The 144,179-nt window shown below is 39.7% G+C and overlaps 1 long non-coding RNA gene across 13 annotated transcripts; it reads right to left on the bottom strand.

Moving 5' to 3' along the window:
* Positions 1–81,977: 81,977 nt before the first annotated feature.
* Positions 81,978–139,064, bottom strand: LOC310646756. 13 transcript variants are annotated; one of them, XR_014493750.1, is made up of 12 exons: positions 129,950–133,329; positions 128,224–129,345; positions 125,906–125,990; positions 121,969–122,103; positions 116,821–117,004; positions 100,826–101,137; positions 99,225–99,272; positions 98,521–98,594; positions 96,076–96,277; positions 95,766–95,977; positions 95,529–95,685; positions 81,978–83,231 (listed from the first exon to the last, which is right to left on the bottom strand). It is a non-coding gene; the product is annotated as an uncharacterized lncRNA (long non-coding RNA). The 13 variants fall into 13 exon arrangements; XR_014493751.1 differs by lacking the exon at positions 81,978–83,231 and adding an exon at positions 83,342–84,368; XR_014493752.1 differs by lacking the exon at positions 81,978–83,231 and adding an exon at positions 113,380–113,435 and having other exon boundaries at positions 95,291–95,685.
* Positions 139,065–144,179: the final 5,115 nt, after the last annotated feature.

Raw genomic sequence — 144,179 nt, 5'->3', positions numbered from 1 at the left:
GAACTCCCTATTTTTATTAGCTACTCCTGAATTTTATAGGGAATTGTTCAAGTTAGCTATTTAAAGAAAGATTGAAAATAAGGTATGAGGACTGAGGCAAATCTACCTGAGAAAAGTACTGATCATCAATTTGGTTACTTATAACTTCCCATGTTTATATTTGTGGTAATTGAAGGAATGTGGTTAGAGAAACAAAATGGAGGGGGGAAAGAAACGATGTGTATCTAGTGTTAAATTGCAATGTTTCCAGTAGCTGTGTTACTACAGCTGTGTCAATACTTGGAGGGGGAAATTTAAAAAAAAGTATCCTTTGGCATGAAGAAGCAGCTTTGAAAATTGAAGGTGTTATATCTGGATCAGAATATCTTGTTGCAAAGTTTAGAAAAGGTAAAAGAAAAATAGCAACGAAAACTGTTTAAGAAGTAGGGGATGATTCAGTGCCTGCACAACTGTTGGCTAATTTTTTAATTGCCTAGCTCCTCCTTGTTTTTTCTGGGGAGGAAGTTTGCATACCATGCCATCTCTTGCTAAAAGCCAGAAGTGTGGGAGTTTTCTATTTAGTTTTTAATAAAGGATTTTATTTCTTGAGCTCCCATTGAACAAATTGCTACTTTATCCCTGAGAATAGTCAACAAAGCCCTTTTCCTATTTTGTCATTATAAAAAAGGCAAATAATGCCAAGTCTATGGACTTTGCTTCTTTTATTTCTACTTCTTTTTTATTAGCTTCTTGTTTCTCACCTATGAGTATGAATTTGGAGAATATAAAATAATCTAACTAGGAAACACAAATCCTGTGGTGAATCTACCAATAAGTCAACCTCATCTCCAAAGCACCTGAAGGCAGGACAAGAAGCAACAGATGGAAACTAATCAAGGAGAGAAGCAACCTAGAACTAAGGAGAAACTTCCTGACAGTTAGAACAATTAACCAGTGGAATAACCTTCCTCCAGAAGTTGTGAATGCTCCAACACTGGAAATTTTTAAGAACAGAATGGACAGCCATTTGTCTGAAATGGTATAGGGTTTCCTGCATGAGCAGGAGGTTGGACTAGAAGACCTCCAGGACCTCCCTTCCAACTGTTTTGTTCTATTCTATTACATCTGAAGTTCTGCTGGCTTTTAGCAAAAAAGCTGGTGTGTGTGTGATGGATACTGCTCTAAACTTTAAAGTTCAATACTGTTCTGTACCAGCCTGCTACCGGCCCTGCAGAAAAGGCAGGGACAACCCCTTTTACAAGAAGGCAAGAGGCTGAAATTAAGTCTGCCAAATTTATTGATACAAAGCAAACGGAACAAGACACGAACCAAGAAACAGGAGCTTTTCAAGCGGTTGCCTTCAGCAAACCAGCCCTCCCACGCATTCCACTTTTATACAGTTCAGGTCGTGGCTTCTCTCTGCCTCCTTCCGAGGTGCCCCATTTCCTTCCTCTGTTTACTCCTGATTGACTGCCTCCTGCAACGGGCGTCCTTGAACAGGGCCAGCTGTGGGTCATCTTCATCCATGCTGTCAGGCTCACACAGCTGGGTCTCCGTCGTGACCAAGTGGGAGGGGCCTGGCTGAGGGCTCTCATCAGCAAGATCTTCAACCCCCTCAGCAAGCTCTTCAACACCCCCTCCTCCTCTGAGTCATCCGACCCAACTGCCGAACCCACAGGCTGACCCTGAATCACAACAAATACTTGAAACTCACTCAAGAGGTGAGTGCCCACATAAACGAAGCCAGCTTGAGCTATGGGTTAATTTCTCCATAGAATTAAAATTGAATTAAAATTCTACAGAGAATTTACTCTAAGGACTTCCTGCATAGATGGCCTTCATACTAATATTTTGAAATGGGCTTTTGCCACTTAAGAAGTAGCTGCAATTTCTAACATTCTAAGCCAGGGGTGTCAAACTGCCGGCCCGCTGGCTGGATGCATCATAGCAAAAGCGTGGCCACCCCATTACCGGCAATGGCAAAAAACTCACAATACGTCGCGAGATGTCACGTGACATTGCGAGTTCGACAGCCTTGTTCTAAGCTTTAAGGAGCATGAGGCCAAAATGGAATTGGCACCAACCTTGCCTGCAGAGGGAGACATCCCAATCATAACATGTGGCAGAATAGAAATCAGAAAACCTATAGAGAGTGGGTTATCACTTGCCCACCAGATATTACCAAGCTACAATCATCTATATCAAGGAACTAAAGGAGTGGGCATTCCTATTAAGGTTCTTTATACTTTGAAAATGCTGGGGAAGAATCACTTCAGCTCTCACCCCCTTAAAGCAGTCTCATTTTTTTATGGCTTTCACAGTAGCTGAGAAAAAAAAATGCACTCCTGGCACTGCTTTACAATCATTTTCAGAGCCCTAAAATTTAACTCAAACAAATCATATGGCAGTGCAATTCAATAAATTGCGATTCCTAGCAACGACTGGAGGGTCACAGGTTCTCCAAGAGGAGACTGGTTTACAGAGTTCAAATGAGTCATTCCATAAAAGGATTGATTTGATTAGCCCAGTCTGGAAATATCAGTGATTGCAAAGATAATATGGTCCACATGCAATCCAGTGTTCCTAGGCACCTAAGCATTCACTGACATGTCTTTTGTTTGCCTTTCAGGTCCCCAGTTCTGTATAATCAACATCACCAGCAGCACTTGTCACCAAACAAATCAACAAATTTTAGTATATTTGTGCTTATCAAACTGCGACTGATCCTTAATAGGCGTTGCTAGATAAAGCATTATGTCCAGTATCCTTCCACCTGGTCAGAAAAATAAGGCAAAGGGAAACAGAGTTAATAAGGTGTATCATGGAGGAACGTCAAAGAGAAATGTACTGGAACTCTATATTTTGCTTTCTGGCAACTGGATACTGGCAGTTCTCTATTTGTTTGTGTTGAATTGGTTAATCTCCCCATGACATTCATTTTGTGAGAGTGCCAACAACAGACTTTTAAACTGCTGTAACTTTTAACACAAGCTGTCGCCTCTTATGCAAACCATGAAATTTCACCGTTCTTTGTTGAAGGATGATAAACCGCTTTGTCCCATCAAAGTATAGCCAGATTTTATCTTAACATGCCATCTATCCATTCTCTCTCTCTCTTTTTTTCTCTCTCTCTTAAAATTTTCCCAACCCAATTCCTAGGGGTCTCCTGACATTAATTTTAGAGTAGAATCTATTTTTAGAGGGACCCATTCATTGGTAAAAAGCCTTTCTGCTAGATTTACACTTTTAATCAGTTTTCTAAGGGCCATATTGATCCTACAATTCCCATTCTGCACTGAAAAGAGCATTTCTTTTAATTCTCCTTCCATTTCCCCACCCCCTTCCTCAGAGGTTATGGCATTTTCTTTGCTTCTGGAAAAGGCAGCCACTCCCAGGAGAAAAAAATATAACATTCGAAAATGTGTGTACCCTTATTTCTGTGTGCTATTTTAGCAGCTGAACATAGCAGCATAGAGCCTATCTTAAAAAAAACATTGGGCTTTTCAAGGGCGGTGTGGAAACCAGAGAGAAATATGCTTTGTCTTAGATATATTTGAGCACTCCGTGATTCAAGAAGAAAAATGGCACATTAAATTCCAGAAAATGTAAACAAGCCACAACATTACTATGGCTTATCATTTAAAAAGTATTAGATTGGGTTATTCACTAAGAATGCATTTTGAGTCAGGATGAAGGCTATTTGGAACTATTTTTTTCAGAGTAAGTACAGCATATAAGTTTAACTCTGCTCATCCTGATCCCCAAATCTCCATGAAGCTCTACTTTGAATTTGGTGAAATCACAGTTGTACCTCAGTCCAGATCGTCTCCCAGCAATCATGTCCAAAAAGAGGGTTTAAAGCATTTAGAGCTTATTTACATAAAAGAATGTAGTGTGAATTATAGATGCAGGAATCCTCAGTTCAAAAATGATTTTAGTGATCGATCCCTCAGTAGTTGTCCTAGACACATTCTTTTGGATCAGTGAAGAGATCACTGAGGTAACTATTGTGCACTGACCTGGTAGAGGTAGAAAGGGTAGTGGGGGGCAAGTCTCATTCAAATTGGGACTCAAAATTATTAGGACTTTTGAGGAAGTTGAGCAAGGACAAATAGTTGTTGAGTAGACAAAAACAAATGGTCAGGTTCCCTGTGGCAGTATGTGACTCTGAAAGCTGGACCATCACAAAGTCTGAATGAAAGAAAGAAAAAAGGATGCTTTTTAACCATTGGAGAAAATGGTTGCAAATACCTTGGAAAGCAAGAAGAACAGATCATGAAGTACTAGATAAAATAAAACCAAACGACTTACCAGAAGCAGTCTGGTAATGAAAGTGAAGTTGACACATTTTGAGATCATAGCGGGAAAGCAAGAAACATCTTGCTTGGAAAAAAATCTAAAACAATTGAAAAAGAGGCCACAAGAAGATAAGATAATTCAATACTATGGCTGAGAGCATGAACATGAGCTTGTAAGACTGCAAAGAAGCATTCACTCTGACACAGAGCTGGAAGCAACTGAACAAGTGAACAATGAACAGAACCTCCAAACAATGTCTACAAACAGTATCCTCTTGTTTGCAAAGGAATTCACATGTTTATTACAGATTTTACAATAAAGAAAGGATGTGGGCCTATGTGTGTTCAACTGGAAAATTCTTAAGTTATTATAGTTCTGAAAGTAAAAATATGTTGCTTATTCAGGGCATGATCCAACTCTATTTATTTGAAGAAAAGAAGGGGAAACAAATATGTATGTTTTCAGAGATTTTTTTTAAAAAATATTCTTTTTCAGTTTTTGTACATGGGACTATGGATTAAATAATAATATATGTTAAATATAATTAGTTTTTATTTCTGATGTAAGAAATATGGTACCAACCCTCCTATCCTTTCACATGGGCCTAAAAACCTGGCTCTGCCAGTTGGCTTGGGGGAACAACACAGTGGCGGTTGATCGAGTAACAACAGAACCCACTTGCCCCCTTCTGCCCTTGCCCTCTCCATGTGACCTTAGATTTTAATGGTTGGTTTTATCTTATTTATGTTTTAATGTGAGTCTAAGCTGCCCAGAGTTAGCCTGTGGTAAGATGGCCAACAAATTTTATACATACATACATACATATCCATATCCATATCCATATCCATCTCTTTTGTTGTAAGTAAAATTATTCAAATCACAAAAAAGACAGAAATAATATACTGAAGAAATTTAAGTCATGAGATAAGAAAGTGAATTATATCTAAAAAAAATTCTTATTGACATTATGACCTCTATACCTTTTTATCTTTGCAAACATCCTTGCTTCTGCCATATCACTTGCCTCATAGATTACCTTTTGTTCTTGAACTTCTTTCTTTTTTCTGAGGACATCATCAACCCCATCTGACCATGACTACCTTGATCTTATTCTTCTTCCTGACCTATTTACTCTTCCTACAGGTTTTTTTTTGTTTGTTTGTCTGTGTGTGATTCAGTTCTCATTCTTTCTTGCTGTATAACCTAACCACAATATACTTTATTCATAATAGACATTACCTTGCATTCATTCAATCCATTTCTCTTTTTAATTGGATATAATATTTGGAACACTTTAATTTTCAGTTAGAACTATTTTAGTAAAGAAAGCTGAAAATTTATTGTCTCACTGGTTGAAACAACAGAAACAAAGACATATTTCCAGAACATATGACATACTGAAACAGGATCTGTCTAGCTGAAACTAATAGAGTTTTTTTTAAACAAAAGCAAAAAAAAACAAAAACAAAACAAAACTATACATATTTATGCAAACTGAAGATATTTGCCACAGACCTTCAAATTATTAATTATTTGGGAAATACTGAAATAGAAGAGACCGTCAAGAAGAAAGAAAAGAAAATGGCACAACTTTAACATTACAAGAAATCATAGAGATAATTTAATTTATAAAACTGGAGAAAGCTCCAGACTGGGTGGCTATTTAATTTGAATGGCATGGAACTGTTGTAGATTTACTGACATATATATTATTAGGCCTTTATAATGTGCATCTTACAATATTCACTCCATTCTGTACCTTAACAGTCTGATTTAATTTTAGTTTATTAAAACTAAGTGGTTAGATCACAGAAAAAAATGAAAGCAAAAGATGTCAAAGAAAACATCTAGGTTAAAGGTAGATGTGGCAAATGTGTGTCAACAACATCAAAATAAGGAGTGCCAGTTAAGCCTTGAAAAAACACAGGGAAATTCTTTGTAAGCCAAGCAGGAAGAGAAGGGAGAAGGAGACATGCCCCAGAACTCTGTAAAAAAATCACAGCCCCACCATCCTTTGTGATATGGCTCTTTGTGTTTCTTAACTTATTACCACCATTAATCCATCAGTGGATTGTCCATTAAGTGATAAATATAACACAGTGAAAGAAGAATACCTGCTATTTGATCATTCAGTTGACATAATTGGAAAGTCTTAAGAAAGAGCAATTGTGAGATGCCCAGGGTTTGTTTTACAAGATAAATGGCAATATTTAAATGTTTTATATAAATAAGTGACTCCAGATGCATTGAATACTTGCTGCAGTTCAAATGTAATTCATCTGATATCCTTCAGAGATGGCATAAAAATTTCCTTATCCAATTGATGTGTAATACAAGATTAAGTGAAGGGACATCAATAACCAAGTTAGTTGTGATGACTGCTTTGCTTTTCTTTTAAAGCTGCCATTTAAAATCAACATTAAATGAATGTAGCTTTCTGGATCAAGCTGCCAAGTTGACGTTTCTGAAAATAACAGTGGCATTATAATTATAGCTCTTTTTTAAGGTAAAAGATTTGAGTAGAGAGCTGCATAGCTCGCTGAATGCTGATATACAAAGCAAGCTTATTATTCAGTGTTAGCCAAAAAAACCTCCTTTTATTCCATGAAAGAAACCAACTTTATCTGCATTATTTTTAAATAGACTGATGGGGTGTTAAAGTTCTCAGAATGGCTGCCATATATCCCCTGATGAGCTTATTTTAGCCCAAATATTTATCTTCAAGTCAGGGACTTTGAACTAGGAAAAACAATAAAAATCTGGAGGAATAATAGCATTTGAGAAATGACTTATAAGAAACCATTACATTATCACAGTTATGTGTTTTGCTGTTTTGACACAAGAGAATGCAGACAGTATTTGTCTCTTAAACAGCTGGCAACTACCTACACAGCCTCAATAAAATGGAGAGTTATGTTTTTAATTTAGCCTCCTTCTTGCACTACACTTTCGATATACCATATTCTTGTGATCCGTCTGAAGATATGCATAAAACGAAAGCAATAAATGGGACCAGTTGGTTGAATATTGCATTTGTAAGGGGGAGAGAACCCATGGAGCTTTTAAAGAAATTTCACATTCAAAACTTTTACATCTGAAAGCAGGGTAGCAGCACTCAAATTGCAATAAAGATTTTCCAGCTAATTAGCATCTCAGATTGATAAATGAGACTGTGGCTGGATTGTCCCTGCCTTAAAATTCATATATTTAGGCAAACCTTAACTTTTTTTCTAGTTTTACTTTGACAACAAGGCAGCTAAATGTCCAATCTAGAGAAGTTTAGTATTGTTTACATATTACTTCATTTTTCATTTTTGTTAATTCTCAAATAAAATAAAAGATTTGTTCCATTAAGCATATTGCTTCTCTTCAAATTCATACTTAGCATTCTGTAAATTCTATGGTATGAAGATTAAGTATATATTATTTGCAAATTATGGTGGTGTTGTGCTGGAAGAAGCCATTCGGCTATCCAATTGAATCCAATCCCTGGCTCAAAATAAAGCAACTTGAGAGATGGTTGTCTAGTACAGGGTTCCCCAGCCACTGGGCTGTAGACCGGCACTGGGCCGTGGTATGCCAGAAACCGATCTGCGTACACCAGTGAAGCCCCATCTGTGGGATGCAGGCAGCATGCGAAACCATGCCCCCTCTGGTCCGCGAGAAAACCTCTTTCCAAGGAACCGGTCCCTGGTGCTCAAAAGGTTGGGGGACACTTGAACCCATCTGGAGAGGAAAAGTTCACTATCTCTCTGTGTAAATGGTTCCATTGTTAAATGGCGTTTTTCCCCCACTTAGGACACCTTTTCTAACATCCAATTGGAATTGTTTTCACCTCGCTTAAATCCATTCTTCTCTGTCATGCACTCTGGGGTAAGAGAGAACATGTCTTGACCTCCTCTATGACACATAGAATATTATTTTATTACCTCTTAGTTATTTTTTTAAAGGCTAAATATACTCCACTTCATTAGTCTCTCTTCCTAGTTATAGGAATCAATTCCCAGCCATTTTCAACTATGGTACCCAGAAACTAGACCCAGTACTTGAATGAGGTCTGGCCAATTATATTTCTGTTGAAGAAGACTAAAATTGCATCTATTTACAGACACATCCCACTTATAGCTCATATTCAATTAGCAAGTATCTACCATTCTTAGATATTAGTATTCCAAAGCATGTATTCTTAATCCTATACTTCTGTTGTTATAATTTTTTCACTTACTATTAGATTTCAATCAACCTATTTTCCCACCTAATCAAGGCACTTCAAATTTTGGTTCTGGCTGGATTAACTTCAGATATGGTAAGCATTCCCTCCATCCAGGTCATGAATGAAGATACTGAAGTGTAGAGAACCCCAAAGCGATATTTAATATATGGCAACATGTTTGATACCTTTCTTTAACTGAAGTGTTCTGAGCTTTTTTTTTTTATAGCAGCTCTAATGTTCTGGAAAGTTTGCATTTTTCTTTCGTGTCTTGGAATGGTTTCCGGTATTCATTTCCTATATACATCTTTTCTTGTTTTCAGATTGTCATTAAGTTGTGTTTGTGTGCTTCTTTGTTGACCTGTATTTTTCTTCATATTGGATTTTTCTCCCGAGTTGTACTCTTAAGAACTTCTGTTCTTTGCATGCACCATGAGCTCCTTCTTCCATTTGTTTCCTCTGCCATGGATTCCTACTTATCATTGATATGGGTTTAAACATACTGAATCCTTAATTTTTTTTTCTTTAAATGTTTAGAGAACAATTTATGGGTGTCTATAGAGTGGAATAGGGATGCGGTGGCTCAGTGTTAGGATGCTGAGCTTGTTGATCAGAAGGTTGGCAGTTTGGCTGGTCGAATCCCGAGTGCTACGTAGCAGAGTGAGCACCTCTTACTTGTCCCAGCTTCTGCCAACCTAGCAGTTCGAAAGCACATAAAAATGCAAGTAGAAAAATAGGAACCACTATGGTGGGAAGGTAACAGCATTCCGTGTGCCTTTGGTGTCTAGTCATGCCGGCCACATGACCACGGAGACGTCCTCAGACAAGCGCTGGCTCTTTGGCTTTGAAATGGAGATGAGCACTGGCCCCTAGAGTTGGAAACGACTAGCACGCGTGTGCGGGGGAACCTTTACCTTTACCTTTTTATAGAGTGGAATAGGGTGAAACAGCTGCTAAATGCTAGACAATGTGTCCATATTTCACACAAGGAGTCAGCACTCCTAGTAGTAATCAGTACAAAAGTATGAACATGCCAAACAGATAACAGCTATTATGTAGTCAATAGATTTGAAAGGTACAATTTAACTTTTAAGAATAAGAATGACTGATTTTCTTTCACCCCACATACATCACAAGTTCAGGAGCAAGGAGCTCTCTGTTTGCCCATGTTTTGTTCAAACTACCTAGTAAATCATTGCTTTTACATATCTTCTAATGAGTAAATAGTAACTAAGTAGATTTATTCTCATCAAGCTTACTCTTATGCTAATCTGGGACCTTACCATTCTTAATTTAAGAAAATGGTCTTTAGAGCAGGGCTTTTCAACCAGTGGTACGGGTACCACCTGTGGTACATTGGCACTTGGCAGGTGGTATGTGACCATCCTAGAAAAGTGGTAGCGGGGGAGGAGAATGAGCTGAACTGGTGGCAGCACCACAGAAGCCTGAGTGAGAGATGGCTGGAGCTGCAGGGCTGTCAGGGCTCAGCGGAACAGCCAGGATCAGCACCAGGTTCCAGCTGGAGCTCAGTGCTGATCCTGGCACTTCTGCTGAGCCCAGAAGAAGTGCTGATCAGCTGGAATGTTGCAGCATCTCCAGGGTCTTGTGATTTACATTCAGATGCTTGGCAACTGATTCATATTTATGATGGCCGCAGTGTCCCAGGGTCATGTGAAGTGACCAAAACCTGCTGTAACCACCCAGCAGACAGGGGGAATAAAAATCAAACACACCCCCACCCCACCCCTACTGCCAATTCTCAACAGAAATGCTCACAACAATGAAAAACTTGGACAGGAGGAAGAGCACCGCTGGGCAAGCAGGCAGGTGTCCTGCTCGGCTGTGGCTTGGGGGGCACTTTTTTCAGTTCCATTGTAACTTCGAACAGTCACTAAGTGAACTGTTGTAAGTTGAGGACTACTGTACTTCATCACTTTTTTCCTTTTTTTCTTTTTTTGGTCATCAAGTTTTTGACACCTTGCTGGGTGACTGGTGGTACTCGGATGTTGCCATATCTTAAAAGTTGTATAATCGGTGAAAAAGTTGAAAAGCCCTGCTCTAGAGTAAAGAACATTCTGTAGAATTCAAAACTGTCCAAACCTTCAAATTAAATGTTAACTCGTATATTAAAAAGCTCTTTGTTGTTCTTTTAGTATAACAAATGATATTACTACTTGGGATTTCCTATTTGATTCCGTTTGTTTGTTTGTTTCTCTCTCTCTCTCTCTCTCTCTCTCTCTCTCTCTCTCTCTCTCTCTCTCTCTCTCTCCCTCTCTCTCTCTCTCTCTCTCTCTCTGTGTGTGTATGTGTGTGTGTGTGTGTGTGTGAGAGAGAGAGATCTAATTCAGTGAATGAAGCATGCAAACCAGTTTGGTATAGAGTGTCAGGACCCACCCCAATCCACATCTTAGGAAATAGGAACTCTTGGATCCAAGTTTGTCCACAAGGAAAAGTTTACTAGGATGAGATCAGTTGTGGCAATACAAGATGGGATCTGACACTGAGTTACATTTTAATACTATATAAAGCATTCCCGTTTCAACCCCCTCCCCTCGAATCCATTTGGTCAGGCTCACATCATTTACTTAGCTGTCAGGCCCTTTCGTGGGAAAGGGAAATCTTCTTGCGTTTTATTGTTATTGCTTTCTTCTTTTCAGTTTCAAATGGAGATGCAACCCAGATCTCTCTCTCTCCCTCTGTTCCCTCCAGATAAAAAGCTTTCCTGGTCTTTGAAAACAGCCTACGGCAATCTGAATAAACATCCTCTCCCCCCCCCTCAGAGAGATGGCAGAATCCCGAGAATAGGCACAATATTCTAACCATACATTTATGAAATGTGATATAAATGGATTCTGACATAGAGGTTAAAGTAGTTTAACTAGGAGTGGGGAGTTCAGAGAGACGTACAAACCAGTTGGGTGATTTGGGTTTAGTCACACTGACAGTCTGGAAGAAAGTACATGTAAATTACTTCCAAAAATGTTACCGTGAAAACTGTAAGTAGCAGTCCAGAGAAGTCACCTGGAATCAAGATTGACTTTAAAGGCCATAAAAACAAAACTCTGTGAATACTGTAAGTACCTTTTCCAGAATTTGTCTTGCTGAGGTCATCACTATCCACAAAGCCACAAAGATATTATCATACAACTGACATGAGTTGTATAATTTGCATCAGTTGTATAATTGCATGAATGGCGTACAGTGTGTAATTTAGGTCATTTGTGCAAGGACATCATGGGCTTTCTGATATCACTTGCCCCTTGCCCTCACTGCAGATGTCCATGATCATCAGCTCATTATAAGGCCCAGTAAAAACAATATAAAATTAGTTATTATGTTAAGCCACACTTGGTCACCCATCTCTCCCTCTTTTTCCCATTTTATCAAGCTCTTATCCATTTTAAAATAAAGAAACGCAGACATTTTAGATCGCTCAAGTCTTCTAGAATGAATCATATACACACATATAATGCAAATATAGAAACATTAAAGTAAATCATTTTTCTGATTTTATAAACATAATAATAGCAAAAATTAGGTGTGTATATCAAATATAGTCATAATACAGATGTGCCAATTTCTAAACTGAAGTTAATACTTTTTTTTGATAGCCCACCTAACTCTTTAGTATTTCCAAGTGTCTTATGTAAGGTAATTTGAAAACTTTAGAACAGAGATGCTTCAAGTTGGTTATATAAACTGATTAAATAGTGTATTGCCTCCAATATATTAAAACCACACAGTATTAGGACAAATAGCAAAGAAAGGAAGATCACCTGTCTGGTAGCTTCCTTACAGTACAATGCACCAGTCCTTGAACCAACTAAATATTATGCCAGTATTGAATCACTTGCCCCAACTGCTTCCCCCAATTTTGCTTCAGTAAGTAGGCTGAGTGATGCTGTCCTTACCTACCCCTTACCTAATGGGGTAAATTGACTCATAATACTGCTTGGCAGTGAAAGTTGGACCATAAGAAAGGCTGAGCGCCAAAGAATTGAGGCCTTTGAACTATGGTGCTGGAGAAGACTCCTGCGAGTCCCTTGGACTGCAAGGCGATCAAACCGGTTAGTCCTAGAGGAGATCAATCCTGACTGCTCTTTAGAAGGCCAGATCCTGAAGCTAAAACTCAAATACTTTGGCCACCCAATGAGAAGGAAGGACTCACTGGAGAAGAGCCTAATGCTGGGAAAGATCGAGGGCAATAGAAGAAGAGGACGACAGAGAATGAGGTGGCTGGATGGAGTCACTGAAGCAGTAGGCGTGAGCTTAAATGGACTCCAGAAGATGGTAGAGGACAGGAAGGCCTGGAGGAATGTTGTCCATAGGGTCGCGATGGGTCGGACACGACTTCGCAGCTAACAACAACAACTGTTCTTCTTCTAGACCCTTTGCATGAAAACATTCAGAAACTGCTGAAGATAAATGATGTAGCTTCAGAAGCACCTTAGTACCTTTTGTCCTGAGTATTAGGAACAGATATTAGAATCAATGTCATTTATATAATGATATCATGGACATCTCTGATACCACTTCTCTACCCCCCTGGTTTTACTTGTGCTCTGCTTTCACTTAGCTGAAAGACTCTTAAGCTCTCTTCTTCAGTCTGTTTCTTCTGTCTTTCCTTCTTTTCTCCTCTTTTCCCCACCGTGAGGACAGAGAGAGATACAGGCTTTCTATTGGATTTTCCTTAATATGGGTCCATATATCAGTACTGTCTTTATTTGCTCTACCAGCTAGAAGTTCAGGGAGTGATCTACTTGAGACAATCTTAATTGGATTAATGTTAAACAGCCTGCCAAAAAGTTTTAAAACCAATGCCAATTGTCTCAGAATGAGGTAGGATACAACCTTGCAATTTGTAATAAACCTTTTTAGAAGATTTTAGCGTATAGGAAAAAAGCTGACAAAAATTTAGCAGCCAGTGGAAAAGTTGTTTCGAAAACTAGATAGAAAGAAGTGTGGCAGCAATAAACATATGCAGATTAATTACCTCCAGAGAAAAGAAACTATTGTTGACAATCAAGTTAAACTACATTCCAGAGAGGATGAATCACAGAAGCAATATACACAGACAAGCAGGCAGCAACTTTTATCATAATGATACAAAGAATATTTTTGAAGGTAACTTTAAAAGGTTAGCTTCCTTCATATGGAAGGAATACACATGCAGGAACTTGATTAAACAAAGAGATTTTTACTGAAGTAGATGGGGTTTGCAATATTTCCATTTATTTAACAGATGGAAGGCAAATCTTTGCTGAAAGTAAATGAATGGCACGTCTGGGTTTCAAATTACAAATTTATTTTGTCAAAGACGGAAAGGAGTTGCCTATAAAAGATAATCTTAAGGAGGGAGGTGTATTTGGAGAAGACTGTGAGAATTCAAAAGCTTAAGTTATGAAAAAATACCCAGCTAAGAAGTACTGGATTTTGTGACTAGATTAACTTAAATATAATGCCTCAACTTGAAAAGGGGGATTTGTGCAGTCATAAAGATAGATCCCTGCAATATGAAATCTATATTGCAAATGAGAGCCAAAATCCACTTTTCTTTAGCTTAAGAAAAGAGAGACTTAGAAGATTCACAATGATATTGGTGAATCCATAAAGACTAAAACTCCCAAAAAGAAATATTTTGACATTTATTTATGAGGTCTCCAGATACATGTTTAGTGATCAGGGGAAAAGGTCAAATAATGGATAATTTTAAAGCACACATTGGAAGAGTCAGTAATAAGTTTGGAAGAATACTTCATATTCTGTGTTCAAAAAAGGGAAGTGAGTACATTATTAATGATGTGACAGAATACTTGAAAACAGAGTGTATGGGGAACCAGAAAACAGTAATATGTACCCCTAAGAATAAGGGAATAATAGTGATAAAGATTAATTCCCTAGTATAGAATACAAGGGACATCTTTCTAATTGCAGAACTATGAAAGAAATTTTAAGTAGATTATCTGTCAAGGCCAGACAAGTAACAACATACAAACCTGGATATAAAAACATTACCCAGTATATGTGATATCAAAGTGTTTAGGTCTGAGGTCTCTCTCTCTATATATTTACAAACATGAAAATAGAAGCAAAACAAACTCTGGAAGTATGAAAATGTGTGTGTTTTTGGATATACATTATAAAGAATATTGAACCCTGGATGTTGTCATAGAAAAAATCAAGATGTGGAATGAATAAAGTGGAGCAAACATCCAGATTCAGAAAAAAATCAAAGCAACTGAAAGAACTTAAACTCTTGTGAACTCTTATAAACTATTAGTCAACCCACAAAACTAAATGAGAAAAATGTAGAAACAAAACAAGGTGATTGCAGAGAAGACTGCAGAAAAGAGCAACAAAAATGATTAAGGGGCTGGAGGCTAAAATGTACAAAAACAGTTACAAAAATTGGGTATGTCTAGTCTAATGAAAAGAACAACTAAGGGGGACATGATAGCATTGTTCCTATAATTGAGGGGTTCCTACAAAGATGAAGGGGTCAAACTATTTTCCAAAGCACCAAAAGGCAAGACAAAATATAATGGTTGGAAACTAACCAAGGAGAGAAGCAACCTAGAACTAAGGAGAAAATTTCTAACTGTGAGAGCAATTAACCAATGAAATAGCTTGCCTTCTGAAGTTGTCACTGGAGGCTTTCAAGAGAGACTGGACAACCATTTGTCTGCTCGGGGGTTGGACTAAAAGACCTCCAAGGTCCCTTTCAACTCTATTAATCTCTGTTCTGTGATGCACTCAACATGATGTAACAAGGGAGTTACATCCTAAAGTTTCTCTTACATCGCTAAAGAGAAAGGAACAAAAAGCTATCTAAATTCTCCATGCTGAAGGAATGCTACCTAGTAAAGCTCACAAATGAAAATACCCTAAAAAGAAAAGAGTGAATTATATGAATACTCATAGAATTAATGCAGGAAGAAAAACTATGGATTGCAAATGAACTTTTAAAAGAACCAAATATATGTATAGTCATTTAGCACATTTGGTCAATCTGCTTGAGATAAACAGAAATAGTCAACACTTGCCTTTTTATCCATCAAAGCAGAACATATGTCAGTCACAAGGCATGCCCAGATACTCAACTGTTATGGACTTTTAAAGTTATGATCCAATACTATCCAAGAAGATTAAAGGCCCAAAAGATAGATTTATCTCTATGCATGGGAAGATCAAGTCTCAGATGAAGCATGTTGACATGATACACTTTTCTGAATAAGATATGCAAGAGAAGGAACCTATGAAGATGAAGTATTGTGCAACAGAAAAGATAGTGACAGAGAACTGGATCAAATTACTACTAATCAATTGTTATCAACTGTTCTTAGGGTTATGAAAATCATGGATTGATGCACATTTGTGGATCTTTGGACAATCTGCTGGGAGGGCTTATTAGAGATGTATCTCCAAAAGCAGTAAGTCATGGATTCATTGAAACATACAATTTGACCTTGGCATGTAGCAATTGGACCCTTTTATTTACCTATCATCTTGAATAAAATAAGGACAAAAATGGGAAATATGAGAAACAATATCTTTATTAGAATCACAATAAGTGGAGGAGAGAAAGCAAAGTGTTTAACTTTGTGGAGTTAAAATCATTGGCCCCACTTGGCAGAGGCCAATGTTATCTGCCACAATGGATATAATGTAGCTCTTTTTTATAATTTGCACTTATTTATCATAGTGATTAAAGTTAGGGACAGAGGGAAGGTAGATAAGGAACATCTTTACGTATAAGAACAAAGCTACTGTAATTGTGTGGTATGTTGAAGAATTATATCAATATTCTTCTGATAGAAATCCATCAATTTCCCATTGATTATTGAAGTTAATTCTAAGCTAAGGAGGCAGATATTCAGGATATGATGTTTTCATTATTACTTGAAAGAGATGCCAGTGATGAAGTAACAACCATGCTCAATCTCACTTTGCACAATGATTTTGTTAAATTTTGCAGTAGCATTCTCATTGTTTAGATGGACCATTTTATCAGGGAGATCTCTTTAAAGTCATAAGGGAAACTGTATTCTAAAATGCATGTCAGAACATATCCTTCAATGCAGAGACTTGTGAATTATGATACCCTGTAAACCAGAAAAAGATCTCTACAGGTTGTTTAATGAGAAATGAAATCTTTTTTTTATTGAAAAGTTTTAAAATACATTTTATCTTTAACAATCCCCCCTCCCTCCACCCACCCCTACCTAACCCTCCCTATCCCTCCCCCCATTCCCCCTCCCCCCCGACTTCCCAGCGCTAAGTACAAGGTATAAAAACAAAAAACAATCATAAACATCCATATGCTAACAACAATAAACTATTAAGTCTATCGCACGCTAGCTCATATGAAATGACTACAAGCAATACTAATATTACATAAAAAAGGAAAAAAAGGAAAAAAAAACTTATTCAAATGCTAGGTGAAACTTTTTAGTCCCATATTTGTTCTGGATATAATCAATCCACTTTTTCCACTCCATAATATAACGTTCTTGCGAATGATCTTTCAAATAAGCCGAAATCTTTGCCATTTCCGCCAGGTCAGAAAACGAGTCCATTCTTCTATAGTCGGCAGTTCCTCCTTCTTCCAATATTGACCTATTAAGAGTCTTGCTGCTGTGATTAAATTCAACATCAATTTAATGTCCACAACAGTAGCATCTGTAATTATGCCCAATAAAAACAATTGCGGACAAAACTTTATCCTTTGCTTGAAGATCTTCTGCATATTCCACCAAATTTTTATCCAAAAAGCCTTAACCTTTTTGCAGGTCCACCATATATGAAAATACGTTGCATCTTCGCCACCACATCTCCAACATTTAGGTTGATAATTCGGATACATACTTGCAAGCTTTTTAGGATCTAAATGCCACCTATAAAACATTTTATAAAAGTTCTCCCTTAAATTTTGGGCTTGTGTAAATTTTACGTTCCTCACCCAGATCTTTTCCCAAGTGTCCATTGTAATAACTTCTTGAATATTCTGAGCCCATTTTATCATGCAGTCTTTAACAAGTTCTGTTTCTGAATCAATGTCTATCAATGCAAGATAAATCCTTTTGATATGTGCTGGACCCTGATTTCTAATTTGCTTTACCAAATTTTCATCAGTCATTGAGAAACCAACTTTCTGGTCTTCTTTCCACCTGGCCCGTAATTTACCATATTGAAACCAAGTTTGAACGATCTTCTCATCTCGCAAAAGATTGTACGGCTTCAAACACCAGACATTCCTTTCCAAGCTTAGGATCTCATTGTACGTAGTCACATCATGTTTGAAGCCAACATTTATGTTTTCTATTGCATGCTTTGGGATTGCCCACAACGGTATCTTGTAGTCTAGCTTGTGTCTATACTTCTTCCAAACTCTCAGCAATGCCTGTCTTAAAATATGCACTTTAAACACATTATCTACCTTCTTATCATATAACAAATATGCATGCCAGCCAAATAACAAGTCGTGGCCCTCAAGATTTAATAATCTCCGTTGTGTCAAATTAATCCAATCACTTATTCCTGACAACGCAGCAGCTTCATAATATAATTTAAGATTGGGCATTTTAAGACCGCTTCTTTCATGTGTATCCTGCATAATTTTAAGTTTAACTCGTGGCCTTTTCCCTGCCCATACAAATTTATTGATACCCCGTTGCCATTCTTCCAAATTAGAGTCTTTTTTAAGAATCGGTATCATTTGGAATAAGAATAAAAATTTAGGCAGGACGTTCATTTTCACTGCTGCAATTCTTCCCAGTAAAGACAATTGCAATTTTTTCCAGCTCTCCAATTCTTTTTGAATTTTTCCCCATAACTTTTCATAATTATTTTTATATAACTTTGCATTTGAGGGTGACAAATACACCCCCAAATATTTAACCCTTTTAACAATCTCAAATCCAGTTAATCCTTCTAAAAGGGCCTTTTGCGATACTGTCATATTTTTGGCTAAAATTTTAGTTTTTTGTACATTAACCTTAAATCCAGAAACCTTCCCATATTGCATTATTATCTCCATCAGGTCCACAACAGAATTTTCTGGCTGGGTCACCGTAACAACCAGATCGTCTGCGAACGCCCTCAATCTATAATCCTGATCTCTAATTTGAATACCCTTAATTTTTTCCGAATTCCGTATTTTTATCAATAATATCTCCAATATTAAAACAAATAATAGAGGTGATAACGGATACCCTTGTCTTGTGCCCTTCTCAATATTGCATACTTCAGTCAAGCTATTATTTACTATTATTCGGGCAGTTTGCTTTTGATATAATGCCCTAATTGGTTGTAAAAATTTATCCCCAAAATTCATTTTATCTAGAACTTTCATCAAAAATTGCCAATCCAATTGATCAAAAGCTTTTTCAGCATCTAGAAAGATTAACGCTGCAGGGATCTGGTTGTTCCTTTCCAAAAACTCCACCACATCAACTATATGCCTCTGAATCCTTTGAATGGATTTTGAAGCTTTCCTAACTCTTTTTTGGAAAGTAATTAGATCTAATATTATTTCTGCTCATGGGTCTTTCATGATGAGCGTATCTAGAATTTACAGTTCTAATTTGCTATCTAGAGTCTATAATTCAACATAAGCAATGTTCACTTGTGTATGTGATTTAATGAGATATATAGAATAGAATACCAAATAATGAGAAAAATGAGAAAAATGAGAGGTCAAATGAGAGGTCAAAAAGAATGAGGACAATAAGGGAAATGTGTAAACATATTCATATGCTACTGGAAATATGAACTCTCTATCTCATACACATGCCCAATGTATCTAAGTATCTGTGTGTTTTATGTATGTGTTGTTTGTGCATGCATGGCCATGCGTATAATCAATTGGCTAATAAACTGAAACAATGTAGCTTCTCTAAATGTAGCTCTCTAGTTCAATGTTTCATAACCTTGATAACTTTAAGATGGGGGAACTTCAACTTATGCTGGCTGGGGAATTCTGGGAGTTGAAGTCCACATATCCTAAAGCTGCCAAGATTGAAAAGCACTGTTCTCATCATTTAATGCCTTCCATTAATGTAAGGCATTAAATGATGAGAGCAGTGCTTTTCAACCTTGGCAGCTTTAGGATATGTGGACTTCAACTCCCAGAATGGAACATTTTTGGAATATTTCAGTGTGTGATAAGCATATTAATAGTATTAATTATTTACTAAGTATACGTTTTTATGCAGCTTCTACATATAAATGAGTTAACCTAGCTGTGCCTGTCAAAAAAAAAGCATCGAAATGAGAAACAACTTGAAAAACACAATATTTGCTAAAATGGCATCAGGAGAAAAATCGGACATAAAAAATTAAGAGAGAAATATATATATAACCATGTAGAATTATCTGTAAACTTCCCCTGGATTTAAGGACTGGAATCCAAATATTTCATATCTAATCTCATGTACCTAAAGTTAATATTTATTGAATATATTATTAATTATTTAAAATGAAATATTTTTAATAAATAAAATGACTGGAAACAATTGTGAAATTTGTGTCCAGTGGATACGCCTGTAGATTCTTAACAATCATTTTCTTTCTGATTTTTTTAAAACCATTTTTTCATCCCAGGAAGGAATCTGGCATATTGCAAAGCAAAATACCAGCCCATACTTCCACCTTTTTTGCAGCAATACTTTTGGATCCAGTGAAGATGCCATTGCAATTACAGAGAGCATTCTGAGAAGCTAATTCTCGGTGTGACATGATGTCAATATTCCAAATGTGCCTCCAGCACCAAATGGTTGCCTGTGCTGAAGTACTCCTTCTGTATATAAGCCCCAAGCAAGATTGTATTTATTTTTTACAAGCTTTTCTATTCATGTATTCACTGTTGATTTTTTTTCTGTATCCCCCTAGTTCTATTCATTCAAATAGATCATTTGGTCATTCATTGATTGACCAAAATTGTCAGAAAATTTCATATCACAATATTACTTAGCTATATACAGTAGTATTGACCCCAACTACCTTCCTAGCACAGATGTTATAGATACCAGATGTTAGAGCAACATTTGTATTGAGTTTCTCAGCATTAACTCCAAAATCTCTCTCTTAGTCAGTTGCTACCATCAAAAATATTTCTAGTGTGAGAGTTTGAGTTTTTATTCTGATTGTGTCTCATTTTGCATTTGCTTAGCTAAAGTATGAGGACATTTTTAAAGCTCATTCTAAAACTGTAATTTATATGGTTGTTTTGGTGGATGATCAAGAGAATTAAGGAAGGATATGAGTATGATGAGAGATTCCAAATGTGAGCTAAAATAGTTGTTGCCAATGTTAAGAAGTGTGTAGTGGGGTGCTCTGTTCTGGGCCCAGTGCTCTTCAACATCTTCATCAATGATTTGGATGAAGGGATAGTGGGGAATTCATCAGATCTGCAGATGACACCAAGCTGGCAGGAATAGCCAACACTCCAGAAGAGAGGCTTAAGATACAGAAGGATATTGACAGAATTGAACATTGGGCACTATCTAACAAAATGAAATCCAATGGTGAAAAAGTAAGGTTCTACATTTAGGCAAGAAAAACTAAATGCACAGATATAGACATGTCAGACATGTCAAACACAAGGCCCGTGGGCCACAAACGGCCCGCCACATGATTGAATCCGGCCCGCACAACTCTCCCAGAAATTACAAAGGTCCGGCCCCCACCACCTTGGCGCCGGCCCGGCTGAGCACTTGCTCAGTAGGAGGCAAGTGCACTGGGCTGGTGGAACCCAGCACTATTTGCATCTTATTAGTCTCCTGCGGCTCCAAAAAAAAAGTGGAAGAGGACGCGGGGGGGGGAGGACGAGCAACACCCAGCTGGTGAGGGGGAGAGATGCCCAGGCCAGCCCCAACCTCTGCAAGTGAAAGCAAGGGAGATTGCAATTGGCTCCTGCAATCTCCCTGCGGCCCGGCTTTCTCTTGCAGAAGGCAGGCTGAAGTGGAGCAAGGAATGCGAATCGGCCGATCTCGCGCTCCTAGGATCTCCTCTGCTCGGGTTCAGCTTCACTTGCTACAAGAGAAAGCAGGCTGAAACAAAGCAAGGGAGATTCCCTCGCTCCGTTTCAGTCTGCTTTGTCTTGTAGCAAAAGAAACTGAAACCGAGAAGAGGAGATCGCTGAAGCGCGAGATCGGGCGATTCGCATTCCTTGCTCCGTTTCAGTCTGCCTTCTGCAAGAGAAAGCCGGGCCGCAGGGCTGCCTCCGTAGGTACTGCTCTAACGCGGAGAGGGAAGGACAGAGAGGGAGGGAAGGAAGGAAGAAGGAAGGAAGGAAAGAAGGAAGGGACAATGAGGGAGGGAGAGAAAAATAGAGAGAGAGGGAGAGAGAGAGAAGGAGTAAGAAAGAGGGAGGGAAACAGAGGAAGAGGGAGAAATAGAGGGAAAGAGAAAAATAGAGAGGGAGAGAAAGAGGGAGAGAGAGAAGGAGAAAGGGAGGGAAATAGAGGGAGAGAGAAAGAGGGAGAGAAAGAAAGGGAGAGAGACAAGGAGAAAGAAAGAGGGAGGGAAACAGAGGAAGAGGGAGAAATAAAGGGAAAGAGAAAAATAGAGAGGGAGAGAAAGAGGGAGAGAGAGAAGCAGAAAGAAAGGGAGGGAAATAGAGGGAGAGAGGGAAAGAGGGAGAGGGAGAGAGGGAGAGAAAGAAAGGGAGAGAGAGAAGGAGAAAGAAAGAGGGAAGGAAATAGAGGAAGAGGGAGAAATAGAGGGAAAGAGAAAAATAGAGAGGGAGAGAAAGAGGGAGAGAGAGAAGCAGAAAGAAAGGGAGGGAAATAGAGGGAGAGAGGGAAAGAGGGAGAGGGAAAGAGGGAGAGAAAGAAAGGGAGAGAGAGAAGGAGAAAGAAAGAGGGAGGGAAATAGAGGAAGAGGGAGAAATAGAGGGAAAGAGAAAAATAGAGAGGGAGAGAAATGGAGAGAGAGAAGCAGAAAGAAAGGGAGCGAAATAGAGGGAGAGAGAGAAAGAAAGGGAGAGAGAGACAAGGAGAAAGAAAGAGGGAGGGAAATAGAGGAAGAGGGAGAAATAGGGAAAGAGAGGGAGAGAGAGAGGGAGAGAGAGAAGGAGAAAGGGAGGGAAATAGAGGGAGAGAGAAAGAGGGAGAGAAAGAAAGGGAGAGAGAGACAAGGAGAAAGAAAGAGGGAGGGAAATAGAGGAAGAGGGAGAAATAGAGGGAAAGAGAGGGAGAGAGAGAAGGAGAAAGGGAGGGAAATAGAGGGAGAGAGAAAGAGGGAGAGAAAGAAAGGGAGAGAGAGACAAGGAGAAAGAAAGAGGGAGGGAAATAGAGGAAGAGGGAGAAATAGAGGGAAAGAGGGAGAGAGAGAAGGAGAAAGGGAGGGAAATAGAGGGAGAGAGAAAGAGGGAGAGAAAGAAAGGGAGAGAGAGAGAAGGAGAAAGAAAGGGAGGGAAATAGAGGAAGAGGGAGAAATAGAGGGAAAGAGAAAAATAGAGAGGGAGAAGGAGAAAAAGGGAGGGAAACAGGGAGAGAGAGAAAGAGGGAGAAATAGAGGGAAAGAGAAAAATAGGGAAAGAAGGAAAGGGAGAAAGAAGGAGAGGAGAAAGAAAGAGGGAGGGGGAGAGAGGGAGAGAAAGAGAAGGAGAGAGAGAAATTAAATTAGTAACATGATTGTTAGGTGAATCTGGTTTCCCCACTAACTTTGCTTCTCAGAAGGTTGCAAAAGGCGATCACATGACCCTGGAACAATATGACCATCATAAATATGAATCGATTGCCAAGCATCCGAATGTAAATCACATGACCCTGGGGATGCTGCAACGGTCATAAGTGTGAAAAATGGTCATAAGTCACTTTTTCAGTGTCGTAACTTTGAACGGTCACTAAGTGAATCATTGTAAGTCGAGGACTACCTGTACTTTATCTTTTTTTTCCTTTTTAGGGGGGGTTAAGTTTTTGACACGTTGCTGGGTGACATTGCCTTGTCCTAAAAGTGGTACAATGGATGAAAAGGTTGAAAAGCCCTGTTTTAGTATACTGGTACTATTTGGTTCAGAATATTTTTTTCTTGTTTTCCTGCTCTAAAAACTGGGTGCGTCTTATGGTCAGGTGCGTCTTATGGTCCGAAAAATACGGTAGCTCGCACGCAAAACAAGCACGGCAGAGGAGCCCTTGTGTGAAAGAAGCCTGGCAGAGGAGCCGGAGCGGTTCCACTGCTGGGGGCGCATCTTGGCTGGGGCCTTCCAGGATCCAAGCCGGGCACCTCTGCTCGCCACTCCGGCTCCTCTGCCGGGCTTGTTTCGCATGCAAGCTACTTTGCCGGGCGCTGCTGAGGGCGAGCAGAGGCGCCCAGCCCAGATCCTGCAAGGCCCGGCCAAGAGGCGCCCCCAGCAGTGGAGCCGCTCCAGCTCCTCTGCCGGGCTTCTTTCACGCATGGGCTCCTGTGCTGGGTGCTTGAAGTGCAAGGATCACATCCAGGCAAGAATGTTCAGCTCACAGAAAATGAGATTCTGGGCATATGCCTGAAGTCACGAGAGATCTTCCTGAGCCAGCCCATTTTGTTGGAACTAGAAGCCCCACTCAAGATTTGTGGTAAACAGCGGTATAACATAAAATTATGGAAGACCTTCACTGATTGCTTCAACTGCCTACCTATCACTGCCGAGGGCAGAATCCTTTAATTCCAGGCTGTGTTACGGGTAATTTTGCAGGTGCTGGGTTTCTGCTGCACAAGGTAAAGCTGTAAAATGGAAACTGAAGTGGGATCCCCTGCTGCCGGTGTGGTTTTGAAAAGCTGGCATGGGTACAGAAGTGTGATTATGTGTTGAATTGCTGTTCAAGTGTGTGTACTTCAGGGGCACTCCTAGCCTGGGGAAAGTAAGTAAGTCTCTGGTCCTTTTTAGGAAGGTTTCCTGAATTTGAAGCCCTCTACCACACCAAAAAGGACATAGAAATACAGGTAGTTCTCATTTACCGACCACAATTGGGACCAGCCACTTGGTTGTTAAGCAATGCAGTCACTCAGTGAAACTGCAACTGACTTAGGTTCTTACTTCAGCTGCCATTTGCCACACAAACCTGAAAAAGTTCTAAATGCAAGGATTGGCTGCAAAGTTACTTTGTCACCACTGTTGTAACTGTACTGTTGCTAAACGAGAACTACCTATCTTACGGCTATGCAATGCTCATTGGGGTGCCTGCAAATGAGCCAATATCCGGCCCCACCCCACTAGGCTTTTTCGGGGGACTCGAGGCCGAAGGGGGAAGTTGGCCCTCTGGGAACCAGGTTGAGTGGCACTATGCCTGCTTCAAGTGCACCTACCTACAAGGGTAACCCTGGTGTGATTGCTTGATTTGCTGGTATAGTAGAGCTGAGCGCTAAAAACTGTTTTTGCCACCCTGCCTGCCCCTCAGGGGCACTGCTGCCAACTTTCTTTCATTGAGTAAGCTGCGCTGAGTGAGCAGCATTGAGCTGGCCACGCCCACCCGGCCACGCCCACCTGGCCACACCCTCCCGGCCCCCGAGGGCAACCGTAATGCTGATGTGGCCCTCAATGAAATTGAGTTTGACACCCCTGGTATAGGTGGTACCTTGCTCAATAGCAGTAACTGTGAGAGGGATCTTGGAGTCCTAGTGGACAATCACTGAAATATGAGCCAGCAGTGTGCTGCAGTTGCCAAAAAGACCAACACAGTACTAGGCTGCATTAACAGAGGGATAGAATCAAGATCATGTGAACTGTTAATACCACTTTAAAATGCCTTGGTAAGGCCATACTTGGAATACTGGATCCAGTTTTGATCACCATGATGTAAAAAAAATTTGAGACTCTAGAAAAAGAACAGAGAAGACCAACAAAGATGATCAGGGGCCTGGAGGCAAAAATATATAAGGAATGGTTGCTGGAATTGGGTATGTCTGGTTTAATGAAGAGAAGGATTGGGTTGACATGATAGCAGTGTTCCAATATCTCAGGGGTTGCCACAAAGAAGGAGTCAAGTTATTCTCCAAAGCACCTGAAGGCAGGATAAGAAGCAATGAATGGAAACTAACCAAAGAGAGAAGCAATCTAGAACTAAGGAAAAATTTTCTGACAGTTAGAACAATTAACCAGTGGAACAACCTGTCTCCAGAACGTGTGAATGCTCCAACACTGGAAGTTTTTAAGAAGAGATTGGACAGAAATTTGTCTGAAATGGTATAGGGTTTCCTGCCTGAGCAGGAGGTTGAACTCCTTCCAATGTTGTTGTTGTTGTTGTTGTTGTTGTTGTTGTTGTTATTATTATTATTATTATTATTATTATTATTATTATTATTATTATTATTATTATTATTATTTGCACAGTCAGCCAGATGTTCACACTGGATTTGGCATTTTCGTCTACCTGTCTAGATCTTATCAAGGACCTGGGATAGGCAGATGTGGATATTTGATGGTATCATAGATATCATTGCAGGATGGAAGCAGTTCCTAGTAAGGCCGCCTTTTGCAATTGACTAATGGCGAATTTGTCAATGCCAATGGTGTTCAAGTGGTGCTCCAGTTGTTTTGGGATTGCACCTATTACTATTGGTTCTACCTTTGCTTGCCTTTGCCACAGTCTTTCTATTTCTATTTGTAGGTCTTTGTATTTTGTTATCTTCTCCAGTTCTTTCTCGTCTATTCTGCTGTCTCCAGGCACTGCCACGTCCACTGTCCAAACTGTTTTGTCTTTCTTATCGACAATTGTTACATCTGGGATGTTATGTTGCAGGTGCTTGTCTGTTCGAATTCTGAAGTCCCAGAGCAGTTTAACTTTATCATTTTCTATGACTCTCTCTATTTTATGATCCCACCAATTCTTGCTTACAGGCAAATGATATTTCTTGCAGATCTTCCAATGCACCATTGTTGCTACTTTGTCATCCTGCTGCTTGTAGTCAGTCTGTGCGATCTTCTTCCAGCAGCTTACTAGGTGGTCCACTGTTTCTTCAGCTTCTTTGCATAGGCAGCACTTACTGTCTGTGGCTGTCTTCTCAATTTTGACTTTGTATGCATTTGTTCTTAAGGCTTGGTCTTGTGAAGCCAGAATTAGTCCCTCAGTCTCTTTCTTCAACTTTCCTGCTCTTAGTCATTGCCAGGTCTTGTTATTATCTGCTTTCCCAGCTATTTTTTAATGTACTGACCATGTAGTGCTTTGTCTTCCCATGCCTCTGTTCTGTTCTTCATTTGGTCTTTCTTGTAGGCCAGTTTGGTCTCTCCAGTAGTCAGTAAGCCTTCCTGATATACTAATTTCAGTGCATCTTCATCATTGTCCTTTAGATATTCTTCCAAAGCCATTTTTTCTTCTTCAACCATCATACACTTACAGCATTCCATGTCTACCTATTTGCCTTGGTAGATAGAGTCTGTCAATGTCACTGTGTGGATGAAGGGCATGATTCATTGTCATCATTTTTCTGGTCTTCCTATCCATTACTTTTAGTTCTGCTTGAGTCCAGTCCACTATTCCATCTGTGTATCTAATGACTGGAATTGCCCAGGTGTTGATTGCCATCTTGCTATTTCCTCCATTGACTTTGGACTTTAAGATCTTCTTCACTCTCTTGATGTATTCACCTCTATTCTTTTTCTTGACTTCAGTGTGCTTGATGTTGTGAACTTGAAGGATACCCAAGTATTTGTAGTAATCTTCCTCATCCAGACTCTTAATGTTATTTTTGTGGGGCATCTTGATTCCTTTAGTTTTCACTATTTTTCCTTGTTTGAGAGTAAGTGTAGCACATTTGTCCAAGCCAAACTCCATTGCAATATCTTGGCTATATATATGGACAGTGCTCAGGAGTGACTCAGCAGTGCTGGTGATGACCTATAAAGCCCTACATGGCTTGGGTCCAGGATATCTGAGGGAACACCTGCTGCCGGCATCAAATTCCCTTAGTCCAGTGCGCTCCCACAGGGGGGGTCTGCTCAGGGTGCCACCGGTAAGAGATTGCCGGCGGGTAACACCCAGGGATAGGGCCTTCTTTGTGGGGGCGCCTGCCCTTTGGAACCAGCTGTCAGTGGAGCTGAGGACTGCCCCCGACCTCCGTTCGTTCCGCCGGGGCCTGAAGACCTGGCTCTTCGAGCTCTCTGGCCCAGGCTGAGGACTAATTTATTTTAATTGGGGTTTTAATTATACAGGGATAAATTTAATCTTTTTTAAATTTGGTTTTTAACTTTTGTATTTTTGGTTTTTAATTACCCTGTAAACCGCCCTGAGTCCCTCGGGAAAGGGTGGTATATAAATGTAATAAAATAAATAAATAAATAAATAAATAAATAAATAAATAAATAAATAAATAAATAAATAAATATTTCAGATGATGTTTTCCATACAGCTTCAGATCATCCATGTAAAGGAGGTGGGATGTCTGGCAGATGTTTTTGATATTTGATAGAGTTATTCAGTATTGTTGACAGAGGAAACAGTGCAATAACAAATAGTGGTGACAATGAATCTTCTTGAAATATTCATCTCTTGATATTAACCTTACCCAGTCTTTCACCATTGACCTGCAACTGTGTCTTCCATTGTGCCATCAATCTTTGCACAAATTTTCTGATGTTTCTACTGACTCCTGTTATTTCTAGGCACTTGATTATTCAGTCATTTTGTAGTCAAACCATGCCACATTCAGGTTGGTCTTCCTTATCTTGCAGTTTTCCAAGATCATTTTGTGTATTAGGAGTTGATCTTTTGTTCCTTTGCTATTGGGGCAATTTCCTTTCTGCTCAGGTGGAAAGAGATTGTTTTCAACTAGATGCTGTTGTACTGCATCAGCTACCACACCAGTTAGCAATTTGAAAGTTGCTAATTGGCCTGTAGTTGCCTGGTGTTGCCCCTTTTGTTGGATTTTTCATTATTAGGTAGTTGTTAGCCACTTTTCAATTTCTCCTCCTTGTAGTATATTGTTGAACTGCTTGGCAATGAGTGGGTATATAACAGTTAGATGTTTCAACCAAAACCCATACAGTTCATCTTCACCTGGTGCTGAACAATTTTTGATCTTCCTTGCTCTTTTTTCTACCATTTTTGTTGTTATTACTAGTTCTTTCATTTCAACTTCTGTTTTATTTGCATCCACCTCTTTTAACCAAGCTGCATCCTTTTTGTGTTTCTTTGGGTTATCCCATATCTGTTTCCAGAACTGCACTGTTTCTTCCTTGTCAGGTACTGATTGATTCATTGCAGTTTCTCCATTGATAGATGATGATGATGGTGATGATGGTGATGATGATGATGATTAGATCTTGAGAAAACATGGGCTTGGAAACAAAGACAGGAAGTGAAAGAAAGTAGAATTATAGTAGAAAGTACAAAGTAGGAAAGGTTAAGAATCCTATATGCAAAGATATTAGAGGACTCTTCTCCATGGTAGCCCCTCAAGTACTAAACAGTATCATGTCACCTGAAAGGCTTCTTTCATTGGCTAGACATACCTAATTCACTTAATTGTTCATTGTATGTTTTAGCCTCCAAACCCCTTTGTTGCTCTACTCTGCATTCTTTCTGGGTCCTCCGCATCCTTTTTTTAAATTATTTATTGTGGCAACCATACCTGCATGCAGTATTCCAAATATGGCTTCACTAGTGTAGTATAAAGCAATATTATCACTTCTCATGATCCTATCCCTCTAGGACTACATTGAATTTTTTTGGCAGCTGCAGCACACTGCTGCAGCACACTGCTAGTTCATACTTAAGTGGTGGTCCAATAGGAACCTAGATCCATCTCACAGTTATTACTGTTGAATCAATAATAACAACACCTGTGTAAAATATATGACAAATATGTATATTTCACCTATTAGCTGAAACTCCGGTTGCTTTGAGTATGTTAAATATCTCTTAAATCCTTTCTTGTCCATATTTATCAACTGCCTGGGCATGTTTTAAAACTATCTTCCCCAAAAGAGGAGAAGGAGGATTTTTAAATTCAAATATTTGAATTGCCTAATCTACAAGACTTTGAAAATGTAAAAAACAAAAATGGATTCATTCCTTCTGCTCCTAAGTACAAATAAAACCTGCAGATTCAAACATAACTACGCCATGTTTATTATTTCTTCAGTTTTAATTGCTTTGTAAAGAGAAGCTGCACATATTCAGTGATTAAAAAGGTTCCTGGCCTTCATTTGAATCATCTGAAGTGCAGCTCACTCTACCTGGCCGTAAACACAAAAGTCCAGTTCAGACTATTATGAAGTTAATAGTTTCTCACCTAATTTGGGGAAAAGAGCTAAGCACCATCAAACTGTAGAATAATTGAGAGATCATTCAGCTGTATAAAATCATGCATGCCAAGGGAAAAAGGGACCTTGAGGAAAACTTTCAATGGACATTCCTCATTGGGAAATCCAATAAAGATAATGATGTTTAGAACAGACAAATGAAAGTTCTTCATTCCACACACAAGATGCGGCAATAGCAACTAACATGGATAGCTTTAAAGAGGTATTATGTAAAATAACGAAGGATAGGTTGATCAAAAGCTATTACCATATTTTTCAGTGTATAAGATGTTATTTTTTCCTGCAAACACCCTCTTCAAAAATCAGGTGCGTCTTATACACAGAAAAATAATGGTAACCTCCGCAGCCCAGGGGATACCTGTGTGGGTTACCATGCTGCCTAGTGCAGGTGTCAAGCCCCTGTGGGCTTGCCAGTAATGGGTGGGGGGAGGAGGCAAGATCGGCCAGCCAAACTTCTGGATTTGCTGGCTCAGCTGTTCAGTGCTCCAGCTGGTGCAGATAGTGTCTTATATAAGGGTGCATCTTATAGATGGAAAAATACAGCTTACTTTAAGATTCTGTATCACCAACATTTTGGCAGATGCATGTTTCCAGATGGCAGTTGTAGGGGAACAATAGAGAAAAAGGGCATGTCTCCATCTGTTTCTTGTGAGCATCCCAGAGATCCCTGGTTGGTCATTGTGAGAATCCACCTTTTGGTTAGAATGGCCTTTGAGCTAATGTAGCAAAACTACTCTTATCTTCTTATAAAAGTTGTAACTAAAGGGCAGATCTTGGGGCTTTAGAATCCTTTCTATTCTTAGCAGTTAGCACAGGAATATTTATCTCCTGACTTATAAACTGGATTTCCCTTGAAAATGTTCTTTTCAGTTCTTGGATTGATTTACCACTGACACTCTCACCTTGCCTGAACTTCAGGAATGAATTCCAGCCATACTTCAAGTTCTGCTTATAGCTGTGCACTGTGAGTTTCCCTTCCAGTCTTGCTTTGCCTTGTAAGTACTTAGACTGCTCTATAGCTTTGTTCCCCTGAGACAGAATCAACCAGGGATACTTGATAAGAAATAATGAATTAATGAACATAATGAACATAATTGAACATAATTTCAGTTAGTGCCATGGTAAGTTAATTTTAAAAACCAAAACAGTCATGAAGAACCAGCATAATTAATATTATGAAAATTAAAATGGTAATACCTGAAATTGTATCCAATTTCTACCACACAAAGTTTCTCCCACTCAGAGAAAGCCCATTTGCACTCTATGTAAGTATGAAATCCAGTTTTTTTAGTTCTTTGGGTAAACTATTACACTAGTTATTTTACCGCTCATTACATTAGTGTTGATTGTGCAAATTGCTCCAGTTGTACTTGTACAACCACTTTTTGTCCTTTTCCCTCATTTAACATGGAATCCCCTGCTTCAGGTGCATCAATATGTTTCTACAGCACTCCAAGGGATAGTTAAAGGGTAGAGTGGTTTGAAAAGTCAACTATTAGAGCAGTCAAATCTAAGAAATGAGAGTACATGCCTATTTCTGGACTTCAATTTATGAATTAACAGTGTAACCTTTTACATTTTATTTTGTGCCACACAGGAAGGGTAAAAATTTGTTAAAATGACTTTGTTATTCTGGTTTCTCTATTCAATAGTGCAGGTTAACTTGACCCACTGTTATTAACACCCTGGAGTATAAAATGTATACTTATAAAATTGAGTAGTATTTCCTTGGAGGCATCCTGAATTATGTCCTTCATACTTGTGACAGTCAAAATAAACATATTAGCTTTCAGAAAATGTCCGGGCCATTTCCTGCAACAATGAAGTCTGAATGACTTCTAACCACAGTACAAAGGGGATTAAAACTCAACTATCAGGCCTAAAGGTAAACTCACTGGAGAATCTGACTCTTCTGAAAGGTGATGAATCTCTCTCATGTTTCTGTTATGAATGAAATCATAATTTACATAATTTACGTAATTATTACCCATCAATCTTAATGTCATCTGCAGAAATTGTGAACAATTTCAAAGGGATTCAAAGAGAATTGAGAGGTTCCAAACACAGGACCCAGCATGGTTGTGTGCTGTTGCACCATATCAGAGAAATAGTCTATACTGATATTATTTCAAGCTCTTTCTGTGCTGGTTCTGGGAGGCCCAAACCCAATGAAAAAGAGAGCTGTATGAAAGATGGTCTCTGCAGACAGATTTGTGAAATACTAAGGCACAATGACAGCCTTCCATGTTAAATAAATCCTGAACACGGCCACAGGTTTACACACCTGCTTGGCTAAAGTACTGGATTAAGCTGAAAATAAATTGGAATTCACAAAATAAAAATGTAGCATTCAATGTTCAGAGCTGCAGATACTGAGGGCCTTTTCCCAGTTTTTTCTGCATTATTCATTTTCTGGGACTTTTACAGACATATATTCATATACATGTGAAAAAAAAAGAAAGCAGGCCAGAAACTTTCCATTTTAGAATTTGCATTCTGACACCATTTATTTGATTCAAAACCCTATTTTTTTATTTTTAGAACCCTGAATGGAGCTGAGTATTTGCTAGCTGGTTGCCCTTTCTGATGCCACATAGAGTTCACAGCAGATATACTTTTCTTTGCACCCTCTGAGAGAAACATCTGCCACTAAGACTGAACTCTCAACTTTACAATTGGGAGATGAGCGTCTTCACTGCTAGGCCACCATGCCGCTCTCATAACCTTAAATTATTATTATTTGTAATGGTGACACTTAAGTAAAAAAGAATGTTGATATTTTAGAGTATATGGCATTTTCTATCAATTTATTTGTTTATTTATTAATCATATTGATATGGGTGCCCACCACACATAGTGTGACTCTGGTTGGCATACAAAATAACAATTAAAGCAATGTAAAAAACATTTAAAAGTACAAAAAATAATATTAAGAAGGACTAAGAGAGAGCATGAGAATATAAAGAATTGAGCCATTTAATTACTTACTATATCCTTGCAATATCCAGGCCTGTTGACACAACCAAATTTTAAGGGATTTCTGGGGCCAATCTCATGTTGGGTGTGTATGATGTTCCATAGGCAGGTGCAATTTTTACAGACTATTTTCATTTGCTCAAACAACAGAAAACATTAAAATGGTCTAATAATACCCCTTGTTTACAGGCTAATGTAAACTAGCTATGGGTTAAGCACTGAAAAAGAATAGAAGCAACACTATAATCCCCAAATCAACCACAGGAATATTATGAGTGAGTCAATATTTAATATTTAATTAAAGCATAATTAATGTGAAATCCTAAGAAGAACAATTGTAGGTAGTGATACAGCTTAAAAAAGTTAACCAGAACCCTAAGAATAATGTCACTGTACCCTGTAAGGTTAACAACACTGTATGTGTCTATGAATTCAAGTAACATATATATATTTCCTTTCTAAACAGTCAAATTAAGGCTGACTAATAAGACCTGCATAAGCTGCCTTCTCCAACTATAACTAAAATACAAAATAACATGAGAGCAGAAAAATTAAAACTCCAGCAGATCCTTGTTCAAATAAGCCATGGTGAGCCATATCAGCCATGGTGGCACAGTGGTTAGAATACAAGTATAGCAGGCTAACTCTACTCACATTGATAGGAGTTCGATTCCTTTGATCCTGACTGGCTCAAGGTTGACTCAGCCTTCCATCCTTGGTAGGTAAAATGGTTGGTAAAATGAGGACACGATTGGTGGGGCAATATGCTGACTCTGTAAACAGGTTAGGGCTGCAAAGCACTATGAAACGGGATATAAGTCTAAGAGCTATTGCTATTTATTTATTAGGAAGATCGCTATGACACTGTATTTTGGAAAGTATAGCTATGTTTTCATCCAGTTGCTTTGGTGAATTTAAGATTTATTCCTAATCTTCATAATATATTATTGGGATCTCCACATAGGAGTAATGTCTTTCGGCAGGCTATTTATTTTATAAAACATTTAATTCAATTACCTAAGTATCCCCCCCCCCAGCGAAGAATCAAAACACTGTAGCATCAACCTATTTATTGACTTCCCTGCTAATGAAAAAGACATTTGTCACTGTCAGATAACAATTGGCTAATATCACTCCCACTGTAGAAAATTATTCCTTCACATAAATATATTTTTATCAGCTTTGCTGATAAGATCAATTGCTTGTTGGTTGATTTAGTGGAGGCCACTGGAGTAGAGGTGACTGGTTGGTTTAGGATGGTTCTCATTCTCCTTTGTCGAAACTTCAGCTATTTGAAGTGCCTCTTTTATTATTCAATAAATGATGTGTCAAACTTTAGCCTACCCCATCAGTATATAAAAGCTACTCTTCATTGTTCTGTCATGTTACAGCATGATGAGGAAATATATGAAGGTTGGAGCTCTGAAATTGGTACTTGCTCTTATTAGGCTGCTATTAACAAAGTCAAAAGGAAGCATCAGAATGACATATTTGCATATGGTTCCATTCCAATAGATGCCATGTATATTTTACTGCTCCAGTTATTAGGTGCACCTAATATGGGCAGAGAAGATAGTACTAGATCATAAAGAAATTTAAGAAGATAAGTACTTTTCTAGTGCAATAAGGCTCCTCTATAGCAGCAGTCCATAAACAAGTCATAAATATAGTTGTAACTTCTCATAGAGTTTGTCAGCAAGTGGCACTAAAATATTGGAAATTATAATCGTGATTTACCATGCTATGAGTGGTTTTACTTCCTTGAATTTGTTTTAATGTTGAGTTTGTTTCATCCCCAAGTTTGTCTTATTCTACTTCAAAGTCATGAGTGCTACAAAGCTATACTTGCTATGCACCTGAATTAGAATAAATACTAACACATTTCATCAAGCTCCATGGATATATCCTTCTGCTGCTCACATCATTAAGCAATGAAGATATAAGAACATGGATTCTGCCCAAACCTTGATTTGGTGAGCCAAAATATATATATGAAAACCTATAGAGGAGGAACCTAAGTATTTTATCATGTTCTTGAATGTGACAGGATAGCAGAGTTCCAATATTTGAGGGTCTACCACAGGGGTGTCAAACTCAATTTCATTGAGGGCCGCATCAGCATTGCGGTTGCCCTCAGGGGGCCGGATGGGTATGGCCAGGGTGGGCGTGGCCTTCTGGGTGGGCGTGGCTAGAGTGCATATGGCCTACTGGGTGGGCGTGGCCAGCTCTACATCGTTCGCATCAAGGGGGCCTATGGGGGCCTGGGCAGGAGTGGGACAGATCTGAGGGTCTCTGGGCCAGGGCCAAGGCAGTGGGGGCCGTTCCCTCACTGTTTCCAGGATGGCTTCGCGGGCCACATGAAACCACTTCACGGGCCGGATCCGGCCCCCGGGCCTTGTGTTTGACATGTCTGGTCTACCACAAAGAAGAGGGAGGTTCAACCTATTTCCAAAGCAGCAGAAGGCAAGACAAGAAACAATGGATGGAAACTAATCAAGGAGAGAAACAACCTAGCACTAAGGAGAAATTTCCTAATAGTGAGGATGATTAAGCAGAGGTTGTGGTTGCTCCATCACTGGGAGCTTTTAAGAAAAGACTGGATAGCCATTTGTCTGGAATGGTATAGGGTCTTCTGTTTATTTATTTATTTATTTATTTATTTATTTATTTATTTATTTAGTTAGTTAGTTATATTTATATACCGCCCTATTCCCTGAGGACTCAGGGCGGTTTACAGGGAATTAAAAATCCAAAATACAAAAATTAAGAACCAAATTAAAAAAATATTAAATTGACCCTGTACGCAATTAAAAAGAACCCCAAATTAAAAATTTCTCCTCAGTCTGGGCCCGAGAGCTCGAAGAGCCAGGTCTTCAGGCCCCGGCGGAATGATCGGAGGTCGGGGGCAGTTCTCAGCTCCACCGGCAGCTGGTTCCACAGGGCAGGCGCTCCCACCGAGAAGGCCCTATCCCTGGGTGTCACCCGCTGGCAATCTCTTACCGGCAGGACCCTGAGCAGACCCTCCCTGTGGGAGCGCACTGGGCGAAGGGCGTTTGATGCCGGCAGCAGGTGTTCCCTTTAATGACCTTCAAGGTCCTTTCCAACTCTTATTCTGTTAACTGTTAACTCTGTTATTTATAGACTCTTAAAAGATTTCAGGTTTCAATTCTCATGCAATAATGTAAAGCCCAGACTTACTTTTGTGTAAAGATACATAGGGATCAACTTTTAAAATATGAATTGAAATTTGAATGTCAGAAGCTGATTTGACAGCCCTGAGAATTAGCATGAAAAATCCTTTTGGAAAAAAAAGATGGATATACACAACAACATCTTGCAAATAGTGAGGGAAATTATATAAATAAATGTGTCAAACATATTCTTATGTGCAATGTTACCCCAAAGGTGCTTTTTCATGAGGCAACTGGACTTCCTTGTTTTTCCAAACTCCAAAGTGGATATTTTTTCTCCTACTAAGCAAAAAATGTAATCTTAGGCAACACCTCAGAAAGTCAGAGTATTTCTTGGGAGCAATAAAATCTGACTATTAGAATCTAATTCCACGTGAAAAGTTTCTGTCATTTTATTCACACCTCTGGTCTCTTGAATCAATTTTGATCAGCCCTCTCTCAACAGAGGGGGAGAGATATGACCTCATCTATCTCCAGTCTACAACACAGTCCTTTCAGCAGTTCTAAGAAGACTCCACCTCCATTTGCACTACTATGGTGACCCTGATGACAGAAATAAACCTCCAGGTGGACTCAATGACTCTCTAAAAGAATGCAAATTATCAGCTGCCTGCAAGGAACATAAATTCTTTCATTCACCACCATCCAATCGGAGTTGAAGAAGCTCCTTGGGTGAGAAGCAAAACATTTTCAAAGAGAAAAAAGAAAGCACCTTTGGGATAACTGGATGACTGAGAATCTCCATGGACACCTCTGTGCAATGATCTTTAGAGCAAAAGAAACTGGACATTGAACAGTGCCATGGGGAGAAACACTTTTATAAACTACTAAGAAATACAAAGTTTGTAGAATACACAAAGAAATAGACTTAGAAGAGAGTGAATACAATCCTAAAAGGTGAGGATGAGAAAATGCAATATTTCTGCTTCTCTAATTTTTACCAGCCTCTATGCAGATGATACCACTCTAATGGCAGAAAGTGAAGAAGAACTAAAGAGCCTCTTGTTGCAGGTGAAGAAGGAGAGTGCAAAACTTGGGTTGAAACTTAACATTAAGAAAACCAAGATCATGGCATCCGGCCCTCTCAATTCTTGGCAAATAGATGGGGAAGAAATGGAGGTAGTGACAGATTTTATTTTCCTGGGCTCCAAGATCACTGCAGATGGGGACTGTAGCCAAGAAATTAAAAGATGCTTGCTCCTCGGGAGGAAAGCCATGGCAAATCTAGACAGCACACTAAAAAGCAGAGATATCACCCTGTCAACAAAAGTGCGTATAGTCAAGGCTATGGTCTTCCCAGTTGCAATGTATGGCAGTGAAAGTTGGACCATAAGAAAGGCTGAGCGCCAAAGAATTGAGGCCTTTGAACTATGGTGCTGGAGAAGACTCCTGCGAGTCCCTTGGACTGCAAGGCGATCAAACCGGTTAGTCCTAGAGGAGATCAACCCTGAATGCTCTTTAGAAGGGCAGATCCTGAAGCTAAAACTCAAATACTTTGGCCACCTAATGAGAAGGAAGGACTCACTGGAGAAGAGCCTAATGCTGGGAAAGATCGAGGGCAATAGAAGAAGGGGACGACAGAGAATGAGGTGGCTGGATGGAGTCACTGAAGCAGTAGGCGTGAGCTTAAATGGACTCCAGAAGATGGTAGAGGACAGGAAGGCCTGGAGGAACGTTGTCCATAGGGTCGCGATGGGTCGGACACGACTTTGCAGCTAACAACAACAACATCTGTATCTGCAGTTTCTAAACCAAGGGTCTTCAAACTTGGCCCTTTTATGACTTGTGGATTTCAACTCCCAGAATTCCTCAGCCAGGCATGCCTAGCTGAGGAATTCTGGGGGTTGAAGTCTACAAGTCATAAAAGGGCTAAGTCTGAAGACCCCTGTTCTAAACTACTTCTAATGTTTTTAATGATTTAAATCCTTAGAACTTGTTTTAAGAGGAATAAAAATGCAGTCATGATGAAAAATATTTCTGTTATGAATGAAAGGCATACCATTTAAGCATACTATCTAAGGCCATGTTTCTCAACCTTGGCCACTTGAAGGTGTGTGGACTTCAAATTGCCAGAATTCTCAGGCAGCAATATCTGGGATGGTCTAAAAATTGATGCCAAGTTTTTAAAATATGGATATCATGATTTATATTTGTTTTATAAAAGCTTACTCTTATCTCGAGCACTTTAGGCAGATTAACCAACAGACTGGTGAGAGGAAACATGTGAAAACTATGAGTAGAAGAATATACTGAACAAGATCAGACTCCAGCTATAACACTAGTCACAAGGGGAGGACAATTAAGGAAATTTTGTCCCTTTGTCCTGTGCCCTCCCACAGGGAGGGTCTTCTCAGGGTACCGCTGGTAAAAGATTGCCGGCGGACAATACCCAGGGGGAGGGCCTTCTCTGTGGGTGCGCCTGCCCTTTGGAATCAGCTGCCTGTAGAGCTTAGGACTGCCCCTGACCTTCGCTCATTCTGCTGGGACCTGAAGACCTGGCTCTTTGAGCTCTCTGGCCTGGTCTGAGCATATTAATTGGGATTTTAACTGTTTTTTAACTGGGGTTTTATAGCAAGGTTTATATAATTCTTTTTAATCGATTTTAAGTTTTGTAATTGTTGTATCTGTTTTTTTAAAAAAACTTGTGAACCACCCTGAGTCCTACGGGAGAAGGGCGGGATATAAATTGAATAAATAAAACAAATAAATAATAAATAAATAAATTTGTAGAAGCTATAAAACAAAATCATATATTATACATGCCCTGTACATTTTGGCATTAAAATCAGGGATTTGTTTAATGTAAAGTAAAATGCCACTTGTGGGGGGGGGCAAAAGCCCTAATAAGCAGGCATATACATAGAATGAAGGCTACTGCTAAGCACATTGATTTGTGCTTTAAATTGTAAGCCGCCCTGAGTCTTCGGAGAAGGGCGGGATATAAATGGGATTAAAAAAACAACAACTCCGCTTGTTAATTTAGAATACCCAGAGCATTAGAGAGTAGATAAAAATACAACAATTAATGTGAAAAAGCAGTATTATTCCTGACTTTTCACTGAGGGGTTTAATCAGTCTCATTACAATAATTCCAGCTCCTTTTATAGCATGCTGTACCTTATCTGAGGTACAGATGTCAAATCCAGACTCCATTTGAAGTAATTATGCCTTAGCCAAAAAATATTATGATGGATTCCAACCTGTGTCAATAGTCTATTATTCAAATAATTCAGTTTTTTAAAAAAACAAAACCTGACTTATCTATTTAATGACTTAATTTATACTGGCTGTAAGAACAATAACAGTGGTCATCATGGTAAACTATTGAAAGCAAAGCACCTCTTAAGACAGAAATTTAATGCTATAAAGTAAGTTTAAAAGTCTGGTATGAATAAGAGAATTTTAGAATATGCTAAGAGAGGGCATCACAGCATTTCTGAACACTTACAGTAATAGATCCTCATCCTCTCTCAAAATAATGGGAACGGAGCTATTATTACAACTACTAATCTAATCCAAATAAATATTGCCAATAAGAGCTCTGAGAGACTTGCTCTTGAGCTCAGCTACCAGAAAGAAGCCTGACACACTTGGTATATCAGTCAAACTTGATAAAGACACTTGATAAAGAACTACTTAGGTCCTAATGAAATTTCCTGGAGCAATAAGTAATATCAGACTGAAAACACCAGCCTTTTGGACAGCATGAATCCATCTAAAAAAGACTGGATATTATTCAGGCTATATTAACTGATTGAATTTCACTTATCACTTAAATCTTAAACACTTAGAAGCAGAACATCAGGACAGCTGAAGCATTATCTGAATCTGATGGGGATAGAGAAAGAGAATAAACAGCATAAACATATGCATAGTACTTCAAAGCAGGATACACAGTGATGGTTCAAAAATACAAGCTAATGGAAGGAGCATCAGGATTCAAGCTCTGTCCCTTTTTATATATGTACACTGTTTACCCACATACAAAGAAGGTAACTGCTTCTGCCATCTTGCTTCCCCTAAGGGCCCTTCTTATCTTCAAAATGGTATCTCCCAGGAGGATTTTTTTGGCGGGGGAAGGAAGGTTGCAACGTTATCAACCCCAAAGCAACACTACTAAATTAATATTTACTGAAATTTGGATATTTGGAATAGGAGTCCATGTTTTCAAAGTGGAAAGCTGAAATAACTTTCGGAAGCCTAGGAAGCAAAAGGGGGTGGTGTTGGCTGAGGACCATCTTAATAAACAAGAACAAAATAATTTTTTCACATATGTTTGACTTACATATTTTTACACGCTATACATACAGTACATACATATAATGTTATCTTGTTATTTTATATTATGTTATATTAATAAAAGACCATGTAAAATATGTAGCTACTGAAGTATAAAACAGCACGCACACACACACACACACACACATTTATATGTATGTGTGTTTGTGTGTGTTATATATAATATTTCTGTATGCAGTTTTCTTAATATAGAAACTTTTTCAAAGCAAGTTCCCTTAATATGTAAATATTTTCTATGCACTTCTATACACTTAATGTTGTTTTTGTGCAAGTACTTTCCTTATAAATGATTTTGAGGCATATCTTTTTCATTTGCAAACTATATCACAATATCCAGAAAAAGGCAGATCTTAATATATTCTGATTGAAGTATATATTCAGAAAATATCAATTTAAATGAGTTTATGGAACATAGTTCTCTCTTTCCTCCTGGGCTGTGTCTCATAGGCTATTACAAGGGATGCCTATATACATGCCTAGGGGTACCACACGTTTGCTGTGTTTGATATATTGGAATCAAAGGGCAATGTAAAACTATGTTTGATAATATTTGTATAATGTACTTCTCTGCAAGTCTCTCAAAGAATCACTCCCAAAATTGTTTCTGGATTAAAACCTTGCACAGAAAGAGAATAAAATCATTGGCTGCTAACTGATCTGAATTCTTTCAAAAGCAGAAATGTGAGAGAACCAGAACAGATAAAAAGTCATGTGTTGTGTAGGAGGTAGTTTGAAATGCAAGACAGAGTGAGACCTGGGTAAGAGAAGAGCAAAAGCACATAAGCAAATGTTGCTCTCTGTAGTGGAAGTTTTGTGACAAAGGTGATATATAATTAATGTAAACACAGGCTGTTTCATTCATGCTTAATATTTTAAAGTGCCCTCCTCACCAATCCATCTCCAAATAAATGATAAGCATCTATTAATTTGAATACTGATATTACACAATATTACCAAAACTTTCCTCATGTTGATTCTAAGCCAGATTAATTTGGATTTTGTAAAGTCTCAGTAAAGGAACGTACAGTATCTTTGGAATTTTCCAAGCACTTTATTATTAGTATCTTCCATATGGTAGGTGCTGCTTCTGCAGAGCACTAGCAAAGTCACTCTTTTAAGTTCCTGTGTGGGAGAGACATCTTTCTAAACAGTTCCTCAGTACCAGACAGTGTTAATGAGTGAGTCACTAACAATGTTATTTGCCTGGAGCTCAACAAGCAACACATTGGCTTCTACTGCTAAAAGAAATGAGATCCACTCCAATGATTTATGAACATCTCTCTCAGAAAGCATGTGAGGCAAAGTAGCTGGGCGAGTCTTTTCTGCTACTGTAATGCATGAAAAGCATGTGTCCTGGTCAAACATGAGGCTCTCTGGAATGCAAATGTTCTTTATATATGACCCAGATCTATTTACAGCTAGCCAGTATCTCCTGATCTAGCTACAGACTGAATCTACAGCATTGACACACTTAGATATTTCCACATATTCATTTTGAATCCCCCAAAAGATTGAGAAAGATTTACTATTTTGGATCCCACCTTGCATTTCCAACTCATAATTCAGATATAGTCACACATTTGATTTTACAACTGGGCAACAACTGCACATCTTAAAAAAATATATATGAAACCTTATAGGGATTTTCTCTTTTTTGCAAGGAATACATGTAAATTTGGATTTTTTCCCCTCCTCCTCCTCCCTCTCTCCCTCTCCCCCCCATGTAATTAGTATGAAGTAGACCACAGGTCTGCAGCCCGTGGCTCTGGAGCTGTCTCCTGTGGCTCCCAGACCTCTGCCATGTGCAGTCCAAAAAAAAAAGTGCGACAAAAAAAGTTCAACCAATGAATTCAAATATGCAGGGTAGGTGCATATTTCGCCTTGGCTCCACTCTTCAGTCAAACCCTGTTCTGCACTTGCACGCATGTACATGCATGTGCACACATTTTTTGTGGCTGCCAGTTTTTCCTTTTATGAGGGAACCAGTTCCAAGTGGCTCTTTCACTGTTTCAGGTTGCTGACCCCTGAACTAGACTCAAATCCATATTGAAGTGCAAGGTTTCCTAGTACAATGTTTGTAATGTACTGGCTTTTGATATGCTGTAAGTGTTTGCTTAGCTTGTACTGCTTGCTAATTGCTTAGTTCAATTGCTAAGTGCTTAGTTCATATGTATGTTGTAACGGTTGTTGGGCCAGTTTAGACTGGTTGTCTCCAGCTAGCTAAGTAGGTCTCTGGGCAGGAAACCAATGCTTTAAACCTATTGGTCACTGCCTATTGGCCAACTGTATAAATAGCTACACAGCAGCTCCTATGTTGCTTCTGTTATGTTCTGACCTTCAGTAAAGCCTTTTGCTGTTTGAACCTCCCGTCTTGCTTAATTCCTACAAAGAACTGGCTACACAACACTGGCGATGAGGATGGGACCTCCTGCTTCATTGTAAGAGCCTGAAGTCACTAGGGGATGAGACCAGCACAGAGCCTGGTAGGGAACAGAGGTTCTCCCAGCCTTGGTCTGCCTAGCAAGCCATGCTGGAGACCACCCTGCCCTTAGGATCCGTCCCAGGGACCACACAGAAGCCAGCAGCATGAGGCAATGTGAGACATGAGCCGTGAAGACTTCTCACCATGGCGAAGGTTAGAAAGCTCAAAGAGTTTGATGTGACAAACCTGGAGAGATGGTCATCCTACATTTCCCGCATAGAATTTGAATTTTGAATTTTATTGAATTTATATACCGCCCTTTCCCGTAGGACTCAGGGCAATTTACAGGGTACTTAAAACAACAATACAAAAATTAAAAACAATAAAAAAGATTAAATTAAATCCCTGAAGAAATAAAAAACCCCAGTTAAAACTCTCAGCCTGGGCTGGAAAGCTCGAAGAGCCAGGTCTTCAGGTCCTGGCGAAATGAACGAAGGTCGGGGGCAGTCATAAGCTCCATGGACAGCTGGTTCCAGAGGGCAGGCACACCAACAGAGAAGGCCCTCCTCCTGGGTGTTATCCACCAGCAATCTTTTACTGGCGGCACCCTGAGAAGGCCCTCCATGTGGGAGCGCACAGGACGAAGGGAACTTGATGACGGCAACAGGTGTTCCCTCAGATATCCCGGACCCAAGCCATGTAGGGCTTTATAGGTCATCACCAGCACCTTGAATCTCACCCAGAGGGCAACCAGGAGCCAATGCAGCTCGCGGAGTAAAGGTGTTACATGGGAGTATCGGGGAACCCCCATCACAATTCGCGCAGCGGCATTCTGCACCAGCTGAAGCCTCCGAGTGGTCCTCAAGGGCAGCCCCATGTAGAGAGCGTTGCAGTAGTCTAAACAGGAGGTCACGAGCACATGAGTGACTGTGCGTAGGGCATCTCGGTCCAGGTAGGGTCGCAACTGGCGCACCAGGCGAACCTGGGCAAAAGCCCCCATGGTCATGGCTCCTATGTGATCTTCAAAACTGAGCTGTGAATCCAGGAGGACACCCAAGTTGTGGGCCCTATCAATGGGGGGTAACACCTCACCCCCCATCGTTAAAGATGGAATAGTCTGGTTAACCTGAGATGCCAATATGCACAGCCACTCAGTCTTGGCAGGATTCAGACGAAGCCTGTTTCTCCCCATCCAGACCCAGACCGCCTCCAGGCAACGGGACATCATGGCGAGGGCATCACTGGGTTGGTTTGGGGTGAAGAAAAAAAGTTGGGTATCATCAGCATTCTGATGATACCCCACCCCAACACCATGAATGATCTCACCCAGCGGCTTCATATAGATGTTGAACAGGAGGGGAGAGAGAACTGACCCCTGAGGAACTCCACAAATGAGAGGCCTCGGGGCGGATCTCTGCCCTCCCATCAACACCGACTGCAAGCGGCCCAGGAGATAGGAAGAGAACCACCGTAAAATGGTGCCTCCCACTCCCAACCCCCTGAGATGCCGCAATAGGATACCATGGTCGATGGTATCAAAAGCCACTGAGAGATCTAACCCCTGTCCCGAGCCCACCAGAGATCATTCACCAGCGCGACCAATGCCGTCTCCGTGCTGTGCCCAGGCCTGAAACCCGATTGGTACGGGTCCAGATAATCAGTTTCTTCCAGGAACAGAGGAAGCTGATGCGCCACCACACTCTCAACAATGTTTGCAAGAAAGCGAAGGTTGGAGACCGGACGATAGTTGTTTAACACAGCCGGGTCCAGGGCAGGCTTCTTGAGGAGGGGTCTCACCACTGCCTCCTTCAAGGCGGCAGAGAAGATACCCTTCTTCAAGGAAGCAGTTATTACTGCCTGGAACCAGCCTCGTGTCTCCTCCTGGGCCGCATAAACCAGCCAGGAGGGGCACGGGTCCAATAAACAGGTGGTGGAGCTCAGCCTCCCCATAATCCTGTCCACATCATCAGGGGAAACAGGGTCGAACTCAGTCCAGATACCCTGCTCAAGACCATCCGATTCCTTCACGTCACACTCTGCCCAGTCAGAGTCCAAACCGGCCTGGATCTTAGCGATTTTGTTCATCAGATGATGACTAAACTCCTCAGCCTGACCCTGTAAGGTTTCCTCCCTCACCTCCTGGTTAAGAAGGGAGTGAGTCACCCTAAACAGAGCAGCCGGGTGATTATCTGCGGACGCGATGAGGGCAGCGAAGTAATTAGCCTTCGCCATCCTCATTACTGCAAGATAAGACCTTATAAAGGTTCTTAACTGTAATCGGTCAGATTCAGAACGGCTGGACCTCCAACCGCTCTGTAGACCCCATCTCCGATGCTTCATCTCCTGGAGCTCCACAGAAAACCATGGAGCCCAACGAGATCTGCACTGGGTCAGGGGTCGCAAGGGTTCAACACGGTCAAGTGCCTCAGTGGCCGCCATTTCCCAGGCACCCACCAAGGCATCAACTGGGCTGTGAGTGAGGGTGATGGGTATAGACCCAAGCACCATCTGGAACCATTCTGGGTCCATTAGGCACCTGGGGCAGAACCACCTGGTCGGCTCTGCAGCCCAGCGGCAGGGGGTGGTATAACGGAAGACCAGCCACAAGAGATGATGATTGGACCATGACAGGGGGACAATGACTGGCGAACCCCCTCCCAGATCATCCAACCACTGTCCAGACAGGAAAACCAGGTCGAGAGTGTGACCCCACACATGAGTTGGGCCTTGAATTACCTGGGTCAGGTCCATGGCCGTCATGGAAGCCATGAACTCCTGGGCTAACTCCGATGACCCTCCCAGGGAAGGCAGGTTGAAATCACCCAGAACTATAAGCCTGGGGAACTCCACCGCCAACCCTGAGAAGGTATCGAGCAGCCCGGGCAGGGCTGTTGCCACACAGCTGGGCGCCAGGTATGTGAGCAACAAGCCCATCTGAGCCCAGGGGCCGCATCTCAGGAGGAGGGACTCACTCCCGCCAATCTGGACAATGGTGGTCTCCCACGAACATAAAGTCTCCCGAATAACCACCGCCACCCCTCTACCCCTACCCTAAACCCGTGGTCGGTGTAGCACATGGAAACCTGGGGGGCATAACTTGGTCAGAGGAACACCTCCGAGCCCAACCAAGTTTCCATAATGCATGCCAGATCCGCTCATTCCTCCTCAATCAAGTCACGAATGAGGAGAGCCTTATTAACAACAGATCTGGCATTAAGATAAACCAGCCTAAGCTCAGGGACCTGATCACCCTCATCCCTGGGCAAAATGGTGCTAACTGGAGGGTCAGAGCACGCCACCACACGAAGACAGCAGGGGCGTGATCCCAGATGTTGATGCGGCCCTCCGTGCAACCACCTGCCACCATTCCCTATTGTTGTGGGGAACTACCTGTGTGCAAATCAAGTCAGTGAAGATGGGCTGAAGGCCATGACCCTGCTCTCTGTGTGTGGCCCAGCCACCTTCGATATCTCTGAGAACTTGGTTGTCCTGGCCCTTGTAGAAACTGTCATGTATGCTAACCTCAAGAAGAAACTACGTGGCCATTTTGAGCCTAAGCTATCAGTAATAGCATGGAGGCATGCCTTCAAACAATGCAAACAACAACCCAGTGAGTCGGCAACAGAATTCATCGCAGCGCTTTGCGAAGCATCGCAACTCTGCAATTTCTCCGACCTACAGGAGTGACTAAGAGACCACTTAGTCTGTGGACTCAGGAACAGAGAGCGCCAACAAAAACTCTTTGTGAAGGAGACTCTCTCACTTCAAGAGGCCTTAATGTAGATCATGGCAGATGAAGCCGCCAGAGGGGCCGTGAAGGCATTGCGGCCCTCCAAAAGTACACCATCTACAGAAACCACCACGAGGACACTGAATGGTTGGAAGACACTGACTCCGACCACGAATTTGACAAGATTCAGTGGCACCATGAAAGAGGAACAAGGCCATCTGACAAGTTAGCTCTGTTCCTGAGGTGCTTGGGCTGCGGAGGCCACCATCAATGTGTGGATTGCCATTTCAGAACAGCCATGTGCCAGGCATGTGGAAAACCAGGCCACATTGCTGCCATCTGTCGAGGTCGCCAGAGAGACTGCAAGGTGGACAAGCCATTCAGGAGAGGTACCGGGGCCACGAGGCAACACCAAGTAGATTCTGCTTCAGCCGCCAGAGCATTTTCTGCATTGGTGCCCACTGATCTCTTAAACAGAAGTTGCGACTGCAGGTCGAACTTCAAGGAGTTCCATGTAAAATGGAACTGGACACAGGCTCCGATGTGTATATTATCTCCATCAGAACTTTTTGACACGTTTGCAGGCGTAGCAACAGATGGGTCAAGCTGCGACCATCTAATATTCTACTTACTGATTTCCAGAATTCTAGAGTGGTGGTCAAGGGCAAGGCCACACTTCTGGTGAAGTTCAAAGGGTTTTCAGGCCTGCTAGATGTTATTGTGGTAGATGGCCAATGTATGAGCCTCATAGGGCTCGATTGGTTTGATGCATTGGGCATCCAAGTAACCGGCATTCACCGGACTCAAATGACAGATTTGTCTTCCATCAGCAAGGAATTCGCAAATGTTTTCAGCCCAAGTTCGGGAGAGTACAAGGGCCCTCTGATAGCTTTTAAACTTGATCCCCAGGTCGTGCCAATTTGGGTTAAGCCCCGCTGTTTGCCATCTGCATTAAAGCATCAAATTGATGCAGAGCTGGACAAGCTTGTCAGTCAGGGTTTTTTGCAGCCCGTAGACAGTGGGGAGTGGGAGACCCCATTGTAATGCCACTGAAGGCCAATGGACAAGTATGAATATGTGCTGACTACAAGTGTACCATTAACCGGGCACTACAGCAGTACACATACCCTGCCCCAGTCGTCAGCCATATTTATTTTATTTATTTTATTTAATTAAATTTTTATACTGCCCTTCTCCCGAAGGACTCAGGGCGGTGAACAGGGCATATCTTAAAACTACAAAAATACAAAAGTTAAAAAAAAATTAAATTATTGCCCACAATAAAAACAATAATATATATATATATAAGTATTAAAACCCTAAGTAATTCCCCATCAGGCCAGGCCAGCTTGTTCAAATAAATGGGTCTTTAACCCGCGCCGGAAGGAGCGGAGATCCGGTGCCATCCGGAGCTCAACTGGCAGCTGATTCCACAAAGACGGAGCGCCCACAGAGAAGGCCCTCCCCCTGGGGGCCACCAGCCGACATTCTCTGACTGGAGGCACCCTGAGGAGGCCCTCTCTGTGGGAACGCACGGGGCGTATTCTGGCATCATTGCAAGGAAGTCGCGTATTTGCTAAATTAGATTTAGTGCAGGCCTACCAACAGCTGCCAGTGGATGAGGCCACGGCAGCCACCCAAACAATTGTTTTGCACAGGGAGGCGTTCAAGGTCAACCGCCATCAATTTGGGGTGAGTGTAGCCCCAGGGATTTTTCAGGGCATCATGGAGTGCATGCTCAAGGGTATTTTGGGGGTCTGCCCATACTTCGATGATGTACTCATTGCCGGGGAGGCCACAGAAGTTCTGGATGAGTGGCTGAGAGCCGTCCTTCAGTAGTTCCATGCCACGGAACGTAGATTAAGGAGAGACAAATGCAAGATTGGGGTTCAGTCTACAGAATTCCTTGGGTTTCAAATTGATGCCAAGGGCATCCATCCTGCAGGGTCAAAGCTGAAAACGATTCAGCTGGCACCAAGCCCTAGGTCCAAGGGAGAGCTTCAAGCCTTCTTGGACCTCCTAAACTTTTATCATTCATTCCTCCATAACAAGGCTGCAGTGGCAGAGCCACTACACTGGCTCTTAGACAAAAATACTCAATGGAAGTGGACCAAGCTCCATGAAAGGAGTTTCCAGGCAGTCAAGGCGCTGTTGTCCTTGAACTCAGTGCTCCCATCATGTATTACTTGAGGACCTTGTCCGCAGCAGAGCACAATTACATGCAAATTGACAAAGAGGCCTTGGCCATCATGGCTGGGATTAAGAAGTTCCATGGCTAAATATATGGGAGGCAGTTCACGGTCTTTACTGACCACAAGCCCTTGCTAGGCTTGTTCACAATGGACAAGCAGATACCTAAAATTCTGTCGCTGTGAATGTTGAGGTGATCTATCTTCCTTTTGGCCTATGACTACAGGCTGGTTCAAAAATCTGGCAAAGAAATGGGCCACACAGATGGCCTTAGCAGATTGCCCTTGCTGCAAGTGGATCCTGATGTGGCTCCAGCTGCATGCATTTTAGAAATACAAGACTTGCCAGAGTTTCCCCTACATGCAGGAGACGTCACTGCAGAAACGGCAGCTGACAAAATCCTAAGTTGCATGTTGGCTTGGATTCACACAGGATGGCTGGAAAATAGCGAGTGCCCCGAGTTCCAGAGTTTTTTCAGTTGGAAAAACAAGCTTTTGGCTCACAAGGGGTGCCATGTAACACCTCTGCTCCGCGAGCTGCATTGGCTTCCAGTTGCCCTCCGGGTGAGATTCAAGGTGCTGGTGATGACCTATAAAGCCCTAAATGGCTTGGGTCCAGGATATCTGAGGGAACACCTGCTGCCGGCATCAAGCTCCCTTCGTCCTGTGCGCTCCCACAGGGAGGGCCTTCTCAGGGTGCCGCCGGTAAAAGAATGCCAGCGGATAACACCCAGGGGGAGGGCCTTCTCTGTGGGGGCGCCTGCCCTTTGGAACCAGCTGTCCATGGAGCTTAGGACTGCCCCCGACCTTTGATCATTTTGCCGATACCTGAAGACCTGGCTCTTTGAGCTTTCTGGCCCAGGCTGAGTTTTAATTGGGTTTTTAACAGGGGTTTTATATTTTTTCGGGGATTTAGTTTAATCTTTTTTAATTGCTCTTAATTTTTGTATTGATGTTTTATATACCCTGTAAACTGCCCTGAGTCCTACGGGAAAGGGTGGTATATAAATTCAATAAAATTCAAATTCAAATTCAAAATCCTTTGGGGTAGCAGGGTTGTAATCCCCAGCTCACTTAGGCCCAGGGTTCTCAAGTCTCTGAATGAAGGCCATCTGGGCATTATCCGGATGAAGGCACTGGCGAGGAGTTACCTCTGGTGGCCAGGGCTAGATAAAGCTATCGAGGCCCAAGTACACAGGTGTTACACATGTCAACAGTCCAGACTGGAGATGCCACAAGCCCCTGTCCACCAATTGGAGGAAATGTACACAATGTAATCAAGAATCTGCGTAGATTTTGCCGGGCCCTTTCAGGAACAATTGCTTTTAATAGTGGTCGACAGCCACTCTAAATAGTTGGAGGTGGTTCCAATTCCCAATATGACTACTGCAAGGACCATCCAGGTGTTGTGGTCACTGTTTGCAACTCATGGGCTTCCGGACGTTGTAGTCTCAGACAACAGAGCCCAGTTCACTGCGGCAGAATTCCAGGCCTTTCTCAGGGACAACCTTATAAGGCACGCCACATTGGCTCCCTTTCACCCATCATCTAACGGACAGGTGGAATGGATGGTTTGTACAACCAAAGAGTCCCTTAAGTGCATTACTACAGGGAACTGGCACCAAGGGCTGGCCGATTTCTTCTTATGCCAGCATACAATGCCTTGCATAGCTACAGGCAAGAGCCCCACAGAGCTTCACTGGGAAAGAGGATAATAACCAAACTGGACAGACTGCACCCCGATAGAGTAGCCTCTGACATGGCATGTCCAAAGGCACCCAGGAATTTATAGGTGGGGGACCAGGTTTGGACCTGGAACTATGGGCAAGGGCACTTGTGGGTGGCGGTGAGAGTTGTCAAGGTATCAGGACCACTCTCCTACGAGGTGGTCCTGGAAGATGGGCGAGTCATTCACCAACATGTTGATCAGTTGTGCCGGCAACTAACAGAGCAGTCGCTGGCTCAGGACTCTCAAGGGGAGCAGACCTGGAGTCCACAACCCCACACTCCAGCAGAGCAGTTCATATGCTCTGAGACATTTTGTGCACAAGAGAATGGGGCCGGGGCTGTGAAAGCACTTCTCCTGACTGGACCATAGGGGCTGGACAGTCATCGGACACCCAGTAGCAGCCCTGCTGACTTCACAGCACCTTTAGACTCTGGTTTGGCCTGACCAGGCCTGTCCAGCCAAAGAGACTCAAGTTGTTTTGACTCCACTGAACTGCAGAGCACAGGTTTATCCAGCATGGCAGGTGAACCAGTAGACCGGGAGTGTCACTGCGTTTTTTAGTTTTTTGTCAGTAAGCTCATTGTAGTCTGTTTCTTTGCAAGTTGAATTGTTATCTTATCATTATAACCATGGTGAGTGTCACATGTTCAGCCATATATTTTGTTTGGTTTTATATTTATTACTGTGTGCGCATGTCCAAAACAAAAGTTACTTTCTTTTTCCTTTCCTTTGTGCTCTGTGGTGAGATAGACATATAGTAGTGAGTCTTTCTGTGTTTTTTACAAGTTTTTTTGTAATTAAAAGGTTAATAGTAGAATATATGCTTCAGGTTTTCTTTCTTTTACCTGTTGTTTATCATGCATCAAATGAACCACAGTTCATTTACTCTTCTGACAAGGAGATTTTGGCAACCCCCTGATGCTCCGAATGAGCACAAAGACCCCCCAAGAACATACAAGATTTTGTAACCAAATGAATGTGTGTGCTATCCAGGGGGAAGGGGTATAATGTACTGGCTTTTGATATGCTGTAAGTGTTTGCTTAACTTGTACTGCTTGCTAATTGCTTAGTTCAATTGCTAAGTGCTTAGTTTACATATATGTTGTAACAGTTGCTGGGCCATCCTAGACTGGTTGTCTCCAGCTGGCTAAGTAGGTCTTTGGGCGGGAAAGCAATGCTTTAAACCTATTGGTCGTCACCTATCAGCCAACCATATAAATAGCTGTGCAGCAGCTCCTATGTTGCTTCTGTTATTTTTCTGACCTTCAATAAAGCCTTTTGCTGTTTGAACCTCCCATCTCACTCAATGCCCGCAAAGAGCTGGCTACACAACAATGTACATGATGGTATTCTGAATTACTAATGTAATTACCAGAGTGCTGCTGAGAAGAAAGTTAAGGATTAACTCTCTCTTGTCATTTCACACTGTCTCAGTAAGATAACAATTGACTTTAATGATTTTAATAAAATTATGTGAGAGTCTAAATTCACTTAAAGATCATGCATAGAGATTCTTCCAGTTAAGCTATTGAATAAATTACTGAGGGAATATTCAGTGTCACTATGAGGAATTTCAGTGGTAATATTCTGGTCCATGACATAGAAAGTCTGCAGGTGAGTGAATTGTATGAAAACGTTATGCCACTGAATTGCCACCATTTTTTTCCTGAAATTTTCATATAGACTGTCTTAAATTATGTTTGCCTTGCTAGGCCTGAGGCCTGCCTTGTGTACCTTAGGCAGAAACTAAAGAGGTGACTCAGTTCTCCTGATTCAAAATACAAAGCTATGAATGATTCCTAGTCATCATAGTTACATTTATCTCTATCTAGCATTAGAATTAGTGTACCTCTAAGTGCCCATTGCCAGGGTATAACCACTACTGTCCTCATTTTATGCAAGTAGATAAATAGGTAGCCACTTTGGTGGTAAGGTAACAGTGCTCAATGACATCATGCTGACCACATGACTGCAGAAATGTCTTCAGACAGCATGGACTCAATGGCCTCGAAATGGAGATGAGCACCACCCCCTTTATTTGGCAATGACTAGCAGAGTAAAAGCCACAGGAATCCTTTAACTATAGGAAATAGGTTGTTGAACAAAGGAGTCAGAGGGTCCTTTGGGCTAATCATCTATCACTTTTGTAACGTTGTTAGACAGGGAAAGATTAGCAAATGTAGGAATCCCAGCCATATCTTAAAAAGTGTGATTCAGGTGGGGAGATATTTCACTTCCTTGCCTTGCTTAGAGTGTTTTCTTCTATCTTAGGAAATGACTGGATGGTTGTGACTACCTCTGCTTTAAATTTCTTAAACTGATAACATTTTTTCTGACTAGCAAGAGTTATTAAAAGACATAAAGTTTCATGAGCTATAACAAAGCTTATGCCTTTGAATAAAATCTATCAGTCAGAAGATATGCTATGGGAGTCCTCCTGATTTTTTTCCCTATCATACATTGAGCCAGTTCTCTTCCTATACTGCTACTTGGGGAAAAACTGGAGTTTTGATTCCAGCTGTTGCACACTGCTAAAATAACTGGTACATTAGTAGGTACATTACATCCAGTGCTGGTATGGCTAAAGCTGGTATCCTAGTCTTCAACTTCTCAATAGTGCTCAAAATCATTATGTGAGCATCTGGTGATGACTATGACATATAGAAGATTGTAGTTCAGAATGTAAAATGAGCAATAGTAAATTACATGAATTCAACTATGAAGGAAGAAAAATCAATATGTTATATGAAACCAGGAGAAAGATTTAATAGATTTGGAAAAAAAAATAGTCCAGTCATAAATGAACAAGTTAAAAATGCACGTCAGAACAAATGAACTTATCTAGAGTGTCATGGGTGCATATAAAAGCAAGAATAGGTAGGTCACCTACTAATCTTCAATGGATGTTGGTAATGGAAAATCCTGATACAAATTTTGGGAAAAAATTGTACAAGTTCCTGAATGTATGCAATCCAGAAAAAAAAACCAAGTTGACACAAGTGGTTGGATTGAAATGAAAACAGAAAAGCATTATTGAGCCCTTGCAGCTCAACAATGAATAACAATGATGATTCATTGGTCAGTATCTACTTTAAAATAAATTCTTTTTTAAATATGTGGTATAAGCATAAGCAAAGAGAAATGCAAGAAGTTTAAAGAATAAAAAGCAGTCTATGCAGTAATGTGTGGGCATGAGGGAAGCAAAGATGATTTGCAGAAACATAAAGATATGGAGAAAACTAGTGACCGGTGTTGCTATAAAGATATTTAGTTATGGGCTCTTTTCCCTTTCAGATCTCATGTCTTTAATTTCTTTGATTTAACCACTTCTTCATCTTGTGTAATTTTATTTTGTTTGCTTTTTATTTATGTACCTATCAAATTTCTACACCATTCAACTGACCTAAGTGACCCTGGACAGTTTACAGATAAAAACCATAAAAAGAAACATAGTTAAAAACAATATTTAAAACAGAGTTAAAAGGTAGAAAGTTAATAAATCCCAAAAGTTAAAAAAAGGCAGAGGATGTGCTTTCAAGCCACAAGCCTCCCCAGAATTGTATGCTAGTTCTAAACCCCATGCCAAGAAAACAGATGTGTCAATTAAAAAATGGAGGTCCAATATAGGAGCTCTGATAGTAATGCTGAATAAGAAACCTGACAGATAGGAAGAATACAAATGGAGTGCATTAAATTATGAATTGAATCAACATTGGACTTTTAGAAATTTAATTGAGAAGACAGTGATTATTTTATAAATAAGACAAGGGATAAAAGACTACATTATAATGTTTAGCAACAACAAGATGATTTGCTGACTATTTTTCAAATAGATTTAGTCTAAGTTTGGCTTATACACTCTAAGGCATAGCACTGGGTTATAGATTTTCTTTATAATCAGGCACTGTGCATAAAATTTACAGACGGCTTCATTCTTAGCCTGAGCCAGAGATCTGTTTGCAATATTGATTTGTTGTAAAGGATGCTATTCCTGAATTTTAAAGGACAGTATTTTATAATATTTTCCTCCAGCAAATAGTAGGTCTGTCCATTCATGGGTTTGCAAACATGTATGTGCAGAATATTTTTGCATATAATCACTATGTATATATTTTTAGGAAATACATGACACTGTCATCAGTGTCCATACTAGTTTAAGGAAAGAGCATGTGGTCATATATCTTTCTAGGCATCAAGCAATGCACAAAAGAGGAGGGTTTCTCTCTCTCTCTTCTTCAAGCACTTGGCTTCTCACCTAGCTGAGCCAAGGTTACTTCTCATCTCCAGCTAGAAGCCAATCTCCCTCTTTATTTACTATTCTGCAGCTTACCTCTAGCAGGCCATGAAAGTAATGAAGTTGCCAGGCAACCACCAATATCTCCTCCTCCCCCCCCCCATCCCTTTTACAGGCTGTGGCAAAATTTCAGGGTGTGGCCATATGACTAGTAAAAGAAAAGAAAAAAAAGGAAAGAAAAGTGTTCATCTCCACCCAATATTTAACTAGATAAATGGGCAGAAAATATCCAATCAATGGGTACTCTGTCAGATCTTTTTGCAAATGTGTTTCCAAGTGCACATGTATGTACATGTGCCCTTTATGTAGTAGGCCATAATAGGTCTCATCTGGTAAGCCACTTGTTCCATACAAAATATGCTTTGATATGCATACAGAATACCGCTTTTGTCACTTCTCGATGGAGCAATGTTATTGTTAGAAAAACCTATGAACTTCACTGTTCAGTGTCTAACTAGAAACTATATCTATTTTCTTTGTTTGATTTTAACATTTGCAAACTGCAAAATTAGGTGACAAGCTGTGTCACCTAATAGCTCACAATAAACACTGCACAAACACACACACCTTCACAATATATCAAAATAGTACAATAAATGTTTTCATTATACCAAGTACAGTAACATAAAATAAAAACAGAGAAACAGTATAGTTAGATTAAATCCAGTGATTAATAAATAACCACTCATATACATATATAAACAAACTTACAAATAAGAAAATCAGTCATTTCAGAAATAAAAAGCATAGCCTTGTAGTTAACAAATTGAATGAAAGAACTCATTCAGAGAACTTCACAGCCAGGCTCACATACCCACCTCTTGCTTACACTTCAATGAGTGTTCACTATGAAGTAAATTATTCAGGGCACTTCAGTTTAACTCCATTTTTCCAATTGGAGAAAGCTGGAACATTGAGCTTACAATAAACTAATTTTCAATAAATAGTGGACCCTGGACTCTGTTTTCTGTGCTTTACACATTTTTCCTATTGCCTTGATCATACTGAAATATAAGGATGTCGCATGAATGATCTTCCTCTTCCATTGTATCAGAGGACTTACTTTAGTAAGGAAATAATTTATGTCTTCCAATTTAGGAAGGAAGGAAGGAAGGAAGGAAGGAAGGAAGGAAGCAAGCAAGCAAGCAAGCAAGCAAGCAAGCAAGCAAGCAAGCAAAGAAGGTGAAACATTATTACTGTAGTAGATGATCAAATGTGTCATTAGTTCCTTTGCACCCAGAAGAGATCCAAGTTCCAAGTTCAGCCCACCTTGAATTCCATCGACTCTTATCTGCCACCAGTTTGCTTTGACTGTTATTTGTTCAGATTCTTATAGACAGCTTTAACATACAATAAACTTATACATTTGTTATGTATCGGGCTCAATTGTAATACCATGTGGTTAGCTGGAGCAGTTAACAGCTCTCCAGCTACCCAGATTCCAGGTCTCCAGTGCTGCTATTGGCTGTCCCTAGGCGGCAATGTTTGCTTTGAACCTATTGGCTGCCACCTAGGAGCTAAGCTATAAATTGCTGCTAGTTGCAGCCCAATTCTCAGTTCAGATCCTGCAAGCAATAAACCATGAGCTTTGTTGAACTCACTTTCCTTGTCTCCTTTCCTGCACAAAGAACCTTCTATGTAACACTGGCAATGAGGATGGGATCCTACTTCCCAAAAAGAGCTGAAGTCACTAGGGGAGAGGCAGCTCACGCCTGGAGGGAAAAGGCATTCCCTCCCCTACAGTCAGCTAGCAAGCCACGCTAGCGACCATGTGCTCAGTGGATTAATTCCCTGGGCCTTGGGAAGCAGGATGGAAAACTGCAGGAACCAGCCAAAGATAGAATGCTGAAGGTCAGAAGACTTCGTGAATTTGACATCAAGCACCCAGAGGGATGGCCTTCCTACTTGTCCCAGGTAGAAAACTACCTCCTGGTAAACCAAATTGCAGAAGAGGGGCTGAAGGCCACCATGTTGCTTTGCATGTGCGACCCAGCCATCTTCGACCTGGCCGAAAACCTCTTCGCTCCAACACCACTAGAGTTGATTTCCTATGCGGACCTCAAGAAGAAGCTGGGAGAACATTTTCAGCCAAAGAGGTCAGAGATTGCCTGGCACTTCACGTTTGATCAGTGAGTATAGCAACCCAGCAAAACAGCATCATAATTTATCATGGCCTTGAGGCAGGCCGCATGCCTCTGTAAATTTTCGAACCTTGAGGAGCGACTGTGAGACCAGCTCGTCTGCGGCCTGTGGAACCGAATGCTCCAACAAAGACATTTTGCCAGACTGAAATTAACATTTTCAGAAGCTCAAGACAAAGTTATGGCAGACAAGGCTGCTGGTGATGCATAGTAGTAGGGGACCAGAGAACAAGTCTCATTGGACTTGATTGGTTTGATGCCTTAGGCATTCAGATTACTGGTATCAACCGGACACAAGCGACAAACCTTTCATCAGTTTGTGAGGACTTTGCAGACGTTTTTTATTCAACCCTAGGAACATACACAGGCCCGCCTATTTCATTCAAGCTAGACCCCAACGTAGTTCCCATTAGGGTTAAGCCACAAAGGGTCCCTTTTGCCCTCAAACATAAAATTGACTCCGAAATAGACAAGCTTGTAGAACAGGGCATTTTACAACCAGTTGATGGTGGGGAGTGGGAAACTCCTATAGTCACCCCACTTAAAGCCAACGGGGAAATTTGCATTTATGCAGACTATAAATGTACAATTAATAAAGCCCTTAAGCAACATGCTTCCTTGCAAGGGGGTACTATTTTCACTAAATTAGATTTAGCACAGGCCTATCAGCAAGTGCCGGTTGATGAGGCCACAGCCACGGCTCAGATGATCGTGACTCACAGGGGGGCTTTCAAAGTAAAGCATTTACAGTTTGGAGTCAGCGTTGACCCAGGCATTTTCCAGGGGATCGTGGAATGCACACTTAAAGGCATTCAGGGCATCTGCCCTTATTTTGATGATGTTCTTATTGCTGGGGTATCTACAGAAGTGTTAGCCAGCAGGCTCAGGGCTGTCCTATAGAGGCTTTGCGAAGCAGGCCTCAAGTTAAAAAAGAGCAAATGTAGTATTGGGGTCCCTTCAACAGAATTTCTGGGATTTTGAATTGATGCTAACAGTATTCACCCTGCTGAATCCAAAGTGAAGGCCATTAAAATGGCTCCTAGTCCTAAATCCAAAAGAGAGCTACAAGCATTCTTGGGCCTCCTCAATTTCTACCATACCTTTCTGCCTAACAAGGCTGCATTGTCAGAGCCTCTTCATAGCCTCTTTGATAAGAAAGCTCCATGGAAATGGACCGGCATTCGTGAAAAAAGCTTCCAGGACTTAAAGGCACTCTTGTCAGATAAATCCACTGTAACTCATTTTAGAGAGTCTAAACCAGTCTATTTAGCATGTGATATATCTCCTTATGGGGTGGGGGCAGTTTTGAGTCATTTAGAAAAGAATGGAACACAGGTCCCTATAGCATTTTATTCAAGGACACTGTCATCTGCTGAGCATAACTACGCTCAAATTGACAAAGAGGCCCTAGCCATTGTTGCTGGTGTTCCACAAGGGAAGGCAAGCCTCCTTCTTATCTTTGCTGATTACGTTGTAAAATAAAGAACTTGTCGTGCCCCACAGGCCCGACATTCAGCGGGGCCTCAACATTCAGCACCGTGCACACGGACCCTCTTCACGGCGGGGCACCCAGACACCACCCGTTTCCCCGCAGACACACCTTCTTTGCGGCGGCCAGCTCCTGCGCTCTCCTAAATGGTGAAGCGCCAAAGACAGTGTCCCAGAGCTTCCAGATCAGTTGTGAAGTGCGCGCAGGCACAGGACAGCCCTGCCGGGCCCCACCTGGTGCCAGCAGGCTCAGCGGCCTTCTTGTCAGGGGATGGGCTCGTTCCCACCGTGGTGCCTGCATTGGAGCCGGCACCGGAACAGACAGAAGGACTAGGCATTGGAGGACCTGCTGGGGGCCAGCTGCCAGCTCCCTCCCTCTTGGGCGCGCGGCAAGGGATTGTGCACACTGTGCTTGCCGGCGCAGCTGGGACTGTAGCGGTGCGGGGGTCTGTGGGGGGCAGAGCAGTGTCCGAGGGTCAGGGCCGGGTGGGGGCCACTCTTGGGTGGGATGTGGGGGTGGTGCATGGTGGTGGTGGGTCATGGACTTGGGCGAGAGCTTACCTGACGGATAGGGAGTGCTAGGTGTCGGGGCGAGGGGCAAAAGGCTCTGCTGGGGAGGGGAGGGGTGTAAATAGGGGGCGGGCAGATATGGGCGTGTTTGGGTGGAGTATGAGCATTTGCCTTGGGCGAGTATTTAGCAGCGTTGGTTGCGGGTAGCGGCCAACGCTGGCTTCATTTTCCTTTGGACTGCTGTTTGCTTTACAATAAACTCTTCCTGTGGACTCGGCACTCGTTCCGGCTGCATTTTTTCCTGCTCCTCCAGACGGGGCTGAGAGAACTATAATGTTGTCTGTACTGTAACTCGTTGCTGTACTGAAAACTGGAGTTATGATGTTAACTGTCTAGTGTACTGTCAATGAAAGCCTATTCATTCAGATGCTTTGATGTTAACTGTCTAGTGTGCTGTCAATGAAAGCTTATTCATTCAGATGCTATAATGTTAACCCTTGTAACTTGTATTGGTTTTTTTTATTTAAGGTTGCTATGATGTTAAGACTTGTTTATTGTATTAAGGCCAACTATTGCTATGATGTTGTCTGATCTAATAGGGGAGGGGTGTTATGTATTGGGCTCAATTGTAATACCACGTGGTTAGCTGGAGCATAACAGCTCTCCAGCTACCCAGACTCCAGGTCTCCAGTGCTGCTATTGGCTGTCCCTAGGCGGCAATGGTTGCTTTGAACCTATTGGCTGCCGCCTAGGGGCTAGGCTATAAATTGCTGCTAGTTGCAGCCCAATTCTCAGTTCAGATCCTGCAAGCAATAAACCATGAGCTTTGTTGAACTCACTTGCCTTGTATCCTTTCCTGTGCAAAGAATCCGCTACAAAACAATATTCATTTGAACTACCAAGGTTCCTGATTTCCTGTGCTTGACAATTACTTTCTAATGAGATAATAGATCAAATGCTAAGATTTTCTAAGGGGAAATTTCCTTGTCTGCAAACAAGATTCCCTCAGAAATCTGCAGCAGAAAAGCAATTTCTTGCCACTCCTGTGGCACTCAGAGAATATACATACTGTATAGAGTAGAGGAGTTGCAGGAGATACAGTATCATTGGTAGAGTGATGAAAATAGTCAGAGGCTTATTGTATCAAATAACCTTCCACTCTCAAAGACAGGAAGGACATAAATAGAAGGACGCTTTTGATATAGGATTGTTCTGTAATAGTAAGGATTCTCCTCCAAATGAAGTCTTTAAAAATATTTTTAAGTCCTGATCATCTCATTATTATAATAAGTTGTATGAGATTATTGATTTTTACTTATTCTAATTGGTTTTCTTTTTCAGTTCACAGAGACAGAATGTCCAAACTGAATTTATGGTTGATATGGAACTACTGAATGCAAGCAATTTATAGCATGAAATGCATTTCTATCTGTTTATGCATTTTCTTTTCTTAAAAGGTGCCCATTCTAGACTGACATAGTATTGTACAACATTTATTTATGATACTAAGTTAGCAAAGTTGCTTTTCGCAGGGCTATTGGAAGAGATTTATAGTAACTCTCTGGCTTCTAGGTTATTGTCTTTTCACCAAAAAAAGAGAGAGAAGTGTTGTGTTTCAGGTTCGAAAGATGCCAGACAGATGAGTACAGAGAAACAGCAGCTTTATTGATAACCATAACTGTACTGAGGGGTTAGGGTGTACATGCATTCTTTATATACCTTCATCTAACCAATCAGATTGAACCCATTATTCCTGCTACTATGATTCCCGCTTAAACTGTTAGAGTTCAGTACATGTGCTGGAGAACTGTCAGTTTCAAATAACTCAGTGAATAGGTGTTTCTACAAATCCCAACACATAACAAGAAGAATGAAAGAAACATTAGTTAAAAGAAACATGATCCAATTGTGACTATGGCAAAATGTTAATTTTAGTGTGAAATTTATTGGTATCACATTTCTGCTAACAAAGCTTGAATATATGGGTATATTTAGTGATAATGCCCCTTCATGGATTACTTCCTTGTCGTGGCGACGGGGCTTGTGTAATTCAATGAAGCTATGAGCTATGCCGTGCAGGGCCACCCAAGACGGAAAGGTCATAGCAGAGAGTTCTGACAAAACGTGATCCACTGGAGAAGGAAATGGCAACCCACTCCAGTATCTTTGCCATGAAAACCCTATGGACAGTACCAAAAGGCAAAACGATATGACGCTGGAAGATGAGCCCCTCAGGTCGGAAGGTGTCCAATATGCTACAGGGGAAGAGCAGAGGGCTAGTACTAGTAGCGCCAGAAAGAATGAAGCAACTGGGCCAAAGCCCAAAGGATGCTCAGCTGTGGATGTGTCTGGTGGTGAAAGGAAAGTCCTATGCTGTAAAGATTTTTTTCTCCATAGGAACCTGGAATGTAAGATCCATGAATCAAGGAAAGCTGGACGTGGTCAAACAAGAGATGACAAGACCGAACATCGACATCTTAGGTATCAGTGAACTAAAATGGACAGGAATGGGTGAATTTAATTCAGATGACCATCAGGTATACTACTGCGGGCAAGAATCTCTCAGAAGAAATGGAGTAGCCTTCATAGTCAATAAAAGAGTAGGAAAAGCAATACTGGGATGCAATCCTCAAAATGACAGAATGATCTCAGTTCGAATCCAAGGAAAACCATTCAAAATCACAATAGTCCAAGTCTATGCCCGAACCACCAGTGCTGAAGAGGATGAAATTGATGGGTTCTATAAAGCCCTACAGCACCTTATAGAACTAACACCAAAAAATGATGTCCTTATCATCATGGGGGATTGGAATGCTAAAGTAGGAAGCTAAAAGATAACCGGAATAACAGGCAAGTTTGGCCTTGGAGTACAAAATGAAGAAGGGCACAGGCTGATAGAATTTTGTCAAGAGAATACGATGGTGATAGCAAACACTCTTTTCCAACAACCCAAGAGACGGCTCTACACATGGACATCACCAGGCGCTCAACAAAGAAATCAGATTGACTATATGCTCTGCAGCCAAAGATGGAGAAGCTCTATACAGTCAGTAAAAACAAGACCAGGAGCTGACTGTGGCTCAGACCATGAGCTTCTTGTTGCAAAGTTTAGGCTTAAACTGAAGAAAGTAGGGAAAAGCACTAGGCGAGTAGGTATGAATTAAATCATATCCCTGTTGAATATTCAATAGAGGTGACAAATAGATTTAAGGAATTAGATCTGATAGACAGAGTGCCTGAAGAACTATGGACAGAGGTTCGTAACATTGTACAAGAGGTAGCAACCAAAACCATCCCAAAGAAAAAGAAATGCAAGAAAGCAAAATGGCTATCTGAGGAAGCTTTGCAAATAGCTGAGGAAAGGAGGGAAGCGAAAGGCAAGGGAGAAAAAGAAAGATACACCCAATTGAATGCAGAATTCCAGAGAATAGCTAGAAGAGATAAGTATGCCTTCTTAAATGAACAGTGCAAAGAAATAGAAGAAAACAATAGAATAGGGAGGACCAGAGATCTTTTCAAGAAAATTGGAGAGATGAAGGGAACGTTTCATGCAAAAATGGGCATGATAAAAGACCAAAATGGCAGGGACCTAACAGAGGCAGAAGAGATTAAGAAGAGGTGGAAAAATTACACAGAAGAACTATACAAGAATGAGCTTAACGTCCCTGGTAATCACAATGATGTGGTCACTGACCTCGAGCCAGATATCCTAGAATGTGAAGTGAAGTGGGCCTTAGAAAAGCTGAGCAACAACAAAGCTAGCGGAGGTGACAGTATTCCAGCTGAGCTATTCAAAATCTTAAACGACGATGCAGTAAAAGTGCTACACTCAATTTGCCAGCAAATTTGGAAAACTCAGTAGCCACAGGATTGGAAAAGATCAGTTTACATTCCAATTCCAAAGAAAGGCAGTGGCAAAGAATGTTCAAACTATCGCACCATTGCACTCATTTCTCATGCTAGTAAAGGTATGCTTAAAATCCTACAAGCTAGACTCCAGCAGTATGTGGATTGAGAACTATCAGAAGTACAGGCAGGATTTCGAAGAGGCAGAGGAACCAGAGATCAAATTGCCAACATATGCTGGATCATTGAGAAAGCTAGAGAGTTCCAGAAAAACATCAACTTCTGCTTCATTGACTATGCTAAAGCCTTTCATTGTGTGGATCATAACAAACTGTGGCAAGTTCTTAAATTGATGGGTGTACCAGACCATCTTATTTGTCTCTTGAGAACCCTATATGTGGGTCAAGAAGCAACAGTGAGAACTGGACACGTAACCACTGATTGCTTCAAAATTGGGAAAGGAGTCCGGCAAGGCTGTATACTGTCGCCCTGCCTATTTAACTTATATGCAGAGCACATCATGAGAAAGGCAGGGCTAGATGAATCAAAAGTTGGAATTAAGATTGTCGGAAGAAATATCAACAACCTAAGATATGCAGATGATACCACTCTAATGGCAGAAAGTGAAGAACAACTAAAGAGCCTCTTGTTGCGGGTGAAGAAGGAGAGTGGAAACGTTGTCTTGAAACTTAACATTAAGAAAACCAAGATTGTGGCATCCGGCCCTCTCAATTCCTGGCAAATAGATGGGGAAGAAATGGAGGTAGTGACAGATTTCATTTTCCTGGGCTCCAAGATCACTGCAGATGGGGACTGTAGCCAAGAAATTAAAAGAGGCTTGCTCCTAGGGAGGAGAGCCATGGCAAATCTAGACAGCACACTAAAAAGCAGAGACATCACCCTGTCAACAAAAGTGCGTATAGTCAAGGCTATGGTCTTCCCAGTTGCAATGTATGGCAATGAAAGTTGCACCATAAAAAAGGCTGAGCGCCAAAGAATTGAGGCCTTTGAACTATGGTTCTGGAGAAGACTCCTATGAGTCCCTTGGACTGCAAGGCAATCAAACCGGTCATTTCTAGAGGAGATCAACCCTGACTGCTCTTTAGAAGGCCAGATGCTGAAGCTAAAACTCAAATACTTTGGCCACCTAATGAGAAGGAAGGACTCACTGGAGAAGAGCCTAATGCTGGGAAAGATTAGGGACAAGAGAAGAAGGGGACGACAGAGAATGAGGTGGCTGGATGGAGTCACTGAAGCAGTAGGTGTGAGCTTAAATGGACTCCAGAAGATGGTAGAGGACAGCAAGGCCTGGAGGAACATTGTCCATAGGGTCGCGATGGGTCGGACACAACTTCGCAGCTAACAACAACAACAAAAGTGATAATGCTAAAGTTTATGTTTATCTCAGCATCTTTGAATCCTGCCTCTCTGTTGCCCAGGGACTGGTCCTCTGAGCATGTGGTCGCTAGCGTGGTTTAGCTCGCCGACCATAGGGGGGGAAAATTGCTTTCCCGCCAGGAGTGCGCTGCCTCTCCCCTAGTGACTTTCAGCTTTGTTGGAAAAGCAGGATCCCACCCTCATCACCAGTGTTGTGTACTGGGTTCGTTGTGCAGGAATGAAGACGAGGTGAGTGAGTTCAGCTAAGTTCATGGTTTATTGCTTGCAGGATCTGAACTAGAGAACAGGGCTGCAGATGCAGCAATTTATACCCTTGTCCCTAGGATATAACCTATTGCCACCCTAGGGGCAACCAATAGCAGTGCTGGAGATGGGTTGGCTGATGAGCTGGGAGCCATTAGCTAGCTTCCCTGCTCAAACAGCCTCCCTTTAATACCACGTGGTGTTAACAAAACAAGCCCAATACATTACAGTAAGTGTTGTCAGGTTTCTGATGGAACGAGCTTTTCAAAGGACTCTGAGACATTGTTTACCTTAAAAGTCTTTTATTAGCCCTATAACATCGGCAATGCTTGCTAGGAGAAGCTGGAGTCTGAATTCCCCTCCCCTTGGTACAATATGTTAAACACATTTCTCCTCCTTTTTAATTGCTGTCATAAATCACATTCTCCAATTAATTTTAAGGGTCACTTTTCCCTTCTACCAGACAAGATGACAAATTCTTATCTTCTTTTATTTCATAACAGCCTTCAGAGACATTCTTCCTCCTCCCTTCCAGCAATAACTAATTTTAGCTTTAACAGTAACACACAAGTTTAACATATGAAGTAGCTGCTTCTTCATCTTTTGTCAAAGCAAGAACATTCGATGTTAGCAGTGTTGACAAGTGTATGTTCACATTCATGAAGATACTGACCAGGGTGTTGGGGAGTTCAAAAATAGGATATCTTTCTTGAGAGACACACAACAAATCCATAAAAAGATATTTACAAAGTGCTCCCATTTTTCAGTCCAGAATAAAAGGTTTTGCCTTAGGCAATGTTCCCTGACATTCATATTAAATTAATTCAACTTTCATTTACTTGTTCACTGCATTATAGGAGACTAAAGAACTCTGTGTATAAAAGCTTTCCAAAGCTACTTCAAGGGCCTGAAAACAGAAAGAAATAGTTAAAACAGTTGCATAGAGCCAGCTCTGTGTACAAGTCACAATTCTTCAGTTCACCCACACAAAAATAATGTACCAAATTTCTATATTTATATGAAAGGCATTCTAGGATTTTATTTTCTCCAAAAACTTTGATTTAAAATGGGAAGGTCAGTTCAAGCTTTACAATAATGTAGACCTGTAACTGATCAATTTTTAGGTCTAATCTTCATTGGTACATGTGTTTCATCATAAATTCGGGGTTATCTTCCTTTTATGTGAATAGAATAGTAATAAAACTTTCCAAGCACTTTCCATGTATACACAAGGAATTATTCATCCCTGTATGGTCACTAAATCTTCTAGTCATTGGTGAATCTTCCATTTTCCTTCATCCTTTAGTGCTGCTTTCTCTAATAGAATAGATGATTCTTTGGTAGATCAATTTTACCTGGCTTTTAATTTTATCCAGCTTGTGGTTTCACTATATTCCCATCCAGTCTCACATTTCATTTTTTTTATTATTATTAAAGAGTTTTACAAAAAAAATTTTTTTTACAATACATATCCCCCAAACCCACCTGCCCCAAACCACCCCCCTCCCCCCACTTCCCAGAGCTGAATACAGGGTCATAGATATAATAATCATATTCTAACTAAAATTATCCATTATAAAATTAACCAAATTCATAATATGCTCTAACTCCCCTTTAACATTGATACATTCAAATTATTAAAAACATAATAATAATAACTTAAAAATATAATCAATACTAATACTAAAATTAATAACAATCTAAAATCTACTCATTAAGCTAAATGGAACTTTTTAGTCCCATATTTATTCTGAATATAATCCATCCATCTCCTCCAGTCTCATTTTTCTAACATTCATACATTTCTCAGTGAACTGCAAGAGAGGAAAACACTATTCTACACATCCCCTTCTAGCATAAAGTTTCATTGCACTTCCAAAAAAATCTGCTCATTGTCCTTTCTATCAAAAGCTAAGCTTGTAAGCCGCCCTGAGTCTTCAGAGAAGGGCGGGATATAAATGGAATTAAAATAAAAATAATAAATAAATAAATAAGTAAATAAATAAATAAATAATAAATAAAAATTCTGCCAAATGCTTTCCCAGTGAGCCTTAACAATCAAATCTCCTTCCATATTTCCTTTTACCCTTGTTATTTTCTCTTTCCGTAAAGGGCAAATAATGGCATTTATACAACAGGTTAAGCTAGGCTTCAGGAATATGTGAACTACCAGAAGTACAAGTACTTTCTGCTTCATCTACTTCTGCTTGATTGATTATGTTAAAGTCTTTGATTGTATAGATCACAACAAACTGTGGTAAGTTCTTAAAAAGAAATGGGAGTACCAGACCACTTTACCTATCTCCTGAGAAACCTACATGCGGGTCTAGAAGCAACAGTTAGAACCAGACATGGAACAACTGATTGGTTCAAAATAGGGAAAAGAATATGACAAGGCTATATATCATCCTGCTGGTTTAATTTATATGCAGAGTAAGTACATCATGAAAATGCCAGTTTGGATGAATCACAAGCCGGAATTAAGATAGCCAGGAGAAATATCAGCAACCTCAGATATGCAGACAACATCAGTCTAGTTGCAGAAAATGAAGAGGAACTGAAGGGCCTCTTGATGGTGGTGAAAGAGCAGAGTGCAAAAGTTGGCTTGAAATTCCACATTAAAAAAAAGATCATGGTATCTGGTCCCACCATTTCTTGCCAAAATAGAAGTGGAAGAAATGGAAGCAGTGCCAGATTTTATTTTCCTGGACTCCAAGATCACTGCAGATGGCAAATGCAGCCATGAAATTAAAGCTATGGTAAAGCTAGACAGTCTATTAAAAAGCAGAGACATCCCCTTGCTGACAAAGATCTGTATAGTCAAAGTTATGCTTTTCCCAGTAGTTATGGATGGTTGTGAGAGTTGGACTTATATAAGGAAGGCTAAGCACTGAAGAATTTATGCTTTTGAATTATCCTATTGGAGAAGACTTTTGAGAATCCTTCGGGCTGCAAGGAGTTCAAATCAGTCAATCCTAAAGAAAATCAACCCTGACTATTCTTTGGAAGACAGATACTGAAGCTGAAATACTTTGGCCACCAGAGGAAAAGAGCGAACTCATTGGAAAAAACCCTGATGTTGGGAAAGATTGAAGGCAAAAAGAAGGGGATGGCAGAGGAGATCATTGGATAACATCATTAACACAATGAACATGAATTTGGGCAAACTCTTGGAGACAATGAAGAATAAGGAGACCTTGCATGCTATGATCCACAGTGTCGTGAAGAGTTGGACTGAAAAACAAAAACAATAGGTTAAAAAACATGATAGTCAAATAAGTGCATTAGAAATAATACATTTATATGACTTGTGGGAAGCCATCTTGGAAGGTAGCAAATGGTGATCATATAATTCCAGGCTGTTGCAGCCATCATAAATACAACCTGGTTGCCAAGCACTCATGTTTTGAGCATAAGACTGTGGGGATATTGTGACAATTGTAAATGTGATGAACGGTAGTAAGAGTGAGGACCAGACTTGTCCAGTAAGAAGTACTATCAAAAGTTAGAATTGTCTCTAGAATATTCTGTCCCTTCATGCTTTCATTCCCATTCAGGTCCTTAAATTCAGGTCCTTATTGCCACATTTAAATTGATTAAATTCACCAAATTCTACCTTTCTTATCTCTTTATAGTCTTACATCCCTCTTGACTTCCCACCTTTCATAGAATATCATAGGAGAAGAAGACAGGTCCTCTGGGCCTTTTTCAAACCAGAAAGCCAAGGACAGAAAGGGGTCTTGCTAAGTGATAGGAAAAGAAAGCCTCACAACAATACCTTAATTGGAAAAACACCGCTGAAAGAATTTTTTTTTTAAAAAAATCAATAACATGGTGAAAATGGAATAGAAAAATAGAAGCCCTTTTCACAGAGGAAGACAGATTTCAGAAAATTAGAAGTCAGACTTCAGCACATAATTAGCCTCTCTACGAGCATAAATACTCAAGCAGCATTTTTACTCCTTTTACATAATTGATCTTCCTTGTTGCAGTACCACCTTCAAAGCAGCAGTGTCAAGCGAGAAGTTCTGAGCAAATGTACTGGGACAGAATGTCTCTGGAGATGCTCAGTCATCCAGGTCATAGTTATCTCAAAAGGTAACTGGACTGTTTTTTTCCCTTAAAGAAGAAGAACAAAACATTTCATTTCTCATCCAAGAAACTTCATCAGTTGTGATAGTTGTGGTGGTGGGGAGGATGGAAGGATAGATACTGACAGTTGAGACTGGATGGTGGGGGATGGAAGGATAGGTTCTGACTTGATGGTGGGGATGGGGGAGGAAGGATTGTATTTCTTTGCAGTCATCTGGTTATTAACATTCTCTAGGACAGGAGTCTTCAAACTTGGCCCTTTTATGACTTGTGGACTTCAACTCCCAGAATTCCTCAGCCAGGCACTCTGGCTGATTAATTTTGGGAGTTGGTCCACAAGTCATAAAAGGGCCAAGTTTGAAGACCCCTGTTCTAGGAGCTCTTGAGGCCACTTGGGGGTTTAATCTTGCCTTCAGGTTCACCTGAATCAGAGTGCAATTGGTAAATGTCATCACTGAGGGATAAAATACTACCTATTTCCAGTCTGCAACACAGCCCTTGCAGCAGTTCCAAGAAGATTTCACAGCCAATTGCACTTCTGGCAGGAGTCCCCTGGAAGCAAGTGTCATGAACCTAAACAGGGTGACATGCCTAAGACTGAATTCTTAGTAGGATTTTGATTCCAATACTCCTGGTTCTCTCCTTCCCCATCTGCATATTATTAACAGCTTTATCACAATTACTTAACTCATTTTATAGAATGATATTCTTCATAGTTGGCAAACAAGTGGACTAGTAAATGTTTCAAAATAATCTTTGTTCATTTTTACTGTCAAGAAAAATGATTATGTTCTTCGGTACTTCTGAATTAATACAGTGCTTACAGCAGTCTGAAATGCACTCTATTATTAATTAGATTTATTTTGACTTAAGATAGCCACAATATCCTTAAAAGCAGGAAGTTCCTATGCTGGCAGAAAAGTGAACCAATAAAGGTAACACCTTATTGCATATTACTGGAAGGCAGGTGGCTAAATAGCATCCATAATTTAATGTCTTGATGCTACAAATTGTCTGTGTTGTTTTACTTGGCTTTTAAAGTGATGCCAGGCTGAATACTAAAACACTTTACTTTCTGAGATTCACATTGTTTTCCTCCCTTCTGCTTTGCTACAGTGTCTTGGACTGACTAGTCTTTAACCAATTTAAGAGCTGTATCTCCAGTGAGCACACTAACCACAGAAGGCAACAGAGTGCATAGGTTTATTGGCTCAAAGTTCAATTGCCCCTTCAATACATTTCTCAATCCTAACTCACACTATTTAGAAATATTCATAAGTGATCAACACTGCCTTCTGACAAGTTAAACTAGGAGGTATCTCTGTCCTAACTGGGGCTACCAGAAATGTGTTCTTCTCTCCTTCCATTCCAAGGAGGCTATGTGCTCAGGGTACCATAAGTTAGTACAGGAGAGGGTAAACTCGTAAAAGCAACTCAGAATATTAAATGGGATAGAATTATTTAATTTTGCTCTCCCCAGTATTCACCTGTTGATATTTCCCAGGATATAGCATTTATATATTCTCAAAGTGTTTGGGTAAAGTTTTAATAACAATAGTACTCAGGCTTATATACCATTTCACATTGCCCCCACCAATCTTGGTTTTCATTTTACCAACCTCAGAAGGATGGAAGGCCAAGTCAACTTTGAGCCGGTTGGGATCAAAGGAATCAAATTCCTGGCAGTGTGAGCAGAGTTAGCCTGCAATACTGCATTCTAACCACTGTGCCCTTACAGCTATGAATGCAGTGGGCTCCAAGATCCCTTGGGATCAATACACAGCAGAGTCAGATTTATGAACCATCAAGCAATGTCCGAGTAACAGATTTTCTGACAAGAAGCCTGTAGTTATCCTCTTTCTCCCCTCGACTCATTTTACATGCTCAATCTCTGCTAGAATTCCACAAGGTCTGTGATCTCTTTTCCAATTCTCACCCCATACTTATATAAAGAATGTACAAATTCGAATAACTTTAAAAATGTTTGTTGACATGCTTTTATCATTTTAAAATGATAACAAAAAAATAAAAAAAAATGCCTCGGTGCAAATTTTATAGGCTAGGAAGAGTAGGTTAGTCATGCCATCTTCCTCTTAAACTGAAAGGCAATGGGAAGATGTTAGGATGCATTATTAGAGAGAAAGCTAAATGAAGATGGGCAAACAAAAGTATGGAAGACCTGAAATGATTACGGTAGTTATTTTTCCCTCTCTTCTTACCTGGCACAACAATATGCTGGGTTTTGACTTGCATATATCTTCAGTTATTTCAAAAGTGTATATTACTATTGTTAACCTCTTTTTTTCTTTTTCTTTTTTGAAGAGAGATACTTTTTTAATTTTAATTTTTATTTATTCAACTTAAACAGCAACTGACTCCAAATCAACTTTGCAGGGCTCACAATATAAAAACAAAAATATAAAATCAGAACAAAAACATGAAACATGATAGGAAATCTAGCCCACAACAAAAAAGCATGTGCCAGAAACCCAATAAGCAGCTTAGCTTTCCTAGCCCAGATCTTCAAGGCACTCCAGAATGCCATCATGGTGGCATCTCAGGGGGAATATAATTCTAGAGGGCAGGCATCACAAGAGAGGAGATGTGTTTTGGAGGTCCCAATAGACAGTGCATTTTTTTGTAAAAAACAAAACAAAACAAAAAAGGTGCTGGAACTCACACACAGCTCCGGCTCCAGTCGAAAGCCCTTTAGGGAGCCAGGGAGGGGAGAAGAAACCACTTTAGGGAGTTTCTGAGGTGCAGATAACTCATCTGGAAAAGGTCTGTCTCCTCTCTGTCGAGGTTCCTGCTGCTGCTCCGATCTGAGGCCAGGGTATGCATCCACAGCTACCTGTGGCTCGATCTGGGCTCCAGAGGCATGGAAAAGACCTCTGGAGCCTAGTCCTTTTCCCCTGCAATGGCGGGGGGGGGGGGCTGCAAATTATTAAAATTAAAGGCCCCTGTACAATAAATTAAAATTAAAATAAATTAAAAATTAGAGTTAAAAATTAAAAACATAATTAAAATCCCTGTCATTCATCCATTTGTTCAATGATTCACTGAAATTTCATGTAATTCAACACAGTGGGGCAACATATTCATAAAAAATATTCCATTCTTGAGATTGTATTTTTTAATCCTCCGCACATGCACACACAAACACATATAGGAGGCTTGTATGATGAATTTGAATGTCTTGACGTAATGCTTTATGCCTTGTACGCTAATTGATTCTCCCCATTGTAGGAAAGACGGATTAATGTTCTTTTTGATGAGGCTTTCTGTGTTGTCTTAAAGCCTCAATCATTAGCTCAAACAGATCCCTGGTGATGCAGTGATTAAAATGTAGTTATTATAGGATAACTCTGTCCACAGCCTGAAGTTCAACTCTGATGGGCCTCAAGGTTGGTAAAATGAGGACCCAGATTGTTGGGAATAATATGCAAATAATGCTTCCACATTCTATACTGCCCAGAGAGTGCTGCAAAGCACTATGGGGCAGTTTATAAGCCTAAATGCTATTTTGATTGCTATTAGCTCCATTAGCTGGAATTATTTTCCAATACTTCTGGTAGTGTAGGAAACAAGTTACATTGGTGGTCAAGTTTTGACAAACAACTGTAAAGAAATCAAAATGACACATAAATGTAAAGGAAAATAATGATGATGTCTTCATTTCTATCCCTGTTGCATATATATAGGGGAAATATGAATTTTATTTCTCAACATTTCTGGTTACTTTCTGCTCAGTGATACTAAGCATTAGCTGTACTATGTAGTTAATTCCTTTGTCCACTTACTGATATTATATTTCTGCATCCATTTTTTTCTTTCTTCCCTCCCATTTCATTTCACTTACTTGTTCTTTTATTTAAATGATTAAAAAGAAAGGCTGGAAAAAACATGTCTGAGGAATTATTAATTTAAAATACTTTACTTACTGCAAAAATAAATACCATAAATCATGGGGTATAATCCTAATCTTTTTTAAAAGTTTGCCAGTATCTACAGGTAGTAAGGACCATGGCTTCTTGAAGTTAAAGTGATAACATTTATCTCAGTTTAACAATGGTGCAGGCAGAGTCTTGTTGGGTTTGTCACAGTGTCAGTCAAGCATGAAGTAGCTGAAAAACTGGATCTAAAAGAAGTAGTGACTAAATTTTTAACAGCTAAAGCAAGAAAATATGTATTTTAAGAGCACAGACCTTGTTATTTGAATATTTTGTAATTACAGGCTACAGCTTTTGTAAGAACTAGCTTAGTATTTTTTACACTGGATGCATTGGTAATAGCAGTTAAGGCTGGATAGACTAATGGATAACTTTAGATTGTAATAATACAATTTAAAATGATCGTTTTAATGCATTTTATATGAAAACAAATTAAATTTCCCTCTAGCTTTTTGTACAAATTTATTCTGAAGCTTGCATGGCTCTCTTAATTGACCTAAATTATTGGTTAGAGAGTCAAGCAAACAAAATAAGAAAGTCTGTTGTAAAAATACTTAAAATATTAACCAAAAAATAAGGGCAAAATGTTCCCTAGTTTACCTAACAAGACTCTACCCTAGCCTTGAGCTGTCTTTGGGATGTCCATTGTTTAAGTAATGTCACAGTTACCAGCAACTGTCAGTTGCTTCTTTTCATGTTCAACCTAAGCATATGAAGCTTCTTTTAGCTTTTTCAACTAAATTCTGAGAAGGGAAGGGAAGGGAAGCTGGTCACTTCATGAAGCAGATCTGAGCAGCTGTTTTCTGGTTAAGTGAAAAAAAATGACCATAGGTGGGTCAATCTCTTTAGTACAAACCTCAGATTTTTCAACATTGTGCCTCACCGAGCCCAGAAAGGTAAAAGGAAGACTACTGACTATGGGATGCAGTGGAAAACCCCCCCATTATGACACTTCTTTTCCTTTATTTCTCTCTAGATGAGAGTTTCAGCTTGAGAGAGAATGAGGAGATACAGGAGGAGGTTAAACATATCCCTGAAGTTATGGCAGTCATTAGCCTTGTGAGGAAGGAGGAAAAGCCACTACCAAGATGCCGGTCATATAAAAGAAACCTTCAGACTTGCAAAGTTCTGTTACTGTATCTTTATAATAAAAGCAGTGCTTTTTTGTAAAAGAAAAAGGTGTCGGAACTCACACATGTCATACAACCCGCCTTGCCTACCCTATAAGGTTCCATCCAAAAAAGGTGCCGGAACTCCGTTCTGAGTGTTCTATGAGGAAAAAAAGCCCTGAATAAAAGTAATATTGGTGTGCATGACTTTGATTTCCTATTCTGATCTACCTTGAAGGGTTGACATCAATCTTGCAAGTCTTAGTATAGACACCCTCTCCCTCCCTTATTTTCCTGGGAACTGGGGTGTGTGTGTATCTGTCTTGTCTGAGACATTTTCTCAGGTTATAGTTATTCCCCAGACTCTGGTGTCTTTTATTTGACCATTGTCCTGGTAGCAGCTTTCCCCCCCTATCCCTCAAGTTCATTCCCTCTGTCTAACTATCAAAGCATCAAGAAAGGGTGAACCAATTTTCTAAAATCCTTCCCTTTTCTCTCTCTCCATCCATAGAGGCTAGATGTCAAAACTATGATCCCTGAGTTACTCTCCTTTAGCCTTACAATTGCAACGTAAAATATTTTTTCCCCCAAGAAACTCTTGTAAATTTTGTCCTAAAGTGTGCAGAGTCCTTGATGCTCTCTGTGCTTGGTTGTCTTCTTGCAGACATTTCATTACCCAAACTAGGTAACATCATTGGTATCACTGATGATATTAGCTAGTTTGGGTAATGAAATGTCTGTAAGAACACAACTAACTCAGAGAATGTCACTGCACTTTTTTTTTTGTTCGTCAGAAAAGTTCATTTCTAACTGTACATTTTCCCTGCTCTCTGCACCTGTTGTGATAACTTATCTGGTAACCATAGTGAATCCCATATGACTAGTTATGTTATGGTTTCAGTCTGTTTAGTGCGCATGTCTAGAAAAAGTTCTCACAGTGTTTTCTTTATTGTCTTTTCACTTTGCTGTTACTGTCTGTTACGTTAGGATGTAGTCAGCTAGCTCTCTTTATAATATATATTTAGTTTTTATATTTTTGTAATTAAAAGGTATTTAGTAAGATTATGCGTCGTGTTTTATTTCCTTCCTTCATGCACATCATGGATTCTCTGAAGCACGGTCCTTCGCCCTCTACTAAGGTGATTTATACCTTAACAGAGAACACCAAGGACCCCTCATTTCAACCCTGAGCTACAAATATTCTCCTTGATTGGTTTCTAAAATGTGCACCTGTATAAAAATGTTGGTCCTTTTATTTTTAAGTTAAAAACTGCATCGTAACATTTGGAAAACTACATAATTCAATAATTCAGTCTGATGTTCTGCCCTGCATATCAATCCAAGAGGTCATTGATTAATATGCTTCAAACCATGGACCAAACAAACTAAAGGATCATCTACCATATATACATCACAAAATACAAAGTGTTCAATTTAAATATTAAGCGTTTGTGTGTTTCTACTTGCTTCCGTATTTTATCCTCTTTTGCTGATGTTCAGTATCAGTGTTTCCAAAAACTGTCTTTCTTTATGTCCATCCCTTACTTACCATAGTGTGTCTCAAATAATACATCAATAAGCATTTTTTAAAAAAATCATGTTGGCAATTTCTTCTAAACATCCTATGTCTGCCTTTCAGGCTGGATGTTTAAAATGTCATTATCAGCATCTTTCATATCAGTTCAATTTTCAATACAAATGTTATTTCCAAGAAAGAACCTTTAGGAAAGCTTATGATATGGGTTTGTGAATAGCTCAGTAAAGTGGCTTAAGTGTTACTAAAATATTTTGTTCAGCATCATAAACTGCAAGCAACAGTACCTTTAATCCATCTCTGCGTTGCCTATGGGGAAAGATTATACAGAATAATGCTGAAGTCAAACATATTTAGCATTGAAAATTAGAAAAGGAAGGAAGGAAGGAAGGAAGGAAGGAAGGAAGGAAGGAAGGAAGGAAGGAAGGAAGGAAGGAACAAAAGAAGGAAGGAAGGAATTTTTATTTTTAGAAAAATAGCCAAATACTTAAAGCATGAAGGAATAAAACATACTTTACCCTGTTTCAATATAAGTATCAGGGCCAACACAGAATCAGCAATGTTCAGTACACTGTACAGCAATGTTCAGTACAATGTTCAGTATTTCTCAAGAATATTGTAATACAGGGTAAATATTTCATTACCATATTTGTACACACAGGTCATCACCTTCATATATCTTTAATTTTGCTATTGCTAAGCACATTGGTTTGTGCTTAAAATGTAAGCTGCCCTGAGTCTTCGGAGAAGGGCGGGATATAAATGGGATTAAAATAAATAAAAAATAAATAAAATAAATAATTTTATAGAATTCCAAACAGAATGAGACATATTCCCTTCTTTTTAATATACTTGTTAAGGCAAGATTAAACTTAGTTATATTTATGTATAAGCTCTATTGCAACTTTATTGTATTTGGTTTTCGGTCTGGTTGTATATAAAGTAAATCTCCAGAATTAGAAGCTACATTTCACTGCTATGTTCTATGATCTTCTAACACATCAGGAATTTCTAGAACACAAAATGTTCAGAATCACTGTTTTTCTCCCCTGTCTTCTTTTTTCTTTCCATGATTTCATTTATAGCATGGGCATTCAATCTTTTGTTTCATTTCTCCCATGAATAGATTGTTGAGAATTGCATTCCAAAAGTAGATAAGGCTTTGACCAAGTGGACAAGGTCAAAGCAAAAATATAGTTTAATAAAATTCATTTTCAGTGGAAATTTAATTTACATTTAAATTTAAGTTTAATTAAAATTCAATGGATTTAATGAAACATTATTCCCTAAATTTCCCCTTCAATCATATTAAGAATTACAACACAAATAGTAGCAACATTAGGGGTCTTAGATGATATCAATATCTAAGAACATAAGAACAATGGTTGCAGGAATTGGGTGTGTCTAGTTTAATGAAAAGAAGGGCTAGGGGTGACATGATAGCAGTGTTTCAATATCTAAGGAGCTACCACAAAGAAGAGGGAGTCAACCTATTCTCCAAAGCACCAGAAGGCAGGTCAAGAAGCAATGGATGGAAACTAATCAAAGAGAGAACCAACCTAGACATTTCCTGACAGTTAGAACAATTAATCAGTGGAACAATTTACTTCCAGAAGTTGTGGGTGCTCCAACACTGGAAGTTTTTAAGAAGAGACTGGACAACCATTTGTCTGAAATGTTATGGGTTTTCTGATTGAGCAATGGGTCCCTTCCAACTGTTATTCTGTTCTGTTATGTACTTGATTCATAACCTTCAAGAGCTCGGGTATCAACAAATACAGAAAGATACCAGTTGCCAATTCTGAATGGAATCTGCCCATTTCTTTCATAACCCACCTTTTCATGAAACCTCTTTCTGTTTTGTTTTGCTTCTCATTTTTCCATATTGCCTCTTTTAAAGACACTTCTTCCTAACTTTGTAGAGTTGTGCTGCAATGGGAAAATCAGTAAGCATTTTTAACCCAATGAAGTCATATTTCATAGGTATATATTATGCAGTATACATTATGAATAAGGAAATGAAGAAACAGTTGATTCTAGATATTTGCTCTTTATTACACTGGGTATAATTTCATCACATGTCATTTATTCATTCTTTTCCATTAGGTTGCAGGAAATAGTACATATTGAAATTTACTTGACGTTTTGAATTGTCATCTTTAGAAAAGAAACACAGTTTTATATTTGTAAGTAATGCAGACCAGAGACATAAATGTTGTGTCTGTCTCCATATTCAACCCCAGTGCTAGGTGCTTTAAATTTGTCTTGTTTATAAAAGAAAGTGGGAGTAAACAAGATAACTCTTTTTGTTGGTGATGCTCTTCTTTCTTCTTTTTAAAAATGTTCTTCCTTCCATGCAACAGATGGAAACTAATCAAGGAGAGAAGCAAACTAGAACTAAGGAGAAACTTACTGACAATTAGAACAATTAACCAGTGGAACAACCTGCCTCCAGAAGTGCTGAATGCTCCAACACTGGTAGTTTTCAAGAAGAGACTGGACAGCCATTTGTCTCAAATTATATAGGATTTCCTGCCTGAGCAGGGGGTTGGACTAGATGATCTCCAATGTCCTTTCCAATGTTGTTTGTTGTTGTTGTTATTGTTATTATTATTATTATTATTATTATTATTATTATTATTATTATTAGTAGTAGTAGTAGTAGTAGTAGCAGTAGTAGTAAAATTGATTAGTATTGCAATTATTATTAGTAGTATTAGTATTAGTATTAGTATTAGTATTAGTAGTATTAGCATTAGCATTAGTATTATTATTAGAAAAAGCAAATGAAAAAAGGATCCTCAGTCACTGATGAGGTAAGACGATTTTCACTATGCCTATTTCTTTTCATGGGATTTGAGCATTCACTTCCAAAAAGAAGACAAACCCATTCCCTCTAGTAAAAAGTAACAAAATCAGGAAAGAAGGTGAATATAGGAGTCCCAGGATAATGTTGCAGGATCCAATCTGGGTCATTCACCAGGACCAGAGATTTTTTTCTTCTGAGCTGGAGACCTTATTCAGGGAACTTCTCCCTTGCAGAGTGTGTGCTGTTCTATGTATGGTATTTATATGGTGCCTGTTGAATGTGGCTTTTTAGATGTTGATTAGGGTATTGATGGTTGACTATTAAGTTGTTGGCTGTCATTTGCTTGTACTGCCCAGCCCTTGCCTTCTAAGTACTTAATAAGCTGATGGTAAATCAGCACCTGTTGACTGACGAGGGGCCCATTGCCCAGGCTTCAATCAATCCCTGTTTGTTTTTATGCCTGGTCATCCAAAAATCTTAGTAGTTGCTAGAGATAAATTCCCTGAAGATGGGCTCCAGCATGAGTCTTAAAGCTTGGAAGATAAAACCTCTAGTCCTGGTGACCGACTGAGATTGGATACTGTAACAAAATCAGATCTGAAATCTCCTAATGGCATTACCAAAGGAGCAAAATCTTTTATGGTCTTGGAACTGTCCACTAAAGAGTCTGTGAGTGGAAAGCAAATATTTTTGATTTCTGATCAACCCATGCGGCAGGTAAGATGTAGGGATATGTGTTCTAAAACTCAAGCAAAATAAAGGGAGGCAATAATGCAAAATATATTTGCAGGTTTGATGCATCCAGGAAGTAGAGGATCATATGTAAATGCCTAAATATTTAAACACTCTTCAGCTGGAAAAGTATTAGTTTTTCACTTATATTGGCAATTTCTTCTTGAACAGCAATATCTTTATTTCAGAATAGTTGATTTCTAGCCTCTCAGTGTGGCAGATTCCAACCAATTCCTACAGCCTGCAACAAAAGCCAACCTGGGTTAAAGAAAGAATGGAGGAATCATCACACTAGAGAAATCTGTAGAGTTTTCAACAGAAGGTGGAATTCACATATAGGCAGAGTTTGCAAAATACATTAAACAGAAAAGTGAACTAAAAGAGGAATGAGGATACATCCATGCTTAATACATTTTTTGTGTAGGAAATGAGGGAGTGAGAATGTTATTGGCATCCCATTTAACTCGCATTGCATTGAGGTATGTTCATCAACCATTACAATTAGTTGCAAAATTCAACACTCAAGAGGAAGCAGTTGTGGTTTCAACTGCTTACAACAGATTGATTCAAAAGCCTTCTCCAGGTTAAAGAAGGCATAAAAATTGGATGGTAGATGAACATTTTTCAGCCAAATTTTGATACTTTGATACACTGAAAAACTGTTCTAAAGCCAGCATGTTCGATACTTAAATTTTTTATCAGATTATTCAGTCCATCCATTTTATATAGAGACATCTGGCATATACTGTAATTTGCTTATTATACTTAATACACTTGGCAGCAATTTGCTGTATTGAACTTGTCTCCGTTTCTAAAGATTGGGATGGTTCTGCAGCATTTATCCTCACTGGGCATCTGGACTGATTCATATACATATACATTCATATACATGAACATAAAAAGCTCATACAGAAGACTACTGTTCTGGATTTGCTTTCAGAAGCTCTACTACAATTGACTCACTTCTATATTGGCCCTTTGAAGTAAGACCTACAGGAAACAAACTTCACAAAAAAATATCGAACTCTACATTATTGATAAAAAAAAAACTATAGTAACAGCATCTTGAAAGCCAGACAGCACTTTACCTTCCTCCCTCTTATACCAAAGAAAATAACAGAATTATAGAATTGGAAGGGACCTTGGAGATCTTCTAGTCCAATCCCCTGCTCAAATTGAAGACCCTATCCCATTTCAACAAGTGGTTGTCCAATCTCTTCTTAAAACCCTCCAGTGATGGAGCACCTAAAACTTTTGAAGGCAAGTCATTCCACTGATTAATTGTTCTAACTGTCAGAAAAAATATTCTTATTTCTAGGTTGGTTTCTCCTTGATTAGTTTCCATCCATTGCTTCTATTTAAACTTCAAATGTTTTGAATATTGACCCCCCTCTTCTTTGTGATAGACCTGTTGGATTTCAAATGGAGTCACTTCCTAAACTTTACTTCTTTTCCTGACTTAATTTTTGTTTTCCTAATCTCTGCATTCCTTCTCCTAAGAATCTCTGTGGTTTCCTATGCTACTGGAAAACAATATTATGCAAATTGACTTTGGGTATACCCTGAGATTTTCTTTTCTCCTCCTCTCTTGCCCTTCCCCATGTATATTCCCTGGGTCTACAGTATCCTCCCAATCTTCAAAAAAAGAAAAAGATATGAGGGACATAAGGAGCCTTTAGAGGGAACCACTACATTCAGTGGGATTTCTTTGTCTAACAGATGGATACCACTGGCAGAGATCCACAGCTGAATCTTTTTCTCTGCAAAGCAACATCAACAAACTAAATGGTGGATAGAATGGGGTTATGGCTTTCCACTCTTTTACAGTGCAAGTATCTTTAGGGGTAATCCTCCTCATTCTTTTGAGAAAAAAACAAGATAGGGCCACGTAATTAACAGAGAGATTTTGCACTTTTATCTCCATACCTTGTCCAAAAGACTTACGTTGCATGTCTCTATGGAACCATGCCTCTTCTTGGTTATACTGATATTCTAAAGATTTTCAGTATTTCTTCCTTGACATCAGTTCCTATTCTCTCTCTCTCTCTCTCTCTCCCCCCCCTCTCTGTATACCAGGGTGTGTGTGTGTATGTGTGTGTGTGTGTGTGTGTATGTGTGTGTGTATATATATATATATATATATATATACAAACACACACACACACACACATACACTATATGTGTATGTGCATGTGTGTGCATGTGATGGAGGAGAGCACATTATAGGCTATTAGTCCTAGACACACTTAGATAACTTAGATAAATGTCATTTCCTAACTAGAGCTCATCTTTATTTTTCTTGCACATTACTCGCCTTCAGAATCCTTTATTACAGAATTTATACTATCTTTAGGGTCTCTCCCTATGTGTATTGTTTTCTCTATAAAGCTACTTGCCATCAAACACTTGTCTCCTTCAAACTAAGCATGTTTTTACTGGTTAAGGATAAACTTACTGATTAAGTGGATCTTCAAGTATAGCAAAAAGTTTCTATTGTATCCTGAACAAAATAAATGAATAAATCACTCAGCCAAATAACCTTATTATTGGCCAACATTTGAAATGTCCTTCAGTTAATTTCTCATCAGTATTTTGTGCTTATATGTATCACTATGCTTTTCAAATAAAGGTTCTAAGTACCACAAATGCTTGCAAAACTACTGTTACCACTTGAAGAGCTAGCCTTTATATTCAAATGCCATTACTTGGTCCTGTAGATCTTACATTAGTAGACAATAACTATTGCTTGGAGATTGTTCTTGTGCTATTTTTTGTTTGTTTCTTTGTTAAAGGTTTGCTTTTTTCCTTCAGGGTCTGTGTAAAGTAGTGTGTATATGTGTATGTATATGTGAAAGTATATGTATATAGGTATGTATGTGAGAGAGGTATTAGTTTAATGGTTTCCATTGAACTTTATGACTTATACATAGACTTACATGCCAATGTCTAGAATGTGTGGCTTTCTAGCAATTTAACCATGGCATTTTAAGAACATTCCAGTCTGGTGTCCTGCTCTATACATTGACTGCATTACTAGTTGTATCGGGAGGAAGAACCTGGTGCAAAAGCAGTTTATCATTCATAAAGGGACATATTATTGTATTTGCATGTCAATTTATTCCGTATTCCATATACTGGACATGCCTGCTGTCAAAACAGCAGGCATATGTGTATATATGTATGTGTGATTTTCAGTTGGAGTGAGTCATTTCTGTGGAGGCTTGGAATAAAGTCCTTAGCTGATTTATTTTAATGCTGTTCTAGGACTTTTAAGCAGCCTTTCTATTAGGGGTAAGAAAGGCTGAAGGAACACTTCAAATTGAAGCTTTGATCAATATACCCCATGAAAGCAAATTGTAGAACTGAATTAAGGTTGTCCACTTCATTTCATTCTGGACTCTATCCTCTCTGTGTATATGGGCCCTTGCCATTGGATTGAATAGTGCAGTGAAATAAAAATGGTGTAATTCACTGATTCCCTAAAATTTTGGTAGCATTACTACTATTTTAATGTACATTACTGAAAATGATTCAGGACCATAAAGACTTTTAGTTTATGTGGGCTATATTTATTGTATTAGAAATTAAAACTGAGAAATTTTAAAATATTTATTTGACTTTGATGACTCTCTGAAAAGGACACCACACTATACTTTAAGCACTGCTGATCTAGTTGATCCTTTTGTTACAGATACTGTACTAAAGCAGAATAATTTGATAAGGGGACGTTATCAAATCGATATAACATCTCAGTGCAGATCAAAGCTCTTTGAGTGGGGGGGTTTACACAGTTTTTGGCAACTTTTTCAAAAATGTATCTAACATGACTTTATTTATTTACATTATTTATTTGCTGTTTGTAGACTGCTAACTACTGAAACGTCTAAGTAGTTTACAATCTCCCCTACATATCTCTCAAACAGACTGCCTTAGTTCTCCAGATGCACTAAGATTGGCCTCTGTCTGAATATTAACTCCTAGTTGTGCTTCATCCTAATCAATACTCCATTAATTTTTATACCAATAATCATCCATGCCAGATATAGAAATAATGAAAAACAGCAAAGAAAGAGGTGTTGGATTGTTGTTGTAGGGAAAATAGGAAGAGGAAGATGTGTGGGATATGTTCACCACCTTGAGTTATTTTTAAAAATAATAAAGACAGGATATAAACAAACAAATGAATTTGCCTGAATATTTGCTTCTATTACAGTATTCAATTCAGAAAACTTCCTGAAAATGGTACAAATATTACTGGCTTTATCAGAATTTCAGTAGCAAGACTAATGAGTGATAATAAAAATGAAAAGAACCCTATCTAGACCAATGAAGTCACTCTTTCATATCATCACATTTCAACATTTATGACCTGCCTCCTGCTTTCCCGCATAATGAATACTTGAGCAGAATTCTTCTTCCTATATATGCTTTTGACTACTAAACATATAGCCAAATGAATGCAGTTATTTCCAATGTCTGTGCCAATCATAAGTCCAGATCTCATGGAAAACATGCAAAGATGTACAATTGAGAATGTATTTGTAGCTCCAAGTTGGTGAAGTCAGTGGACAGATCTAAAATTGAGATTGTGACTAGCCAATGAAATTCTATTCTTTCTTTCTCTTTCCTTTCTGTGTCTTTCCTATCTGATATTGTAAAATAACAACTGAGCAGCGTGGTGGCCTAGAAGTCAGAAGGTTGAGAATTCAATCCTAGGCAGAGCACAAAGATAATATATCTGCTGCAAACTCTGTGTAGGCATTAGGAAGGGCATCCAGCCAATAAACACTCAGCTCTATTCAGTCGCCATGATTCCACCCCTATAAAAAGGGATTACAAAGTCATAAAAAGAAAAAAAAAAGCAGAAATACAAATCTATAGATGTTTTTACATGGAAAAAGGGAATAAAATAGATGTGCAATACCATCAGTAGGGTTAATTCCTTTATTTTAACAAGATCCATTTGGCAAAAAAGGAGTTTGAAAATTCTAGCTCTGCTCATCATAGCCGCTGTGGTCTTGGAGGCTAAGCAAATAACATTCTTCAGCCACAATTTTCCTACATCTCACCAAAAAAAAAAAGAATCCTTGCCCACCCTTAATCTGAACAGTAGGAATGAAGAGGGAAATACCACTCACTGTTGCTTAATTATTGCTGAACAGGCCAACTTAACCAATTCAATATCTGATCAAACCCAAACACCATCAGTGTTATTATTTTAAAAACAAAAACAGCAACAACTTTCCCAGCAGGCAAATCAACTGAACATCTCACTTTAAGGAATAATGAAGAAATAAAACTGAATACACAATGGGATGGTGCAGAAATGGTGATGAGAGGGCAAGGAATTGAGATTTCATTAAAAAAAAATATTAGAGTGGGGGGGAGGAGATGGGGGGAAAGACCGTTTTGAAAAATGTATTAGGAAATTTGAAATTCTTCATAAAACACAGAGTTTCAGATGCTGATATCTTTAAAAGAGAACTGAACATGTCACCTCTGAATAGCCAATGTTCATAATGAAAACAGTGTGCAGGAGATTTTGGGGAGAGAACAGCACTAAATGTGGCTGAATATTATCCCATAAGCTTGGAAAGTATGCTCTCAAGAAAACTGACTAACAGAAATTAAGGCAGTCATTAAAAATCTTTGCACTGATACATATTAGTCTTTGACAGCTATAAACAATGCTCAAATTGAGAATATCCTCAGCAAATGAGGACTACTTATTTCTGTAATAAGATAGTAAATCTCTGCAGCTCCTTCAGAAAATGCCTTCATTGGCTAAGGGCAAGTCTCTGGGGCTAAATCGATTTTTATCTAGCTGCTAATGGATAATTGTTCTTGCTTCAAAAGATTTCTTAAATGAACTATTTGGAAGCCAAATATTTTCAATGGTCCTATGGGAAGAGGTGAAGTTTATCAGGTAGTAAACCATACTCTAAGAAGATGAAGGTCTGAAAAACAAATACACACGACAGTGAATAACTTAACATGTTCATACACATATTGCTGGACTTCAGGGACCCATAAAGCTCTTCCCAAGTCACCTCAAAGATTTTTCCATCTAATACCACCAAATTGTGAGATGCAGCAGGCTCAAAGACTCTAATACACATAATTATGTTTGTTACTGCTACTACATTGTAAGCAACTAGATGCTCAAAGACTCTAATACACATAATTATGTTTGTTACTGCTACTACATTGTAAGCAACTAGATGCATAAATTCTGGAGCATATTTCAGATGTTCACACTCATTTGCTTCCTTAAAGAAAATGCCAAATGCCTAACAGTTTTCAAAATTGAAAACTAAAAGCTGTGTGGTCTTATAGTATTTCTACATAATGAAAAGTGCATATAAATAAAATATAAAACATAATGCAAAGAGGAATGTGGTAATGATACTAAGCATCTTCATACAAACACAAGATATCAGCATTAATTAACTGATTTACAAAAAACAAGAGACTTAGTTGCCAGAAACCTAGATCTTGGGTCTATAAAATTGGAAGGCATGAACACCAGCACTTGGTGGCCCTGAAAAATATCTAGATTAATGTGAAGCATGGTCAACTCTTAATATTATTTTTTAAAATTCTGCAAGGCTTGCAATTTAGAATTCCAGTTACATATGTATGGAAAGCCAATGTCAACAATAACTAAACATGGTCCATAATTTATGCCCTTCACTTATTTAGCTGTTGAGCATGTGAAGCTTCCAAGAAGTTTTTAAAAGGACCATGATTAAAATACCACCAGACACTTCTTTCCCAGCCATATATTATTATATTCATTGTCATTAAAAATCCTTTATTTCAATCCCTGGAAATGATTCAGTTTTTTCCTGGTCTTGAGATTGCAGTCTGCACAACACCTAAAAGCAACCCAGTTTTAGCATTGAGCTTCTTGGCCACTCGCTGCTAAAATTATTTACCCCATGGACTAATTGGAGCTGTTTTGGCTACCCAACAATCTCATATGGTCTCCTTCTAGCTGAATAGGACTAATTTTCTTTGAAATTAAATTAAATTTAAATTTAAAGTTATTCTTTGCTGAATCAGGTCAAGCAAAAAGGAAAAAAAAAAGCAGGACCCCCCCCAAAAGAAATTGAATCCTGCTTCATGTACCCAACCAAAGTAAGAGCAGAAAGGAAGAATAGCACTGGTCCTTCCATAAGTGTTTATGTGAGACTCTGCACAAATGGAGGAACTCATTTTCTAAGAATTCAGAGTACCAGGTCTGAAAAATCTGGGACAACCACTAAATGAAAACAAAGCAAGGAAACAAATGTTCTGCTATATTTGTTGTTGTTGTTGTTGTTGTTGTTAGTTGTGAAGTTGTGTCAGACCCATGGCGACCCAATGGACAACGTTTCTCCAGGCCTTCCTGTCCTCTACCATCTTCTGGAGTCCATTTAAGCTCACACCTACTGCTTCAGTGACTCCATCCAGCCACCTCATTCTTTGTTGTCCCCTTCTTCTCTTGCCCTCAACCTTTCCCAGCATTAAGTCCTTCCTTCTCATTAGGTGGCCAAAGTATTTGAGTTTCAACTTCAGGATCTGGCCTTTTAAAGAGCAGTCAGGGTTGATCTCCTCTAGGAATGACCAGTTTGATCACCTTGCAGTCCAAGGGACTCGTAGGAGTCTTCTCCAGCACCGGAGTTCAAAGGCTTCAATTCTTTGGTGCTCAGCCTTTCTTATGGTCCAACTTTCACTGCCATACATTGCAACTGGGAAGACCATAGCCTTGACTATATGCACTTTTGTTGGCAGGGTGATGTCTCTGCTTTTTAGTGTGCTGTCTAGGTTTGCCATGGCTTTCCTCCCCAGGAGAAAGTGTCTTTTAATTTCTTGGCTGCAGTCCCAATCTGCGGTGATCTTGGAGCCAAGGAAAATAAAATCTGTCACTACCTCCATTTCTTCCCCATCCATTTGCCAGGAATTGAGAGGGCCAGATGCCATGATTTTGGTTTTCTTAATGTTTAGTTTCAACTCAACTTTTGCACTCTCCTTCTTCACTCGTCACAAGAGGCTCTTTCGTTCCTCTTCACTTTCTGCCATTAGAGTGGTATCATCTGAATATCTTAGGTTGTTGATATTTATGTTGTGACTCAGGGCCAGCCTGTGGGTCCGACAGCCGGCTCCGACGTATCGGAGGACTCAGATGAGGGGGAGGAGGGAGACGAACCGGCTGATGATGGTTTGGAGGCTTTGCAGAGTCCTCAGCCGGGGACCTCTTCTCAGCTGCGTGAGCCCGAGAGTGCGGAGGATGATGACCCACAGCTGGCCCTGTTCAAGGACACCCGACGCAGGAGGCAGTCGAGCAGGAACAAACAAAGAAAGGCTATGGGACTCCTCGGGAGGAGGCACAGGGAGACCACGCCCTGAGCTCTCTATAAAAGGAGTGTTTGGGGAGGGGCTGGTTGCTGAAAGCAACTTTTCCGCTTGAGAAGACAAGCTCTAGTGTTTTTGTTAACTGCGTAATTAAATCTTGGCAGATGCCTTTTAGCCTTGGACGCTCTCCAGTCTCTTCTTTCTGATAAGGGGTTTGCCTTACTACAAGGCCAGAAGGGCTGGTTCAGAACAGTTTGCTTTCAGCCTCCCACCCCTTACAACTACGATGGAGCAGCTTCTTGCCGAGAATGCTCAGCTCACCCAGCAACTCACTTTGCTGGCAGCTCAAGTGGGGCAACTACAAGCCCAGGTACATGCTGCACCCCCACCCAGGAGGAAATGTCAGATAGCTATGCCGGATAAATTTGCTGGCAATCCAGAACTGTTTCCTGCCTTCCTGGGACAATGCCAGCTTTTTATCAGCGTGAGAGCAGCTGATTTCCCCACTGACCGAGATAAGGTGGGTTTCGTGTTGAGCCTTCTGTCGGGAGATGCAGCTCGTTGGGGCACGCCTCTGTTGGCACAGCCTAGCCCTTTGTTGGATAACTTTGGGGGGTTTTGTGACTATATGCGCCTCATGTATGAGGACCCAATTAAGGCGCAGACGGCCACCCGACGCCTGAAAGCTTTGAGGCAGGGTCAGCGCCCCCTACAGGCCTACATCAGCGATTTCCGGCTGCTTAGCCAGGATTCCGCCTGGAATGAGGCTGCGCTCGTGGATGCCTTCCAGGATGGCTTGTCGGAGGAGATGTTGGATGAGCTGGCCCGCGTGGACATTCCCTCAGACCTGAATGGGCTGATCCATCTTTGTCTGCGGATCGATGCCCGGCTGCAGCAGCGAAAGAGTCGCCGTGCCACCCCACAGACCCCTGCCGCTCCTGTTGTGCGTGAGCCCCCAGTCCAGAGGGAGGAGCCAATGGAGCTGGGTGCCGCCAGGTCCCGTCTATCGGAGACGGAAATGGACAGACGACGATCGGGGGGGGTTGTGTTTTTACTGTGGGGACCCTGGACATTTGGCTGCTTCTTGCCCGAAGAAGCGTCAGCGGGCGTCAGTGACCAAGCCTGCCCCGAGAAAGTCCCCTGCTTTGCTGTCGGGAAACGGCCCGAGCCCGATCTAGACGGTGTGAAAGATCGGGCGACCCACAACGACCACGCCGAGCGACGCCGTTCCGACGGTGCCTGTGAACCTCCACGGCATTTGATTCTGGAGGCACGTCTGATCCTTCCTGGCAAGCCAGAGGGGATTCCGGTCCATACCTTAATTGACTCTGGGGCTACCACTAACTTTATGGATTCGGCCTTTGTGGCCAAATGGGCTGTTCCCCAGTGTCCAGTGGATCCGCCCATGCTTGTGGAGACCATCGATGGTCGAGTGCTCCTGTCCGGGCCTATTACGGCCGCCACGCAACCCGTGTGTATGGCCATCAGTACCCATGTGGAGGCCATTCAGTTCTACGTCACTTCGGATCTGCACTTCCCCGTGGTCTTGGGACTGGCGTGGCTCCGGGCGCATGATCCACAGATCTATTGGTCTCAGAACTTGGTCACCTTCCCAAGTTTGCAGTGCGTGGACCACACCCGCCATATCTGTGCCGGCCAGGTGGAGGGTTCCCCAGGGGTTTCCTTGCCTCCGGAACTGTCCGACTTTGCTGACGTGTTCAGCGAGTCAGAGGCGGACAAATTACCCCCGCACAGGCCCTACGACTGCTCCATTGACCTAGTCCCTGATGCGCCTCTCCCAGTGGGGCGTTTGTACTCCATGTCGGAGCCCGAGTTGGCTGCATTGCGGGACTTCCTGACAAAGAATTTGGCTCGTGGTTTCATCCGGCCCTCGTCCTCGCCAGTGTCTGCGCCCGTGCTCTTCGTCAAAAAGAAGTCGGGCGAGTTACGGCTTTGCTGTGACTACCGGAAACTCAATGCCATCACGGTGCGTAACCGCTACCCGCTGCCCCTCATCCCCGAGCTCTTGGACCGACTCCGGGAGGCTAAGATCTTCACGAAACTGGACCTGCGTGGAGCTTACAACCTCGTCAGGGTTCGGCCGGGTGATGAGTGGAAGACGGCGTTTGGTACTCGCTATGGACATTTCGAGTACACGGTGATGCCGTTTGGCTTGACCAACGCCCCCGCTGTGTTTCAGCATTTTATGAACGATATCTTTCGGGATCTGTTGGACCAGTTTGTCGTGATTTACCTGGACGACATCCTGATTTACTCCCCGTCGCGTGAAGCGCATCATTAGCATCTCCGTCAGGTCCTGCAGCGCCTCCGGGAACATCGGCTGTTTGCCAAGTTGGAGAAGTGCCAGTTCTACCAGGTGACCATCGATTTCCTGGGTCACCGCATTTCTCCTGAGGGCATCGCCATGGAGCCGAGTAAAGTCGAGTCGTTGCAGAGTTGGCAACCCCCGCGTCGCGTGAAGGACGTTCAGCGACTCCTTGGATTTGCCAACTACTATCGGACATTCATCCCTGGCTTTGCTGCCTTGACAGCCCCCCTCACCCGGCTCCTGCAGAAGAAGACTCGGTTCCAGTGGAACGCCCCCGAACAACAGGCGTTCCAGGCTTTGAAGGACGCCTTCATGAAGGAGCCCATCTTGAAACATCCCGACCCGCAACGGCCGTTTGTCGTGGAGGCGGACGCCTCCGACATTGCCATTGGGGCCGTGTTACTCCAGGCGACGACGCCCAGCGGTACCCTTTTCCCTTGCGCGTATCACTCTTGGAAATTGAACCCCTCGGAGCGCAACTATACCATCTGGGAGAAGGAGCTGCTGGCCATCAAGGCGGCGTTCGAGGCTTGGAGGCATCATCTGGAGGGGGCGCGGCATCAGATCGAGGTCCGGACAGACCACAAGAATCTGGAAAGCCTGCAGACCGCTCGGAATTTGAATCAACGCCAGATCCGGTGGTCCCTCTTCTTTGCGAGGTTTGACTTCCGGGTGTGGTACATACCAAGCGGGCACAACCAGAGAGCGGATGCTCTGTCCAGAAAGCCCGAATACACCCGAGCGGAAGACAAGCTTCCGCCCAGGACAGTGATCCCCGTCGAGTCTTTTGCTGCGGTGCGGGAGCCGGTGGATATACGGGCTCGGATCCGGGAGGCGCAGCAGCAGGAGGCGTGGGTGGCTCAGCGGAAGGAAGAGGTGGGGCCAGATTTGCCTTGGTCGGTCGCGGATGGACTCCTGTATTATCGTGACCGGCTCTATGTTCCAGGAGGGCCACTCAGGGGACTCGTCCTCAGCCAGTGTCATGATAACCCGGCTGCGGGGCATTTTGGCCTGTTCAAGACTCTGAACTTGATCTCCCGTACTTTCTGGTGGCCCCGAGTCCGACACGATGTCCAGTCTTATGTCACCTCCTGCATTCCTTGCAGGCAGGCCAAGTCAGCGACAGGGGCCCCGCCTGGTTTACTGCAGCCCTTGCCAACACCCAAGAGACCCTGGGGGGCTGTGTCCATGGACTTTCTGACGGATCTACCCCCATCCTCCGGCTTCACGACAGTGTTTGTGGTGGTGGACATGCTGACCAAGATGGCGCACTTCATCCCTTGTCGCGGCTTACCGTCAGCTCGCGCCACTAGTCGCATGTTCATCCAACAGGTGTTCCGGCTGCACGGCCTTCTCGATAGAGTCGTCTCCAATAGGGGGGCCCAGTTTACAGCCCGCTTCTGGCAGGAGTTGATGCGGGCGTTGGACATTAAGGTTTGCCTCTCGTCCGCGCATCATCCACAAACCGACGGGGGTACCGAGAAGGTCATCGGCATCTTAGAGCAGTATCTGCGCTGCTACGTTAACCTGCAGCAGGACAATTGGGTGGACTATTTGGCCATAGCCGAGTTTGCCTTTAACAACTCGCAGCACACCTCCACGCAGATGACACCGTTCTTGGCCAACGTGGGTTATCACCCCCGGTTTTTTCCCCTTTCTCCCGTGGACTCATCGGAGCCGGCAGCGAACGAATTTATGGCGGAGTTACAGGCGATCCATCGGTTGGTGCGACGGCAGCTGGAGAAGGCCAAGGCCGACTACAAGAGGTTCGCCGATCGGTCGAGAAGGGATACGCCTCCACTATCGGTGGGGGATCGCGTCTGGCTGTCCACCAGGAACCTACCATCCACTCGTCCGGCGAGGAAGCTGGACCACCGTTACCTTGGACCGTTCCCAGTCGAGGCCGTCATCAATCCGGTCGCCTATCGTTTAACTCTGCCACGTTCCCTGCGCGTGCACCCCGTCTTCCATCGGTCCTTGTTGGTCCCCGAACAACCGGCCTGTCCACTTCGCCAAGCGGAACCTCCCCCATCAGGAACTCGTGATGGAGGCAGCACCCCCGAGTACGAGGTCGCCAGCATCAGGGATTCCCGCTGGCTGAAAGGTCGCTTCCAGTACCTGATCGAGTGGAAAGGGTACGGGCCGGAGGACTTCACATGGGAAGACGCGACCGCCGTTCATGCCCCTGCGTTGGTGACTGCTTTTCACGAACAGTTCCCATCCCGACCGCATCCGGATCGGCAGACCCGGGGGAAGGGCCCTGCGGTGCGGGATAGTGTTGTGACTCAGGGCCAGCCTGTGGGTCCGACAGCCGGCTCCGACGTATCGGAGGACTCAGATGAGGGGGAGGAGGGAGACGAACCGGCTGATGATGGTTTGGAGGCTTTGCAGAGTCCTCAGCCGGGGACCTCTTCTCAGCTGCGTGAGCCCGAGAGTGCGGAGGATGATGACCCACAGCTGGCCCTGTTCAAGGACGCCCGACGCAGGAGGCAGTCGAGCAGGAACAAACAAAGAAAGGCTATGGGACTCCTCGGGAGGAGGCACAGGGAGACCACGCCCTGAGCTCTCTATAAAAGGAGTGTTTGGGGAGGGGCTGGTTGCTGAAAGCAACTTTTCCGCTTGAGAAGACAAGCTCTAGTGTTTTTGTTAACTGCGTAATTAAATCTTGGCAGATGCCTTTTAGCCTTGGACGCTCTCCAGTCTCTTCTTTCTGATAAGGGGTTTGCCTTACTACAAGGCCAGAAGGGCTGGTTCAGAACAATTTATTCCGGCAATTTTAATTCCAACTTTTGATTCATCTAGCCCTGCCTTTCTCATGATGTGCTCTGCATGTAAGTTAACCAGGCAGGGTGACAGTATACAGCCTTGCCGGACTCCTTTCCCAATTTTGAACCAATAAGTGGTTCCGTGTCCAGTTCTCACTGTTGCTTCTTGACCCGCATATAGGTTTCTCAAGAGACAAATAAGATGGTCTAGTACACCCATCTCTTTAAGAACTTGCCACAGTTTGTTGTGATCCACACAATCAAAGGCTTTAGCATAGTCAATGAAGCAGAAGTAGATGTTTTTTCTGGAACTCCCTAACTTTCTCCATGATCCAGCGTCTGTTGGCAATTTGATCTCTAGTTCCTCTGCCTCTTCAAAATCCTGCCTGTACTTCTGGTAGTTATCGATCCACATACTGCTGGAGTCTAGCTTGTAGGATTTTAAGCATAACTTTACTAGCATGTGAAATGAGTGCAATGGTGCAATAGTTTGAACATTCTTTGGCATTGCCTTTCTTTGGAATTGAAATGTAAACTGATCTTTTCCAATCCTGTGGCCACTGTTGAGTTTTTCAAATTTGCTGCAAATTGAGTGTAGCACTTTTACTGTGTCTTTTAAGATTTTGAATAGCTCAGCTGGAATATTGTCACCTCCATTAGCTTTGTTGTTGCTCAGCTTTCCTAAGGCCCACTTCACTTCACATTCTAGGATGTCTGGCTCAAGGTCAGTGACCACCTCATCGTGGTTATGAGGGACGTTACGTTCATTTGTGTATAGTTCTTCTGTGTAATTTTGCCACCTCTTCTTAATCTTTTCTGCCTCTGTTAGCTCCCTGCCATTTTGGTCCTTTATCATGCCCATTTTTGCATGAAACGTTCCCTTCATCTCTCCAATTTTCTTGAAGTGATCTCTGGCCCTCCCTATTCTATTGTTTTCTTTTATTTCTTTGCACTGTTCATTTGAGAAGGCATTCTTATCTCTTCTAGCTATTCTCTGGAATTCTGCATTCAATTGGGTGTATCTTTCTTTTTCTCCCTTGCCTTACGCTTCGCTCCTGTCCTCAGCTATTTGCAAAGCTTCCTCAGACAGCCATTTTGCTTTCTTGCATTTCTTTTTCTTTGGGATGGCTTTAGTTGCCACCTCTTGTACAATGTTGCGAACCTCCATCCATAGTTTTTCAGGCACTCTGTCTATTAGATCTAATTCCTTAAATCTATTTGTCACCTCTACTGTATATTTATCAGGAATATGATTTAGTTCATATATGAGTGGCCTAGTGCTTTTCCCTACTTTCTTCAGTTTAAGCTTTGCAACGAGAAGCTCCTGGTCTGAGCCACAGTCAGCTCCTGGTCTTGTTTTTACTGACTGTATAGAGCTTCTCCATGTTTGGCTCCAGAGCACATAATCAATCTGATTTCTGTGTTGACTGTCTGGTGATGTCCATGTGTGAAGCCATCTCTTGGGTTGTTGAAAAAGAGTGTTTGTGATAACCATCATATTCTCTTGACAAAATTCTGTCAGACTGTGCCCTGCTGGCCAAACAGGCCAAACTTGCCTGTTATTCCGGTTACCTTTTGGTTTCCTACTTTAGCATTCCAATCCCCCATGATGATAAGGACATCATTTTTCGGTGTTAGTTCTATAAGGTGCTTTAGGGCTTCATAGAATGGTCAATTTCATCCTCTTCAGCAGCAGTGGTTGGGGCATAGACTTGGACTACTGTGATATTGAATGGTTTGCCTTGGATTCAAACTGAGATCATTCTGTCATTTTGGGGATTATATCCCAGTATTGCTTTTCCTACTCTTTTATTGACTATGAAGGCTACTCCATTTCTTCTGAGGGATTCTTGCCCGCAGTAGTATACCTGATGGTCATCTGAATTAAATTCATCCATTCCTGTCCATTTTAGTTCGCTGATACCTAAGATGTCGATGTTCAGTCTTGTCATCTCTTGTTTGACCACGTCCAGCTTGCCTTGATTCATGGATCTTACATTCCAGGTTCCTATGGAGAAAAAATCTTTACAGCATCAGACTTTCCTTTCACCACCAGATACATCCACAGCTGAGCGTCCTTTCAGCTTTGGCCCAGTTGCTTCATTCTTTCTGGTGCTACTAGTATTAGCCCTTTGCTCTTCCCCAGTAGCATATTGGATGCCTTCCGACCTGAGGGGCTCATCTTCCAGCATCATATCTTTTTGCCTTTTGGTAGTGTCCATAGGGTTTTCATTGAAAGATACTGGAGTGGGTTGCCATTTCCTTCTCCAGTGGATCACATTTTGTCAGAACTCTCTGCTATAACCTGTCCATCTTGGGTGGCCCTGCATGGCATAGCTCATAGCTTCATTGAATTATGCAAGCCCCTTCACCATGAGAAGGCAGTTATCCATGAAGGGGTTGCTGCTATATAATGATATGGATTTTTACAGTACAGTAGGAATATAACAGCCTTGCTGGGTTAGGCCAAGGCCGATCTAGTTCACCATTTTATTTTGCACAGTAGACAATAAGATATCTTTAATTCTTTCACCATTTCTGGTAGCTTTGGGGACCTGGATGGGGGACAACTGACTTCAATTGAACCCTGGTAAAAAGGAATGGTTGTGGACAGGAGACCCCTCTGCATCTGAGAGTTTATTATTTTTGGTCTTGGGTGGAGTTGCACTACCACAGACAGACTTGGTAGGTAATCCTGAGGTCTTCCTAGACTTGCAATTCCTTCTCAAAGAGCAGGTGGCAATAGTAGCTAGGAGGACCTTTGCTCATTTACATGTTGTGCACCGGTTATGTTCTTTCCCAATTAAGGAGGTTCTCTGCTTGATCACTCATGCACTTGTCATCTCTTGTTTGGACTACTGTAATGTGCTCTACATGGGCCTACCCTTGAAGAGTAGGGTAGCTTAAGCTGGCACAAAATGTGGCCACACGTGCAATCTTGGCCATCCAAAGAATGGCATATATAACTCTTCTGCTGCACAAGCTGCACTGAGTTCCAGTCTGCTTCTGGGTCCAATTCAAGGTGTTGACTATGAAATTTAAGTGCTACATGGCACAGGACCAGGTTATCTGTGGAACCATCTTCATCCCATTACATCAGCCCACCCCATCCGGTGAAACAGCAAAGGTATGTTGCAGACTCCATAAGCCAAAGAATTCTGACTGACACAATCAAGGAAGAGAAACTTCTCTGGCTTTGCTCCTGTCTTATGGAACATTCTCCCTGGCTCCCACCTCCTAGGGAGTGAGGTGACCCCCCCTCTCTTGGCCTTCCATAAAGGCATAAAAAACATGGCTCTGAGCCCTTGCTTGGGGCATGTATATGAGCACACAGCCATAGGACTGGTTAGCACCCTGAAAGCTCTCCCTTCCCACCCTTAATCAATTTTTTAACATCCCTTGCCTCTTTTAAATCTTACATACTTTTTAACATGCTTGTAATATTTTATTGTACACCACACAGGTCCCTCCATGAGATGAGCAGTTCTTAAATATGATAAAAAAATAAAATATCTCTATGGAGTTCACAAGCAAAAATTGGAGTCATAGTTTCCTGCTATTGTTATTCCCTGATAACTGATAATTGGAAGCATGTCACTGAGCCCAGCATAAGTAATCATAATCATAACATGTTTCCTGTGCATATTGTCTTAGTTTATCAGATTATATTATAACCTCATACCTACTTCTGTTAACTAATGTATCTGTCAACAAGAAATGCAAACTGATGCTGTCTACTTTAGATGGTTTCTACTTAGGAGCCTCAATCCATTTGTCTTCCAATGTTGTTCCCCTCATCATTTTTCTGCTTGGTTAGGACACAGCAAGGGTTTCTAAACATCCCTGTAACACAAAGGCATTCATTCAGTGCTTTTTTTGTAAAAGAAAAAGGTGCTGGAACTCACATATGTCATACAACCCACCTTGCCTACCCTACAAGGTTCCATCCAAAAAAGGTGCCGGAACTCCGTTCTGAGCGTTCTATGAGAAAAAAAATCCCTGCATTCATTGCTTTTATGCAGTTCTAATAATACCAGATCGTGTTGCACTTGGCAAAACCCCTGGCAATCAGGAAACACATTTGCTTCTGCACTGCATTTATTGAGCTGAAATTGTCCTTGCACATCAGAGTGGCCTGGGGAGAAAAGACATGGGAAATTGGTGTGCAAGACAGGCAGCATTTCTTATCTCCTTGTGTTATTATTATTTTTTCTTGCAATGGGAATAACTTACAGGAAATCCTCAATTCTGATTTGCCTTAGAATCACTCTTTATCTGAATGTGAGCTCTGTATTAATGTTATGAAATAATTCGGTGCAATCCATCAAGAGCTTCACCCAAATGAAACCCACCGAAGAGTGGAATTTGGAGTTTCTTTAATAGGTTGCACCATTACTTCAGTATTTTCTGAGCCATTCCTCCCTGACATCAGCATCTGTAACAGGACATTAAATTAAGTCATTAATAATTTGTACTCATTAGCATCCCTAAATTAGACGGCAATTAGTTCAAACATGAAAATATCCATGGCACAAATAAGTGAAAAGTCATTTGCCATTGTTATTACTACCCTAATTTATGAAGCTTAAAAAATAAGAGGAAGAATGAATTGTAATCAGAGGAGCAATTGGCAGATGCAATATATTTTATTGTATAACTTCAATCAATGAATTTATATTGGATGGTCTTTTGGGCCATCGAGATGCACGGCACCTTCTGAAAAACAATGGTTTTTCTTTCAGATGTTGTACTAAATCTGTGCTCTTCTTACAAATTTCTTCCTGCACAAGCAGAAATTTAAACTATAGCTGTAAACTCCATATCTAAAAGATAAAATACAGATGGGCAGCTCCAGGTGTTTTGTTCCCTAGGATGAACACCTTAGCTGTGTCCCATAAATAAAAAGCAGTTAGACTTCATTACTGGAGATGAGACGATGCCCTTTGCCTTGCTTCAGACAGAAGGCTGAACAAGTCATTCACAGCTCTGCATTTCATTGTGGAATCATAATCTGAAGGAATTTTCTCTTTGATTAATATTTCTTTGTTTTTTTTAAAAAAAGACTTATATGTCCACCTATCTAGAGTCAGTATATAACTAGATAGAATAACAATTTAAAGCACCAACAGAAATAAATAAACTATAACAGCCATGAATGCAGTACAAAGGCAGTGAAGTCTAAATAAATTAAAAACTTCCAGTGGATAAATCATATGAATCACACTTAACATCCTAGATCACGTATCAGGGGAAAGAGTCAGTTTTTAAAAAAGATTTTATGGAAATTGAGCAAGAACAGGCCCATCCAAATCCTGGGAGTAGTAGTTTTCTGTATGGAGGTACTATGACAGGACCTCTTCCTAGGGAACTAATGGAAAAGCCAGACACAGAAATGACAAAAGAATTAGTATTTCAAAGTGAATTCACCTGTTCTGGATTCTAATGTGAAATAGATCTGTGCTATCCCTGATTTGGCATTTTCTTGGTTCTTCTTTGACAACAATAATTAACAAAGGAGCTGGTCAATTACGCTTTTTGTTTAGCCTCTGGGGACACACTGTATAGCTAATAATAAGTTATAAGGTCAGGGTGACTGTGCAGAAGAAAACTTAGTTGTTGCCATGGACCCAGTTATTCAAATTTATGACATGTTATGAAAAAGATAAGTTAGTCTTCACATCCAACTAATTTTCAAGCTTTGTTGCTTTTTAAAATAATTTTGCTTTAAAAAAAAGGAATGGATAGAAAGTTAGGCTTTCTTTCTGAATTTTTCAGAAAGAAATTTTTCATAATCCTGCCAAATGCATAGCTTTTTAAATTTACCTGGAACCTCATCTTTTTCTTTGGTACCTCTAAAAAACATACTTTCTGCAATGAATAATGGCCGATTTCAAATTTTCACCCCATCCAAATAAGTCAGCAATTATGCAGTGCACAAGACTAAATATAGATTATTATTTTTTTTAAAGAAAACTCTTCCAAGCATTCAGAAGGCTGACCGACTGTAAGCACGGGTCAGATTTTAGTTTTCAGCATTCGCTATCCTCTGGTCCCTGGGGTCTACAGCTGAAATGTGTTCTCCAGAATTTTTAGCTCTTTGCACTTTAAAACTGCCCATTTGAAACTTTGCTTTGATCTAGGTTCAACTGAAGTTAATCAGGCTTAGCTACTGCAGCAAAACAGGAATGTTAAAGTTGCTACACAATTAGATATGCAGCGGTCAATTCTAAACATATGAGGTCACTTTGCTGCATTTCATAAAGGCCACTCAATTTCTCTTTGCACTTCTGTTTAACTCATCTGTTTCTATCCTTTCTACCATGCATTGCTGCAAACAAGTTGAACGCATTAGTTCTTGATGTGGAAACATAATTTTCATCTATATGCTATAGAGTCCAAGTGATTCTTGTGTAGTTTGTAGTCCTTCCTTCCCTTTCCCTTTCCCATATCCCATTGGATTAGATAGCACAGTTTTGCTTTGTGCAGTCTCTTAGTTAGTATAGTCACTTTGCTGAGAAAAGTAATGGCTCATCTATCTTTGTATTTTGACAAATAGAGACTCAGTTTGATGTAGTGGTTAAAGTGTTGGCCTAGGAGTCTGTGAATTCTAGTCCTACTTTAGGCATAAAAAGCAGGCTGGGTGATTCTGAGCAGTTACTCTCTCACAGTTTAACCCACCTCACAGGGTTGTTGTCCTGGGGAAAACAGGAGGAGGAAGGGGTATTGGTATGTTCATCACCCTGAGTTTTGTACTAAAAAAAAGCAGGATAAAAATCTTTTTTTAAAAAAACAACAACAATAGACTGTCTCTGCAATTTTAACTGCAACATCCTGACAACTTTTATCTCCTGAGAACAGAATTTAAATGTTATCCTTGAGAAGTATGTTACTGTATCTTTAAGAGATAGTTACAGTCGTCTTCTGTATTTGCAACTTCTGGCCTGCACTAAACAGGTTGCAACTGTTTGTTTGCTGCTATGTTAATAACATCAGTCACGGGTTGGTTTTTTCCCCCAGTTTAAAATGGTTCCTAATTCAGGGGTCTTCAAAGTTGGCCCTTTTATGACTTGTGGACTTCAGCTCTCAGAATTCCTCAGCCAGGAATGCTGGCTGAGGAATTCTGGCAATTGAAGTCCACAAATCATAAAAGGCCCAACTTTGAAGACCCCTGTCCTAATTCAATAGAACACAGGACAATTTACCACAGAGTCTTAGAGGTTTTTTTTTTCTCCACAGAAAATATGACAGTTGCTAAGAAGGATAAGCAACCAATCATAAAACTCTTGGAGATGGAAAACAGGAGACTTCATGCATGAATCATGGATACTGCAACTGGGCAAAATCATTACATAAAAATTCCAAACTCCATAAAATTAATGTACCGTTTAGATCCAAATGAGGCTCACAGTCGGCTTTTCTGGGGATTCATCCTAAATATCCAGTGGTAAAGAACAAAACAATGAAACAAACAGTGTTTTTTCCCCTTGTTTAAGAGTGTATAAATAAAATGCTTTCTTACACTGTTTAACAATAGAAGACACAATTTCATCCTTTCCCAAACCTGTCATAAATCAATGAGTATATTCTGCAAATTCAGTAGTGTTAGAGGAAGGTCAGCTACAGCAGCCTTGGAACTTTCTATCCCATTCATCTAGGAAGAAGGGGGGGGGGAGAAATGTTTTCAAACTGCTTGAAGAGAAATTGGTCAGATGGCAGGGCATAACTTTGTTTTCTTGGAAAAATCATTCCTGCTACAAAATCCCTTTGTTTGAGAATGATTTCCGGGCAGCTTCTGCACAGTTCACCCAGGGTTCAGTAAACTGGACTGATTGAGTAAATGAAAGCTGTCTCAGGAAGACAAAAAACAGAGGGTAGGAAAAGAAGAAACCAACAGCATTCATAATGGGGGAAATAAACAGATGCCCCCAAAGATTTCTGTTGAGACTATTTAACTCTGAATAATGCTAGTTACTATGGAGCAGAAAATAGAGAAGGCATGTTAACTTAATTCCCTTCTCCAGGGCTTCTATGGATAAAAACAGAATATTGGTTTTCATGTTCTTATTGAAAATGGATGTAAAGCTGTGGTTGCATCAAAATCCTGAATTCCAATACCCAATAGCCAACATAATCTTCAATTCTAACATTTATAATAGTTTCAAAGTTATTATATGCAATGCTTCCACTTATGAAATTATGTATTCTGAATGCACCCGTCTTTTTCTCACTGAGTGTAAAAAAAAATGAATCAGGAATTCTAGTTCTGGCTTCCCAGTTCCATACTGCATATGAAGCAAAAAAGCAGCAATATTGCATACTGAAATGTATGGGCTTCCTCCATGGGAACCTGCATAAGTCTCTGTAATGTATGAAAAAATCCCAGTGTCAACAACACGAGAAATCTGTCATTCATTACAGAATTCTGAAGACTTAGGTATTAAAGCCTAAGTTGTAAGTCTGGGCCGACTGCACCCTGATTCAGCCTGACACACAAGATTCAATATTTCAGTGCAGCAGTGAGGTGGAACCTGAGTGGCCTGTCTTGATCAGCTGCCTGGATTTGATACCAGTAGTATCGGAAGATCTGCAGAAACCCTTGTGAATGACTGTAAGACATTTTATCGCAATTCTGACAATGTTTCATCCCTAACTTTAGAAATGGGATGCTGCTGTGCTTCAAGGGGTGTCTTCAGAGGACCATTTCATTGATGAAAGGAAGGCATCCCTTCTGAGATTTCCAAAGACATAATAAGGCTCAACAAAACAGAAATTACTTGAACTATGCTTTCAGGGGCATTGTGGATGCTCCTATATTATTATTATTATTATTATTATTATTATTATTATTATTATTATTATTATTATTATTATTATTATTATTAAAACTTGTATACCTCCCTATTATCATATCCATGCACTTTCTTCCTAAGTGTATCCATTTCATCAACATTCCATTTTTCTGCAAGTATTCTCCATTACTTACCTTTCTTTTTCCCTACAAGTATAAATTGTAGTGTTGAGGAAATACATAGCTTGAGGTTTTTGTAGGTCCAGCTTTGTCCCTGAGGCTCCAGATGACCCCAGAATCAAGAATATCTATTTCCCAATTGGATTATATGACATCTATAATTTCTCCTGCCTTAAAAAGTTGCTTTCTTCATTAAGGGTAGAATCAGAGGCAGCTTGGAATTTCTTGCAGGGGGTATGATATCATCAAAGAACATGATGTCTCCAGTTGTGGCTGGATGGAGTATCTGGTAGAAGTCTTAATGTAGTATCTGGAATCTGTTGGGGCCTTAGGGGAAAATATAGACTTAGGGTTAATGGAAGTAATATGGAGCAGCTATTGATTTTAAAGCTGCTGATTTTAGGATGGTTCCAACTTTGGTTCTAGATACAGTCCCCTTGAAAGAACAGACTTGCAATCCAAAGATATTACTCATAGTTCCTGCTAGAACAGCAGGTGAAACCAGTGAAATCAGTCAACTGGCCTTGGCTGATGGGTCAGTTGCAAACCTTTTTTGGAACAGAAACAGTTTAAAATGATCACTCATTCCCATGTTACCTCTTAACTGGAGGACTGCAACTTGCTCAACTTGTGATTGCTCTTGAAGATCACCTGTAAGGGTCAACTGGTGCAGAACATAGCTACCTGTTTGTTAATGAGTCAACTTTTTTCATCTTATGCTGTTATTATAAGAGCTGAATTAGCTACCAGTTTATTTCAGGGTACAATTCAAGGTTATCCTTATAAAGTATAAATCACTAAATGACTGAGATTAATTAGATTCAAGACTGTCAGCTCCAGATACAATCTGCTTACTCAATAGGTAGAATCACAAAGTCCACATTGAAAGGTCCTGCATTACAGGAAATGTGGCAGATGAATCTAAGGACATTTTTTTAAAGGCCCCTGTCTTCTGCTGCAGTTTATCCATGGATGTAAGTTTTGCCCTTTCCTTGATAGTATCCAGAAAGCTGTTTTAGAGACACTTTAAAGATTGGTAGGACTGTGTAAGCTGCTAAAATGCTCATCCTGTGGGTTATAAATGGTGGTATGAATATGATGAAGTCATAATTATTGTTATGCTGTACTTGCTATGTATTGATGTGCTAATTGTACTGTCAGACATTTTTAAAGCTGCTTAGAGTCATATAGATTGAAGTGCCATAGTGGTCATAGTGATAAAACAATAGACAGTTGTCCAAAAGATTTATATATGAAAAAAAATATTTTTCATATATTTATGAAACCTGTTTATGCACTTTAACTAAAAGATGGTTATTCAATATTCATGAACAAAAATACGTGAATTCCAAATGTTTTAGAAAAAAGAAAATAATGCTTGGCATGGTGTCAGCTTGTCTGCCATCGAATTAGGTGCAATCAATAATTACCTGTTGTTTAGTCAAATTTAACATTTACTACTTTATCCTAATCAAAGCCAGCAGATTATCTGGGAGCTCCTTTTTTCTGGATTATTATTAATCTATTATTTTGTTAAGCTTTGTCCATTGTTTTTTTTTATTATTAGTTTTCCAATATTACAATAGTATCTTTAAAAAGCAACATGGTGTCTGGGTTACAATAGTTCCATTTCAGTCAAATACATATTATTACAAATCTCCAAATTGTTGTAACCAATACTTCCTCTCTCTTTTTTCCTTTAATACATACTATCTCTTATCTAAATTAACATACTTCTCATAGCTATCCATCAGTCATTTAATAGATTTTATATTTATCAATACTTTAGTATATTTTATATTTTAACATTCCATCTTTAAAACATCAAACACCTTATATATTTTTCTAGCTTTAATTTTACATTGATATTAAAATTAAACGTTTAAAATTTCTCATTTTCATATTGCTAAATAACCTCCTTTCTCTTTACACAATTTTCTCCAATACCTAGTAATGTAATACACTTCTTATTTATCTCATTTCCATATCAATATTAGTAGTACAATATTAGAAGAGTAGTCATTAGAATACCAATTGCAAGGAGGAGAAAGAGGAGGAAGACAATATAATATTCTTGTTTCTCATTTATAGTTTCCACATATTATAAATTAACCAAAATTTCTTTTGTTTCAACATTTAATACATCCTCTCATGTCACTACATCCAAGTATATTAGTTACATTCTATCATTTTTAACATATATACATCCTAATCCATATCATTTAAGGAACTCAATATTTCAATGTTAGTATTCATGGATCTGTGTCTTATTTTTATTTTATTTTAATTAGTATTTTTATTTTTATTTTTTATTTTTTTAATTCCATTTATATCCCGCCCTTCTCCGAAGACTCAGGGCGGCTTACAAGCTTAGTAGTAGCCTTCATTCTATGTATATGCCTGCTTATTAGGGCTTTCACACACACACACCCAAGCGGCATTATTACAAAGTCAGCTTAATTGCTCCCAACAATCTGGGTCCTCATTTTACCTACCTCGGAAGGATGGAAGGCTGAGTCAACCTTGAGCCTGGTGGGATGCGAACCTGCACTAATTTCAGGCAGCTGGTGTTACTTAAGGAGGCATTAGCCCACTGCTCCACCAAGGCTCATCATTTATCTACTCATCAAAACAATCTCTCATAATCCAAGTACAATCCTGGCTATTTTAGTATTATCTATTTCAGGCCTCTTAAGAATGACCATATTTCTTCAATCTTATTCTTGCTTTCTTCCTTTGCCATGTCATTTTTCGCTTCTTTGCCTCAGGATCATCAAAGCATTCTTGTGTTGTTATATCATTTTTTATTGAAAAGTTTTACAGTACATTTTAAGTATACTCCATCCCTCCCACTCCCCCCACATCCCCACCCTCCCCTCCTCCCCCCCTGACTTCTCAGAGCTGAAAAGAGGGTATTGTCTCTAACAAGCTTAAACTAAAATATTCTAACCAACTGTGAATACACTTTAAATCCTATTGCACTTTAACTCCCCTTATACATAGGTAAATAATAGTACATCTTATAATTCTAATATTCATTCATATGCTAGGTGAAATTTTTTAGTCCCATATTTATTCTGAATATATTCAATCCATCTTCTCCATTCCGAAATATATCTCTGTTGCGATTGTTCTTTCAGGTATGCTGAAATTTTTGCCATTTCTGCCAAGTTTGAAACTTTTAAGGTCCACTCTTCTGTTGTTATATCATATTGAAGTGGTCCTTCAGTCTCCACTTTTGAAGGATTGAGGAGTCTGTTAACAGCACCAAATCTTCTCATTATTTTCACCTCTTGATATAATTGTCTTGGTCTGAATAGATTTTTTTCCACCTTTTTCCATTATCTTCAAAAGTCTGTATTTGTTGAATATTTAATTCTTCTGCCAATGTATTTGATTGTTCAATTTCTTCTGTTAAGTTCTGTCCCAATAAAATATTAGTTGTAGTCACAGCTTGAGTTTGTTTCTTCGAGATGCTTTCTAGTTCTTTTCCAAAAGCTCTTATTTCATCGCCAGCTGAAGAAAGGAACTGATAAGTTTGGTAGGACCCCCCAGTGATGCGAAACTGGACGTGGAAGATGAGAGCTGTCCTCCAGACATCTATGTCAGCTGACTTGGCAAACTGGAAGTCCTCTTTGTCCATTGTTTTAATCTCATCTATTTCAATCAGATATATTTAATTGTTGACTCCCATTACAGGACCAGAGTTATACAATTTTATATCATGCCATTCAAGTCGGCTACAAGTTCCCATGATTTATTCTCCAGACTAGGATCAACAAATTTGCTCATATTTGCTTTAAAGGTATATGTGAGAGTGTGTCTAAAATGAGAATAATTTGAAAAAAGGGATACTATCAACATGATCTTTGGACTGAAATTGTTCTGAAAATCAATTCCCTTCTTGAGAGGTCCTTGGTGCTCTCTGAGCTTGCTTGTTTTCTTGCAGATGTTTTATTACTCAAACTAGGTAACATCATCAGTGTCACTAGCACTGATGATATTACCTAGTTTGGGTAATGAAACATCTGCAAGAAAACAAGCAAGTTCAGAGAGCACCAAGGACCCCTCATTTCAAACCTGAGCTACACATACAATATTCTCAATTCCCTTCTTGGAAAAAAGGGGTTCTGATAGTGTTCTATAAAGATGAGCAAAGATTGTTCTATAACAAAAGGAATATCTGAAGATATATATATATTTTGCAAGACAATTTGTCCTCTAATGCTTCTTTTAATAATCAAATCAACTTTCCAATTTCCTGATTTATGTCTTTATATACTGTATGTTTTGTCTGCCTAGCAAGAAGCCCACAAGCTTTGCTTTAAGGTTGCAGACAGATCCAGCTAGGTGTATGAAGGTGTGAATTTGTTTAAAAAATATTGCTTTATTACCAGCATTGCAGCCCACCCTTCCAATCCTGAGAAGCTTTTTCTAGAATCAAACCCAATAACATTAACATTCATTTCCCCTAATTTATGTAACAGTTAATGTAAATTGCACAAAACATTTTTTTTAAATTGCAAATCACACTGGTTTCTCTCTTTGACATGTAAATATGCCTCATGCTTGCTTTTAAAATACAAATTCCCCTGATGCAATCTCTTTTGAAAAACAGAACTGCTGCTATTTGCACACAACAGTTCTGTTTCACTGATATACCTCCCCAGAGAATACATGGGTGAGATTCTGTGACACCCCAAGAGAAGTGTTGGCTTCTATTTTAATAAAAGGGTGATCTGGGACTGTGAGTCTCTTTTGGTCTAACAATCATAAATACAATCTAACACCTTGTATGAAAAATAATCAATTATTTGATTTATTTCTCCAGAACTTCATCCTACCATCCTAGGATATCATTACAGCAGATTTCGTGTGCCTCCTTCTGCTCACCTCTCTCTCTTCTCAAACTCTTCTTTGCTTCTCATTCAATCTGATCATGAATTCTGGGAGAATTCCAAATCTTGCTTGCTTTTTGTGACTTTAGGGTAGCATTACCAAAGTATGGATTGTTCTACTTTACTTTCTGTTTTAGATCTTTAAGAATAGCCTCCTGTGGCTCTTACCCTCCTTTTCCTGAAGAAGGGAAACAATTATTGTGGATTTCCCCAATTAATTTCCTCACCCAAACCTCTGAACTCAGTGGGCGACACAGCAAGTGAATCCCACTTCCTATCAAGTGAGATATGTCTCCAAGTTAATAGTAAAAAACTTAATTTCCTCCAACTTTTAATCATCTTGGTTTTTTGCTCAATCTCAGCAGGGATACTGAAAAAGAACCCCTATCAGTTGGAGATTTTGTTAGAAAAAGACTGATTGCAAATTTCTCATTTCTCACATAGAAATTGGAGGAGATAAGATGGTGACACACTGGCAGTTCCAGAAATAAGCTCATGATGGGTTTTATCCCTTCTGACCTAACCCTATGCCCTACACATGCCATCCAGAGGCAAGAAAAGAACCTAAACCAGATGTGATACTGGCAATCCACAAATCTAACAAAGCAGAGAAACAGATGAGGATTGACTCCTATCTCCCCATTGCAGAGACAACAAAAAATGTGAGTAACAGAGCCATCTCTTCACAATCACTTTCACCTCCAAAGAGTATGGCAACATAGAACCAAGATGGGCCACCTTCATAGCCCTTAATACTCAACACCAATCACCCCACTCCCAGCAGGAAAATAACCTTCTGAAACAAGCCCCCTGCATCCCCCTCCACCTCACAACTACACCACTCAACTTTTTCATCAGATCATAGAAACGTTGATCTTTATGTTGCAGTGACTAAATGACATTGCACCCAAGGTGAACAACTTCCAACAAGCCCTTAATCTGGAAATCCTCCATGGCAATCAGGGGGTTAATATCACAGCAGAAGCTGACTTGTTAAGAGAATAACTTAACATGACTTAAGTCTATTAATGACTTCACAGATCCAGCATTCTAGCAACCTGCTCTTTCAGGCATCCAGAAGTGGTTAACTTACCTAACTACTACTGTGTGCTATAGAAAAAAAATCTGAAAAAAAACCCTAACTCCTCCTCCTGGAAACCATCAGAATGCCTACAGAGCGTTCTGTTTCAAGGTTTTTCTTTTCTGTACTTACTAGTTTTCTATACTACTTCATGTATTTTTTTAAAAAAAATTAAATATAGTAGTTAAATATAGTAATTTCATAAAATTACTATAAAATAATCACAAATGGATATACTGGCTACCGAGATATCCCTTTGCAGATATTCTAATTGCTGAGAAAGAAGGAACCAGCTGAGGGGAATGTGCTCATTGCTAGGGACTGAATGAACAGCTGCTCACCATTACCTTTGCAAGAAAACAATTTCAAAAGTTAAAGTCACATTTCACACATTATTATCTGATGCCTTAATGTTACTATAATTTAAATATTTTAAACAAAGTAATAGAGGAAAAAAAATCTCTTTCACACTTTGGATCTGCAAAGTCGTTGGTGTGATGTAGGGTAAAGTTAAAATAGGGGTGAACATAAAAGTCAACCCTATATAAGATTTCTTCTGCCTTCTTGGACTGTAGGGATTGTAAGTGATCTTATAAATCATCAACTCTAACCTCCAGCACAATACTGTACCATACCTTGACATCCAGCTTGTGCTCAAATACTTGCAGTGAAGGGAAGTCCCAAGAAAAGACTTTTGAACTATTAACAGCTCTTAAGATCTATGTGTGTCTCATGCCTTGAGGTGGAAAAGGAAGTATCTGATAGAGCTTAGAAATATCCTAATCTAGACTCAGCAAATATACCAAAGCAAGTTGCCCGTCTTTTACCTGATCTGAACTCCACTTCCAATTCATTTTGTTCTTCCTGCTCACTTGCTTAGACCTCCTCAATGGCCAAATACCTTAATACCATAATTTAAATATTCTAACCTCTTGCTTATTTTTCATTCATGTTTTATTCCAGTTTGTTGGAAAAATACTTCCATTTTTGTTTCCCCCCCCCATATTAATCATAGGAATATGGAGGATTAAGTCTCAGATTTAACAAATCTAGGAAACGGTTGGACTATTCACAGAGAAAATGAAGCTGTACTCTGGGCCTTCAAAACGAATTGTGTAGTCTCTGTCAATCTATAATTTAAAAATGATGTAATGATGGGCTTGCATGTTCAGAGATCAAATTCCCAAAAGAGAATTTTAATAATCTTTTTTGCCACCTAAAACTTTAAACTTTTCAGTTGAGGCATGCTTAGCTTTAAGAGGCATATATCAGATTGTACTTGTACAAGCAAATTGCTGTAAGATGGCATCCATGGAGCTCTTGAGGAAACCTTCCAGGTTATCATTGAATGATGTGGTTAGTATGACAGGCTTCAAAGAATGGGAGAATTTCAAAAATTAAACAGAAGCATTTTCTAATGATGGATTTTGTAATGTATTAGGTTTTGTATTACTAAAGAGTATCACGTGGGGTTAATTGCTGGAAGGCTCTTTAAGCAGGGAAGCTGACTAACGGCTCCCAGCTCCTCAGACAACCCGTCTCCAGTGCCGCCGTTGGCTGCTTCTAAGGTGGCAATAGGTTGCTTTAAACCTATTAGCCGCCACCTAGAGGCCAGGGTATAAATAGCTGCATCCTCAGCCCTGTTTCTCAGTTCAGTTCCTGTAACCAAATAAAGAATGATTCTTGCTGAATTTACTTGCTTCGTCTCCTCAGTCAAGCAACAAACCCAGTATATAACAGATTTAGTTTCTGTTGGTAGACAAACAGCACTGGCTATAAACACAGATTATCAAGCATGTTCAAATTAGGGATAATAATAAAAAGATGAAAAGCATGTTCATAGAATTGAATTTTATAGATTTTTGTACAAAATCCAGAGGAACCAACTTTCTGGTTTCCATCCATACTTTACCTGAAGGAATTTCCAGAGAAAGTAAACTTGCACATAACTTCTCGTCAAGGATGCTGATTTTCCTTAAAAAGAAACTTTATAATGAAGGTAAATTATGGAAAAGTACATTATCATAGAGCACCAGAAGAGAAGAATGCAATGCAAGAACTTGGCAGAAGTTGAAAAAAAAGGGAATTACCATAATTTTGAAGAAAACTGCACTGATTTATTCTGTAAAGCCAAAAAAAAATGACATAAAATGGCATTTACTACAATGATTGCAAGTTTGGAATCCAGCAATTTCTGGTGATTAAAGGCACGGAATTTCATTTGACATTTACTATGCCATCATTTACTCATCAACTACCTGATTTTTACCTGAGGAAAACTAGCACTGACTAAAAGGAAATTAAAGAAGCGTGTGCTTTTCTTTTCAATTGCTCCCTATGAAGGCAAATATTCTTCATTGTAATGCCAAATTTCCTCCTCTAGCATTCAGATTCCCAGTGGGAACTGAAAATAATAAAGAACTTGTGACAGAATAATTAACTTCTAGATTTTTTTTTCATACAGTTCAATTATAAATGATCATTACTAAACTGGCTTAAATTTTGTTTAAAATTGAAAAAAAAAACATGAAGGTTTTAAACTGAAATATTTCAGGGTCGATAAAATATTGTGTCTTTTTTTAATAATCTGGCATCATTTCTTTTATACAGTTTCAAAATATGTTGTTTATTATATCCTTAAAAATGACTTCTACCACAACTGAGATAGATCAGTGTGAAGGCAGGTGTTTCGTTGATTTCACTTGTTTGCATTTAATTGTGTTTTTTTATCACATTTTTTTCAAGCATCAAGAAAAATGTGAGCTGGGAAAAGATCTGTGCACTTGCTGTTCTGTGTTTTCTTTGTTACCAGAAGGTTATAACTGTGATAGTTTGTGGCAGGAAACCCAGATAAGTGCATATGGCACTATATTCAGGATGGGAATCTATTGTAGCTTATTAGTTCAACAACTGAAAAAGATTGTATTCATTTATAAAGAGGGCAATGTTACATTCGTGTTAAAAACATTTTAGTTATATTCATCATTGCTTCCATATGTCTGAATTCACTGTATTATTATTTATTATTTTATCATGACTACAACAAATCAGGAAAACCACATAGCGGCAGTTTTGAAATAAATTGATCCAGAACTGAATGGAACAAAATGTTAGATGTTTTATATCCACACTTGGAGCTAGGACTGGTTATTAGGATACCGATGATGGTGATGTCTTTATAACTTAAGGGAATTGCTATTATCCCGTTAGTAGTAATTTGAGTTTGTGTTAGTTGAGACTAAGAGAATTCTTCTCCCGTCTCTCTAATTTGTCTGCCTGTGAAATTGCAGAGATAACCACTGAAAATGCAATCATGAGTGTATTTTGTGTGAGGCAAAGGAACTGGATATAGAGATAATCCTTGATTTACAACTGTTTGTTTAGTGACTGTTTAAAGTTACAACGGCACTGAAAAAAGCGACTTATGACCATTTTACACAGTTAGTACGTCCCCATGATCATGTGATCAAACTTCAGATGTTTGGCAACTGGTTCATATTTATGACTGTTGCTGTGTCACAAGGTCACTAATCCTCTTTTGCAATCTTCTGACAAGCAAAGTCAAAGGGGGAGGCCCAAAATATTCTGCTACAAGAGGAAAAAAGCAAGATGGTTTGCTTCTCCTGGAAACTGATTTTCCTGCTTTTCAACCAAGACTGGAAAATAATGAGACATCAGTGGGTATCAGCCTTGCTAGTATTGCAAGCACCTGCTTCCTTGTATGCAGGTGAATGGTCATTGTGAGAAATGACTTCTGGACTAGATGGGCCAGAAGTCTGATCTGGTAGGACACTGCTTGTATTATTATGTTCTCCTGATTTAAGGAGTAGAAGGGCTAGTGATGGGATCTGTTTTTCAAATTGATAAGCAATCTAGTAACTATTTGCAGAACAATCAGCTGGTGCAATCTGCTGCTCCTGCACAAAAGAGAGAGCCTTTAGACCAGGGCTCTTCAAACTTGGCTCTTTTATGATTTGTGGACTTCAACTCCCAGAATTCCTCAGCCTGCGTGCCTGGCTAAGGAATTCTGGGAGTTGAAGTCCACAAGTCATAAAAAGGCCAAGTTTGAAAACCCCTGCTTTAGATTAAAAGAGTGCAAGAAAATGAACCAGAACTTTCCTGCCCCAGAGATGCATCTCATTTGAAAGCAGACAGCTTGCTGGAATTCTTATGCTGTTAACAGCAATAACAGCAGCACTTAGACTTTACAGCCTTCTCTGAGCAGATTGCAATCTCAACATATTGACCCCAACAACATGCATCATCATTTTACCAAACTTGGAAGGATGGAAAGCTGAGTCAACCTCAAGTTTTTGAACTCCTGGCTTCAGAAATGACCACTCTTTATGGTTAACAAAGCAGTCCTTTTGAGCAAGGCAGAAAGGCCAAAACTGCAATGTAAAAGTCAGTCTTTGGTCTTAAGAAAGGAATGAAGAGACTATCTGAATTTATGAGTATCAGGAAATTTGACTATTAGTAATAATGGGATGCATTCTTTTTTAGTCCTAGAGGTTTAGAGAGGGCCCTTCTGTGTAATCCTGTTCTAAAGTTTATCAGAGCACTAGGAAACTCACTAAAATAATGTACACTTTTAGCCTGCATATGACTCAATCCAGTCCAGCCTCTTTTTCCATCACCCTAAGCCTCTTGGACATTGTGGACTTTTGTGTCAGTTGAATCCAAAAAATAATTGCCGGCATCCTGGATTGTAGAAGGCTGCATTATTCACAGCAAATTTTAGAAGATCTTTCCTCTATTTATCCTTCTTGCTTTTGTAGATTAGATTTTATGGATTAATATTTGCATTAATTTATGGTGCAGCCACATTTTCCCTTTATGTATAATATAATTTATAAGCATGAAACTATGAAAGAGTGCACAGTGATTGTCATTATACTTATTAACTGCATTTAAAGTCAACCAATATAGATGATTTTGCCTGAGTACCTAAAAGCATTCTTCATTATGATAATCAGAAACAACATTATAAATTATTATTTTAGTGAAGAAATAGACTATTCCATCCCTTTTATGCAGAATCACTCTATCCCAAAAGACCATTTTAGTGGCTAGGTAATATTGATCTTAATCTGATCTGGAATGCAGCTGTATAAGTAATGATGACCAATATATATGGTTACCTACCTCAGAGATATCAGATTTGGGCCAAGGGGATTACCTATCCCTGAGATCAGGGGTGTCAAACTGCTGGCCCACGAGCTGGACACATCATGCGGAAGCCATGCCCACCCCATTGCTGGTAATGGCAAAACTGTCCCCATACGTTGTGTGACATCATGTGACATTGTGGGTTTGACATGTCTGCCTTAGATGGAAAAAAACATTGGAGGGTTGTGGGGTTGTTGTTTTTTGGTATCTTTTTGCTGCTATATAATGGTAATCGAAGTTTTTTTCAGAATGGGTCTCATGGTCTTAAATGCAATCTTTTCTCTGCAAAATCTAGCAAGCTCATGCTTGAAACTGGAAGCAGGTCTTCTCTGGTTATTTTACAAATGAAAAATGTTCAGAGTTTGCTTCTGTATCTACTCATTTTAGTGCTTCATCGGTAGAATGTTCAGGAGTCTATAATGGCTGATAATGTACTTTCTGACCTTTTTCTTTAAAAACAAAATATCACCTTGAATTTGAATGTGCATATTTTTTTTACTGTTGCCTTTGCACAGGAGTTTCACTGATGTGTTTGGCTGAATCTTTTCTACTAACTGTACAACCCATTTTATTATACAAAGGGGGAGAGAGAGGGAGGGAGAGGGAGGAAGAGGAGGAAAAAAAGGTAGAGATCTCATTTTGTCCATTTCAAGCTTTTAAAAAGAGGTTTGTTACAAAAACCGTTAGAAAATGCTTGCTCTTAAGAGTTGTATTTTCTATTATATATGTTTGAAAACATCCGTTTCCATAGGAACAGTTTTTCAGGCAAATCTTACACAGAGAAATGTGTCATAAATAATTGGTCTTGCTCCCAGGGATCTAACTGCTAAACAACAAGGAATATTCAAGAAATGAAATGAGTGTGTATGCAGAGAGTGAAGGAAATCAAACAACAAACAAAAACAAACTGTGGTATCAGAAGAAAATTATATATTAAATAAAATTTAATCCAAATTCATAAAAATCAGTCATACACTCCAGTGTGTCTACTCTGAAGTAAATCTCACTACATTTGATAAATGGCCTCAAGAGAAAAGCTACATAGCAGCTTAAATGTTGGCCACAAATTAACTTATGGAATTGATTTTTATGGATTTTTCAATGACATTTGGCATTTCTTCCTTTCTTTTGACATGTCTGGTTTAGAAAAATTATGTGGAATGTATAACATTGGAAATTAAAGCACACTACCAGTGTTCAAATGCATTTTAGCTATTCTCAGTGCTGATTTAACATTTATGTTTTGCATAACATTACATTTTGTGGCTTTTAAGCACACTTTGAAATGTAAATGAAATATTGTAAGAGGGCCTCATCAGAAAGCTTTTTACTGCCATTAACATAAAAAAGCAGGTGTAAACAGGTTTGGAAGATCTCCGATCTATACAGTTAAATAAAGTTGACATTTTATTATTTCTAACCTTGGTTGCTTGTTTGATCTTGAAAATCAAGGCGACTGAGACTGGGTGAATTCCTTCTAAAAGACAATTTAATTCTTATTAAACAAGCAAACAAAACAGATATGTCAATGCAAATTAAAACTCAACAGTTCAATACTCCATCTTTTGTTTTAGGGATATAAATAGCATATGAAAGTTCATACTCAGTGCAGGACTCATATGAAAAGATGTGATTTAATTTTTCCCAATGGTGCCTTCTGGGTATGTCAGGACTGCAACTCCAGATTCTCAGCTAGCACAACCAACCCGGCTAATACAAGTGACTGAGAATTCTGAAATGGCTGTTCCAATGCATCTAAAGCAATGTTTTTCACCCCCAGCAGTTTTAAGATTTCTGGACTCAACTCCCACAATTCCCCAGCCACTAAAGCATGATCTAAAGCATGCTTGTCAAACTCGATTGTGTCACATGATGTATTGTGATGTATCATAACTTTTTTGCCTTTGCAGAACCAGGGTGGGTGTGGCCTGCCTGTGACACATCCGGCCTGTGGGCCACCAGCTAGACACCCCTAAAAGATGACAGATCAGGAGAGGCTGGTATAACTGAGCATATGCACATTAGGACATGCACTGAGTCCTTTCTATTAAACAAAGTCATTTTGTTGGACCCTGGACTCATGCCTTATCAGGAGAGCACCTATCTTGTGAAACAGCATAGCTCCTGAGAGTTGCCTTTCAAGGCACTGAAACCTGGCTATTTCCTCAGGCATATGTGTTGGGGGGGAGATAACTTGAATAACTATTGGTAGTAAATTGGGTAAACAGTTCATTCTTGGGTGCTGAGGGCTTATGTTGGATGGTTTTGTCTGTTTTAATTTTGTAAACCTCCAGGAATCACTTGTGTAAGATGGATGGCTATATAAAAAGGAAAAAAAGGAAGGAAGGAAGGAAGGAAGGAAGGAAGGAAGGAAGGAAGGAAGGAAGGAAGGAAGGAAGGAAGGCCAAAACCTTCCAAGCTTAGAACTGAAATGCTGGAATGGAATGTTTCATAGTTGAAACCGAGTGTATGTATGGGCTGATCACAGAAGAAATCCTCAAGTTTTCTTCAAAACTTGAGATGTAGAATGGATGAAAACAGTTGTCACTTTCCTTCCAGCTAGGTACATACCTAAGTTTACTTTAAAAAAAAACAAAACAATTTGCAGTAGAGAAATTATAATCCTAGACTATGTTGTGGATGTTTTGTTCCGAATCGTGTTATCTATAGCAGGCAAAGAGTTACCAGGCAAATGGACATATGTTTACTATGTACTAGATGAATTTATAGAAGGTGAATTCCTAACAACACTTCCAGTTGTTAAATGCAAATACTGTGTTGCCGTTTGTTGTTCAACTCTGTACACTCTCTGTATGTTCTTGCTGAAATGTAGCTTTCAGTTAAGCTTCTTAGTGCAGAATTGGTTTGTTGCCAGATTCTGGAAGGTGTCGTGGACTTATGCATTAGGAAGACAGAGATTTCTCAAGCCGGTATTAAAGGAGGTTGAGATTGCATTGCTTGAAGAAGTAATGGGCTAGTTTTAATTTCTATTATTGCTATAGCAGAAGTCTTAGAATGATTCAGGTTTTATTTTATACACAACACAGCAAACATGAATGCTTCTCATTAAGTCCTTTTTTGCAGCTCGGAACAAAATATTTTTCCATGTTATCCATTCCAAGCCATACTAACTAAATGTTATATCAGATTTCCATTTGAAGCATTTATGTCACACAATAACTTGCTGCACATTACTGTATTTGTGAATCTATGGTAAACTTCATCTAAATTGATGGTTTATTTATCTGTTAGTATATTCTGGCCAGTTTCTGATATTTGCTTGATTTTTCAGCATAAGCTCTTCTGCGCAATTACTGGACTTAGTGTGTTTTTAAATGGCCTTGTTCGGTCTTCTTTAAAGGACATGGCAGCTTTTTTGTATCTCCATTGTGTGTTCTTTTGTCTTTACTATGAGTGGATAGTCACCTGAGCCCTTTGCCTTGAGGATACATTGTAACTTCAAGGTTTTTTAAGTTTATTTGATGCTACAATCATAAAAGCTGATGGTTGTGCAAAATAATTCTGAATATTAACTTTACTTTCTTCCAGCACATTCCGCTATAACAAATTTTAAGGAACACTTTATTGGAAGAGAGAATTGATTGAACAGGAGTTCATCCTGTCAGAGAATACACATTTTAAAAAACATGACAGCACACTGTGAAAGAAGGTGGTATTGACAAAATTGTTTTTTCCAGTGTTAGGTTAGGTTAGGTTAGGTTAGGTTAGGTTAGGTTAGGTTAGGTTAGGCAGGCAGGCAGGCAGGAAGGAAGGTAACACCAGCTGCCTGCAATTAGTGCAGGATCGCATCCCACCAGGCTCAAGGTTGACTCAGCCTTCCATCCTTCCGAGGTAGGTAAAATGAGGACCCAGATTGTTGGGGGCAATTAAGCTGACTTTGTAATAATGCCACTTGTGTGTGTGTGTGAAAGCCCTAATAAGCAGGCATATACATAGAATGAAGGCTACTGCTAAGCTTGTAAGCCGCCCTGAGACTTCGGAGAAGGGCGGGATATAAATGGAATTAAAATAAAAAAATAATAAATAAAGGAAGGAAGGAAGGAAGCTATTATAAGGAAGCTTATTTTTTGATTAAAGGTGAGGAAAATATTAATTTCCAAGTTATAGGAGCATAAAAGTAAATCAGACAGGAAGTTTGACTAAGCTCTTGGAAAAATGTTTTCTCTAGTCCTCATCACTTAGTACTGGGCTTTCAGCCATTTCTTTGCAATGAGGTGCACAAGCCCACCAATTACAAAATATAAAATTGATGCTTTCAGGCACTCTGGGAAACATAGAAATGGTGCATCATAGTCCCAGGGAAAAGGCTAAAGCTAGAATATCTGGCACTTACTTAACAGGGTCAGGCACAAAGATTAGCCCTACCAAAAAGGCACTGATCTTTATTTAATTTATCCAAATTCAAATAGTATTCTTTGTCTCAGTTGAATTGGGGCTCAACTGTAAAAAAAATGGTTATGTATGGCTAGATTGTGGGTGAAACTGTTCATTCACATGTGAAGCTCCAGCCTGTTGAGCTGGAGAGGGATTAATTTAATACATGCAATTGCTAATCCAGCAAGTGTTACATCAAGCACACAGCCTGAGGCCCTAGAACCACATGCAACTCCCAGGTCTTATCAAGAATTGCCATCAGACTATTTTAATATAATAGTGGAAGGAAGGAATTAAATACATTCAGAGCAATGCTAGCAATTATGTTTAATTAAGTTAATTATAATTCAATTGAAGCAAAATTAAATCAAAAGTAGTTTGCTTCTGGAACTGATTGCTGCTTTGTCTGAGTTGTACCAGCATTTTGCAGGACTCATTTTGCAAAGAAGTTTAAATTCATTTGTTACCTGCATGCCTGAATCTGCTTTGCATCATCAAAGGGATGAGGAGCTGTCATCTAGGAAGCTCCTAACTCAGATTGGGTAGCTTTATACCCTCTCTTATCTCATTGATGTTCGCTCAGAAATAACTTCCACTGTATTCCGTAGACTTACTCCAGTGTATTTTGGATTATAGCTTTAAGTCTTATGTCTGTACAAGAGAAGAATAGCATTTGCTGAACTGACAGATTTGTTGTGAAGTTCATTTGTATAATAAAAGAAACAGCTTTATTTAAATGACAAATCATCTTTTTAGACCAAAGATGTTGAGGATTAAATTTAGCTTTGATCTTTAAGCTAGGATTGGGAGCGTCAGTTCCATACTATTCCTTCTGCTTTCTGTGAAAGTTACAAGGTCATGCTTGGCCAGGGGGAAAAAATGCTTGCATAAAATAAAATCCCCCTTTTTTTGCTAACTATGTCTGACAAAGAGCCAAGTCAAGGAAATATTTTAGCAATTCCATTTTTCATATCTGCTTTGCTTCTTTCAGTGCTGATCATTAAGACTATTCCTGGGTAAGAAATGACAAACCCAAAGACAGCTCTGTGAAAAGTTAGAACTGATATCTGTGATGAAATGAAGTGCCAGCGAGTAAACTGGTTCTTTGTAATTCCTCTGCAGACAAGGAAATGACTTAAGATGCCCCAAACAGTTGCTCCTCATGAGGAAACTAGACAACAATGGTGTCTGGGGGATTTAGAGCTCTGGGAGAGGATGAATATCCATTTTGTTCAAACCAAGGTCAGCACTTCAAAAGGACATTGGATTTGCTTAGAGTCCTTTCTAATCACTTTCCCAAATTTCTTGTTAACTACTTTTCAACCATTAGGAACTCTTGGATTGAAATGTTTTATAGCACCAACTGAGTTTTTTTCAAAATCCTTATCAAAAGAAGTTTTAAATACAAGTTTAAGAAATCAAAAACAATTGTGATGGGGAATAAACATAAAAAGGATGATTAGAACTTTGATTTTGGAAAGTTATAAATGACTAAGGTTCTAGATGGATTTGAAAAACAAAACCTGAAATTAACTTACTAGAAATCATCCCATGGTAAAATCCTTTTGTTTTCAATGTTTTGTTTTGTTTTAAAAAAATCATGATAATGAAACTTTGAAGGTTGGATGCTACAAGGAATTAGCAAGAACTAAAGGTTATAATTAAAGGAGAGGAGTGCTAAATTTGACTTACAAATACAGAATGAAGCAAAATATTTTAACATTGAACATATTCAAAGATATTTTTGAACAATATCCCAGGAGTTAATTTTAAGAATGTCTGCCATTATAGATAGACTATGCTTAGAAGATATTATAGAAGAGGAACTAATTTTACCTGACAAGATTGAGACTGATTTGAAAGCAGATTTTAAAATGACAAGTTAGAAGAAGAGAAAAAAGATGCTACACTGAACATATAAAAGAAACTGACTGATGTCTTAATAATTAAAAGGGCTATACAAATAAAAAACCAAGAGAATGATTTGGATGCCCGTCCTATATTGGATTTACAAAAGAGGCTACTTAAATCTTTGAAGAATTTTATGAGAAGGAACAAAGAAGAAAAAAAATGAAAAGAAATCAAGTTCTAAGTCATGATTTGAAGGCTTTAAAGACCAAGCTTGTTAAAAGTAAAAGGAAGAAATATAAAATTGATTCATTTGATCAAGGTTAACATAGGTATATTATTACCTCTGATAACCCCAATGAGGCTTTTAGGAATAAGGAATGGAATATGAGCAAAAGAGATGATTTGTAATATTTTAAGAGGTAGTAGATTGTTAAAGTTGTTTATACTTGTTGTGATAAAGTCATTTATTTATATATTTATTTTGTTTTTTCTTTACTATATTCTTATTTTTTTCCTATTTTTCCCCTGAACCTTCTATTTTTTTTCTTGGTATTATATTAGTTTTCATCATTGCAACTGTAATTTTAATAAAATTATTTTTTCAAAAGGCTATTTCTACCTATGTGAGAATTTTGAATTAAAATCCTGAATGAGCTAGAATTATAGTAACAAAGGTAACAAAATAATGGGATATATATGTTCAGTTGAAATATAACACTGGACTGGATGGGGAAAGGCATCTTGGTACCATCAGTAGGCAGAGTTTCCACCAGTGAAAACCTATAGCTCTAAAGAAAACCTTACAAAACTGTCTTTGTATGGTTTCTTCTGTATTAGCTGTTGAGCCATAAGTTGACTGGCTACCTGTAAGGTTATAAGCAAGAGGTATAATGTTGTCAGAACAAAACAGCGAAGCACCAATTTTAGATTGGCATAGCCTTTTCATGTGGAAGAGCCCCAGGTCTACTCATATAGCTCTTCAGAAGTATAATGACACCCAGCACATTTATACTTATTTATTGGTGCATTTGCAGTGTTGGGGTTTCAGATAATCCATTGTGACAAATGGTTGTTCCCATTTCTTGCGTGTCTCCTAAAGAGACTATATGCATTTATTTAAACATTTATCTTACTTATTACTTTCCCATCAGCTGTGGTCTTGATCAAAAAGTCCAGCTTGTTAATTAGGGGCAATTTTGTGTACTTTTACTGAATGCTGATAATCTTAACAACACCCATATAAATACAAATAAATAGCACAGGTGATTTTTTATTAAAATTATTATTGGTTAATACTATAAAATAACCTATTTACTTTTGCTGAATTCTGGCAGACTTAACATATATAAAAACAAATTAACAGTACAGGTCATTTTATTAAACCTGTTATTGATGAAAAATAAAAAATAAAATAACAGAAAAACATGCTCTTATGTGCTATATACATATTTACTTGTAGAAAACTAACTATACATATAAACAGTACACTGTGATTAACCTATCATGTTCAGGGCTCCCAGGTCAGTGGAGAACCCTGATTGAGTTTCAAAGGAGTTTACATACCCAAGAATTATTTACAATTATATGCTGAATTAATATGCTCCCAGCCACACATGTCAATAAAAAGGTAAAGGTTCCCCCGCACGTGCGTGCTAGTCATTTCCGACTCTAGGGACTGGTGCTCATCTCTGTTTCAAAACCGAAGAGCCAGCGCTTGTCCGAGGACGTCTCCGTGGTCATGTGGCCAGCATGACTGGATGCCAAAGGCGCACGGAACGCTGTTACCTTCCCACCGTAGTGGTCCCTATTTTTCTACTTGCATTTTTATGTGCTTTTGAACTGATAGGTTGGCAGAAGCTGGGACGAGTAACAGGCGCTCACTCTGTTATGCGGCACTCGGGATTCAACCCACCAAACTGCCAACCATCTGATTGACAAGCTCAGCATCCTAACCCACTGAGCCACCACGTCCCTTTACATGTCAATAGAATATGAATAATAAGGTATCTAAGTTACAGCGTTATCCCCAGCTTTACGTTATGCATGACCATGGTGTGGCCTTGTTTGCGATGAAGTTAGAATGTTATATTTTGAATTAATAATAATAATAATACTTGTATATGATTAATACAGAAAAAGGGCCCCTCCTTCTAATGAATAAAACATGTTAAAGCAAACAAAACACTGGAAACAGTGGTGGGATTGAAATATGTGAACAACTGGTTCTCTGTGTGGATGCCACTTCCAGAAGTCCATTCTGGGCCTGGGCAACCAAAAATTAGCTACCAGTTCTACCAAACTGGTGCGAACTGGCTGAATCCCACCACTGCCAGGAAGGTAATCACTTCCAGCATGGTCAACTGCCAGTACATTAGAAGAAAAAGAAAATATAAAAACTCAAAGATATTATAAAGGTGCAAGTTATAGAAAAGATACAGAAAGAATGAAAAAAAAAGACATGGAACAGAGTATAAAAATTTGCGTTTACATAGATAAATATAGCCTAGATTACATATATGATGCACTAAGGGTCTAAACTCAGCAGAAAAGTAAGGATGGGAAAAATGACATGACTTCCAGGTGCAACCAGGATCTTCTCCAGATAGGAGTTTTTATTCTCAACATGTAGCCATCGATCAGAAGGTCGGCAGTTTGGCGGGTCAAATCCCAAGTGCCGCGTAACAGAGTGAGCGCCTGTTACTCGTCCCAGCTTCTGCCAACCTAGTAGTTCGAAAGCACGTAAAAATGCAAGTAGAAAAATAGGGACCACTACAGTGGGAAGGTAACAGTGCTCCGTGCGCCTTTGGCATCTAGTCATGCCGGCCACATGACCACGGAGATGTCCTCGGACAAGCGCTGGCTTTTCGGCTTTGAAACAGAGATGAGCACCGGCCCCTAGAGTCGGAAACGACTAGCACACATGTGCGGGGGAACCTTTACCTTTACCTTTTTAGCCATTGATCACAGTTTACCTTAACCATCACATCAGTGGGATAAAAGAAAACAAGACTTTTATAGATATTTAAATTTAATTCAGCCCTGAAGGCCTAAAGAATGTGTCTCAAAACTGCAAGGAACAAATGACTATCAACTTCCATAGGCATAAACAAGCTAGTATTGAATTCATGAAGAGTCAAGGCAGCTAGGAAAGATGGAACCAAAGCTAAGGAGTCAAACTCAAAGCAAGGCAGTATCAAACAACCACCTTACAAAGTCACCTGGAGATTATATATTGTCCCCTAAGGAGAGATCAAAACTGAGACAAGTGAAAAACATAATCAGAAAATATATCATCACTCAGATCATTAAGAGCAAGTGTTTCCATGAGGACTTTCAATTTTCTCACAGATGGAAATTCCATATTCTCCAAATAAATAAACTCATAAATATTTTTTTTGAAAAAGAAATAAAGATTTAATGTATGTTATTGCAGTGGAGTCTGTGGACACACACTCTAAGAAAGGATCTGGGAGGAACAAATATATTAATACGGCCTGGAGTTTCACAGGATTGGCAATTGCCCTTGATGCACTAATACCTATGTCCATAAAGGCCTTCCTGTGGAGATTTGTGTGGCATTATCTGGTACCAGCTGCTTCATTATTTGTAGCTGGTTTTTAAGGTCACCAAAGAGGAGGCACTGCTGTCACTGAGCTGTCATCGTTTTATGGTCTAAGTGATGGAAAGGGAGGAGGGAAGTCAAAATTAATAAATCCTGGAAATAAAGAAGCAGCTTTCAGGCCTCTAGGCCTGTTGGAGATTACCTTTTCTTTCTTTTATTCAGAGGAAGGTTTCCATATAAGACACAGTTGACCTATGTTTTAAATCATGCATGCTTGCTTGTGTCAGAAAAATAGAGCGAAGCATTGTCTATTCACATAATTTGGTTCAGAGGGTGTCTAGAAATACAAAAGTTAAAAAAAGGATTAAATAATTGCCCAATTAAAACAATCAGAATATAAAACCCATTAAAACCCTAGCGTTCCCCTATCAGGCCAGGCCAGCTTGTTCAAATAAATGGGTCTTTAACCCACGCCGGAAGGAGCGAAGATCCGGTGCCATCCGGAGCTCAACCGGCAGTTGGTTCCATAATGTGCTTTAACTCCCCTTTAACATAGATACATACAAAGTACTAACACTAAAATTAATAACAATATCCCTCTAAAATCTACTCATAAGCTAAATGGAACTTTTTAGTCCCATATTTATTCTGAATATAATCTATCCATCTCCTCCAAACTGAAATATATCTTTCTTGTGAATGATCCTTCAAATAAGCAGAAATCTTAGACATTTCTGCAAGATTCGATACTTTAAACACCCATTCTTCTATAGTAGGCAAACTATCCTTCTTCCAGTATTGTCCCACCAGTAACCGTGCTGCTGTTATCAAATTCAACATCAAATTGGATTCTTTAACATCTGTTTTTTGAAGGTGAGGGTGGGTGGATTTGCCCCTGAAATGACAATCTGATGGGAGAGGAACTTCCCATGGCCAGTATTCTTTTCAACTGGTCACCTAGTGATATCCATGTGACAAAATAGCCTATAACACAACAGAGTTCAGAATGTTCTTCAGACAGAGTTTACCTACCATCATTAAGAATTAGATAGTCACCCGGGCAGGAGCTACTGAGGTCAAGAATTCAGGGGAAGGTTTTTATTTCATACAATTTGCCCTCCATCCCCAAAGTTTCTTTTCCAAGTGAGATGAAAGAGCCCATCCTGCTACCAATGCTATTGTAACAGGATGAAATCTTTCATCTGATTTAGCTACCAGATTGGTGAGTTTCTGTCTGCCAGACAGAGCTACTTCTTAGTCTTCCATTCTGAAACAAACCTACGATGCTTTCTGAATTTGTATGTGTGCCCAGATAATGTTTTTAAAAGATTCAAACATGCACTCCCTGCATCTGCCACATCAAATTATTTCCAATCCTCATTTCCAGACTGCTTGATTTGTCCTATAGACTTTGGTTTGATTAACCTTATTGATACTTGTAGGAATTGTACCCCCCCACACACTTGCATATACTGTAATACAATCAATGGAAGCCCTTGCATGAGTAAATCTCCTCCTTGGATGGTGCAGTTATATATCTGCACAGGGAGATATAAGAGAAACTATGTGAAAGTTAGAAAAAGAGTTTTGAGAGAATAAACAGAGATATAATTTATCACTTTTTATCACTTAAAATGTTTTGACATCCCATGCTGATGGTAAATGTTAGACTTTGTTAATGATTGGCAATAAGGCTATTCACAAAAGGCAACAAAAAATTCTAATAAGCTTAAAATGTACTCTGTTACAGGCATATCACCTTAAAAAAGTTTTATATTTCCCAACTTGATTAGAAGAGCTAAAGAAAACTACAATAATTCTACCGTATGTTGGAAGGAAATTTAAGTTATCCAAAAACCCAGAAGAAGGAAAGCTAATTTTCCAGCTATCAGGTTCAAAATGTTCATATTCCCTGAGGTTCGAGAATAACAAACTGTATTGGTTCACTAAGTCCCTCATTGTTATTATAGTCTCTTCTCTGATGCTTAAATGCATTTTGTTATCCTGTTAATTATTTTTGTCTATCTATATTATGAACTATTCTGATCTAAGGGTCATGGTGGTGCAGTGGTTAGAATGCAGTATTCCAGGCTACTTATACTGACTTTTGACTGCCATCAGTTTGGCAGTTCGAGTCTCACCAGGTCAAGGTTGACTCAGACTTCCATCCTTCCGAGGTCAGTAAAATGAGACTGTTGGGGGCAATACGCTGACTCTGTAAACCACTTAGAGAGGGCTGTAAAGCACTATGAAGCGATATATAAGCCTAAGTGCTATCTACATTAACTAGTCTGTTAATGTCGTTGTTGCTGTGTAGGGCACAAGGTCACATTCATGATAAACATTTTCTCTTATTTTTGGAATGTTCCACCATGGAACAGAATGTGGTGGGGTCAATACTGGCAAGTTACTTACTCAAGAGATTAATCAATTACTTACTCAAGAGATTAATCAATTCCCTCAAGCAGATATTAAGACTCACAAGATTTGCTCTTGTCTGACTGTAATCTTGTATCAACATGCTCACTGAACCAGGATAATCCTTAATGTATCTCTGGATCCATTTGATGTTGTGTTTTTAGATATTTGGGGGACATTATAGGAGGAAAGCCATGTTATACTATGGTGGGAGAAAAATGGGAAGTCTGGTAGCATGTTTTTAATTGTATAGATTTTATTAAAAGACATGTTTTCATGAGCTGCAGCTCACTTCCTCAGATTCAGAAAGGGGCTTGTGCTTCTTAGCAGGTCAGAGAATTTTTTTTGTTTTTCTTGATATCCAGTCCATATCCTGGTTGCATGATTAGGGTGACTTTATGGACAATGCTCATTACATTGATATGAAGGTTAATTAATGTCTAATCCTACATTTAAAACAAATGCCAACAATATAACTTTTTGACCAGATTTTCACAGGATTGATTTCATGTTATTACATGGTACATTAAAAAAATAAGATAATTTAAATTCATAATAGGAACAGGCTGCAGTATATCCAATTTTCATATAGAAAATTGTTGAGGAGAACTGTGAAATGCCATCTAATCATTTTCTCAAGTGTTACTTTAGGGAACTGCATTCCATCTTATTATTATTATCTATATGGGGGAAATATATCTATAAGGGGTTACTTTCTTCATCCACATGTGATTAAATTGACAGAGGAATTATATTTTAAATGCTTAGACAGATTTATAAAGAATAAATCATCAAATTGCTATTTAAGTATGCTTTATTTTATAGCATAGGAGGCCTGGGAATTCTGATGCACTTTCAGAATTTAGATTAATCTTTTTTTTTTACATTAACCATGTGCATCAACCTAGTGATTTCAGTGGGGGCAACATAACCACATCACCATTCTGTTAGATCTGTAGCTCCAGAAAAATGAATGAGGCAGTTTGTATATATAAGAACTGCTGACGTAGGTGATATTTTATATCAAACAGAAAAGTAGATGGGAAGGACATTCAAGATTTTCTGAGCGTCCTTTGTTTAAAGCGTTTCTAATTTCAGGGAAGCTGATCCCCTGCTTCATTCTGATTATACAAGCTAGGCATAGACTGTTATTTAAAATTAATTACCTGTAAATAAAAAAAACCCTCATATATTTTGAACCTAATAATGGTTGGCTGAGAAATCTCATACACTAAAAAAATATAACAAGTGAAGCTTAAAGGCATGATGGTCCCAGGAGCTATTAATGTATGTAAATTAATGAGGTTATATTTAACTGCAGTGAGATCACAGAGTCTGGCAAATGGTTTTGCTTTATTGTGATCCCCAAACAACAAATCATACTGGAGTCATTTAGGTTGAGCCATATATAAGGTTGAAGAGGCATTTATATTTCCTTCAGGTCAATGAGAGTTGTGAAGTATTAAAGGAAAACAGGGAGAAAGAGCATAACTAGTTTTGGCATTTTTCATTCTACACTGGTTCCATAGAAACAAACCAATTGCACACATCAAAATAATAGGTTCAACTCATCTAAATGGGACATGATTTTTGATGATCCTAAGAAAAATTCTAGTCTGCTACTCTGGTGAGGGAAAAAAATGAAAATCTGATTGAATCTATTTATTTCAAAAAACAAAATTAACATCTGAGCATAAAATGCATTGTGTATATATTCTTGCCTTACATAGATGTCAATAATATTTTCAAGTCCTTTTTTACTCCAGATATTTTTATGTAGTTCACATGCTACATCTCCCTGGGAACCTAATGGGGAAGAAAAAGTATATTTATTCATACACTCTTATATGAATATACAATTCATATACATGGGTTGAGTTGATTCTGTACTTCTGATAAATGATAGGGATTTGGAAAATTGGTTTTAGGCATCCTTGTTGTTGTTAGTTTGTGATCAGTCTTCAGGATTCCCTGGCTAACATAAAACACAAATACATCTAGAATTAGCTTAATTTTTTTCATGCTTATCTGGACTGCCCACTTGCTGGGTTGCTAAAATGTGCAGTCAGCCATTTCTGGAAGGCAGAAACAGACATCACTTTCTATCAATCCCACCACACATTAGCAAAGTGACTTCAGGGTGTGTTTTTTTGCTCCACTTCCTAAGTACACTTTTCAATGTTGTTGCCTCAAGTGCTCCTGTCTGTTTCAGGTATATGCTTCATTTAGTTGCAAGCTCACTCCAGCAGTTCACTAACTATTTTGCAGAGGCTGGAATAACCCTCAATACAGTCAGTGCTTATTATAGACTGTAATACTTTAAAGGCTATCTTTTCATAAGTGCTATTACAGCATAATAGCTATTATTTTTTTGCCTTGTAGATGGAAGGTTGCTGGTTTGAAACCCAGCAGCCACATTTATAACTAAAACAAAATGATTTTTCCCCTTTTCTTGAACTTCCCATCTTTCCCTGTGTATGTAAGAGAAAGGGTTTTAAAGAAAATCAATTGCTACATCATTTCACCATTTTCTCCAAACAATAGTTTCAAAACATGATGCATAAAACTGAATTGGTAGTCATATAATGACCTTTGAACAATTCAAGGGTAAGGGGTTTCTTAGTATCCAGGTTATCTGTTTTGCTGTTCCCTAGCCTTCCAGGGACTTCCTGGCATGGAACATATTACATTGAACTCCCATGCTACAGTTCCTATTGAAAAAATAAGTCAGTGGTGTCAAACTCGCAACGTCACATGACGTGCCACAATGTGTTGTGACTTTTTCCCCCTTGCCAGACCTGGGATGAGCACGGTTTTGGCATGATGCATCTGGTCCATAGGTTGGCAGTTTGACACCCCTGCAATAAGTGATCCAAGTCTTGGAGGTATGTTCTTTCACATTTTTTAAAATATCTATATTAATGAATGTACTGTATACATGCAGTTTGGTATAGTGGTTAAGACACGAGACTAAAGCCTAGGGACTGTGAGTTCCTGCTCTTGACACAAAGCCAGCTGGGTGACCTTGGACAAATCATTCTCTCGAATGCTAGGATGGAGACAGATAAAATTTAAAAAATTGGAACTATTAGAAAAAACTAAAGAATTACAATTAAAAGAGAAAAACATATAAAATTGACCTATGGTTGAAAAAATAAAGCAAAATATTCTAACAATGGACATATTAAAGATATTTTGGAACAGAGGATTCAGAAGTTAATTTTTTAATAGTGTTATCTGCCTCTATGAAGAGACTGTATCTAAAAGATGTTATAAAAGAGGATCAAACCTTAGCTGACAAAATTGAAACTGAGTATAAAGTGGATTTACAAATGACAGTCTGCAAGAATTACATAGCACAGATGTTACACTGGACATACAAAAGAATTCAGCTGAAGTTTTAATAATTAAAAGGTATATACAAATAAATCAAGAGAATGACTGGACAATTTTTGTATATTGGATTTAAAAAGAGGCTTGTTGAAGAGTTTTGAAGAATCTTGTGAGAAGGAGCAAATAAAAATAAAAAGAAATCAAGTTCTGATAAACTAAAGATTAAGATTATTAGAAATCAAAAGAAGGAATATAAAGCTGTTTATTTGATCAAGGTTATGTTGTTATTTTGTAACTCTTGAAGGACTTTTACTGATACTAGGACTGAAATGATTATGCTTTATAGTTTCTTTATAGGTAAAACATGGGATATGGGAAGAAAAGATAATTGTTGCATTTTAAGAAAGTGTTAACTAAAATTGTTTATACTTGTGATGAAGGTAGGAAGTCTCTTCTTCATATATATATATATATATATATATATATACATACTATATTCTATTTCTTTCTTTTTCTACACCTTTTCTTCTCTTTTATTTGTCTATCTTTTATACTTTGTATTAGTTTTTACCTCTGACAATAATATTTAATAAAATTATTAAAATCATTGTTATTAAGTCAATTAATAAAATGAATTAAAATTATTGCTTAAAAAAAGAAAGAGTTTCCCTGCTACAACAGACTGAACCTAGAGATCAGCATTTACCATAAGCCATTATTGCTTGATAGTTGAGACCTTCAGGAATATAATTCATGCCCTTGGTTATGGTCAGATATGGAGCTAATTAGAAGTTCCTTTCTGCAGTCTGGTGTCCTTCAGATATGTTGGCTTTGTAGCTTCCAGAAACAGCACACCGGCTATATTACAACATCAAATATAGAGAAGACATAATTTTACTAGTATAAAAATGGTTTTCTAATATGCATAATAAATGTTAAAAGCATTGTTGAAATATAACTATAGTTATCTTATTATGTTAGTGACCACAAACTCTAAGCACTCAAGCTCAAAACCACAAAGAGGAAAAAGAAACTAAATCAAGAGAAATAAAGCTGTTTTTCCACTTCTGTCATAAGAGAAATCAACTGCATTACAATCTTCCTCAGAATATAATATAGCATTATAATTATTGCCAAATATAACATAGCTAATGTACACAATGGCTCTTTATAATATAATTTTTGAGGTTGTAATTATGGTTTTGTGCTACATGGTGGAGGAGTTAAATTGCTAACTGTTCTGCACTGTATGTATTTCTGATTGTTTGGAAGGAGGAAGAAATGTGCTTCTCAGTTCATCAGAGTTTTACAAACTTGGCACCCTTAAGACAGTGTGGATTTCAACTCCAAGACTTCTCCAGCCAGCATTGCTGTTTAAAGTCACCAAGTTTGAATTAATTTGTTAGACATAACTTTGATCTCCAGAAGTAATACTCTAAGAGGTGATCAGTTATTGTGAACTTCCATTTTTATGCTTAGAGGAGAAGGCCTTTCTATAGTCTCCAACCTGCTTTAGTGCTGAAAATTTTTCCTTTCTGATTATAAGAGAGGAATACACAAAATTTGGGGACTTTCCCCAGTCTTTGAGCAGTAAGACACCTTCCAGAAATGAATGGGATAAAGACAGAAGTTTAATTTCCATTACATTAAATTTAAGTATTCTAAATGCAATTAATGATCACTCTTCATGGGCTCATTATTTTCTCTCTTCTGTTGTATTACAATTTGTATTTATTCATTATACAAATTCTCCTTCATTGATACAAATTCTTCTCTGCCACTTCAATCACGAGAACTCTAAATGGTTTACAGCACAGTTTAGGAATACCTGCAATAAATGATGATAGAATATTTGTTTTATTGTTGTAAATAAAATTTTTAATGACAAATCAATATATATCAAGGCTATATATTAATAATGATAGTAGTACCACCTAAACTCAACATAAACATAAGCACAATAGTTTCCTGATATCCAAGTAGCTGGATTCATCTCAGTTTGGGCAATTCTTTCACTCTTGACTCAAGTTTAAGAGAGCCAAAAATCAAGAATATGGTAGCACCTTTTCTATGGCATTTTGTTAAAAGAAATACAAGCTTTCATGAGCCTCAGATGCGTAGAGATACTAGGAATGAGGATGTGGTTGTTATATTTGGTGAGAGGACTTTCCACAGATGGAGAATTTCTGCAAAGAATGCCTTCCACACATTTCACTTGTTGTGGATGTGGACACCCACCAGGTAGTCTCCAGAAGTGTATCTTTGGCAGGCATATTTGTTTGTTATTAAATGTATACAACAGTCTACTTTATGAACTTGAAACTAGGTAGCATCAATGAAACAGAACAATGAAAAAACAAAACTTTTAAAAAGCCACTAAACAATTTTAACATAAATATAACTGAAACAACAGCCTTCAAGATCTTACATACCATAAAGCCATTTTACTGAATGCAGTCTCCTTGGTTTTCTCCAGCATTTTGAAGGTACAGGCAATTTCTTTCTTAGGATAATGATGATGATGATATTGGTGAAAAAAAAGTTCTGATTTTGTGTTTCCTCATTCACTCTCTCTACAATATCACTGCTATCCAGTTGTGATTCTTTGGGCAGAAAAAGTATGTGAACAAACTGAAAATAATAGGATTTAGATAGTTCTGGTCATATTGGCCAAACAATCCAGCCTTTCAGAAAGAAATACAATATAAGGCTTTGATTTTGCTCCATTGTATGCTTTGAAATGACATGGCTGCTTTTCTGCTAATGCACAAATACCAAATAGAAATAATGCCATCATATACAAGTTTACTTGAAAGAAAATCCCACTGTGTTCAAAAAATATTTATCCTGGCTGACTGGGTCTCACTGAAATCAGTGGGATTTACTTCTAAGTAAACATTGATGGAGTTGTCCCAAAGGTGACAAAGATGACTGAGAATTTCCATAGAGTTGTTATGTTAGTCTCTTAAATGGTATTGTGATAAACTTTGACAGCAAAGAAAGGAATGAAGAAACTATCTCAAATAAAATGAGATAGAGCAAGAGAAAACTAAATATATACATAACTTCAAAGTGTTATGATGTATACACACACATAAAACATGACTGCAGGAAATTATCCATGAAAGTACAACAGATGTGCTTTGCTACATTTTAAAAATTGAGAAAGGAACAGAGAATGCCACAAATTTTATCTAAGGGAAGGCATGTCAGAGTATATACATTCTTGGTGCTGGATCTCATAATTTTACTAAACAGAATGAATGGAGATTTCTCATATAAACATCACAGAATTACAAGCCTAGTTGGTTGCAAGAATAAAATAAAGAAGCTTCTTTAGCACAATTTGATTCCTGCCATGAGCCATCCTTTTGATCAATTGTCAATGTTGCTCCAGGGAACCGCATAAGCTTTAGGTTCAAGAGCCTAGGGACTCTTCTGGAAAAGGTCTGTAACTTTTTCTTCAAGGCATTATATCTACAGTGAGTACAAACAGGAGTCTATAGGATGTGCATTCCTTAATATGTCTTCATTATGGTGTATATTGTGATTAGCCTTCTTAGGAAGGCCATGGCTGAGTATGCTCCAAGGAATAATAATAATAATAATAATAATAATAATAATAATAATAATAATAATAATAATAATAATAATAAATAATTAATAATAATAATAAAGTTGGAAGGGACATTGGAGGTCATCTAGTCCAACCCCCTGCTCAGGCAGGAAACCCTATACCATTTCAGACAAATGGCTGTCCAGTCTTTTCTTAAAAACTTCCAGTGTTGGAGCATTCACAGCTTCTGGAGGCAGGTTGTTCCACTGATTAATTGTTCTGTCAGGAAGTTTCTCCTTAGTTCTAGGTTGCTTCTCTCCTTGTCTAGTTTCCATCCGTTGCTTCTTGTCCTGCTTTGGGTGCTTTGGAGAATAGCTTGACTCCCTCTTCTTTGTGGCAGCCCCTGAGATATTGGAACACTGCTATCATGTCACCCTTCACCCTTCTCTTCCTTAAACTACACATACCCAATTCCAGCAACTGTTCCCTATATGTTTTAGCCTCCAGTCCCCCAATCATCTTTGTTGTTCTTCTCTGTACTCTTTCTAGAGTCTCAACATCTTTTTTACATCATGGTGAACAAAACTGGATGCAGTATTCCAAGTGTGGCCTTACCAAGGCATTGTAAAGTGGTATTAATAGTTCATGTGATCTTATCCCTCTGTTAATGCAGCCTAGAACTGTGTTGGCTTTTTTGGCAGCTGCAACACACAGCTGGCTCACATTTAAGTGATTGTCCACTAAGACTCCCAAGATCCCTCTCACAGTTACTACTATTGAGCAAGGTACCACCTATACTATACCTGTGCATTTGGTTTTTCTTGCCTAAATATAAAACCTTACTTTTTTCACCATTGAATTTCATTTTGTTAGATAGTGCCCAGTGTTCAAATCTGTCAAGATCCTTCTGTATCTTAACCCTATCTTCTGGAGTGTTGTCTATTCCTGCCAGATTGATGTCATCTGCAAATTTGATGAGTTCCCTATCTATCTCCTCATCCAAATCATTGATGTAGATGTTGAAGAGCACTGGGCCCAGAACAGAGCCTTGGGGCACCCCATTACACACTTCCCTCCATGTAGATGCAGTTCCACTGAGGACCACATGCTGAGTATGGCCAGTCAGCCAGCTATGAATCCATCTGGTGGTGATGCTATCTAACCCACATTTTTTAAAATCTTATCAAGTAGTAGCTTGTGGTCTACTTTATCAAATGCCTTACTGAAGTCCAATTAAGCTATATCTACAGCATTCCTCTGATCCACTAATTTTGTCACCTGGTCAAAGAATATAATAAGATTTGTCTGGCATGATCTGTTTTTGACAAACCCATTTTGGCTTTTGGTAATGACTTTGTTTGCCTCTAGGTGTTTGCTGATTTGTTGCTTGATTATCTTTTCCAGAATCTTCCCAGGTATTGAGGTCAGGCTGATAGGTCTGTAGTTTCCTGGATCCATTTTTTTTCCTTTTTTGAAGATGGGAACTATATTAGCTCTTTTTCAGTCCTCTGGTAGTTCCCCAGTGCTCCAGGATCTTTGAAAGATATAATTCAATGGTTCTGAGGTCACATCTGCCAGTTACTTCAGAACCTTGGGGCATAATCCATGTGGTCCTGGTGATTTGAACTCATCTATGTTGGAAAGATGCTTACTTACCATTTTCTTGCCTATATTAACTTGTGTTTCTAATCTGTTTTTTATGGTACTGTTTTTGATAGGTTGGACTGTTCCCCCCCCCTTTGTGTAAAGACGGATGTAAGAAACAAGTTAAACAGTTCTGCTTTCTCCCTGTTGCTTGTCACCTTCTTGCCATTTTCTCCCACTAATGGACCAATCATTTCCTTAACTTTTTTCTTGTTGTTTACATGTTGAAAGAAGACTTTTTTGTTATTTTTTTTTTACTTTTGTCACAAGCCTTAGTTCATTTTGAGCCTTAGCTTTCCTCACTTCATCTTTGCAGGCTCAGGTTATTTGCTGATATTCTGCCTTAGTTATGTGCCCCTCTTTCCACTTATTATACTTGTCCTTTTTGTCTTTCAACTTATCAGATTTATGCAGCCATGCTGGTTTCTTTTGAGAGCTATTATTTTTCACTGGTATTGTGTCAGACTGGGCTTTTATAATCTCACTTTTCAAAATTTCCCAAGCTTCTTGAGTTGTTTTCCCCTTGAGGATTCTCATCCATGGAATCCTTCCCAAGCTCTCTCTAAATTTATTGAAATTAGCTCTCTTAAAGTCCAAGACTCTAGTTTGACTATGTTCCTATAATATGGTACTGAGTTTTGACAAGAAAAAAAAGATGAATGCTGGTAGGATGGAACCAGGTAAGTTGTTTCAAACTTCTCAGTTGCATTCCTGGAAGGGATGAACAAACAACACCAAGAAGATACATCATAAATATATGAGTCAAGATATCTCAACTGCCCAGTTAAAGCAGAGCAATATAGGAAGATGCTTCAGGCAGAAATCACTTTCATGATACTGGCAGAGGCACCAGTTCATAATGCAGAGAAAAGACAATGATAAACTACTCCTATGGATAGACAAGGAAACATGATTGAGGTCAGAAGGCATCGAACATGCTAATGAGGAAGAGTGGAGGATGTTTTGCAGTACTAATGGTGTTCATGAAGTGGCTAGATTAAAGCTCCAGGATTTCTAGTTGCTGATGCTGCCATGCAAGACATAAAAAACCAGATCTGGAAAGACAGAAGTATACTGAGAACACAGAACGTAAGAAGCATGAACATGGGAAGACTAAGTACAGAAAAAGATGAAATGAAATGACTGTACATTGGCATCTTAAGCAAATTAAAATCAAATGGAAGATCATGCTGGGCATGGAAAACAAAGACGGAAAAGTGTTATTTTCATAGTCAATAAATATAAAATTTGAGTACAATACAGTCATATCAAATATACCAATTAAACTTCCAAGTTTAAAATTATCCAAGTTTATGTTCCAACCACTGATGCAAGTGAAAAAGTGGTTAAGGGTTTTTTATAGTTAAAGTCAATCTAAAATTACCCAAAAAAAAACCTGCAAACAAGAAGTGCTTCATGCTAGACAATTGAAATACTGAAACTAGATATGGGAAGAAAAGAAAATTGAACTGTATGGCCTAGGAAACAGAAATAAAATGGAAGAATGATTTGTCATACCAGTGCCTACCAGTCCCATATTCTTCAGACAACAAAAATGATCCCTACATACATTGATATCATCAAAACATGCAGAAATCAAATTCACGGTCTTATTGGTACTAGGAAGTAGAGGAGCTCAGCTGTATCAGCAATGATGTGGGCAGGTGCTGAAAGTTTAACAGATTATTAACAGCTCATGTGCGAGTTTCCAAGTCAAGCTAGTGCAGAAGAGCAAAGTTTCTACAATATGATCTTTAGCATATGCTTCAAGTTCTTTGAAGTCCTGTAACTTGTTCACACAGAACCTGAACAACTTTGGAATGAAACAAATAAATTGTTAAGGACAACTGTGAAAAGCAACTGCCAAATTCCAAGAAATAGAAGAAGGCAAACTGGATGTCAGAACAAACAGAGGAGAATAAAAGCCAAAAGTGTTGTGATTCAGGGTCAGCCTGTGGGTTCGGCAGTTGGGTCGGATGACTCAGAGGAGGAGGAGGGGGGTGTTGAAGAGCTTGCTGAGGGGATTGGACGGAGACCCAGCTGTGTGAGCCTGACAGCGTGGATGAAGATGACCCACAGCTGGCCCTGTTCAAGGACGCCCGACGCAGGAGGCAGTCAGTCAGGAGTAAACAGAGGAAGGCAATGGGGCACCTCGGAAGGAGGCACAGAGAGGCCACGCCCTGAACTGTATTTAAGGGGAATGTGTGGGAGGGCTGGTTTGCTGAAGGCAACCGCTTGGATTGTTCCTGCTTCTTAGCTCGTGTTTTATGGTTGGTGTCTTGTCTTGCTCTGTTTTATGTGAATATAGTTGGCAGGCGTAATTCCAGCCTCTTGCCGTTTGTAAAGGGGTTGTCCCTGCCTTTTCTGCAGGGCTGGTAGCAGGCTGGTACAGAACAAAAACCAAGAAAAATGAAGATTTCAGGAAGAAACTTAACAAAGAATTTTGAGAGTTGTTAAAAGAAACAGTATTACAATGGCATATGTTTAAACCAATGAAGATAGCAACAGGTATGGAAAAACAAAGAAAGTTTTCCAAAACATCTCTGAATTTAGGAGTCACTTCCAATCTTGAACTGGTATGCTACAAGGCAATGTTCTCTGTAAGCTGCATATCTGAATGGACACAAACATCCACCAATTCCCTTTCAGTGACCATCACATATCCATGTATGAAACTCAGTCTCTTGACAAGGATAACTCAGAAAAATTATAAACATAATAGTGGAAGTGGGTGAGTTAAAGAGGAAAGGGACAAGGTAGCAAGGGAGGGCCATGGTGAAGAATAGATGCCAAACAAATCACCTTGGACATGTTTTGGATCACCAAGGCACCAAAACAGATTTGGATTATGCTATGTATTTGTTGTGTTATGGTTATGTACATTACAAAAAGGGTTATGAGGTAAAACCGGCCGGAACACACGGCAGCTTTTGACAGCTGTCAAAAGCTGCCAAAGGCTTATGCGCAGCCGCAACGGCTTGACAGCTCTCAGCTGTCAAGCCGCAGAGACAGTGCAGGGGCGGCGAAATGTAACAGCTCCGGCTTTTCATAGCCAGCCGCCGCGGATTGGACCTCACCGACCACGGGAAACCGGCAAGTTTCTGATTGGTCACCAGCATGCCAGCAGGAGTATAAATATCGGCGCAGGCAGTCTGTCAGCGCCCGGTTCCATGCCATTATTAAAGGTTGTTACTTGATCTAGCTGTCTCATGTGTTCCTTACTGAAGACAACACAGATTAGGTGATATGTGCTTGGCAAACTATGGTAGGAGAGGTAGCATTGCAGGCCCTGGCTGGTGGATATTGATCCTTTTGCAGAGCCCCACTGGCTGCTTGCTATTCCAGTTTTGTGTCTTTGAAGGCCCTGGCTTGCAGACCATCATCATCTCCATTGAACAGTGTCAGCAGCAATAGCAAGGGAAGCGACAGAGAAAACTAACCAAAGAAATAGTTTGGTCTAATAAAATGTCTTCCGCTGATGTAAAAAATGTTGCCTGATGCTTAAAAGCATAATTTGCAAGAACAGCTTATGCAGCTTTTTGAGAAAAAGTGAAACAATTGCTAGAAATAGACCAAAAGCTTGCTGAATAAATGGAATTAAGGCTAATCATATAAAATAGGAAAACTAGGAAGGAGGGATTTAGCTGCTCATGCAAACATGATCACTACATAAGCTTTTGCCTTGCCCTAGTTATTGAGCAGAACTTTATATTCCCCCCCTGCAGAGCTGCAATAACTTATTTGAAAATAGAAAATGTAGATTCCATTCTCTTAAAGGATGAGGGGTTTGGGTTTTTTCCCTTCAGAGGCAACAAGAGAGGGATGGAGCTCTTTTGGCACTCACTTTCTAGCCTACCTGCAGCTGGGATGGTCTTGCACCAAGTTCCAGAAAAAGACAAAAGGTCATGCAGCGGCCAGTAACTTTTCCCTTTGGCCAAGACACTGCCTGTTAAGCATGGCTGAGTGCACACAGCAGAGACCTTTGCTGCAGTCTTCAAGGGAGAGGTGGAATCCCGGAACATGAGAGGTAAAACCTATACATGCTACAGGAAGCCCCAGTCTAGATTAAACATTGCAAAACAAAATGGACCCAACAAAAGAATGAGAGGAAGCTAGATTGGAAGAAGGTGATTGTGGCTTTAAAATTAGAGGAAGAAATATCAATAAGTTGCACTATGCCAATCACACTACTGAGAGCGGAAAATGTAAATGATCTGCGAGCTCTAATAATGAAAGTCAAGGAGTACAAAAAAATGATGTGTCTATGATTAAATATAAAAACCAAACTAATGCCAAGTCCATCCTTTGAATTAACATGAAGATATTGAGGCAATGGATAGCCTTTGCCTTTTAGGATCAACTATCAAGAGTAAAGGAAATAGTGGTCAAGAAATAAACCACAGGGTAGCATTGGGTGTTGCAGCAATAAAGTGTTTGAAAAAGATATGCAGATGTATGAAGTATCTACACCTATAAAGATCTGAATCATGCAGTGACCTACGATCCTCTTTGGAAGTGAAAGTTGAGTTTTGAAGAAACAGAGTAGAAAGAATATTGATGGGTTTTTTTTAAAAAAAATCAGTATTGGAACTACAAAACAAACAAATGTATTGTAGAACAAATTAATCCATGGTTTTCATTCCTAGCATAAATTGCCAGGTTCAAACTGTTGTATTTTGAAGATATTATGAGAGGATGCAGCTCTCTTAAAAACTCTATTATTCTAGGAAAGATGGAAGTAAAGAGAAGATGATGACCAGCAACAAGATGAATTATCTTGATTAGCAAATAGACTGATTGTGAGAGCCGAAAGGCCAGGTTGGGGATAGATTATTTGGGAGAAGTCTATCTAGATAGTCATTAGGAGTTAGCATGTTGCATAATCGATTGATCAAATTCATCTTAATTGGTAAGTGAAATAACTCGATCAAGGACTAAATTTAGTCAACAGAAAAATATAAAGATATAAATAGGATGATAGATTGATAGATTGATAGATAGACAGACAGACAGACAGACCCTGATTTAACAAAAATAAGACTAAAATGCAATCTGTTGTCTAGTAATTCCCAGACACATACTGTGTTCCCCTAACAGAATCTTTTTGCTAATGTCATTCTATAGTTCAGTAAAAAAAAATCTGTAATGCATATTTTTATAAGCACCTCTTCTTTGTTGTTTTCCCCCTTCACTCTTCATTTTTGTATTATGACTGTCCTTCAAATTCATAATTTGGTGAGGGCTGCAGGAACTTTTACTCATAAATATTCAATGCTCTGGTGCCTATACTTTAAAGCATCATTTGACATTTTTTAGAATCTGTTGACAACAACAGACCTTAGAGCATCATGGGAGGGAGTATAAATTCAGATCAGGAAAAGTGAAATGGATTAGTACTTTGTTTACTATGTTTTTTTTAAAAAATAATAAATTGATAAGATTGGTAAAATGAGATAAGATTAAAAGATGTTTGCCAGTTATCTCAGTGCCCTTAGGATCAAGGGCAAACTTCACTGAGTCCTATGCCTAGATTTTAAATTTATGGATTTTGATAATCTCACCACAGGTATTACAATATGAACAATGACTGTGTGACTGAGGTGGCTGAGTCAGAAGAAAACTAAGGAGATAACTGAACCTGATCCTCAATTCATATTGTATAATCCAATTTCTCTAGGACCTTATATACTTGCAGCTCAATCATTTTTTTCCACAACCTTCCCTCAAAAGTCAATAAGTGCTAATATATCTGGACTGAGTGATGACTTCTTGAGGAGAATGTGGTAATACTTCCCTCAACCCATCACCACGCTGATCCAGCTCCTAGACTTTTTCATCAACCAGGAAGGTCAAGGCAAAAAATGCCTTACCTGATACTGTAGAGATTCTTTTCCACTTCTTCAGATCTGACTGGGCCAAACTCATACCAGATAACTTCACAAGGTGACACCTCAATCATCTTCTCTTGATAGAAGAGAATATTCTTACACTTACACTTCTATATGGGTATGGGTTGCCTTAAAAAGACCATTGGATGACATTCTGTGGATATAATGAAAATGAATATTAAGATTTTATCCCAGTTATCCCCTTAGCGTAAGTCTGGGTTATTATACATGCTTGATCAGAGTCTGTCTTATTTTAAACCAGTATCACTTCAGGCATCGCTTGGTTTACCTCATCCCATAAAGTTCCCCAGAAAATTAAGGATCTCCCCAAGTCAATAAGATGGAAATGGCTATTAAAGTGCAATGTTATTCAACCCTCTCTATTCTAGCAGGTGATTAGGGCCTTGATGGACTCACCTTTAGCTCCCAGCCGCCCGGTGCGCGCGCACCTCTTCCAACGGGCAGTGGTGCGCGCGCACCTCTCCAAATGGAGAGTGGCACCGCCCGTTTGGAGAGGTGCACGCGCACCTCCCCGAATGGGCGGAGGTGCGCGCGCACCTCCCCAAACCTTTGGAGAGGTGCGCGCGTACCTCCGCGCGAATGGGCAGCGGTGCCGCTCTTTCAGGAAGCCCGCCTCGGCCCGTCTGTGAAGCTGCCGAAAGCGGCAGCTTAGCAGACGGGCCGCGGCAGCTTCCGCAAAGAGCGGCGCCCCTGCCCATTCCGAGAGGTGCGCGCGCACCTCTCCGAACGACCGGAGGTGCGCGCGCACCTCCCCAAACCTTTGGGGAGGTGCGCGCGTACCTCCGCGCGAACGGGCAGCGGTGCCGCTCTTTCAGGAAGCTGCCGCTTTCGGCAGCTTCCTGAAAGAGCGGCGCCGCTGCCCCTTCGCTTTCGGCAGCTTCCTGAAAGAGCGGCGCTGCTGCCCCTTCGCACGGAGGTACGCGCGCACCTCCCCAAAGGTTTGGGGAGGTGCGCGCGCAACTCCGGTCGTTCGGAGAGGTGCGCGCGCACCTCTCGGAATGGGCAGGGGCGCCGCTCTTTGCGGAAGCTGCCACGGCCCGTCTACAAAGCTGCCGAAAGCGGCAGCTTTGCAGACGGGCCGTCGCCATCGGGCAACCGGGAACCGGTTCCATCTCATTTTTTTAAAAATGGCAGCCGCGTGCGTCCGCGCATGCGCAAAAAAACTTTTTGCGCATGCGCGTGCATGGACACGCACGCGGCTCCCTCTTTTTTTAATTTGTGATGGAACCGGTTCCCAGTGGCTCTTTTTCTTTTTTAGGTTGCCGACCCCTGCCCAAGACTATCCCCAACATCCATTAACGGATGTTAATATCCCCAAGACTATTCATATGCAGGGATTCATGTATGTGAACAACCAGTTCTCTCCGTGGATGCCACTTCCAGAAGTCCATTCTGGGCCTGGGCGACAAAAAATTAGCTACCAGTTCTGCTGATGTGGTGTGAACTGGCTGAATCCCACCACTCCTCATATGCCTCAAGGCAAAAATGTTTGGCCTCTAGAATACATTAAACATTATACTAACCATGAACTTGTAAGCTGCCTCCAACTTCTTCCACACAAAGCAGATTGAAATTTCCAAGAACAGTTAGGTCTGGGAACTACATAGCTAATTCCAGAGGTGCAATAGTTCAGGAAGGGAAACTGCTCTGCATAGAGAGGGCAGCATCTTCATGTACCCTAAACCTTAGCTTTACCAGAAAGGTAAAGTTTCTCATAGTCCCGGTGCTTGCAGCATAAAAAACTCCTTTCATCTTTATGAAAGGTGCCACACATGTGCATGATTTTCCCTCATTAGAACTATTGCTGGAACCCATTTAGTTTCAGAATCTCAGTTTACATTAAATTCTAATTCTCTATTGCACTCATCTTCAAAAATATTAGTTTGACTTGGATCCCAGTGGAGATATTTAGAAGGCAAGATAGATTATTCAATAAGCTAATATTTATCCTTATTAACAGTTAATAAAAGTCATCAAAACAGGCTTATGCCAGTGGACATCAGGAAATAAATTAGTTTAGGGATCAGAGTAGAAGAAGAGTAAAAGAAACCCATTTTTATTTGGAAAGGACAGATTATTGTGAAGAAAGTTCTCAACTGCTACTGAAGAAGGGCTGAAATCTTGAGATAGATCCTAGTTCTTGTTCATGAACAATGTTCATAAGTCCTCAAATTGCTAGCATAAACTTTCCAGGTGATAGTTTCTGACACAGCTCTAATGAGCTTAATTAGAGAAAGTGATCTGAGATCTAGGTCACTATTATTTGCAAGGATAGAGCACAAGAACTGCATTTACAAAGGTCCAAAGTTGAATCCTGGAATCTCTAATTGAGCTGAAAAAGATTCTTGCCTGAAGCACTGAAGGGCCACCACCATGTCCCAACTTTACATAGTAATTCATTTTCTACCTTTCCTTTGGCTTTATGTTAGTTTCCCTTACTTAGTGATAGTTCATGTACTTTATGTACCAAAACAACTGTGTGCCTATTACAGAAAAGTCCAATTAAGCTTTTTGAGAAGCTGTAGAAACCCATCTATCAATATCTTCTAATGATGTATTACTTCTGAGTGTCAGAGGAAAAACTTTACACCCACAATGCTATACAGTATATACTGATTTCCACATGAACTAAGAGCACAAAGAGCCTGGCTTTCATGTACACTTGTACATGTGAACATATCTCTTCTGTAGATACAGCAAACACATGCATATCAGTAGGAAGCCAAAGTCACTTGAATGATATACCTGGGGAAACTCATAAGGAATTGCAAACATATCACATTTTTGCAGAAGTGGGTTTGAGTCTATGGTGCATCTGTGGCTAGGGTTACACATGGTGTTCTCAGGATATTAGAAAAAAGAGCTCCACATTTAATAATAATAATAGTAGTAGTAGTAGTAGTAATAGTAATAATAATAATAATAATAATAATAATAATAATAATAATAATAATAAGAAGAAGAAGAAGAAGAAGAAGAAGAAGAAGAAGAAGAAGAAGAAGAAGAAAAAGTAGTAGTAGTAGTAGTAGTTGGAAGGGACTTTGGAGGTCATTTAGCATAGCTGACTCAGGAATTCTGGGAGTTGAAGTCCATGAGTCATAAAAGAGCCGAGGTTGCCTACACCTGCCATTTCAGACAAATGGCTGTCCAGTCTCTTCTAAAAAACTTCCAGTGTTGGAGCATTCACCACTTCTGGAGGCAGGTTGTTCCACTGGTTAATTGTTCTAACTGTCAGGAAGTTTCTCCTTACTTCTAGGTTGCTTCTCTCCTTGACTAGTTTCCATCCATTGCTTCTTGTCCTGCTTTCAGGTGCTTTGGAGAATAGCTTGACTCCCTCTTGTTTGTGGCAGCCCCTGAGATATTGGAACACTGCTATCATGTCACCCCTCACCCTTCTCTTCGTTAAACTACACATACCCAATTCCAACAACCGTTCCCTATATGTTTTAGCCTCCAGTCCCCTAATCATCTTTGTTGCTCTTCTCTGTACTCTTTCTAGAGTCTCAACATCTTTTTCACATTGTGGTGAACAAAACTGGATGCAGTATTCCAGGTGTGGCCTTACCAATGCATTGTAAAGTGGTATTAGTACTTCACATGATCTTGATTCGATCCCTCTGTTAATGCAGCCTAGAACTGTGTTGGCTTTTTTGGCAGCTGCAACACACTGCTGGCTCATATTGAAGTGATTGTCCACTAGGACTCTGAGATCCCTCTCACAGTTACTACTATTGAGCAAGGTACCACCTATACTATACCTGTGCATTTGATTTTTCCTGCCTAAATGTAGAACCTTACTTTTTTCACCATTGAACATCATTTTGTTAGATAGCACCCAGTGTTCGAGTCTGTCCAGATCCTCCTATATCTTAAGCCTATCTTTTGGAGTATTGGCTATTCCTGCCAGCTTGGTTTCGTCTGCAAATTTGATGAGTTCCCCATCTATCCCCTCATCCAAATCGTTGATGAAGATGTTGAAGAGCACTGGGCCCAGAATAGAGCCCTGGGGCACCCCACTACACACTTCCTTCCATGTAGATGCAGTTCCATTGAGGACCACACGGTGAATACGGCCTCTCAGCCAGCTATGAATCCATCTGGTGGTGATGCTACCTAACCCACATTTTTTTATCTTATCAAGTAGTAGCTTGTGATCTACTTTATCAAAAAAAATATTTTTTTTTATTTTTTTATTTATTTATTATTTATCAAATGCCTTACTGAAATCCAAGTAAATTATATCTACAGCATTCCTCTGGTCCACTAATTTTATCACTTGGTCAAAGAATGCAGTAAGATTTGTCTGGCATGATATGTTTTTGACAAACCCATGTTGGCTTTTGGTGATGACTTTGTTTGCATCAAGGTGTTCACTGATTTGTTGTTTGATCTTTTCTAGAATCTTTCCAGGTATTGAGGTCAGGCTGATAGGTCTGTAGTTTCCTGGATCTATTTTTTCCCCTTTTTTGAAGATGGGAACTACATCAGCTCTTTTTCAGTCCTCTGGTAGTTCCCCAGTGCTCCAGTATCTTTGAAAAATATAGTTCAGTGGTTCTGAGATCATGTCTGCCAGTTCCTTGAGAACCTTGGGGTGTAATTCATCTGGTCCTGGTGATTTGAACTCGTCTAAGCTGGACAGCTGCCTATCTTAACTTACATTTCTATTCTGTTTTTTTATGGCACTATTTTTGGTAGGTTGGACTGTTTTTTCCCTTTGTGTAAAGACAGATGCAAAAAATGAGTTAAATAGTTTCGCTTTCTCCCTGTTACTTGTCACCTTCTTGCCACTTTTCCCCACTAATGGACCAATCATTTCCTTAACTTTTTTCTTGTTGTTTACATGTTGAAAGAATCTTATTTTGTTATTTTTGACTTTGGTCACAAGCCTTAGTTCATTTTGAGCCTTAGCTTCCCTCACTTCATCTTTGCAGGCACAGGCTATTTGCTGATATTCGGCCTTAGTTATGTGCACCTCTTTCCACTTCTTATACTTGTCCTTTTTATTTAATTTAATTTAATTTAATAATATTTCTATACCGCCCTTCTCCCTGAGGACTCAGGGCGGTTTACAGGGCAAGAATAAAATACAAAGTTACAAATATTAAAAGAAAATTAAATAATTGCCCGATTTTAAAACAATTGATATATTACAATTATAAAACCCCAAAAATAGTATTAAGAATACAAAAATAAAAAACCCCACCAATCCCCCATCAGGCTAGGCCGGCTTGTACAAACAAAAACGTCTTGAGATCGCGACGAAAGGAGCGAAGATCGGGCGCCATCAAGAGCTCTACCGGTAACTGATTCCATAGTTCCAGAGCGCCCACAGAGAAGGATCTCCCCCTGGGGGCCACCAATCGACATTCTCTGATTGGTGGCACCCTGAGGAGGCCCTCTCTGTGGGAACGCACAGGGCGCAGGGAGATTGATGCCGGCAGCAGATGTTCCCTGAGGTACTCCGGCCCCCTGCCATGTAGGGCTTTGAACACCATTACTAGTACCTTGAATCTCACCCGGAAGGCAACTGGTAACCAATGCAGCTCACGGAGC

This window comes from Vipera ursinii (assembly GCF_947247035.1).
Source record: "Vipera ursinii genome assembly, chromosome: 1".
Lineage (NCBI taxonomy): Eukaryota > Metazoa > Chordata > Lepidosauria > Squamata > Viperidae > Vipera > Vipera ursinii.
This window is presented reverse-complemented; position numbering and strand designations above follow the sequence as displayed.